This window comes from Diospyros lotus, chromosome 10 (assembly GCF_014633365.1).
Source record: "Diospyros lotus cultivar Yz01 chromosome 10, ASM1463336v1, whole genome shotgun sequence".
NCBI lineage: Eukaryota > Viridiplantae > Streptophyta > Magnoliopsida > Ericales > Ebenaceae > Diospyros > Diospyros lotus.
Genome location: NC_068347.1, coordinates 17,304,838 through 17,449,016, shown reverse-complemented (window position 1 = coordinate 17,449,016; position 144,179 = coordinate 17,304,838). Strand labels below are relative to the sequence as shown.

Here is a 144,179-nt window from a genome sequence, read left to right as displayed (position 1 = left end):
GGAAAGGCCTCTCCTATATAGCTAATCTACAAGGTAAAGAAGCAAACTGACTTTTTGAGTTTCCTAACTTCTTCAGCATCAACAGGGAGCATCCCTTCTTGTAGGAATCGGATAATGGCGGACCCCCAAAATTTCGATGTTGTCTCCACTGCTTGAACGTCGAATAAGTCGACAGTGGGTGAGTCCAAGGTTTCATGTATAACAGACTAGTTGTTTCCAGACTTTTTGGTGCTGGCCAGCTTTGAGAGCAGATCTGCTCGCTCATTTTATTCCCTGGGGATATATTCAATTTCAAAATATTCAAATGACTTAGCTAAGGTTCTGACCTTATTGAGGTATTGACCAAGTTGCGGGTCTTTGGTCTGGAATTCGCCTTTGACCTGATTGGTTACCTTGCGACCACCCGGGCTACTCCCATTTCTCTTGCCAGATTTAGCCCGGTTATGAGGGTCTCATATTCTGCTTGGTTGTCGGTTGCCTTGAAGTTGAAGCAAAGGGATTGTTCAAGCATCAGCCCACTGGGTCCCTCCAAGATAATTTTGACTCTGCTCCCCTTAATGTTGGAAGCTCCGTCGAAAAACAGTATCCAAGGATTAGACTTCGGGCTCAGATCAAAAAAAGATCATTCAGCGTAGAAATCGAACAGTACCTGAGATTTGATGTGCTTACGGGGCTGGTACTGTATACCGAATTCGGAGAGTTCAACTGACAATGCGATCATCCTTCCTGAGAGTTCCAGCTTTTGAAGCACTTGTCGGATTGGTTGATTGGTTTGGACCGTGATCTGGTGACTTTGGAAGTACGGCCTAAGTTTTCAAGTGGTCGTTACCAATGCCAATGCTAGCTTTTCAATCTTCCGATAACGCAGCTCAGGTCCCTGTAAGGTTTTGCTAACAAAATATATCGACCGTTGTGACTTGCCTTCCTCCCTAACCAGTACTGCGTTGAAGGCACTATCAGTGATGGAGAGGTAGAGTGAGAGTTCTTCCCTGGGCTCTGGGTTTGAAAGAATGGGGGGCGCCGCTAAGAGGCCCTTAACGTCTTGGAACGCGGCTTCACATTGCTCTGTCCACTGGAATTCCATTGGCTTCTTTAAGCATCGGAAGAATGGCGCACCGCAATCTGCTGATCTTGAGAGAAAGCGGGATAGAGTTGTTATCCAGCCTGTTAGTCGTTGGACCTCCTTCACATTGGCAGGGCTGCGTATCTCGATGATGGATTTGCATTTATTGAGGTTAGCCTCGATTCCCCGACTGGTCAACATGAAGCCAAGGAATTTGTTGGCTTGTACTCCGAACGCACATTTATCAGAATTGAGCCTCATGTTGTGCTGTCGAAGCTAGCTGAAAATCTCGGATAAGTCTGAGCAGTGGTCTTGGCCTTCTACCGTCTTGGCCACAATGTCATCTACGTAGACTTCAATGTTTACGCCAATCTGCTTGGCAAACACCTTATTCATTAATCACTGATATGTTGCGCTCGCGTTCTTCAGTCCAAATGGCATGACCCGGTAGCAAAAGTTGGCATTCTCTGTTATGAATGTCGTTTTCTCCTCATCGTCAGGGTGTAATTGGATCTAGTTGTACCTGGAATAGGCGTCCATGAAACTTAAGTATATGTAGCCCAAGGCCGCATCTATGAGCCAGTTGATATTGGGCAGCAGATATGAATCCTTCGAGCATGCTTTATTCAGGTTGGTGAAGTCGATGCACATTCTTCACTTACCCGAGAATTTCTTTACCATGACCACGTTGGTCAGCCATGTGGTGTACGACACTTCTCTGATGAATCTTACTTTGAGAAGTTTCGTTGTTTCCTCGACCACCACGCACTGCCTTTCCTCTCCCAGCTTCCTCTTCCTCTGGGCAACCGGTTTCATATTTGGATCCAACGCCAACCTGTGGCAGATGAAGGATGGATTGATTCCAGGCATGTCAGCAGGTGTCCAGGCGAAGAGGTCGACATTCTATTGGAGTAGGCTGACCAATCTTTCTTTCAGCTCCCTTGGCAATGTGGAGTACATGTGGGTTACCTACTCTAGGCAGGGACCCATGCTTACGGGATGAAGCTCCTCTATGGGCTGGGGGCGGCTGTTTAAGAGCTAGCCTCGTGGGTCCAACTTGGTCGAATGCACACTGTGGTGTGAAACCTCGCTAGTAGTGCCTGTGACTTGACTATTGCTGCTAGAAGCTCGATTTCCCTCATCATCATTGTCGGGTTCAAGGGCTTCGAGCCTTGAGGCTGTCGTGGTAACACTGTCCGGCTTCTTTCTGGTTGGCGTGTACAACTCCGACCTCAATGGCTGATATTGGGAACTTCATAGTCAGGTGGAGAGTTGATACAACTACACCCAAGGCGTTGAGAGATGGGTGACCAAGGAGTGCGTTGTACGGTGTCTGGCAGTCAACGACTAGGTACTGAATACTAATTGTTTTGACGAGAGGGGTCATTCCAAATGAAGTCAGCAAATCAACGTACCTCTTGACGCCTACCTGTTCCCCGGAGAAGTCAATTAGATTCTTGTGGAATGGATTCAACTCTTCTTCCGGGATTCCCATCCTTCTTAGAGTCGACAGATATAGCAAGTCAGTCGAGCTTCCTTAGTCGACGAGGACTTTCTTTACTAGGAAATTGGCAACGATAACCAAGACTACCATAGGGTCGTTAAGGTTTTAATCAATCCCCTCGAAGTCCCTGTCAGTGAAGGAGATCACAGGGAGTCGGGCCATTCTTTTTGGCTTCCTCTTTGCATTGTTTACCGACATTACTGCTCGAAGGTGTCACTTTCTTATCGAGCTTAGGGGTGTGCAATTGGTTATAACCGAACCGAACCGATTGATCGGTGCTGTCGAACAACGATAGATTAGATGAAATATAGATTTGGATTTGCAATAAGGGTGCAACCCAAAGTCGTCTCCCAACGAACCTCAAACGGATCTGTCAAAACAAGACTAAACGAGGGGGGTTGTGATGAAAACTGAAATATAAACGTTCAAGAATGAAACAACGATGAAGTAAAACATAACCCGCTACAAACCCTACCTCCTTACCACGGTAATCCTCGTCTCATTTATGAAAACAATCTGTTTTGGTTTGATTTTCTTTTGATTTGAAAAACTCTTCTACAACCATAAAAGATTAAATCCAATCGAGCAATCGCTCATACAAATATACCGTTTCTTTCTAATCAAAGCCTCAACCGAGTACGTCAATTAAAATCATCCAAAGATCATGCATGCATTCACACAATCGCATAAAAGAAACATACATAAACTTAGAGAAGGAAAGAAACAGAATCATCAATTAAAACATGAAAATCGAGTTCCAAACCGGATTCAACAATATGACCGAGACTCAAATCGGGCAAGGGGTACGAGAATGTAGCGAATCACAAGCAAATTAGCCTTCCATCTTCTTGGTTGAAATCATGAGAAATCTCCCAAAATCGGCCCCCCTCAATGCCTCTTAGCTAGCTCTTATTTATAGGGTTTTGGAAAAGAAAACCTAGGCTAAATGGGCTTAGGGAGGAAACCCTAGGTTACCGCAACTTCACAGCCGATTTCGAATAGGATAAAGTGCGTTCTGGGCTTCGTCCCCTTCATCAAAATTGTAGATCAGGAAGAGTAGATGAATTTGGGATTTTAAATCACTTGATTTGGATATCGGACGCCCAAGTTATGGCCTTTTAAAGATTCAGCATCTGTGCAGCTTTCCTAATTTAACCCAACTTTCTGGTCCCGACTTTGAAGCGATGTTTGGAGGCCCAAACGAACTTGGATTTGGACAAACCATACCATTCCAGAAAGCCCAAGAAGTCCTCTACAATATCTCTGAAGACATCATTCACGTTCTGGGATTGTAACTTGGCCAAAAACTTGAAAGAAGCATAGAAGGTCAAATCTGTCAGCACACTTTTGCTTCTTTGTCTCCAATCTCCTTGTTTCCCTTCTTGCCATCAAAATTCCTCATGACCCAGGAAGCCCTAATCTGTTCAAAATAAGAAAAAATAGTGTGAAGCCCAATTCCTATAAATAAAATAAAACAAAATCAAGATGAATAAAATGACACAACTAACGTGCAAAAAGACTAAATATGAGGGCTAAATAATATGAAAATATGCGCTCTATCACCGATCGAAAATCATGAACCGAATCATATGTAATAACCGAACCGAACTGACCGACTAACCCTAACAAACCGAACTAACCAACATCTAAATCGTGATAACCGAACTAAATCGAAAATCGAACTGGAATACAAAATAACCAACAGACCAAACATTAGTTCAGCCTTGCTGTTGTCGACGGCCACCTAACCTGTCGGTGATTCCGATAATCGAAATTGATCATCGGATTCCCCCAACCACAGTGACCCACAAACTCAAAAATCAAAAGCATCTAATGGTTGGATTTTAGTAAATCTAGATTTCAATGTAAAATAAAAGTAGCCAAAAAACTTACCGAAGGGGCCATCGGTGTCGTCTTCGTTTTCATCTTCGCCTTTCGGCTTCATCTTCACCATCAGCAAGGGATGGTATAGAGAGAGAGAAAAGGGACGAAGATATGAGGTGAGGAGATGATTGGCACTGTCGGAAGGGACGAAGAGAAAAGTCAGAAGACAGGCATCGCACTATCGACGACGGCGAGGGATGGAGATGCTATTGGCGATGGCGAGGGATAGAGATTGGAGAAGGCTATCGGCAAGGGATGGAGATTAGAGAAGAAGGGCTAGAAGGCTATCGCCTACCGGGATTCAGGTGCCGCATGGGGGGTGGAGGGGTGGCCAGTTCGATTTGGTTTGGGGGTACATGGTTCAGTTCGGTTTTTCAGTTATTTATATCAAAATAACCGAACAAAACCGAATAACCAATTTTTAGAAGAAAATATAACCGAACCAAATCGTTTTCTATAAAAAAAAAAAAAAAAAAAAATTGAACCGAACTGACCAAACTTGTCGGTTCAATTTAGTTAGTTCAGTTCACTCGAACTTATGCTCACCCCTAGCCGAGCTAGAATCTCCTATGCCCGCGAACCCTCTAGAAATGGTGTTAACGACCCCGGCTATCTGATTGTTCAGGGGCGGTCTAACATTCCGCCTTTTGTCTGCTCATGGTCACCTCTGGGGTTTACGGCTCCTTCTCCTGTCCGGATTGCCCTGCGGAGACCATCTTCGATCTGTTCTGTAAATGTATTGGCAGAGGTTGCATTCTCTAACTAGGCGCTCGATCTGGTCCTTCAAGGCGGCACATTCTTCAGTTGTGTGCTCGAACATATGGTGATAATCACACCACTTGCTAGCATCGGTGTTGCCACGATGAGGTTGTTGGTCCGAGGTGTCTGGGAGTGGGATTATCCTCGAGTTGTAGACCTCTTGGAGAATCCGATCTCGCCCAGTCATAAGAAGAGTATGGGTATCATAGTGCAATTGGGATGGTATAGGGAGTCGGGTTGGCTCCCTTCGTCCCCTATCGCGGTCTTTGTTATCTTGTCTTCGGCCGGAATCTCTCTCGAGATTGCGCTGGTGTTCAGTAGGGGGTCTTGGTTGGTGGGTTGGTTGTGGCTGAGCTTGCGGTTAGGTGTTTCTGTGCCTGGCAGCCGACGCTTCCTCCATGTTTAGGTAGCTCACCGCCCATACCCTGAGATCGTCTAGGTCAGCGGGGGACTTTCTGGCCAACGAATCAGTAAAGGGGCCTATTTTTAGCCCGGCCATGATAGCGTGTAAAGAAATCACTAGGTTGAGGTCCCTAATCTAGATGGCCTCCTAATTAAATTTGTTCAAGAACGTCCAGAGTAGCTCGTGCTCACCTTGCTTCAAGTTAATAAGGCTGGCCGACGTCTTGCAGTGAGCTCAGCTTGTAGAAAAATGGGTGAGGAAGCGGGCAGCTAACTTAGAGAAGTCGTGGATGGAGTTTGGCTCTAGGAAAGAGAACTACAACATGACCGACTTCTTTAACGTGCTGGGAAAGGATCGGAACATGATTGGATCCGTACCTCCACTCAGTAGCATTGCAGCGTTAAACATGGTGAAGGTGGTCTTGAGGATCGATAGCACCGTCATATGACTCTAAGATACCAAGAAGGCAAAAGCCATCCGGCAAAGGTACGACCATAATGAACTCGAAGAAATGATGGCTTAAAAAGTACAAGGATGTAGAAGGTGGGGGGAATAGGGGTATGAGTAGCTTGATGGTGTTGGTGGCGACTACCCTCTGTGTCATAGTCAACCCGTTCACTGCGTTGGTTATGCTGATGATTTCGGGTTAACTCAACAATTTGGTTTTGAAGCTGTTGGATGGTCTGGAGGGGGACCTCCATGAAAGCTAGGTTTTCTGAGATGTTGTTAGTGACGTCTGGCTGTTGGTTAGGGGTGCTTCTAGTTCGCACCATGGGAAGGTGATGGGATCGGCTTGAAAGGCTCTGGTGAGATTGTAGGGTAGGTAAATTTTACCAAGCGCCACATGTTCCTTCCTACCCAAATGGATGGTTGAACGGGGGCTTGCAACGACAAAGGATGGACTCTGATGATCAGATCCGTTAGGGGGTGGTGGGCACCTGTAAACACTCTGACATTCAAGTGAGTAAGAAAGTAAATGGACATAGTATCGATAGACTAGAAGAAAACATACGTTGGCTCTGAAGAGAGCTGGTTTATATAGAATGAGGGAAAGTTCTCCTGCATACATGTGTCATGCGTTTGTAGGGTGATGGGACTGGATATCCAGCGTTGATGGAGCTTCCCGATGGTAGCATGGTGCCGACGAGACCCTCATTAATGTGAATGGAATCCATCATTAATGAGGATAGGATCTTGAGCAGACGCGGGAATACCCAACATGCAGTTGTAATGATGTTGTTGCAGGCCGGTGCAAAGCCAGAGTTGAGCCAATGCCAAGATTGGGCCGCAGGCCGAGATCGAGGTAGGACGGAGCTTGATTGGTCCATGGGCCAAGATAGGGCTTAATCGAGCCAGAGGCTTGATTTGGGCCGGTCCACAAATCTCTCTCTCCTTCTCCCCCCAAATTCTCATCTCGAGATAAGTGGGTTTCACTAAAAACCCATCAATCGCAATGAATTTATGGAGAAATGACCCGTCAATTATGATGAGTGTTTTCTCTAGAAATCCTAAATCACAATGGCTTTGTAGAGAATATTGGCAGTGGAAAAGAAATCCCATCATCGACCCATTTGTCCTTCTATCTCTTTATATCTCTATTTCTCTCTTTATGAACCATTATCATCTGATGACAGGGAAGGAAGAAATCTCACCACCAACTGTCTCTCTTTCTTTCTATATCTCTGTCTCCTTCCCTCTTATCTCTGTGTTCTCTTTGGCCATTGGACTAATGGACTCTTCTATAAAAGAAGAATTATCGCGATATTTCTGCCCTCCATGCATCCACTCTATTAGAGAAAATTTTAACTACAAACTCACTTAGACCAAATTTGTCAAATGCTCAACTAAACATTGTTATCCTTAGTTGGAAAAGGAGTGGAATTGAATATTGCCAGGTACGGTACTGAAGAACCCAAGAGGAAATAATATAAAATAAAAAATAAAAAAAAACTAGACAGCCCTACACACAGCACAACGCAACACTACACTACACTGGTAGAGTACAGAAGAGATGGTATTATTATTGGAACATGGATTCATGTGGTCCTTCCGATTCCCAATCCCCTTCATCTCCAATGTCTCCACCCCCCCCCCACACCGGGGGGAGGGGTCCTACGTGGTACTATAGTACTCCACCCCACCAACGTGTGTTCAACTCTACGTTCCACTTCCAGTTACATTTTTGTCCTTGGATAACAACATCTATATATAGATAGATAGATAGATAGATAGATATATAGTGACCATTCACCCTCTTCTTCTACCTCATTAGTAGTGTTAATGGCTTAATCATTAAAATTGAGTTGCCACCCCCATTGCTATATGATCCATGCTATATAATTAAGTAATTAATGGTGCCAATTACAGGTTTATTATGCCACAATAAAGAAGAATTAATTAATTAATTAATTAGACTGTTTAATACGCAAGAGTTGACTAATTAAAGTGGGTGTTGAACCATGGAACGTGTGTCAAAGGTCAGGTGGCAACCTGACCATTGCTGCTGCTGCTGCTGCTGGTGGCCAATGGACCAAACTTTATGCCTACTGATCAGTACTTCCAGAATCCACAATTATAAAAAAATAAAAAAAAAATTGTATGCCTTACAGTACTGAAATGATATGATGGTGACTCTAAATTCTTATTCATACCCAATTAAACCAATAAAATAATATATAAAAATATTATCTCTACAGTAATCAACACACCACTAAGAAAACACAAGGTACCATTCTTGAAGCATTTGTGCCACCACACCACTTGGGAGGGGACTGAAGGGGCGCTAGCTCTAAATTACTTGATTCTAAGGATACATATATAAACAAATATGTCCATCATTTAGCTGATGGGTTCTAATTAATTAATTCACTCATTCTCTTGCTGCTGCACCAACCCATCACCTTGATTTAATTTCTAAACGTTGTTACATTGTAATCAGACCCCTCCAACAAAGAAAAGAACCACATTGGTGGCTTGGCTTTGCTAAGATTTGTACGTACTGGGTGACTAATTAAAGAACATTATGAATCATTTATTATATATGTAGATTACAATTTTTTTTTTATTTGTGACGACAAGATGATTTATTATATGGTATTATTATTATTATTATTATGAGGGTATTTGGCGCCCCTACTTTTTATTCCAATATGAATGGGAATTTGGTTCCTTTCCTCACTTTATGCTCTCCAAATGTTTACAAGTGCAGCAAAGCATGGAATCCTTTTGAGAGGGTGGGTTTGGGAGGGGGAGTTTGCTGTAGATAAAGTTCTTCATTCAAAATAATTATTGATGACCAATCCATACCCTATAATAGTCACCCTCTCGCACCATCTGGTGGTTAATTGATTATAAAAATATAAAATATAAAAAAAATTTATTGGTCAACCAATAACAGATTACACAAAATTTTATATAATAATAACTGATAGTAATTGATTATAATATTTAAAAATAATAAGAAATTATTTTGATACAAAAGTATAAACCCTAAATGTAAGGGTTTCATGAAATTTACAACAATTAAATTAATTTATTTGACCGTGTTAGAAGGTGAGATGGTAGGAGCGTGCAAATCACGTGTCAAAGCTGTGCAATGATGAAAAAGTGCTGGGAGTACTTACCCATCATCATCATCATCATCATCATCATCATCATCAATCAAAATGTGGTAAGAAAGACATATCCCAATCACCGTACTCGCCCCAGCCAGACAGCCAGTCAGTCAGGGGGCTCTGAAGTCAATGCCCCTCCCTCCCAAATGTTTTCTATTTATTTCCATTTTCACCCAATAAAAAGACACAAAAAAAAAAAAAAAAACCCAATATCGTATTTACAAATATATCCACCATTTTCACTCACATCCTTCCTTCAATTCCATTCTTAAATCTCAAGTCAATGGATTTGGATACATAACCTTTTGTATAATATTAATTTTATATATTATCAATTTTCTTCATTTATTATATATCTTTTTAATTTAATTTATACAATCGAATCAATATTATGATTTTTTTTTAATTAATTAATTGACATTGGAGAGGTATTTGACAAGTATCGGGTCGGGCCGGGCACAAATATCCCCGCTTTCTCTTTGTCCATCAATCAAACCAACCCTTGTTATTTTCCACTCATCCGTCGATCTCTTCTTTTTCTAATTAACCCCTTTCTTCCTCCCCAACTCCTTTCTCTCTATTCTATTCTCTACACAGCTGTTGCAGAATTCATCAATGGAGATCGCCTCCAGAGCCCAAGACAGAGAGAATTCCTCTCCAGTAAACTCGCCCCACAGCAATGGAACCAGCAGCAGCAATAATGGAGGCCTAATCCACCAAGTCCACACTGCAAAACCGGCCATGCCGTCCAGATCTGAGACCTCCAATAATCCCTACCCAACCACCTTCGTCCAGGCCGACACCGCCACCTTCAAGCACGTCGTTCAGATGCTCACCGGCTCGCCGCCTTCTTCCAAACCGCCGTCCGCCGATCCGCCTCCGCCCTCCCGAGGCGCCGGCAATATCCCGCCGATCAAGAGCACCGCGCAGAAGAAGCAAGGGTTCAAGCTCTACGAGCGCCGGAGCAGCCTCAAGAACGGCCTCATGATCAGCCCTTTGATCCCCGCTCTGGCTCAGAATTCCGGCTCGATGTCGGCGTTCTCTCCCGGCCGGAAGCTGGAGATCTTGTCGCCGAGCATTCTCGATTTTCCGTCCCTGGTTCTCAGCCCGGTGACGCCGTTGATCGAGGACCCGTTCGACAAGTCTTCGTCGCCGTCGGTCGGAAGCTCCTCGGAGGAGGAGAAGGCGATCGCCGAGAAGGGGTTCTACTTGCACCCGTCGCCGAGACCCACCCCGAGAGAGTCGGAGCCGCAGCTTCTGCCTCTGTTTCCGGTGACGTCGCCGCGAGTGGCCGACGCTTCATCTTGAAGGTACTGTAACTAAGAGAGTAACTCAAAAAAAAAAAAAAAAAGGATTTATGGCTTCTTCATCTGTACAATTTGATCCGTCCGTACGTGTCTCTAATTCCAATATTGTTCTCATTTTCTTCTCGATCTCCTCCACTCCCATCTTAATTAGTCTCCTCCACAATTTACAATTTACAATTAATTACTTCCATAACTAAAATTGTACCAACCATCTCAATCCCATTTATTTAGCATGAGAATAGTTAATAATTACTCCTCACTCACCAACCATGCATACTGATCAAAACTCCAAATCTAATTAAAGTCAGTCTCCTCCATTAATTTGTTTTGTGCTAATTTTCAACCCACAAAATTAGTACTGAACTTCAAATATTAAATGGCACCCACCCAGTAATTATAATGTAACAACAGTGCTGTTTTTTTTTTTTTTTTTTGGTACCTTTGAGTCAGTCAATTTTTATGTGCAGTTAGTTAATTTAGCCTTAATTAGATGGGCAAAAAAAATTAAATTTATGGGTAAGTATAATTGAATCCATAAACATATATGTATTCCATGGATGGATTCAAATTAATTAAAGTCACAATGGGGAACTGAAAAAAGAAGTCAATGGGAGGAATCAAACTATATATGGAGGAAGATAAGATAATGCATGGCTGCTAGCTAGTGGATGGGCATCCAATTCATATTCACTCCACACATTTTATATATATATATATATATTATTATATATGTTCATAGCTAGGGAGAGAACTTTGAGAAGTACGTACCTTCTGCAAATTAATAGTTATTTATTGTAACCTTAATTAGCTAGACTAGCTAGCTCTATATGGTATATATGCACCATCCATCCATCCATCCTAATACATATGTATATGTACATGTGTGTCTGTGATCATTTTAGTGTTGTAAGATGATATTTTTAAAGATATGAGCATTTTGAACTTTATAGTTAATTTATTTGATGTACGGTAAAGAGTACCAATCATCACAAATTTATGTGTGTATATATATAAAGTAGAGAGGGAGAGAGAGAGAGAGAGAGAGAGAGAAATTAATGGGCATTGCCCGATCATCTGTGTGTGTAATCATATATAATGGTTTCTTAATTTTGGATTGGCAATTGTTATGGCAGCAGGTAACAATTAATTGTTAAAAGTGATGATTGGATTGGATTGGATTGCATTGTGATGGTTGTGTTGTAAGGACTTAGTCCCCAAGGCATGCACACGTCTTATTGCTTCTTGTCTGAGTCGTAATCCAGACAAGTCAACATTAATGTTAATATATAAATTTAACGGCCGCCTGCTTAATTAATTACCACAATAATGGGTTTTCAACTAAAAGACAAGTCCCTTTCATTCTTATAACAAATTATTATTATTATTATTATTATTATACAAGTTGTAATTTAAAGATAACGTATATATCTCTTCAATTTGATTTTTTTTTTTAATTTTAAAATTATTGTAATTAATTTTTAATTTTTTAAAAAAAAATCACCATTACTAATGGTCATTAAGTAAATTGCGCTTGCACCCATAAATTTTATTTTTTATTAAATAAATTTTTAAACTTTTAAAAATAACCCAAATTTATTTAAAAGTTCAGAAAATGTTTAGGCAAAAAAACTCAAGGTTCAAGTGATATATAGTCAATTTATTTCGTGTTGTTAGTATTAGAATAGGTGTTGCGATTAATTTTAAGAATTAATTGAATCGATTTTAAAATTCAAAGAGTATAAATTAAGTTGTTGAAATTCTATAAATTAATTTAACTTAATAATATTGATGAGTAGAAAATCTGAAATTTAAAACAAAATTACTAAAGATTCTTATGTTATGGAAACAAACACCAGCCATTGTATCATCACGAGAGGTTTTGAAGTTTTCTAATTTTAAAACTAGAAAGAAAAACAATAATATATAATAATAATAATGAAAAACAAGGCAAGACAGGTTGGATAGGCAGGCCAAGCTAGTTTGACCCGCAACGCCCCATTTGTTCATAATAATACGGCTTTTGATATTCAAACATGAACAGCCACAAAGGCCTATCAGTAGCTGAAAACATCTTCATGCATTGAGAAGAACGAATATTCAAGCCCCCGGCCATAGCCCAATGGTTGAGGGCGACATGGATTGCTCTCAAAGAAATTTTGAGCTGTAGACTATTATATAGTTAGGGTTGTAGATTTCGTGTTAGAATTTCGATCCTATATTTTGTGATTTAACTTCCTACAAAAATTTTAAAACTGAGCTACAGCAACTCCCGAGTGAAGAATTTCACCTTTAGTAGCTCCCAAAAAATGAATATTGAAATAATTTGTATGTCCGTACGCAGCACAAGGGGAGGGGTGGTTGTATATTATTATTTATGACTAAGAAAAAGGATGCCTTAAATGACGTGAGAGAGAGAGTGTGTGAACAGATTCACTGTTAAGGAGAGAAATTGGGATACCCCTCCCCTTCCCTTCCCTTGCCTTTGATTTGTCCTTTCTTTCTTGTATAATAATATGCTTTCACATTTGGTTGGGTTGCCAGGAAACTACGTTTGAACAAGAATTTGGCCATTGCCGTGTTTAGCCCTAATTTGAATGCAAGTTTACACGCACGCACTCACCTCTCTAACAGATTCATCCCGTTTTTGTCGGCTAACTTACCAATATTCAAAGCCAATTCAAATTAATTAGTCTGCAATTTGTTTAGTTAATTCAATGATTACTACTCATAACTACTCCATTTCTCTTCTTCAAAAGTGTGATGCAATCTGCTTTAAATTGCGCTACACCGTGTCTTTGTTTTTCCACTGCATGGCCCTTACTTTTGCATCCCCACCCCCCCCCCCCCCCCCCCCCCCCAACCACTTTATTTTTACACCATACTTCATGGTTAGCTTCTCGTACTCACAATAAAATTGTTCATCTATAAATAAGACATATATATTTTATTTTGCTAATCAAAAAAGAATTAATTTGACATCAGACAAACTTTATTAGAGTTAAGTATAGTCAAATAATTACCCCCCCTGTTGTAGCCTGGTAACAACAATGAATTTATAAAAAAGGAAACTGCAGATGGATGACCTTCCGATGAACGATTCAAGCGATGGGTGACCCTCTCGTGATGTGTCTGAGCGATGGATGAGTCTTCCGAGGTGAATATGTCGATGGGTGAGCCTTTTCTGCCAGGTTGAGAACAATGGGCGACCTGTCGGAAAAAGAATCGGTTAGGGACGCAGGCGGAGGTCCCCGCGTGAACCCTCCGATGCTTAAATTAGATCACCGTAGGAGTAGAGTACTTCAGAGTAAGAATGTAAATATGAGAGCGAGAGATTGCATACCAAATGAGAGAAAATGACCTCCTATTTATAGCGATAGGAGGGGCATCCATGTGTCGCGCGCCCCGAGCTTTGCGGCAAGAATCTCGGAGGGGCATTGACCGAGTCTCGCGGGAGTTGGTTTAAGCCGATTATTTCAGAGGCGTCGGCGCAAGAATAGGGGGCATGTGGATGTTAGTGCGGCACCCTGGGTGACCCTCACTTGGGGGTATGTACAAGCACGGGCAAGGAGAAAACGAGGGGCCGTGCGCGTGGGTAGACGGGGCCGAGTGAGAAGGGGCCATGCGCGAGGGCGGGCATGGGAGGCCACGCGCGTGAATGGCCGCGCTCACGGGCGGCTGCGTGCACAGATGGCTGCGCGCGCAGGGCGCCGCAAGCGGGGTGTGTGCGGCCGCCTGTCCGTAGGGGCGCGCTCGGCCGCCCGTGCGCAGGGGGGGGCGCGCGCACGCTCAGCTGAGCCCGCCCCCCGAAGGGGGGGCACTCGGGGGTACCTCACCCCTGAGTGACCCTCTCTCGAGGGGAGGGCTGCGTGTGCGCGGCCGCCTTTGTGCAGGGGCGCGCGCGCGACTGCACGCGCGCAGCCGTGCACACGTTCAGCTACGCACGCGCAGCTGAGCGCCCCCCCCCCCCCCTCCCGAGGGGGGGCACTCAAGGGTACCCTACCCCTGCGGGCCAGGGACGCGGCCCCCACCAAGCAGCCGCATGCTGCTTGGCCGCGCAAGCGCGGGGCTGCGCGCGCATGGAGGGCCGCGTTAGGCATGCCCGCGCCCCTAGGTGGCCTCCTTTGGTCACCCAGGCCGCCACGTGGCGCTTGCATTATCTTTACGCATAACAATTGCTCCTTACTCTTTTTGTCGAGAATCTCGGGAGAAAGAGTATTTTGTTTATGCTGCAATTCTATTTACAAGAGACCACTTTCATTTTGAGGAGAAGGTTTTCTTCCGTATCTGTCTCTTCCAACTTCAAGTCTTTCGGGTTTATTCTTTCCACAGTGTTTCTCAAGACCACTATAAAAGGATGACTTGGTCTTTTATTTTTTTCATTGCTCAACTACTCTCTCGTAAGGATCCTCTCAGCATCCCAGGCTTCTTCACATTATACTTCCTCATCCATGGGTCCAATTGCTGGTCGTAGCTTCTCATAACCCTCATCCATGGGTCTTGTCATTTACCTCATCCATGCGTGAGTCTACTCATGGGTCTTTTTACTTTCTAGGTGTGACCCTCACCTATGGGTCTTGCCCTTAGTCTTATGTGACCCTCATCCATAGGTTTCATCATTAGCCTTATCCATGCGCGAGTCTTCTCATGGGTCTTTTTACCATCTAGGCATGACCCTCACCCATGGGTCTTGCCCTTAGTCTTATGCGACCCTCATCCATAGGTTTCATCATTAGCCTAGTCCATGCGCGAGTCTTCTCATGGGTCTTTTTACCATCTAGGCGTGACCCTCACCCATGGGTCTTGCCCTTAGTCTTATGTGACCCCCAGGAGTCATAACTCGCTTGAACCATTCGTTTTTTGCGGCCGCGCCTTAGGATTTAAGCACTCAATATGGGCCGTTTTAAGAATGCTTTACCACATCCACCTCCTGCTCCCAATGTATATATATCTTTGGGACAACGGTCTTCGGTGAAGGGGAGAGAATTAGCTGGGATACAGTCTCGTTTCCATATTCCAATTGATCATCATATTAAACTTGCTACACCTAAAGAGACAAGTACCGCTATGGTAGGAAGACATGGCTTCGGGGTATATTTGGCTTCTTTAAGAGCAGGTCTTCGTTTCCCCTTGTCTAACTTTGGCATGGAGTGGCTCGATTATCATTGCATTGTCCATGCTCAACTTCATCCTAACGGTTGGGGTCAGTTAGTTGGCTTCACCATCCTTTGTCATATGATCCAAGTACCTCCTTCCGTAGAGTTGTTTGGTTGCTTCTATAAGTTGAGGAGAGTCGAACGGAGGGGCGTCTTTTTCACACTTCAAAGGATTGTGGGTCTATCTCCTCTCTTTCAAAAGCTCCAAAATAAGGTGGACTTCGAGTCCCGATTATCATTGCGTTTCCCACAGATGGCGCCTATTGTTGTTACCAGGCTACAACAATTGGCGTCGTCTGTGAGAAATGCAAACAAAAAGCTACAGAACTATTCCCTCACTATGGCTCAAACCCGAAGTAATCGTCAGACCCTTTCCCGGGGTACCCAATCACCTCGACGAGAGACCCTCGCTCGAGCGAAAAAACAACATTCATCTGCTCATGAAGGCCCGCTACCCCTCACCCATGGGGGTCATCCGCCCCTCACCCATGGGGGCCAACCATCCCTCACTCACCAGCAGCGGCCTCTTCCAGAGCCCTCTCATCCATTGGGGGTGCAACTTCAATTGCCGCCCTTTACTACCCTGCATGTTCTCTTAGGACCCTACCCAAGGATACAAGTCCCATCTGTCGTTCCTTGGGCGGAGTATGAGGCTCTACGATAGCAACATTCTGAAGGAATGCAAGCCCTTCGGGAAATAGCGGGCATCTTGCAAAGTTTGGTTCCTCACGGGACAATCCCAAAGACATTAAGAAAGTTTATGCCAGAGATAGTTCCCTCCCACAGGACACGTCAGGAGGTATTGGGGGATGGCTCCTACCGAGAAGTGAGCCCTGAAACCCATGTTCAACATGTCCATATTCGAAACGATCCACCAAGATCCCCTTTAAGAGGAGCTCATAGCCAAATCTCTCAATAGCGAGAAAAACGAGGAGCAACTGATCGTCGAAAGACTGAAAAGCGAAGTCCACAAAGAGGAAGATACTCTGAAACGGTAGCCAGCACTCCTATGGAAAGAGATCGGGATTCTAGACAAAGAGATGGGCCTGATGACAACCCTACCGCATTTAGTGCACGGGAGACAACCGACATGAAAAAAATGATAGAGCGGGTACTGCAACAGAATAAGTTATTACCTGCTCCCGAGGAACAATCCCGAGGAAAGCTACCATTCGTGGCAGAAGTAATGGAGAAACCTTTGCCGAGAAAGTTCAAAATGCCCCAGATAAACCCTTATTCAGGCAAAGACGATCCCTATGATCACGTGCAAAATTACGAATCTTTAATGATGCTTCATGGATGGGACGATGAGATAATGTGTAGGGCATTCCCCTTAACCTTAACTGGGCACGCTCGAGCCTGGTTTAATGGTTTACCCGAAACATCCATTTCTTCATTCAGGCAGTTAAAAACAGAGTTCATTAAGGCATTCATTATTAATAGTCAAAGGAAGAAAGACGCAACGTACCTTCTTAGCATTCGGCAAGGGCATAAGGAAACCCTACGTCACTACGTGGACAGATTTCGAAATGCCACGCTTGAGATTTGCAATTTGCCTATAGAAATGGTTGTGTCCGCTATGTTCCAAGGAACACGACTACCCCCTTTGCAAGAATCATTGTCTCTAGACCCGGCGAAGTCTTTCGCATACCTGTTCGTCAGAGCCAATAAGTACATACTCCACACAGAAATGATGAGAACAATAGGGGGAAATGAAGATGGAGAAAGGAAAAGAAAAGAGCGAGATAATGAAGAAGGATTGAATCAGCGAAAAGAACGAACCAAGAGGTCAGATACGGTTGGACCACAATTCCATTATTACACTAGGCTCAATCAACCCCGGTCAACTATACTGGCAGCAGTAGAGGGGTCGGGCCTTCTCCAGCTTCCGAAAAAGCCAGACCGTCCCATGGGGAGAAATCAAGAAGAATACTGCAGATATCATCGAATTCGAGGGCACTCTACTGACCAGTGTAGGGAGTTAAAAAACCAGAGTGAAGCACTCATTCGGGAAGGGCACTTGCAAAGGTATGTAAGGACTGAAGGAAGAAACGACCGAGATCGTCAGAGAATGGAAGAAAGACCCGAGGATCAAGATAGACGAAATTTGCGGCAGAATGAAGACAGAATTATGCCCCCCCTGCCCCCCCCCCCCCCCCCCCCCCCGACAATGAGCCAACACATCAAGCCATTCATGTCATCTCTGGGGGTGAGACTCTAGCTGGGAATACTTCTTCTTCTCGAAAAGCCTATGCTCGTCAGGCCTACCAGGTCAATTCAGTGATGGAGGCAAGAGAAGACGAGGAGCCCATCACATTCACCCCTGCTGATAGGGGTAATATAATACTCCCGCATGACGATCCAATGGTAATTTTTGCAATTGTCGCCAAACACCCTGTCAGTAGAATCTTGGTGGATAGCGACAGCTCTGTTAATCTGATCTATTGGAATTGTTTCGAGCAAATGCGTATGTCCCCTGACCGATTGAAAAGAGTGTCATCTCCCTTGAACAGCTTCACTGGGGAAGCTGTCCCAGTGGCGGGATCTGTTCAATTACCAGTCACATTGGGTGCCGACCTTCAAAGTGTGACCCGATAAGCAAATTTTATGGTGGTCAAAGCCCCTTCAGCAGCATACAACATGATTTTAGGCCAACCGCTCCTCAACTATATGAGAGTTGTAGTGTCCTCTTGCTACCTATTAATGAAGTTCCCCACGCTCTCAGGAGTGGGGCAAGTTCGTGGAGATCAGAGGAAGGCGAGGTCCTGTTATGTGTCATCTACAAAAAGAAAAAGGACAGAAGAGACTTTGTCTATTGCTGAGAAAGCTATACACAAATCCTTGGCAGAAGAGATTGCTCGCAAGCCCCAACCAGTGGAAGAGTTAGAAGCGATGCACTTAAGCGATACAGACCCCGAGAAGTTGGCATATGTTAGCACACAGCTTCGGAAATTGGTAAAAGAAGAAATCATGGAGTGCCTAAGAAAGAACTTGGATGTCTTTGCCTGGACACCAAAAGATATGCCAGGGATCAAGCCAGACGTGATATGTCACTATCTGAATGTGGACCCTCAGTTCAAGCCTGTCTGACAAAAGAAGAGGAATATTGCCCTGATAGACTATCAGCATTAGAAGATGAAGTTGATAAGTTACTACAGGCAGGTTTCATTCGACAGGTCTTATACCCAGAATGGCTGGCAAACGTCGTCATGGTTAAAAAACCCAATGGAAAATAGCGCACGTATATAGACTTCACTAGCCTCAACAAGGCGTGTCCTAAAGACTCTTACCCATTGCCTCGGATCGACCGTCTCGTGGATGAAACATCTGGGTATCAATTGTTGAGTTTTCTAGATGCTTTCTCGGGGTATCATCAAATAATGATGTATCCTCCAGATCAGGAGAAAACATCATTCATTACAGAGAAAGGGATATATTGTTACCAAGTTATGCCCTTTGGGCTCAAAAATGCGGGGGCCACCTATCAGCGCATGGTGAATAAAGTCTTCAAAGAGTTATTGGGTGATACCATGGAGGCCTATGTTGATGATATGATCATAAAAAGTCGGGAGAAGGAATCGCACGTAAAAAAGCTAGCGCAAGTGCTCGAGGTTTTAGGCAATACGAAATGCGCCTAAACCCAGCAAAATGTGCATTTGGAGTTCAATCTGGAAAATTCCTAGGGTATATGATCACGCAACGGGGAATAGAGGCGAACCTCGAAAAAATTCAAGCGATACTGGATATGGAACCCCCAACATCAATTAAGAAAGTGTAGCGGTTGACAAGCCGGATGGCGGCTCTCGGACGTTTCCTCTCCAAGTCAGCCGAAAGGGAACTCCCGTTTCTTCAGATGTTAAGGATGGAAAAAAAGTTTGAGTGGACAGAGTAATGTCAAAAGTCGTTTGAGGCATTAAAGGAATACTTGAAAGAAGTTCCTTTGTTGACCCGACCCGAAACTGGAAAAATGTTATATTTGTACCTGGGTGTAAGTGACAAAGCGGTGAGTGCAGTGTTGATTAAGAAGGAAGGACCGGTGGACCGGCCGATGTACTATGTCAGTAAGGTTCTACAAGGCCCAGAAACACGTTATCCCTTCACTGAAAAGGTGGCGCTGGCCTTGCTAAATGCCTCCAGAAAATTGAGGCCGTACTTCCAAGCCCATTCCATCAACGTACTGACGAACCAACCACTGCGGAGCATCTTACAAAAACCTGAATGTTCTGGTCGTCTCACCAAATGGTCCATTGAGTTGAGCGAGTATGACATACACTTCCAGCCTAGACAAGCCATAAAAGGGCAAGCGTTGGCAGATTTTATTGTTGAATGTACTCCCTCTAAAGAACCCAAAGAAGAGAACAGAATAGAATGGCTATTGTTCGTAGATGGGGCCGCCAGTTCACAAGGGAGTAGAGCTGGAGTAGTGCTTATCCCACCAGAAGGAGAATCCCTTGAATACTCTTTGAGATTTGCTTTTCCAAGCTCGAACAATGTGGCCGAGTATGAGGCACTAATTACCGGTCTAAAGTTAGCCCGAAAGCTTGAAGTAGCGCAATTGGTAGCGCATAGTGATTCTCAGTTGATTGTTCAACAATACTACGGGGAGTACGAGACTAGAGAGCCGGTCATGGGACAATACCTGCAAAAAGTTAGGACACTTGTGCAATTGTTCGAAAGTTTCCAGTTAATGCAGATCAACAGATCCCTCAATGGTCATGCGGATGCCTTATCCAAATTGGCATCCACCAAAGAAACCACTGGGAGAACAGTATATGTAGAAGTCCTTCAGCGACCTAGTATAGACGAGCCTGAGGTAGCATGCATTGAGAATGATAACGACTGGAGAACCCCTTTTTACAAATATTTAACCATGGGAGAATTGCCAGCAGACCCGAAGGAGGCCCGAAAAGTTAAAATTAGAGGGGCTCATTTCACAGTGATTGATGGAACTCTTTACAAACGAGCTTACACTATGCCGCTCCTCAAATGCTTAGGTCCCCAGGAAACTGATTACACCTTGGCTGAAGTTCATAGCGGAGTATGCGGTGAGCATCTCGAAGGAAGGGCCCTAGCAGCCAAAATCCTAAGGGCAGATTTCTTTTGGCCCACGTTACAACAGGATGCCCAAACGAAGGTCAGGGAGTGTGATAAATGTCAAAGGCACGCTCCGATTCATTCCGCTCCAATATCGCAATTACAGCCCACATTACAGCCTATCCCCTTCGCTCAATGGGGCCTGGATATTCTCGGCCCATTCCCACGAGCTACGGGGCAAAGGAAATTTCTTCTGGTAGCAACAGATTATTTCACCAAGTGGATTGAAGCAGAAGCCCTAGCCACTATCAGCGCTAGGAAAGTAGAAGCTATGGTGTGGAAAGACATTATATGCCGGTTTGGTGTCCCACGAATCATCAACACTGATCATGGAAAGCAATTTGACTGTGATTCTTTTCGAATTTTCTGCAAAGGCCTAGATATTCAGCTAAGGATTTCTTCAGTGGCATATCCCCAGGCAAATAGACAAGCCGAAATTAGCAACAGAACAATTTTACATGGTTTGAAAACTCGGCTGGAAGGCTCAAAGGGAGCATGGGTTAATGAATTGCCTACCGTCCTATGGGCCTACCGAACAACCAGCCGAGTCTCAACGGGCGAAACGCCCTTTAACTTGGTGTATGGGACAGAAGCTTTGATTCCAGTAGAAATCTCGTGCAAGTCACCCCGATTGGACGCTTATGATAAAAGTGGCAACTCAAATAACTCTGATGCACTGAAAGAAAATCTTGATCTCATCGAGGAACAGAGAGACAGGGCAGCTGTACGAATTGCTGTTTATCATAAAAGGGTGGCCCATTATTACAACTCTCGAGTAAAGAGCCGGCCTCTCAAGGAAGGAGATTTGATCCTCAGAAAGTCGATCATCACCAATGCACTAAGAGAGGATGGAAAATTTCGGGCAAACTGGGAAAGGCCGTATCGCATTCAAGAAATGATAGGCCCTAGTACATGTATTCTCCAAACACTCCAAGGTGAAACCATGAGCAAAACATGGAGTACAAATCACCTGAAATTGTACTCTCCTCCTGACATGTAACGCAATAATAATATGAACCCGACGAGGGACCGTGGACGTAGGCACATTTTGTCGAACCACGTAAAATACGTGTCTTCCTTTTTTCGCTTTATTTCAGACAAGGGAGAAGATAGCTTTTTGCTTCCCCGCAAAGTAGTATGACAAGTCTTCCCGGAAGTGAAAATTGGCGAGTGAACTAATATCCCGCTAGTAGGTTGCTCTACTAAGCCCGATAGCAATACGTAGGGCCCTGCCATGCAGTGCACCATGAGAAAAGCACGGCTCAATTGGCCCGGTAAATGTAATAGTTGCCCTGCCTCAAAGCCAAGTGGCCCGGCCAATGAAGTAACAAATACGTCTAGCACAACTCGCCAATATTGAAAACGCGAGCTATCCCGCCAGTCTATTTAATTGACCTGGCTTGATAGCAAGAGGTCAAGAAATTGCCAAAGGACCACTAAGGGCCTGAACGCCCATAGTCCACCTTGTGGTAACGACCTAAAATCCCAGACCCTCCATGGGCAACAATAATGAAGAAAACCAGCGAGATGCAGCCATTGTTAAGAGACGAATCTTATTCATGCAAATAAAAGACACTACACTCAACAGAGAAAGAGCTACTACACTTAAAAAAAAAAAAAAAAGGGAAAAATGGGGGTCTATTCTAAGTCCGCTTCCTCCTGCCAGAACTGGGAGCACTGCTACTCGGAGTAGATGGGGCCTCCCCTTCTCCTTGGCCCGAGGATGCAATAACTGTGTCATCAGCTGTAGGTAGGGCATCTGTCATCTCCACTTCCTCTGAGGCAAAGGCATACGGCTCCCACGGCCCCGACAAGTTCTCCAAATTATCAACTAAATGAGCATTCAAATAAGCCTTGGGACTAGTGGGGTCAGGATCATTATATCTTCGCCAGTCAAGAACATCAGACTCCTCAACCTCATCAGTATAGACTAATCCAGGGAACTGTTCTCCTGGGCGTTTTGATTCCAGATGCGAGCGTGCGAGATAGAATCCATACTTCGTAAAGCAACCCCCATAACTGATCTTTCTCTCTTGGCAGTCCGTTGAAAGGCGATAGTCCCTCACAGCCTTCTCCTGTGCCGCCGAAATCTCTTCCTCTCTTTGATCCTTGAGCGACCTATATTGCTTCTTCTAACGAGCAAGCTCGTCTACCCTCAAAGAATGCTCTTGCAAAAGGTTTTCATGGGTTTCCTTAACTCCTAAAAGCTTTCTCGTCAGCGATTCTTTGCTATTCCGGAGCTCCTCTATCTCCCCTTTTATGCATGACGATTCACCATCAGCTTCTGCCAGCTTGGAACGCATGTCTTCTACCTCTCGATTCAGCTTTCTGATTCGGCTTGGTAGCAACGCTCATGATCCCTCCACTTTATCGCGTTCTCTCTTGCCTCCGTTTTCTCTTGTTCTGCCCGGTGATGATAAGCTCTCCTGATAGCGTTGGATATCACCAACCCTTGAACCCCCTGGGTGCAAGCAATGTATTAGAAGACTAACAACCAAGTCAGACGGCAAATACAACATATAGGCACAATAAATGCATCCTACCTCAACAATCTTTTGCTCGGGAGAGTTGGCAACGCTGGGCTAATTGCCAAAAAAAATCTGCTCATCCTGAGGGAGCATGGTAGCATATATCATCCTGACACCCACCCCCGGGTCTCTTACAGAGTCTGAATCAATCAGCCCGGGCTGCACCTGGAAGTGGTCACCCCTCACTCTAGTGCTGTTAGGAATTAGCACGGAATTCCGTCTAGGTTCAGCGATGGGAGGAAGAATAGGCCGAAAGTCTGGGAGCTCAGCCTTTAGCTTTCGTCGATCCCTGCGAAAGGGAACAAAAGGTTGGCGACTCTCCTCCCTGATTCGATCGAGCTCGCCACCAAAAGAAGAGCGAGAGCTGCCAGTCCCCTTCCTTCGTGAGCCAGAGGCATCGGTTGGATTTGGTTCCCCAAGGGCGACTTCGGGGGCAGGAAGGTCTAACATGGAAACGCCTGAGGTGGAAACCGAGGGTTCAAGACAAGAAAGGCTGGGGAAGGCACTCACCTCGGACCTCTTCACTTTTAGACACCTTCGAGACGAGCTAGGAACCGGCGGAGGAAGAAGGCTAGGGTCTGGAGTGTCAGACGGAGGCCTCTATGACAAGTCATAGAGCGCTTGAGGAGAAGGTTGTCGATCTTGCTCGCCAGCCTGTCGTGAATTCCTACCACGTCGTCTGAGCGTTTGTTCTTTGAATATATTCATATCGTCTAGAAAACAAGAGATAAAAGTAAAAGTCAACCACTGGCATGGATAATTTAAAAGGCAATCTCTACAATTCTGGGGGTCTACCCTTAGAGGAAGAATAACCAAGAAAGACCATACTCCTTAGAGATTTTCCCTCTTTCTCGGGGCCCTCGTCCTTTTCCTCGCTACCCTCTTCCTCCTCAACTTGTAAGGCGTCCTCGGGCATAGCTGGTGGTGGCACAAAAGCGAGAGTGGAGGTCCCGGGCATGTCTTCAAGCCGAACGCCCCACCCTGCGGCAGCAATATTTTCTTAGGTAAGCAGGTCGGGTAGATTACAAGTGCCAAGGGCACATAATCTCTCAATTACTCGATGATAGACAGCCCGGGAAATCCCGATGTCATCAAGCTTCTCCGACCAAAAGTCTCGCTCGTTATCCCAACACCAACGAAGCGGTGCTTTCCAACTGGGAGGAGGCTCGACCACAATCCATCGGGACTCGAAGTCCACCTTATTTTGGAGCTTTTGAAAGAGAGGAGATGGACCCACAATCCTTTGAAGTGTGAAAAAGACGCCCCTCCGTTCGACTCTCCTCAACCTATAGAAGCAACCAAAACACTCTACGGAAGGAGGTACTTGGATCATATGGCAAAGGATGGTGAAGCCAACTAACTGACCCCAACTGTTAGGATGAAGTTGAGCAGGGACAATGCAATGATAATCAAGCCACTCCATGCCAAAGCTAGACAAGAGGAAACGAAGACCTGCTCTTAAAGAAGCCAAATATACCCCGAAGCCATGTCTTCCTACCATAGCGGTACTTGTCTCTTCAGGTGTAGGAAGTTTAATATGATGATCAATTGGAATATGGAAACGAGACTGTATCTCAGCTAATTCTCTCCCCTTCACCGAAGACCGTCGTCCCAAAGATATATATACATTGGGAGCAGGAGGTGGAGGTGGTAAAGCATTCTTAAAACGGCCCATATTGAGTGCTTAAATCCTAAGGCGCGGCCGCAAAAAACGAATGGTTCAAGCGAGTTATGACTCCTGGGGGTCACATAAGACTAAGGGCAAGACCCATGGGTGAGGGTCACGCCTAGATGGTAAAAAGACCCATGAGAAGACTCGCGCATGGATTAGGCTAATGATGAAACCTATGGATGAGGGTCGCATAAGACTAAGGGCAAGACCCATGGGTGAGGGTCATGCCTAGATGGTAAAAAGACCCATGAGAAGACTCGCGCATGGATAAGGCTAATGATGAAACCTATGGATGAGGGTCGCATAAGACTAAGGGCAAGACCCATGGGTGAGGGTCACACCTAGAAAGTAAAAAGACCCATGAGTAGACTCACGCATGGATGAGGTAAATGACAAGACCCATGGATGAGGGTTACGAGAAGCTACAACCAGCAATTGGACCCATGGATGAGGAAGTATACCGTGAAGAAGCCTGGGACGCTGAGAGGATCCTTACGAGAGAGTAGTTGAGCAATGAAAAAAATGAAAGACCAAGTCATCCTTTTATTGTGGTCCTGAGAAACATTGTGGAAAGAATAAACCCGAAAGACTTGAAGTTGGAAGAGACAGATACGGAAGAAAACCTTCTCCTCAAAATGAAAGTGGTCTCTTGTAAATAGAATTGCAGCATAAACAAAATACTCTTTCTCCTGAGATTCCCGACAGAAAGAGTAGGGAGCAATTGTTATGCGTAAAGATAATGCAAGCGCCACGTAGCAGCCTGAGGAAGCGCCACGTGGCATCCCGAGGAAGCACCACGTGGCGGCCTGGGTGACCAAATGAGGCCACCCAGGGGCGCGGGCGTGCCTAGCGTGGCCCTCCGCGCGCGCAACCCCGCGCTCACGCGGCCAAGCAACATACGGCTGCTTGGCGGGGGTCGCGCCCCTGGCCCGCAGGGGCCACCCCCGTGTGAGGGTCACTCGGGGGTAGGGTACCCCCGAGTACCCCCCCTCGGGGGGGGCGCTCAGCTGCGTGTGAGCAGCTGAGCGTGCGCACGGCTGGGCGCGTGCAGCAACGCGCGCGCCCCTGCACAAAGGTGGCCGCGCGCACGAGGCCCTCCCCCCGAGAGAGGGTCACTCAGGGGTGAGGTACCCCCTACGCACGGGCGGCCGCGCACACCCCGCTTGCGGCCGCCCGTGCGCACAGCCATCAACGCATGCAGCCGCCCGTGAGCGCGGCCATTCACACGCGCGGCCTCCCGTGCGCGCCCTCGCGCATGGCCCCTTCGCACCCGACCCCGTCCACCCGCGCGCACGGCCCTTCGTGCTCTCCTTGCCCGTGCTTGTACATACCCCCGAGTGAGGGTCACCCAGGGTGCCGCACTGACATCCACGTGCCCCCTATTCTTGCGCCGACGCCTCCGAAATAATCTGCTTAAACCAACTCCCACGAGACTCGGTCAATGCCCCTCCGAGATTCTTGCCACAAAGCTCGGGGCGCGCGACACATGGATGCCCCTCCTATCGCTATAAATAGAAGGTCATTTTCTCTCATTTGGTATGCAATCTCTCACTCTCATATTTACATTCTTACTCTCAAGTACTCTACTCCTACGGTGATCTAATTTAAGCATCGGAGGGTTCACGCGGGGACCTCCGCCCGCGTCCCTAACCGATTCTTTTTCCGACAGGTTGCCCATTGTTCTCAGCCAGAAAAGGCTCACCCATCGGCATCTTCACCTCGGAAGACTCATCCATCGCTCAGACACACCACGAGAGGGTCACCCATCGCTTGAATCGTTCATCGGAGGGTCATCCATCTGCAGTTTCCCTTTTTATAAATTCATTGTTGTTACCAGGCTACAACACCCCCAAAACATAGATCGAGTAGTCAGATGAACAATATACCGGTGTCAATTCGGTGGACTGCGAGTTCGATCATTATTTTATGTAAAGGTCAAATGCCTAATATGCAATTTATCTTTCTTGACGTAATCGATAACACAAGTATCAAAAATTGCACAAAAATAATCATCCCAAATACAATCAAAGAATTTGGATAAACTTTCGAAATAATGTGATGAATCTCTTCACCCTTTAAAGCTAGACATATCATATATGCATGATTGAGAACTATACTAAGACCTAAAATGAGAAGTAAAGAGACTTGAAAACTAAAATATTAAAGCCCTAGCATAACGATACAACACTCAATGATTTGGGCTGTAGCACAATGATTAAAAACACATGTTCAAATTGTCAAAAATAACCTCTTTCGTGAAGAAAAAAGGTAAACCACAATAAAATAGAACCTCCCCACTTAGCACAAGAAGAAATATCATGCAGTAAAAACCTGTTTTAGAATTTGCTCGCCGCCCTCGATTGAGAGTCAACCTCTAACTAACTAACCCATATTCAAACTTACTAAAATATAACAAAGTGACTGCGTTCTTGTGTAAAATGATGTTCATTAACTATCGCCTCCAATAATTAACAGTTGTTTCACTTCGGGCATATTTTAAGGTATTTTTTATTTTCATTGCTCTTCAACTGGGTTTAGATAAATTTTAAAAACAACTATAATTATCCACAAATATAAGCTCCAAATAACCACGATTTGTTGGCTCACATCATAATTTGGGAATTTAGATGCAACCAACTCTGTTATTAATAACATTTCTTTCAGATTGCCTGATAAGGCTTGAATTATGCAACCTAAAAGCCCATTGGTTTATAATGTAATTACAGAATTCTTGTACTGAAAATACAGCCCAATGATGAAACAAAAATTTTAATTATGGCCCACTTTGATGGGCATTTTCCTTTACAAAAACATAGTTTTTTTTTTTTTTTTGGTAGCAAGTCGTGATTCTGTATTAAAATTCTACTTAGGGTCTTGTATGGCATTACACCAAAAAGAACATATTTTCAAAAACAGCCATTCATTCAGGAGGTTCTTCCAATTTCCAAATTGAAAATGCACTCAACCAAGCTGTGCACTGTCACGCTCAAGCTCACCCACATGCTTTCTACACAAGAAATCGACTCGCTAAGAGGCATACAAAAATGTTCAAAAGAACCAAGAAGCAATTTCCGTTTTAACATTTTACCGTTCGCCAACGCAATTCCAACCTTCTAAATCATTAGAAAACATCTCCAACACACATAAGACTCATGGCCTCAGTTCAAGGAGAGTCAATTTTATACAAACCCAATAATCAATGTAATAACCCAAATTTAGTTATGCAATGTTTTATTATGTCTTGAGGTTGTGTGGGTTAGTCGTGAGGTGCAATATGTTGTTTTTGGTGATTATTTTCTAAGTATATGGGTATCTAGCCGTGGTGTATGCATATATATGTTGGAATATCCAAATGTATATAAAATTATATTTGAATTGGAGCTTAGATATCCGGATGAAAGGTAATGTATTCGAATGAGAGCAAGGATATCCGGATGGGAAAAGTGAGATATTCGGATATGAGGATGAGACATTAGGATGTGGCATGGGAGTATTAAGATATGGTGGTGTTTTGGTGAGACATCCGGATGTGGCACGGGAGCATTTGAATGTGCCTTTGGCTTATGTGTCTAGCATTTGAATGAGAAGAATGCTTATTCGAATGTCTCCTTAAGTTCTGTGAGTGATATTCAGATGGCTTGAGGCTTATTTGGATGTGCCTTTGGCTTATGTGTAGCATTCAGATGTGAAGAAGGCTTATTCGGATGTCTCATTGAGTTCTGTGAGTGATATCCAGATGGCTTGAGGCTTATTCGAATGTTTTCCTTGAGTTCTCGTGAGTGACATCCGGATATGGCATGTAGCATCTGGATATGTGAGTGGGATACATTCGGATATGGAGTTGGGACATTCGAATATGGAGATGGGTTCTGGGCAATTTCGACACGACTTCGTATTTTAGGCATAAATCTCTCGTCCGAGCTCCGATTGAGATTATTCAAGATGATACGAAACGATAAGAAAAAGATCTACAACTTTCATGTTTTGAGTTTTGAGATATTCGGGTTGCATAAAGGTTAAAATTGGTCTTGAAGTTTGCTGTAATGGCTTTTTAGGTGATATATCCGAATATGGAGTCTTGGCATCCAGATATGCATGTCCCATCTGAATGTCTTCTTAACCCATCCAGATACGCTAGTTCCCAATCCATTTTCTCGACCCAAGCCTTGATTTTTCAAGTGACATGTTAGATGACTTTTCCTCCAGTGTTGCCACACGTCCAAGCCCATTCTTCTCTGTCTTTTCTCTGTCTCTTGGCTATATAATGAGAGGGAAAATTGAGATAAGAGAGAATAAGAGAGAATAATTGCAGAGGCTTGGTAGAGAGTAGGTAGAAGAAAAAGAAGAAGTCATCGGCCAAGCTTCTGGGTTTGGTTTTCTTCGCATTTCAGGCTAGCATCCTACCCTCTTCCTATCTTTCCTCTCCATTTGCAAGGATCTATCTCTCATTATTTTTGTATCCTCCATATTTAGCTTGTGAGAGGTTCTCCCACCTTCCTATTCAGTTTATTTCCTTGTTGTGTGTTGATTTGGAGGTTATAGTTAGAGTTTTCGGATAAGCTTGTTATATGAGGATTTATTTAGGATCTTCTCACTATAAGCATGTTATTTGTGGATTTATTGAGGATTTCCTCACTGTGAGATTACAAATGGTATACTTCGAGGATTTTAAGCTTGTTATTGGAGGATTATAGGCTCGATTTATTTCTTTACTAATTTGGTTTATTCTCTTATTGTGATATTAAGTTACTCACTATTATAGTTTGGTTCTTTGATAAGCTTGTTATTTGAGGATTTATTTGATGAGTTATTAAGGATCTCCTCATTGGAAGTTACAGATGGTTTTATTTGAGAATTTGGTTTATTTCCTTATTGTGATGTTTATTTCCTTACTGTAATGTTGAATTGTTGGAGGTTGAACTTGAGGTTTTACTCAAGGATTATAGGCTTGCTATTTGAGGATTACAGGCTTGATATTTGCTAGTTTTCTCCATCTTGCTTGGATCTTTGTTCAGACGATGAGTCTTTTACTATGAGCTACGAAGGGCTCAATTCTTCTTTCTGTTTTGTTGTTGGAATGAAGTTAGGATTCGATGGGTAGGTTCTCGTTAGATGTTGCTATGCCCGAGAGTATTTGCATGTGTTCTCCTTTATTTCCAGTATATTGTCATTTCAAATGCATGCAGGGGTTTGGAATATGCATTTGAGGGTTTCATATGACTGGTGTACTTGGCCACGGGTATATTGCAATGTATGTGATTTGCTATATGGGCGAGCAAAGCTTGATGCATGGTTTTATGGGGACCATGTATCATCGTTTATGCTCACTATACCTCTACATTATATTGAGACACGAGTACTGCATTGTATGTTATCTCCTATATGAGCGAGCAGGGCTTGATGCATGATTTTATAGGGTTTATGCTCATTATGCCACTACATTATAACTATGCATTGCATGATTACTTGCGCCATGTGGGTGTGTTGCGTGTTGGGTTTACAGACATTCTAGCATGTCGAGCGAGCTTCGACTCAAGTTAAAGCTTTGGCTTGAGTTATGGGTGTTGGTCTCTCCCACTCGAGTGAGCTTCGACTGGAGTTCTAAATACAGCTTGCCTATAGGGCAATAGCAAATTTGTGATAGGAACTTGGGTGCCGTGTGTCTTATGTGGGCCACAAGGACCAGTACGTGCATATTTTATTATAAGGCATTTTTATATACTTGTCATGTGATTCATGGATATGGAATGTATAGTTGCTTGTCATGCTTTGCATGAGTTTTGCACTTGAGTGCAAATGATCTCTAATTTCCTCACTCTTATCAGCCTTTCATTTCTTACATGCTTGCTGAGTCTTGTGATTCACTCTTACTTCTCTTCATTTCAAGTAAGGGCAAAACTAAGTATGAGGACGAGGCTAGCAGTCCTTCAGATATTCCAATAGATAGTGTACAGGGCAATTCTAGCAAATCCTAGTTTGATGTGTATTTGGTGATGTCATGCTAAGGATGTTTAGTTTTTGAGTACTTGGCATGATTTTGTATGTGTATATATATATATATATATCATGTAACCTTGTGACCGATTATCTTTTATATGCATGCATAGGATATGAGTTATGCTTTTGCTGTCATTTTTTCAATATGAATTCAGACAAGGTGGTTTTTATTCTATTTTCTTTATCTCTCATGGGGCTCTCGCTTGGGTTCTTCAGCTTGGCTGGGCATCCGAGTGGGGGTTCCACAATCAAAGTAGTCATAGTACATTTATAGTAGCAGCATAGTGGAGAGCATTCATTTAAATCCTAGGGTGGGGTGGGGTGGCCCTATTGCCAGAAAATTACTTCTAAATAGATAAATCTATCCCAATTTCACGATTCCATGGAGTATTATTTTGAGAACTAACATACCTTTGTTCCTTCAGCACTTTGAATTCAGAAAGTCAGCCCTTATTCATTCAAGGCTAGCATGTTACTCCAGTGCTGCTGTTATAGTATACATAACATGCATTCAATTAGGAAAACAAGCGATTACCAAAATGGAACAAACAATTTCACAGGAAATCGAACAAAAGAAAGGCAGCAAAAAAATGCGCATTACTGAGAGAACAAACACTTTGTTTATTGATGCAGAGCATATCTTATTGAAATTTATGTTATGTTTGAGTAACATTACAAAGGATGAAATCCAGTGTCAGATTTCTGAAAAAGATTTGATCGTCTTGAACCCGTGATTCTCGGGTAGGGGTCCATTTCCTGGCCGCACTGAAATTATAACCTCCAACCCTGAAACAAATACAAATACATATCATTTGATCAGATAAATGAAGCATAAGTCCAGGGTTCTCTCCAGTAATATGCATCTGGGACTTCTCTTTATTCTTTAGCAAGTCGTCCATCATCAAATTTCATATATCTGCCTTAAGGTATGGATGGTTCAGTTTACTGATGTCTACACGTTCCTGTAGTTCAAAGTTGAAGTACAAATCAAATCACATATTACCTGCTGCCCTAGCAGCTACAGCTTCCTCGTAGACATCAGTCACGAATAAGATCTCTGATGCATTATCTACACCAAGTGATTCTTTGATGCGAGTGTAACTGCTTGTTTCCTTCTTGCCACTGCACACACACAAGTGAATGATGGTTTATCAAAGATCAAATAGGAATAAAAAAGCATCTAAAAGCAGAAATTTGCATTCAGAGACTGTATAGTTTACCCCACTGTGGTATCAAAAAATCCACACAAGTATTTTCTCAAGTCCCCATAACTCGTGTTTCCAAATAAGAGCCTTTGTGCCAATCTGCTACCACTGGAATATATGTATACCTGAGGACAAGGAAGGTTGACATGGTAAGTTATGCTAGCTGCCACGGAAAATTTGGTACACCTCAATAGCTCCACAGTACATTCAAACAAAATAACACACAAAATCACATCAAAGAATCAATCCAAAAACAATTAAGAAACAAAAAAAAATAACCACAAATCTTGCAAGATTTTTTACCTATCCAGATTCTTTGCAAGAATTTTGGAATTACAGTGGTAGAGCTCATAAAAATTATGGAAACCAAACAGATATGCAGCCATAAACGTTAAAAAACAGACTAGCTCCAATAACATGCTTTTGAGTGTACAGTCCAAACTTCTGAGAAGTAATCAAACATACATGTCAGAAATTTATCAGGATGTGAGGAAAGGATAATGGAGGTGTGAGTGACAGTCCAAGTAGCAAACACCAACCACAGCACTGAGGATGGTACTATATATGTTGCTAGATTCTCCCATTCTAGATACACGATAACATCAGCCACATTTTAGACAAATATATGCCCAGATTAACTCAGTGATTAGGATCATGGGCATGCAGTTATAAAGCATTTTAGACAGAGAATGAGATTTAAATCTTTCAGTGGCGAAATTTTATCCACAAAACAATGTTCAATATCATAAACCAAAATGGGGGTCTATCTAGTGGAAAACAATTATAGAAGGAAATAAGGAATGTAAAAGATGACCTTGATGCCTGAAACATGCCAATTCTCAAGAGCTTCAGGTACATCATCAAAAACTATACCCTTTATTTCATGATTCTGGAACCCAGTTCTCCATATATGACCCTGAATAGTAAAAAGGTCAGCCAGATTGTGATGATAAATCCCAGATAGGCATCTTCAGATTCAGACTGAAGTTCATTATGCCACTTACCTGCAATTGTTTTAAGGCAGTAATCTTTCTGTCAGCTTTTATCATTGATGCCACATTAGTCACCAAAGCCACAATAACCTCCTCTTTTCCTGCTTCATCAGAGGGGATTGCTACAGAACCAGCAATTCCTTGTTTCAAGTCATCCTGTACCTGCAAGCAAAACACTCAAAAATTTGTACACTTCATCATCTTTGTAACCAGGAAAACAATGGGGGAGATGATTTGAGACTTCAAGTAAAGTAAATCTGGTCATGATAGTTCGAAGAACAAAACCAATTTGATATACTGGACTAATGTCTCAACTTTTCAACCATGAACCTGTGATATGAAATTGTAATTTGGAGTAAAATTGTATAGTTCTATGACAAAGTCTTAAAACATTCCCCCTAACTTTTGAGGAACAATGAAAGTCAATGTTTTTACTTAGCAAGAGAGGGCACCCCTAAAACACCCCCCCCCCCCCCCCCAAAAAAAAAAAAAAAAAGAACAAAAATAGGAAGGAGAAAAGAATTCTGACTTGAGATCGCAACAACTTAATGTCATCTTGAGTCTCTGCAGTGTCATATGTTGCATCTAAATGCCTCCCTACATTGTCACGAGCGTATGGAAAGAGAACTTCGGTAACAAATGTTATAGGAGTTGTGGTCCCTTCAATGTCAAGCACAATGCAACGCTGCAAGAAAAATTTAGAAAATAAACAATATAATTTTGAATTAGGAGTAGATATAAAGTATATCCCCCATCTAGCCAAATGGAGAATAATGAATGAACTTCAAGAACTTACTCGTGATGGCTCAATTTCATGATTTGACATAAGAGAACCTGCCTTTACAGACTTGTTTATGTTCTGACAGAAGCCTGAAACTCCTCGGGGATTAGGGATGGGACCATGGCTTGGGGTAGACCAGTCGAGGCCCATTTGATAAAGTTTAATAGCAGCATCAAATAGATAGTGGTAACACTCAGCCTGGAAGAATATAAGTTATTAATTTGAGATAAATCATATTAAATATTAAATAAACTACAAATCTAGTAAAAAGTGCCAATTTTTTTTTTTCCATGAAGCCCATTACAAGTGCCTTCATCTACATGACAGAAGAACATTCCTTGTGGAAGGACAAACAAGCAATTCTGTTGAATTTTGACTTAGTAGCTGCTGATGTAGTTTGAAGAAGTCAAAATAAATTAGGATTATCCATAACTAATAAATTAGCAAATATCTTATATTGTTTGTTAGTTGTTTTGGCTGGATATTATGCCATATTATTCTCCTCTTTATGCTCATTTCAATTTACATTTTAGTTGTATAAATTGAAGTTTACGGTTGAATAAAATATACGACTTTTGCTTTGATATTTTTTTCCTTTCCATTTTCTTCTTTCTTCATAAAATACCAACAAATTCAAGCACAAAGAAAACAGCATATCATATTATCATACAATTAAAATTTGTGCGAAATAAAAACAAATGTGCATGCATGCACATATCAACTCTGCCTATGAATGAACCAATCTCCTAAACACTTATAGTGCGGAAGATATTCTCCTTATAGCTGGTCTCAAATCTGAATGAAGGAGGGTTATATTGGGTAATTGATAATCAGAGTAAAAAACGTCAGATTTTGCAACATGGTTTCTAGACACAATGATTAATTGGATAGAATCCACTTAGCTAACTACACCAAGTGGCATCAATGATTTGTTTCCGTTGTCGTTTACATGCATGCACATATTAGTTAGTTCCATGTTTTCTAGATTTTTAAAAATAACCAGACAACAGATCTTTCAAAGCTCTTTATAGTAACTCCTGTTGAAACAAAAAAAGAGGTTATTTGGTTTGAGACCAGAATAAATTTGGAATGGTGCAAGAAGATAAGTATTCAATAAAACAAAAAATTACGTTGATTTACTTCCAGAAAGAAGATATCCATGGACCTCTACAAATCAGTTTCACAGAATTAAGTTAATTGTCTTGATCAAGGAATATCAACCAGCATTTAGAGAATCTTCAAGCATATGTGAAAAACATGGATATCTTATTGCAACTGAGGAGATTCTTCGTATCTTCCCCCACATTAAACAAACCTGAGTTTTAGCACTGATCCAAGAATCACCCCACACATATATGCCATGGTTCCGAACCAGTACAGCTGTTGTTTTTGGGTAAGCTTCAATCTGTACCACAAGAAGAGAATTTCTGTAAATCTGAAGCAATGCTTTTCATTACAATGAAATCAAATAATAATGAAGATCTTGGCAGAAGAAGAAGCTTTGGATACATTCTCTACAGTCAAATAACACAGCCGGTTTAGATCATTTTAATTCAGTGGATCGCTGGATCATGTTTTGTGCCATTTGCTCCCATCATAGTTTTGAGTACCATTCTGGCTTCAGACTTAAAAATGAACTCTAGTAAGCATCCATGCACTTTAAACCAACCAGAAGATGCATAAAATCAAGAAGTTTGCTGCATGCTAAGACACATAACATAGAACAGAAAACTAGAACATAGGATAGATATTATTATACTTTGTTTTACGCACAACATAACAAATTCAGTCAGAAAGACAAGACTTGGATATATGCAATAAAGCATGTTATGGAAGGATCACAGGAACAGTAGGGTAAGATGATAGTTACAGTGACGGAGTGACCTTATACATTTAAATCTTACATGGTAATACAGTAAAAGAGAACTTTTTGGTCTAGACTTTTAGTATACATGGAAGAAAGGCTTATCTAACATTTTCCTCAAAGCACATGAGATTAGTCCCTATTTCAGTGCTCTTCAGATAGCAGTTTTGCAGGAGAGTACAAGTGATCATTACAGACGGTCAACATTCCGTTATTATTACCAAACTCACAAACTGTTAATATTTAGCAACGAACCATCTGTCACAGCCCAAGGGCACTATTGTAATTAGTAGGGAGATAAGATTGTAATTAGGAGTTGGCATATTGGTAATTAGAGCCCAAGCACACATGGCCACTTGGGTCCTAACAGCTGAGAGTTTGTTATGAGAATTCTCTAGAGTGTAACCAACTCTCCTATAAAGTGACAATTTTTTCTCTCAACAACCCCATTTTGTTGAAGAGTGTCAACAAAAGAGGACTCATGAATAACCCCGTGTGTTTGGAAAAAATGGCATAGGGTATAATTAAAATACTCCTTCCCATTGTCTGTCTGAATACGCTTTATGTAAACACCAAATTGTGTATGAATGAGTTGAAAGAAATGTTGAAGGATCTTTGGAACTTTAGATTTTTCTTTCAGCAAAAATAGCCAAGTGACCCGAGTATAGTCATTAATAAAAGTAATGAACCACTTAACCCTATTTAAATTAGAGACTTTGAAAGGACCCCATACATCGGAATGAATTAAATCAAAAGGAGCTAAAGTTTTTATTGATGAAGGTGGAAACGATACACAATGGTGTTTAGAAAGCTCACACGCTTCACAATGAAAATCAGAACTAGAGACATGTAGGAATAAAGAAGGAAACACAGCTTTAAGAGAACCAAAACTGAGATGATCTAAACGTCTATGGTGAAGCCAAATATCAAACAGTTTAGGTGATTTTGCTTGTGTTTCAGCATGTTGTCTCTTAGAAGCAACAAGAGCCTACACATCATCAAGAAGATACAACCCATTCTGGGCTTTAGCAGCTCCAATCTTCTTCCCCGATATCCGGCTCTGAAATACACAATGGTTGTCAAAAAATGTAATAATGCAGTCTAAGTATTTGATTAGTTCAGAAATAGAGATGAGATTAGTGGTGAGTTTTGGTACATGAAGGGCATTAGTTAAATGTAAGGAAGGTGTTAACATAAAATGTCCTTCACCCGCAATAGGAAGAAAGGATCCATTGACAACAGTGATTTTGTGATGCCTGAACTTGGTTTATAGGAAATAAATGAAATAGAATTATGGGTGATATGGTCAAAAGCACCAGAATTAATTACCCAACAATTAGGTGGAGATGTTCCAAAAGCATTAAAAGATGAAGAAATAAGAAACCTACTAATGTGGCACTACCTAAATTACAAGAATACCCCTACGCACTAGTAGTCTTGCTCGCCACATGGATCGTCCGAGAGACTGACACATGGCAAGTCCACAATCCAAAGTGAAGTCCAAGAAATCCGGACCGGACCGCGAGATCCGTTCTAGCTTGACCGGGCTCCTCGGGAGTCATGCTCGCCCATCGCGAGTTTTATCTTGGGTACCCCATAACGGACTTGCCTATAAAAAGCAGGGGTCCTCATCAGGTATGACAAACTCTCCAGATCTTACATTTATTACTACTCGCATTTACTCTACTGACTTTAGCGTCAGAGTCTACCCCGGGAGACCCTAGCCCCGTCACTCCTTTGTCTTGCAGGTTACATTCCCAAGGTCCGACATTGCCAAGTCCGAAGCTTCTACGCCCGAGGTCTATCCGTCGAGACAGCATGTAATGGTCGGTCTCAGCTTGACCAAGGGATATCCCAGCCTGACCAAGGAATCCTAGCCTACCCAGCCAGACCAGGGAATCCCAACTTGACCAGCCCCGTTGCTCCATTGTCTTGCAAGCTACATTCCCACAAATCCGAGGCCAGGAATACCCAAGTCCGAAGCTTCCGCTCCCAAGGTCCATTTGTCGAGGCGGCGCGTGGTGGTCGGTCTCACAAGACATCATCATTTGGCGCCCACCGTGGGGCCGACGTCTAGAATCGCTAGCCTTTTCTTTCCCTACATCGCACTTCGAACTTCCTCTCCTAACTTTAGACCTCGACCTTCCCCCCTCTAGCTAAGTTCCAACGATTTTTACTCCCTTCCATAACTCCTTGTATGGATCCCCGAAAAAACATGACTCATAGCCAAGCTAGGGTTAATCTAGAGGCCCAAGAAAAGAATCCGTCGCATCCGATCCATCCAATGCCAGAAGACCGACTCACTAGGCTGGAAAATCAAGTCTAGCAGTTAATCGAGTTGCTGACCGGTTACCAACACCAAAATGAACAGCACTGCCTGTAAGTGCCCTCCCATCGAGAAGAGCACCAATCACCTCCTACTCGGGAGCTTCGTCCATCCCACCAATTAGGCCAGGAAATCCATCCCTCTGAGGTGGCACGATCCACTTCTTCCCCCTGGCGGGAAGAAAGGACCTCGCAAGAAAAACAATTGCATTTTCTAGAGTGACAAGTCCAGGAACTCAAGAAAGGAAAGGAGGAGCTGCCTCACTTCAATTCTAACCAACCCCCGAGTAAGAACATCATGGCAGAGGTTCCTCCGGAGAGATTTCGTATCCCGTCCATCAAGCTCTATGAGGGAAATACAGACCCCTATGATCACATAGAGCTCTTCTCCTCTCGTATGCTGGTGTAGTTGGGGTCAGATGCGATGTGGTGCCGGGCCTTTTTGGCTACTCTGGGAGGTCATGCCCGGACGTGGTACTCTTGCCTTCCCCATCGTTCCATCAACGGTTGGGGAGAGTTAAAGACATGTTTCCTAGCTCATTATGCTCCCCTGAAGCGGCACCGAAAGTCTTCTCTAAGGGATTTTGTGGCCAGGTTTAATGAGGAAGCTTTGAGCATCGACAAGTTTGATCAGCGAATTGCAATGGTGGCCCTCCAAAATGGTTTGAGGGCTGGGCCGCTTGCTCAATCCTTGGCCAAAACCCCACCTCGTACCTTCACATAAATCCTTGCCCGGGCTAACGAGTACATCAACGCTAAAGAAATAATGAGGGTCAAGCGGGATGAGCAACCCAACAAGAAGGGTCGAGAGCCCTAGTCCGTCCCCAAGACGAATGTGGACTAATGGCCAGAAGAAACTCAACACCCTCCTCAGCGAAGGAGTGGCTAAAATCCAAGGTTCAAGAGCGCTAGACCGTCCCCAAGACGAAGGTGGACTAATAGTAAAAAGAAACTCAACACCCTCCTCTGCGAGGGAGTGGCTAAAATCTAAGAGTCAAGAGCCCTAGGTCGTCCCCAAGACAAATGTGGACTAATGGCCAAAAGAAACTCAACACCCTCATTCGCGAAGGAGTGGCAAAAATCCAATGGTCAAGTGCCCTAGGTCGTCCACAAGCCAAATGTGAACTAAGGGCCGGAAAAAATTCAGAGCCCAACACCCTCCTTCGCGTGGGAGTGACAAAAATTCAAGGGTCAAATGCCCTAGGCTGTCCCCAAGACGAAGGTGGACTAATGGCTGAAAAAACTCAACACCCTCATCTACAAAGGAGTGAGTAAAATCCAAGGGTTAAGAGCCCTAGGCCGTCCCCAAGACGAAGGTGGACTAATGGTCGGAAGAAACTCAACACCCTCCTCCGCGAGGGAGTGGCTAAAATCCAAAGGTCAAGAGCCCTAGGCCGTCCCCGAACTAAAGGAAGACAGAAGTCAGGAAAATCAGAATTGGGCATGAGCTAAAAGGAAGCTCAACAAACGCGTCCTAGCTCGGGAACTCTCAACCACACGTGCGACGAAAGCAACAAGAAGCAGGTTAGTCAGCCCAAAGTTTCATAAATATATTTATATACATATATTAAAAAAAAAGTGGGGCAGCAACAAGGCAGGAGCCCCAAGGGGTTGACCATAGCCGACCTCAATATATAAATATATATATATATTAAAAAAAAAAGGAAAAGTGGGGCAGCAACAGAGCAGGAGCCCCAAGGGGTCAGCCATGGCCGACCTCAATATATAAATATATATATATTAAAGAAAAAAAAGGGCAAAAACCCAAGGGAGCTTGGCCAGGTCGACCCTCCCCAGGGGGGATCAGCCATGGCCGAGCGGCCAGGCCATGCTGGCCGCCCCAGGGAGTTTGGCCAGGCCAAACCTAACCGCCCCAGGGGGGATCGGCCATGGCCAAGCCTGGCCTGGGGCCGAGCTCGGCCTGGGCCTGGCCGATCCTGGCCATGGCCGGGCAAGTTCGGCCAGGCCGAACCTAACTGCCCCAGGGGGGATCAGCCATGGCCAAGCCTGGCCTGGGGCCGAGCTCGGCCTGGGCCTGGCCAATCCTGGCTAAGGCCGAGCGCGAAGCTCGGCCATGGCAGACCTCTGCCTTGAAAAGGTTTAAAAAAATAATAATAATAATAAAATAAAAATATATATATAAAGAAACACCCCTTATAATTTCAAGGTAATAAATGAAGTTGTCAAGCATTAATCCCATACTTAAAAATACTCCTGCGCATCTCGGAAAAAATTTACAGTTAAATAACCTCAGAAATTAAGCTATTCCTCGACCCAGCATAATTTTCAGCTCGACTCAAGAAGTGGGGGGCAAGTGATATGGCAATACCTAAATTACAAGAATACCCCTACGCACTAGTAGTCTCACTCGCCACATGGATCGCTCGAGAGACTGACACGTGGCAAGTCCACAATCCAAAGTGGAGTTCAAGAAATCCAGACCGGACTGCAAGACCCGTTCCAGCTTGACCGAGGTCCTCGGGAGTCGTGCTCGCCCATCACGGGTTTTATCTTTGGTACCCTATAACGGACATGCTTATAAAAAGAAGGGGTCCTCATCAGGTATGACAAGCTCTCCAGCTCTTACATTTATTACTACTCGCACTTACTCTATTGATTTGAGTGTCGGAGTCCACCCCGGGGGATCCTAGCCTCGTCACTCCGTTGTCTTGAAGGTAGTATCCCCGAGGTCTGACATCTCCAAGTCCAAAGCTTCACTCCCGTGGTCCAATCGTCGAGGCGGCATGTGGTGGTCGGTCTCAAATACCATCATCACCTACCATTCCGAGTAAATGAACAAGAACTAGAGGACTTAGAGAGTGTATCAAGGAGACCTTTCAGTCGTTCAATCTCTTCTTTGATATCAATATCCAATGAGGAAGTTTGCTCTGGCTAAGAGTTGTCTTGATTAGTAAGATTAGCCCAACCATTGGGAATTCCTTTATAACCTCCCAATCTGTTGAGTACTTGTTCTTTTCCATGAAGTTTGAAATAATTTTCTTTTGTGTCTTAGTTTCTTATAGTAGCTGCACCATAAACCATCTTTGTTGGAGTTAGATCATGTTTTAGCTGCAACTAGAGTGGACTTGTTTACTGCCATAGCAAATCCAACAAATGTCAGTGGATCAAGCATGGCAAAGCATCGTGTTTCTTTTCCTTGAACAATAGAGAATACTATGCAATAGGAGGCATAGGATCATTTCCCAAAATCTACACTCTTACTTGGTCATACTCTAGATTAAGACTAGCAAAAAAAATCGAAGACTCGATCTCTCTCCACAAATGCAGTGTGTCTGAATATCTTCAAGGCAAATCATTGTCATATTCTGGTAATGATCAATCTCAGACCAAATACCAGTAAGTGTGTTGTAATAATCAATTACTGTCATCCCTCCTTACTTTATAGAAGCAGCCTTGATCTGAAGCTCGTAGATAACTATTGCATCCTGCTTTATGGAATAGCTTTTGCAGAGGGTCTCCCAAATATCACGAGCAAAAGATAGAAACATGCAATTTCTACTTATTTCTTGTAACATGGAGTTCCAAAGCCATGACATAATCATGGCATCTTTTTCATCCCATGCCCCCAACCTTGAATCAGTATAGCTAGGGCCCTTGCCGGTTAGGTGACACAATTTTCCACGCCCCTTTAGATAGGTAAAGACTACTTGAGACCATTATAGATAATTTTTTCCCATGGAGTAGATAAGCTGAATTGATAGGCAGAAAATCACTATGAAAACCAGGTGTATTTTCAATAGGCTGAAGATTACCCGAGAAATTAGTGGGTTCATCCCTTAATGGAAGGTAAGAAGGATTTGGAGTGACAGCATCAGAAACTATAGACATGATAGATGCAGTAATGAAGACTAAAAAAAAGGGAGAGGATTGAGGGTAGCGGTTGAACAACAATGAAGGCTATAACAACACAAAAAACATCCTAAGGATGGCGGCGGGAAAAAAATTAGGGTTCCAAGAAGGAAGGCTCCGATATCATGTAGAAAAAGATGAAACAAGTTGAAAGAACTATAGATGCTTGCTTGATATATTTTCGAGTAATATGGGGCATTTATACACAACACCTAGGTTATCTCCTACATTCTAGGAACATATTTGAATATGTTTAGAAGATAAAATACAACAAGAATTTTAAAAACTGTTGAGATATCTTGAATTATCTGTTACCTTTATCCCTTTATTCTTGGAGTTTTCTAATCTCCAAATCACCTTATCACTTTATCCTTTTATCTCTTATTTTTTCTGCCATAAGATTAGGAGACAAATCCAATTATTACTTGAGTTATCCTTCAAGTAAACTATGACATTTCCAACAAAAATATATTGACTTAGATTACAAATTATTTTCCTTAAAAATATGGCTAGAATAACCCTTGATAAAAATCTAAACTCTTTTTACAAGAAAATTTTTATGCTTAAAAAATTTAGCATAAATTACACTCTGTACCCTTGAAGTTTAGCAAAAAGATAGACTCTCTTAATATTTAAAAGATGACAAAGACCTCCCTACTAATAAAAAAATGAATAGAAAGAGCTTTTTACCCCCAACTTTTTAATCAATTTATTTGTGTCCTTTATGTAGCCGGTAAAGCCATTATGACTGTCAACCGTTGCAATCAGAGAAGTTATCATTGCCATGGTTCATAACTATGGCTTCTCTAATGAGAGAAAATATGAGGGAGAAAGAGAGAGAAACAAAAAATTTAATAAAAGTAAACTAGGCTTGTAATGTATGACCCTCCATCCCTTTTTTGTTGCAAGTCAGCCTTAATTTATTCAGACTTCAGTACTAAGAGTCTAATACAGCTTTCCTGTGTAGTCCCCCCCACACCCATGGGAGGTCAACAACTATCATACTAACCTTGTACATGGTACAAGTGATCCGTAGCAATTGTAAGCATGTCGTAAAAAGTAAAGTAAATAACTATGTATTAGGCGCACTTTTGACTCCTGATGTCTTTATGGCCACTGATGCCTACATTTTTCATTCAACAAAAAGAAATAAGGAAACAGAAACAGAAAAACTAAAAGGAAATAGTAAAAGGAAAAGCAACTAAGCCATCTTTGAGCATGAAATAATCCATCAAGTTTCTACTCAAAAATTTTAATGAAACCACCTGCACTGCACAAATTCTTACAGAAAATAAAAATTATGCAGTCAGTGGCATTATACAGATCTAGAAAATGATTTTTTTATTTTTTTTTAGAAATTGTTTGCATTTCAACTTTCAACATGTAGAACTTGAAAAAATTTTGCAACAATTTGCAACAAACTACCAAAGCAATTAAATTCCAAAAAGTTATATAAGCAAATAAAAGCTTAACAAGAAGCTGATGTAATATACAATCACATCTACATAACTGTCCTCATATTCTCATCTTTACATACATAAACAGTTCACCAAAAGCAAAATAAGCAAAGTCAGCATTTTAAGAGGCTGATGGTTTTCCTACTATCATATTACTCATTAGAAAAGGCATATATTGAGAAACAATAAGCTGGTGGGTCTACATATAAACCCACAGGGCATTCACCTTCAGATCAATGCTCAATAATCATGTTCTGTATTTTAGATCGAAGTACACATGCATATCTTTTAAATTTTTCTGTTTCTCAATTTTTCCTTTCTCAACATCATGCAGAGTTTACATTTGAAATCAAAGAAATCAGACTTGCAAAGAATTGAATAGTAGCAAAACAAAAAGGCATAAATAGAACATACAGCTTTAGCAAGAGAATCAGTCAGTTCTCGCTCATGGGCAGTATTCTCTATTATTGGGACCACAAGCTCATCATAGTAACCATGCCCTTGAATTCCTTTTATCATTTCCATATGAGTGATCTGTAAATGAAGGAAAAAGCACAATAATGAGATGGGAAGTATAACAGATGGATTAAATGAATGCTAATTTAATTCTGTACTGTTTGAAACAATGTGAAGTCGCCTCATTCCTTGTTTTTTTGGATGTAAGTCTTATTCTGGTTGTCAGTTTTCAGATGACTTGTACATGCAAGTAAATATATCGGCTTACAGAGAACATCTGAGATTACTAAGTGCCCCCAACCACTTTAAGACATCTGTTTCTTGATATACATACATACACATATACTTTTGATTACTAATCAAAAAACTACAATATATAAAGAACCATCCAGCATCCCTGATTCAACAACTTAACAAGTGCTTTAATGCTGGCATCAAAAGCACAATGAAGTAATCTGGGAAATCTAAACATGACTTCACACCTATCACCCAAATCCCCCCCCCTCACACACACACTAAAAAAAAAAAAAAGAAATTATATCAACAAGGGTGAGCCTTGGTAGCAATTGATAAGGTGCTCCTTTGTCATGGGTTCAAGTTACAGAAACAGCCTCCTTGCAAGAAACCAACAGGAAAGCTGCATACAAATACAACTCTACCAATCCCTGCAAAAGCAGAAAGTCTAATGCAACAGGAACATCCTTTTCTAAATAATCAACCGTTTACTAAAACAGCCATGGAAAAACAACCAGATATCCTGAGGAAAGGGAAATAGGAATGATGATTGTGTGTAATTCTCTCAGGCATAATGGTGTCTTGTTGCCTCCACAAATGTATAAGTTAAGCTCAGACCACTTATCTCTGCACCAGGATTAGCAAGTTCCATAAATTCAACAATCTCCATCGCAAATCGCATGAAAGGGTTTGGAAGAAAAGAAGGTAGGCACATTAAATATCTATATTACACCAGAGAAGAGTGAATTTCCAGAAGTGAAAGAATTGAGTAAGAGAATGGATAAGACAAGTTGGAGTATAAATTCTCTTTTTAAAAGGTAAATTTCAAAGATAAGCACCACCAGATCTACAGAGAGAGAGGGTTGGAATTGTTTGTGCTAGATCAAAAGAGCAGAAAGTTGAAGAACTTACTCGAAACTCCTTCAACAAAGGATTGATCATTGTCACAAGACAGGACTCCATTCCATGACTGTGGATAACAGCACCAGCATTTCGCATCAGATACGCCTGTAAAAACAAACCCAAAAAGTGATAATTTCTTGACCAAAGGAAATCAAGAAATGAAAAATAATATATACTTGTCAACCTAAATTTAAGGGAGGACTACACCTCATTAAACTTGGCATTTGGAAAAATTAAGAGAAATTTCACAGCAGAATTAAGAGATTGGCAAATGGCAAGCATAAGGTTGTAATACTAGGGCAGGTGAAGCAGACAACATTTACATGCACCTGGTGCAATTTTTTTAATATACTTGTGATCATATAGAAAGTTGAAAACTGAAAAGTGAAAGAACCAGGGATGGCAGCAAGCACTTTAACAATGTCCAAAGATTAAGTAAATGGGGGAAAAATAAGTGCATAGAAAGAAACCATTGCTTATGCTGCAGTTACGAAAATATTACTATTTTATATATCATGGTAGTATTGGACCTGTTTGAAAAAATTTAGATGAAGCATCCAGAACCCCCTCCTCAACTGTAGTGTGCGTGTATCTCTTTTTCAAATCTTATCTCTGGTAATCTCCAAGAGGAAGTTAAAAGAATAGTGGATACTGCAAGTTCTAAAATTTGCTAATGTTAAGATTGAAGTGATTTTGGTGAGAATAGGGACAAAAGAAATAAAAAGAAAAAGAAAATAGCTCAACCTCCTTCCCAGGGTCACATAAAAGCTACAAAACCCCAGCTTAAGTATGAAAACTATGAAACTTCAATCGTGATACAACATGTCACAAGGCATTCTTCGGTAGACTTTCAACTATTCTCAACAACTTGGTTCTAAAGTGTCCTAATATGGAACTTGTGATCAGTTTTCCCAAAAGCAGGAGAGAAAGGAAAGTCTCCCATACTAAGAAAATTGCTGAGCTTATGACAAGGGAGAAAGCTTAAAAATTGAATACAATTAAAGCACTCTGGCTTCCTCCCTAACAGATTCCACGTTAAAAAGATTGTAATACTTCATGAAGTGTCAGCTTGTGATTCATTCAACCTGAATCACCCTGATCCAATTCACAAAACCATAAAGAGGACATTTAAAGATAGACACCTTAAGAGATTTATGATTATGTTATCCAGTAATCCAATATCTAAGAAAAATAAGGACATTTGCAAAGTTATTGTGTCATGTTGACCAATAACACATATTGGACAGTTGAAAATATGTGGGAGAGATTGTCTATTATGCCCCTTTTTTAATTCTTCAGAAATTTCTTTGACACGTGGAAATATGCATATGAATCTGAAGGAACATATGTTTCCAACATTTGCACAATCAGGATTACATTATAGGTTTGAGAAAATAAGTTGAAAATCAATCAATTATAAATAGAAAAAGGGTAAAATATACTAATCAACCACGAGGTTTGGAATAATTATAGAGACCTTCCCTCTAATGAGAGAAATTACAAGGACCTCCCCTCAGGTTTAAAATTTTATCTGCCTATACACATCATTAAACAATGACAATTGAATTTTTTAAAATGTCAAAAATACCATCCTATTTAAAATATATATATATATATATATATATATCTCCCTCTTCCGGCATGGTAGGTGGCGACAACAACGGCTCCTCCAACTATACCCTGCTGGTGCGCTCTCTCTCTCTCTCTCTCTCTCTCTCTCTCTCTCTCTCTCTCTCTCTCTCCCTCTACAATTTGAATAATCCAAGTCTGGGTTCTTCAATTTCAAAGAATCCAACACTTGGGTTCTTCAGTGTCTCCCTCTCTCCTCTTTCTCCCTCTGCCTCCCTCCCTTCCCCTCTTTCTGATTTTGAAGAACCCAAGTACCTGGATTTTTCGATTTTGAAGAACCCAAAGCTTGGGTTCTTGGAGTTTGAAAAACCCAAGTGTTTGGGTTTGTCATTAAGCATTTGCAATATACAAGTTCAAATAAAAATTTACTAGTTTCATATTTATAAATATAACACATTTACTGGTTGACATGTCCCCCCATGTTGCATCTCAAATCTTTTTGAAAATTGCCATGTTGTTTGTTGTATCATGTATGTATTCATACTTCTCACTGCAGTAGTCATTATCAATCAATATTCTCACACACTAGTTCTTTTGTTTTGACAACATGGGAAAGCTTGAAAATAAGGTTATTAAACTAAAAAGAACTCTAAAATAAGGTAAAGTTAAAACTGAAAACCTCACCCAACCAAACCTAATACAAGTATTTGAAGTATTAGAATAGGGCATTTAATCATTAGGATAGCACGATAGCAAAGTGCAAACACACAAGATTTTGAAACATATGAATTGTGTTTTTTTCTCTTTTCTGGCAATCACAGAGCAAGGAACTCAAAAGCTCAAGTGAAAAAATTTTGAATCCATCTTACTATCCACCACAATCAAATATCACACCAGAAATTCCCTCATGATTCTGTTTCCATTACTATTTTCTTATCACGCTAACTGTGATTTAATGACCTATTTCTCCATAAATTTTAAGTTAGAACTACCCCTATAACAAAAAATTAAAAACAAAAATCTGAGATAAAGGACACAAAAATCTGTACAAATCGCCTAAATAAGCTCCATGTAAATTAAGACAATAAAAAACAGGTGTAAAAAATACAACAATTGACTGGAAATATAAGCCAGAAATCCATTTCAGAACTGGCTACCTTTAAGAAAACCCCTAACTTTAGCAGATAGTTTTGACAATTAAGAGGTGCAATGAAATTTTATTACGGAATGCAGGCTAGCTGAAATCATTGGTAATCATGTGCAGCAGCAATACAAATAACTAAATAAAGAAAAAGGTACTGTGGGGTAGAAATATCATCAGTTTTATCTCCAAAATGCAGATAAATCGTATGAATAACCAAAATACCGTGCATGTGTGTGAATGATTGCAAGAGTCATATAACATTCAGAAGACAATACCTTCAAGAACAAAGGAGCACAATCAGAACACTTAGGAGGCTTATGAGGGCATGGCTTCGGCAAGGGCGCGGACAGTATAGAACCACTTGGAGAAAGCACATACATGTCCTCTGGAACCATTCTCTCCTTCTGCACTCCTGTCCAAGCACCCAAAAACAAACAACTGAAGCCAGTAAAATGACATCAAGCAAAAACCTAAATGAAATCCAACAAATCCACACAAAGAAATAAGACGCCAAAACGCAACACAGCTAAAATCCATCAAGAAACAAAAAGTTAATAATCACGGATCAAAAAATAAACAAACTTGCACAGTAATAAGATGAAATCAAACAAGAAAAAGCAGGAATATGATCAAAAGTTACCGGAAGGAGACATGACGATGAGCTGGTCCGGCTTCGGGATGGAGTCATCGTGGACCTTGATGGTGATGCTACCGCCAGTTCCGGAGACCCAACCGAGATTGTAGAACTGGCGGCAGAGCTCCGATATCAAGGCCTTGGTTTCCGCAACTGGATTGCTCTCCAGGAACGCCGGCGAGGCCGTCCCCGCCACCTTTACGCCGTTCCCGGCCACCGCTCCTGCTGCTGAAGCTGCTGCCATTGAAGGAGTGCAGCCTCCGAACACAGAGAATCGCAATTTACAGAAAAGGGGCAAAGCGAGCTATAGCTAATGCACATGTTAATGGAGCATTGATTCTGTCCCATGCTTGTCACTGAAACCTCGAAGTCGATTGCAACACGTGGCAGTACGTCGTCTATGTTATTAAAGTGGATTAATACTCGACTTATCTGTCTAGTTTGACCCCCATTAAATTTCGTAAATGCAGCATTGATATGAAATTTGATTCTAGTTGGTATGTATGTCGAGTGCATTAAGGTGTATTTCTTCTCGATATTTGACTAAAAATATATCATTACCATATACCTTGAATGCTTCGGCATGTTGTATTCTCTCAGCATATAGGGAAAATTTATATACTCTTATGTTGAGTATTGTAAGCATAAATGTTAAAAATCAAGATATTTATCTTAACTAATTATATATATTACATACCTATAATTAAAAATGGATATGGAAGAAAATTTACCCAGTTGAATAATTTTATAGATTGATATGAATTATATTATTGAAGTGATTTTTGTTGATATCTATTAAAGCATTCCATGAGGATTATGGGGTGTGCTTGACTATTTGAATTATTGTATACATTTGCTTGTTTCGAAAAGAATTATTGTTTACCTTAATTTAAATAGTGTGAATAATAATGAGTGTTATTTTATTAATTCATTTGATCAAGAGTTTAAATTATATTCTCCAAGGAAAATGTGTAATAATATATTTTGAACTCTAATGTAAATATTTCAATGCAAATTCCTATTAATAATTAAATTTTCTATGTTAAGACTTTGATAAGGAATGTCTATAAGAGTTGGAAAAGCAATATTGAATTTGTTAATCTTGATTTAGCCATTCATGAGGACGAGCCCCCAAATCAACAATTTCTCTATTTGACACTATACATTGATTTGATAAAATAAACGAAACTCTTATGTTGTATGTGTCGGGCAACATAAGATTTGTCCGATGCGACCAAATTAAGAGAGAATGAGGGGGCCATGGGCTTCATAAAGGGGTGAGACTCGCAAACCCAACCCACTTGCTAGCCCGTGATATGGATAACAGGTCATTTCTCTAAAACAAATTAGTTAATTTTATAATTAACAAAAAAATGCAGTTACAACCACTGTCACTTGTATATTTACTGAAAAATAAATTTTAAATAATCCAAAAAGAAGAACCCATATTTCATTTGCAGATCATCAAGAATATCAAAATGTGTTTTATGCCAAGTATCAAAAGCTATTATCAGTCTCTTATACTATTTATATATATATATATATTATCATTTTATATCTTTATCAGTTAGTAAAACAAATATTGTGAAAATGTTGCGAGTATGTTAATATTGACAAATTGAAACTCTTTATTGTGGATATTCTTACCATACGAATTGCAGAGGGAGATGATTGTTGGAGAAGATTGCATGCCTTATGTACAAGACCATTGCTTTAATCATAAAGATAATTTAAACAAAAGTATACCTCTTGTTTGCAATGCTATAAGTTAAAACAAAGTATAAATAATATATATATAGTGTCTATTTTTAGGCAAATATATTTTAATTTCTTATCTATTCATTACTTGTGAAACAAAATAAAACATTTGCAGCTATTTGTTGAAATATTGTCTCGAGTATATGGTATAAGAAGAAGAAAAGTGAAAGCAGTGAGTGATGGCAGTGCGCTAGAGGGCCATTGAAGAATTAGATAGAAGTTTATATCTCAAACTGTAATTAATAGAAATTAGGGGGGTTAAACTATAAATATCTAATGCCTTCTCTAGAAATAACCGCCAACTCTATAAATAGAGTGCTAAGGGGTGTGTGCAGCCATTCTATTCTCTTTTATTGTAACGAGTGCATTGTATTTTCTGAGAGAAATGCTAGAGTTCTATTTTTAGCTTTGTAATCTTGGGAGAGAAGTTGTTGTTTTTGTACTCAGAAATAGGAGGGAGATCTTGCTGTTGTATTGGTCTTTCTTCTCCTTAATAAGACTGCTATGAGGGTTCTTTGAAGGCTGGATATAGGTTTCCTCAAAGGAAATCGAACCAGGATAAATCCGCGCCTACTTGTGGTTTGATTCTTTCTTGTTTTTATTTTCATTCTGTTTTGATTGTTTATGTTTTTGTTTTCAATTCCTATTATCGTTGGGAAGGGTAGAGAGTGTTGAGAGAGGCATATATTCTCTAAGGATAATTTCGCATGGTCCTAGGATAACAAATTGGTATCAAAGCTAGTTTTTAGGTTCAAGAACAGTCCAACAACCTTCAAGATTTCATCTGTTTTGAATTCTCTATCATAGAACAATGTCATAATGGCTGTAAGTAGGTATGATATTGAGAAGTTTGATGGCCAAAATGATTTCGGCCTTTGGAGGATGAAAATGAGGGCATTAGTAGGGAATCTAGGACTATAAGAGGCTTTAGATGAGAAAGAAACACTGCCTGAAACCTCCACTGAAGAACAGAAAAAGGAAAAATCAAAAGAAAAGAAAGATATTGACAAGAAAGCTTTTAACACCTTGATTTTAAGTTTAGGGAACAAAGTCTTAAGGGAAGTGGCCAAAATGACCACGGCATCAGACTTTTGGAAAAGATTGGAGACCCTTTACTTGACTAAAACCTTGTCTACTGGGTTATATTTGAAAACCAAATTTTTCTCCTTTAGAATGGATGAAGGTAAGAAACTAGAGGAGCACATAGATGAATTTAACAAGTTATGTTTGGATCTTGAGAACATAAACATCAAATATGATGATGAGAATAAGGCCTTAGTCTTATTGCACTCTCTACCAAAGTCATATGAAACCTTTGTTGTCATCTTAAAACATGGTAGAGACAAGTTGTCTCTAGATGATGTGACCGGAGCCTTGAGTTCCAAGGAATTACAACATAAGGTTGAAGGAAAGAACTCTGTACATTATGCTCTTACAGTTGGGACTAGACCAGAAAATAGGGACCCTAAATTTAAGGGTAAGTGTAGGTCTAGGTCAAAGTCTAGGAATGGCAAGAAAATGATATGATGCTATCACTGCCATGATGAGGGACATATTAAGAAGAATGGTCCCAAAAGAAAGAATGAACTCCTAGAGAAAAACCCTGAAATTTCTTCATCTGTGTGTGAGACTGATTATGATAGTGCAAATGCCCTATAAGTGTCTAGAAATGCTGGAAATATAGCATAGTTTATAGGTTTAGGGTGGACTTATCATAGGAAATGGTTTTTTAAATTTATAGTCATGGTAGGTGATAAGGTGTTAGTAGGCCATAATCAAGAGTAAAGTATCAATCCCATTAGAGACCAATTTCTAGGATCTAGGGGGACCCATCTAGGCCTTGTCTCATGGTGGAGCTAGGTGAGGTGAACCTAGTAAAGATGGTGTGTTCCTAAGGAATTCCCAAGCGTATATGAGCTTGCTGGAATTTAGGAAGCTTTCTGGAAATTGCTTCTGGTGTGAAGGGTTAGGGGTGTGGAGTTGTGTAATAAGTATACCTAGGTCTCCTAAAGCTAGGGTTCTTACTTATGAGGGAAAACTCTACTAATAGGACATGAAATTAGTTGATTCCAAGGCCAAGGGATGAAATTTGGAATGCTGGCCAGCAAGGAAAATCCTTTGGGAATGTCCAAATCTAACTTATGAACTAGGGTATAACAATAGGGAAATCTGAAAAATGTTTTGATCATATTCATTGTGTAAGCTTGGGCTAGATTGTGAGAGGGAGAAAGCTAGTGTTTAAGATAGCTTTGGCTCTTGCAGTGAGGGTCCTTGTAAACAGTGAAGAGAAATGGTGTGTGCAAGTGTGTCCTTATATGGTGTAGCCATTATTGATCAAAAGTCCAGATTAAGCAAGGAAAGGGAAGGAGAATCATCTTGTAGAAAATGAGCAAGGGGATAGAAGGTTTAGAATGCTACCTAGGATGGGTAGTGATAGGTTTTAAGTTAGTTTTCAGTGAGGTATGGAATGTTGGGTTTGAAGGATGCTTAAGCTCAGGTTTGAGTGCTAAGAAGCAGGCTAGCAAATAGAATCTCTTATGTAAGAAGAGGTGATGCACTCTTGTCCAAATGAATGGCATAGAGCTATGAAAATTTGGGGAAAATCTTGGACTTAAATGGTATATCCCTTAGGTTAAAGGGGTGGAGTGCTATTATAGTGTCTATTTGTAAATTAAGGAAGTGTTGGGAAATAGGAAAAGTCTAGGGAAATGGCTAGACATGGCCATTGGTTATAACAACACATGAAGGCTTAATTTGGATCAAATAGGTAATCTCTAACAGCCAGTATCCATGTGGAAATTAAGAGAGAAAAGTGATCTTATAATGTAGCCAAGGGAAAATAGGCTAGAAGGAAAGGTAAGCAAGGATTGGTTGCTTAGAAGGTCTCTCTAGGTATGATAGTAATTCCCCAGGTAAGATATAAGATTGTGATAGTCCAAAGGGTAAATTGAGTGCATGAGGAAGTTGTGTCAATTTCAATGGTATGCCTAGGATAAGTAAGGTAACTTCATTAATAGTTATCCAATGGGAATCTCAAGGTGTAGCTAAGGTTGTAGTTCAATATTTGAGATTGTTGGAAGGAGGAGAAGCTGGAAAAGCATAGAGGTTGGAATAGAAATGGACAGCTTATGGCAGCCTAGGTTACCCAAATCTTAACCATATCTTGGTAGGCTGGTAGTTAGAAGAGTCTCAAGATGTTGAGTAGTCTTGTTCTGAAGCAAACATAAGAAGGGAAGTCAGTAGTAAAGCCTAAAGGCCGATTTTGGGAGTTAGGAGGAAGTTTATCAGTGTTTAATGCCAATCCGGGTAAGGTGCACTGTTGATGTGATGCTGTGTAAAAGTTTGGACCCTTTGGGATTAAGGAATAACATCATGTATGGATTTGGTTTATGGTGGAACATGCCTAGTTGGAAATTATGCATTTAGGGTGTATATGTTGCATTTTGTATGTAGTAGGATTGCTAAAATATAGTTTAGGCAGGAGGAGTTGAAATCAGCCAATGGGCAGTCCAGTTAGCTTAGTCTTTAGTCCCACCATGTAATATATCAATCATATTGGTGTTAGGAATATGTTCATTAGGAAATCCCTTGAGGAGGATAATATCAAATGAGAGTTGCAAGTTTAGTTATTGCAGCTAGGAATTTATTCAAAGGTGATCCATTGTTATGTTTTTCAACATTGTTTTGTTTGATATGTTTGTTTTATATCTTGAGTGATCAGGAGCAGCAGGTCATATGAAAAGCAAGATGAGAGCAGGAGAAGTTCATCTATTGGAAGGGCAAGGCTTGATGGATGAAGGTTGAAGTATACTCAAGACAATGGAAGAGATTTGTTGAAATATTGTCTCGAGTATATGGTATAAGAAGAAGAAAAGTGAAAGTAGTGAGTGATGGCAGTGCGCTAGAGGGCCATTGAAGAATTAGATAGAAGTTTATATCCCAAACTATAATTAATAGAAATTGGGGGGGGGTAAACTGTAAATATCTAATGCCTTCTGTAGAAATAACCCCTAACTCTATAAATAGAGTGCTAGGGGGCGTGTACGGCCATTTTATTATCTTCTATTGTAACGAGTGCATTGTATTCTCTGAGATGAAGGCTAGAGTTCTGTTCTTAGCTTTGTAATCTTGGGAAAAAAGTTGTTGTTTTTGTACTTGAAAATAGAGGAGAGATCTTGCTGCTCTACTGGTCTTTCTTCTCCTTAATAAGACTGTTATGAGGGCTCTTTGAAGGTTGGATGTAGGTTTCCTCAAAGGAAATCGAACCAGGATAAATCTGCGCCTACTTGTGGTTTGATTGTTTCTTGTTTTTATTTTTATTCTATTTTGATTGCTTATGTTTCTATTTTCAATTCCTATTATCGTTGGGAAAGGTAGAGAATGTTGAGAGAGGCATATATCCTCTAAGGATAATTCCGCATGGTCCTAGGATAACACTATTTTTTTAAAAAATACTTAAATGATAGGCTTGTTTCATTTGGCCTGCCATTCCAAAATCCCATAACATCATGTCATGCACCATAAATTAACCTTTGTTTTTCTTTGTTTTTTCTATTCTTTTTTGCTTTAGTTTATTCTCAAAGTTGGATTTTTTTGTTTTCATGAGATTATTTTTTGTTTCTCTATCTTCTATTTTTTTCCAGGTCTTTATGATAAAAATAATGATATTGCAAATAGAGCATGCGTTCTTATCTAACAACTATGTTTTTATGGAATTTGCATGATAAGAGCATCTATAACAAAGAGTCCCAATTTCGTCATCATTAGCATCCTCCACATATAAAATTATGTAATATTTGTTTTAGTAAATAATTGAGATATAAAATGAAAAGACATATAAATATGGTATAAGATAACGATAATAGCATTTCATACTCGACATACAACACATTGATATGGCATGGTACAAAAAGTGTAAAATAAAAATTAATAAATGGGTCAACCTAAATCAACAATTGGGCCTACCCAACAACAAAAGGACGCAAGGGCACACGCCCCAACCAAGGTGGTCATGAAGAGCATCCCCACAGCACAACCAGGGTAATTGCAAGGGCACGTGGCCTCGGAGACCTATAGGAGGCCACCAGTGGGGTGGCACCCCCCGTGTCCTCTGACCGTGTTCTTCCTTGTAGGCTCAAGCGATAACATTTTTAATGAAATAAATTTATTATTATATCTTAACAACAACAATTGTCATTATCTGTGGGAAACGTATGAGAAGTCAGCGAACCAGTGTAATGCTTTCTCTATTTCTTGTGGGTATCTTATGGGTGAGTATGGGGATGACAATGGGTTCTTTATCTTGTGGGTATCTATTCAAATCCTTCCTTAAAAGAGAAATGGTGGTTTGAGCATCAAAAAATACCCAAATGCAGTGTAATGTTTGCATTTCTGCATTATTTCCTTAGAAATTTAGGAATTCTTTTTAGTTTTATTTTATTTTTTCTTTAATTACCATTATGCCCAATAATTTTCATGAATTTCCTTCTAGTCTTAATCATAATTGAAGTAACTAATCAAAATTTTGTACGAAGATAGTCTAGATTGAACCTAAATAACATGTCAACATTAAACAATTTCATCAAAATGGAATTTATTATATGACCAAAATTGGGTCCAAATTGTTTAAGAAAATTTAATAAAATTTACAATAAGTACATCGCCTCGATAAAAACAAAGTAAGAATTTAATATATACGATATCTTTTATTTTCCATTTTGGTGCTTTCAAATTATTTGTTGGCACATGTGAATATGTTAGTGAGGTGATGAACCACCTAGTGACATTTTTAAAATAATTTTATTTCATATACATGAACAATTGTGATATGCAATACTTTCTAAATCTATATGCCATTTGATTTAAGGTGAAATGTCAATTGCCCATTTATATTCAATTTATCCGTTTATTAATTGCCAAGTTATAAAGGTAATAATATGACTATTCTTTTATGTTAGGCTCGACTTCCAAATTTCTTCATCTTCCTTCTTCTTATTATTATTTTCTTTCTCTATTTCTTTATGATGGGTCATCGTTGGACCTATTCCATTGTTGGAAGCAATGATGGGTTTCGATGATAGCACCCATGAAGTAAATCTGGGTTGTGTACCTGAGTAGATCCGCCCATAACAGGTTCGGATCCAATAACTAGATCCAGATCCAAACCCAAGTTTGGATCTACAACTGTTGTGTGCGGTTGCAGAAGAAACTATCATTGACAGTTTCACCCTCTTTCTCCATTCATGGAAGAAGTGGGCAGATGGGCTGGGTATACTCTCGTATATTTTCTATACACAATCAGAAATGAAACATAAAAGGAGACATTTCGTTTCGAACTAGTGATTCAACTGTTGATCCTATCTCTGCTGTGCAACTAGGTAAGTCTGGTTTAATGATTTGTTTGTTTCATTATTTCTAACATTGGTATCAAAGCATTCTCAGGTTATTTTCTGGTTGTGATATCAGTTTTTTTTGTGTTGAATGCAACATATACGTAACATACACATACGCACAATACTATTTTTATGTATACACACTGAATGAATGCATTAGTCTACACAAAATGTGTATCTTTTATACGAAGAACTTGTTGTGTATGTATGTATATACAAAATTAAAGAGAAGATCTGATGAAGAATGAGTCTATCAGTCATCTTCTTCGTGAGATAACTGTTGCCACTGTCTGTCTCTCTTCATCGTCTTCTTACGGCTTCATGTCTATAAGTAGTAAAGATGTTGACAGAGAAGAACGGAGGTGTCGCTGCAAGTGCTGGAGAAGATGGTGGTGGCTGCTGTACAGTGAACCAGAGAATGATCTTGCGCCAGAGTTTAAATCTTTTGACAAAAAATGAACTCTTTGAAAATGCCTTTGTTGGTTTTGTGTTTCCTAATGAGGCCCAAGGCTATGACGATTTTTTCGGGTGGGTTTTATCTTCATAGGCTTCGGCCCGAGATTGAAGAACCCAAGTCCGTCACCACTTTTAGGCAGCCCATTTTAGAAGCCAGGCCACAAGCCCTATTCCCACTTTAGAGGAGAAATGAGCCTTAGCCCATTTGCTCAAGTGGGAGGGAAGCCCACTGTTCTAAGCCCAAAAGCCCAAGCCCTAAGCCCACATATAAAAGGCCCATGTGCAGCCCTTTTCGTTGGTGTTTCTCTCTCTCTCTCTTTATCTCGGTCGAACCCTAGCTCCCATATCTCTCTCTCTCTCTCTCTCTCTCTCTCTCTCTCGTATCTCCTTGCTTAGCCAATTGCTTCCTTCGTGGTTTCCTTTTGCGGCTGATCTTCGATGGCTTTATTTCCATGTCGATCCGATGCTCCTTTCCATGACGAGAGACAACATCTGTCTGTCCTTGTTGATCTTGGCTGATTTGTTGGTGTCGCATGCCCTATTTAGGGGGTTTTCGATCATCCATTATCGGTAAGCTTTTCTCTTTGCTTTGTGCTTTCTACCATCTGTCTTTGTGACCGATCTACCTTCTGTGGTAACCTACTGTGTGTGGATTTGATCGATTGGGTGAGAGAAGGCTTCATTTGCGTTCGACCGAGAAGTGTTGGGGCTTTCTGGGTTTTCGATTTGAGGGTTTCGTTATGGCTTGTGGTTCCTATACGTTGGCGTTACCAAAGTGATGAACAGACTCACAGATCTGAGCCTTGAATCTATTTTATAGAGGGAGTTTTTTTACTCTGTGTTCATCTTCTTGTTGCTGTTATCGATATTTTGTGTATTGTTCTTTACATTCGATTGAATCTGGTTCGATGTTATTGCACTAACCCTACTATTTTGTAGAGATTTTCCGCAACAGCCTTAATAGTAAAAAATTGTGGCCCCTTTTTATTAAACTTTTCTTTATTCCTCTACTTCCATGTAAAGTTTACATTGGAATGAGTATTCAAATGCAAATAAAATTTGAGTGAAATGGAAAATTTAGATTGAGAGTTACATAAGGGTTTATTGATTTGTGTGAAAGGTCATATTTCCAATTAAGGGCATGTTTTTGAAATGTAAATCTGTGGCCTTAAAATCTACAAAAGTGTGTTTTTTTATTTGAGGACTTGTTTGGTTGTTTTTCAATTTGATAAATATTTATTGTTATTAGTTAATAATAAAATAAAATAAATATCATTATTAGTTAATAATAAATACTTTATTATGGCATTTGTTTTGAGGTTATTAGTTAACCATAAGTGGATGTGTCTATAACATACATTTTGTTTTGTACAAAATTGTTTAAAGAATTTGTTTATCAAATTCTTATTTTGTCATTTTTCCCTTTAATTCATTTCTAGAGAAATGACACGAGTGCGAACCCCAAGAATCATCCGAACTACTACCCAAAGAGTCTAAGTTATGGAAATGAAAAGGGAGCTAGATGACTATCAAATGATGGAAGGGCAAAATATACATGAACACATCATCACTATGTGTGACATGATGCAAGAACTTATATTTGCCGGCTGTAGGGAGTTATGGACTAAAGAAGGACAATATCAATCTTTGTTTACCACGTTGTTGCCACATGACAAGGAATTAATAGCTAGTATTTGGGAATATAGTCATTTAAGTTTTTGTGGGATATTGTGTTTCTTCTTAAATGCATATAGAAAAAGAGAACTTGTAATGACTTTATATCCAAGTAGCTTACTAATTGATATTGTTAGTGACATTGCTTAAAGGACTCTTAGAATAATTTTCGGTGATGTCATTCATGCAATTCCTCATATGACTAGAATTATTGTGTAATGTGTTGCTCAATCCATGTATCTAGTTTTTTTTTTTTTTTTTTTTTTTGTAGCAAATTTCTAAACTATGTATTTATTATTTTATTTTTTGAAATGAATTATGTTAATTATTTAATCTTTATGCTTAAATATGCATGCCTTAATGTTAATTGTTTAATCTTTGTGATTAAATATGGTTCAATAATTCCTTATTAAGTGGAATTTAATGTTCTCAAAATTTTCTTTTGGGGTAAAGAAAAATAAAATTTTCAATAATTGGACAATTGGAATATGGGTGATGATTGGGAACATAGTGAACTTTCGACCATGTCCAGTTGAATATTTATTATTAATTTTATTTAATAAATGTGTGTAAGGCATGGTATTAATAAAACGAATCTTGTTTAGATTATCCTTGACAATGGCTTATTCAAATAATATAATTGCTGATTTGATAAGAGGCAAAAAATTGAATGGGGATAATTATGAAATCTAAACTATGAAAATCCAATATGTTCTTGAGGAACGAGAGTCAATAGAAGCTCTAAGTCAAGCAATGGTGGAACCTACTGAAGGAACCACTGCACAACATAGGAGGGATAGAGAGGCTTACAACGCCTGGAAGAAAAAGAACTCCACTGCTCGCATTACGTTGTTTAGCAGTATGGAGAATGATGTTATGCAAGAATTCAGAAAATATGAGTTGGCACATGAAATGTGAAATTATCTTAAAGAGCAGTTTGGGGCGACTTCAGTTACAAAGGTAAACCAACTAACTATTAAGTTTGATACTTATAAAAAATGCCCAAACCACAACATGAGGTAGTATCTTCGAGAGATGACCAATATAGTCAATGAACTCAAAGATGTTGGTGTGAACCTCATTGATGAACAACAAGTGCAAGATGATCCCTACCCCACAACTGGGAGCATATGAAGATTTATCTTACTCATAACGCGAACATAAAGACAATGGTCGATGCTTTATGCCATTTGGAGTTATAGAAGGACCGCATTGAGGCCTCTAGACCTAATACTGATGTCTATATGATGGCATCTAACTCCAAAGACACTCACAAGTTTAAGCGTAAGTTTCCTTACAAAGGAAATAAAGGGAATAATGTCCCATAGAAAGACAAAGGAGCTCATTCTAAAAAATCTGAGAGTCACCATAACAAGGGTAAGGGACTAGCTCACAATCCCTCCAAAAAGAAGAACATGGTGAATGTAAAGTGCTATAATTATGGCAATAAGGGGCACTTTGCACGTGACTATAATGAACCAAAAAAGGTACATGCCCTAAATGTATTTTCAAATGTTATATATGTTTTGAGTTCAGTACTCTTGACTAAATCTAATCCTTCATGGACTATTGATTCAGGAGCCACAGACCATGTAGCAAGAGATAAAAATATCGTCGAATACCATGTGGAACTAAGTGGATCTATGTGGGAAACAATACAAAAGTTGAAGTTAAAGACATTGACACCTGTAAGTTGTGTATTCATGGTGGTCAAACCTTATATTTATATGATATATTGTTTGCACCAGAAATTCGACAAAATCTTGTTTCTGTACCTATTCTTCTTAATTTTGGGTTTGCTATGTATTTCCACGACACGATGTTTGAACTATTTTTAAATTCAATATATTATGGTTCTGGTAATTTGCAAAATGGTTTAATTGTACTTGATGTAGATTATGCTTCATGTAGCAAATTACAAAGTGCCAGTTTTTCCCTCATTATTTCTTCTAGAAATTCGTATGAAGAAAAGAATATATGGCATGTAAAGATTAGGCCATATAGGACAAAAAAGATTAGACAAATTAGCAGAAGAAGGCTTATTGGGGCAAGTTGCAAAAGTGAATTTACCAACTTGTGAAAGTTGTCTGGCAGGGAAAATGGCAAGAAAACCATTTGGCAAAATGATTAAAGATGAATATCCATTACATTTAATTCACTCTGACATATATGGTCCAATGAAAGTTAGGGCCAGGGATGAAGGTGTTTATTTCAGTACTTTCATTGATGACTATACTCATTTTGGTTTTATCTATTTGATTTATCACAAGTCAAAAGCTTTAGAGTGCTTCAAAAGATATTTAAACTTGGTAGAAAATCAATTAGACAAAAATGTTAAAGCATTAAGAACCGATAGGGGTCATGAGTATTTGTCTAAACAATTTAAATTGTTGTGTGATGAAAAAGGAATTGAGAGACAATTGACCATTCCATATACTCCACAACAAAATGGTGTTGCAGAAAGAAGAAATAGAACTCTTCTAGAAATGGTTAGATCAATGATGGTAGGGGCAAAGTTGTCAATCACTTATTGGGGTGATGCATTGTTAATAGCTGCCTATCTACTCAATTTAGTACCCTCCAAATCTATACCTTCTACCTCATATGAGTTATGAACTAGAAGGAAACCTTATCTAAGGCATTTGAGACCTTGGGGATGTGCAACCTATGTTCATGATCCTTCTCATAAATATGGAAAGTTGGGTCCAAGAGGAAAAAATAGTATATGTGTAAGATACTCGACACACTCAAAGGGATATGCTTTTATTGGTGATCAAGCAAGTGAGAGTGTTACAGAGTTTGAATCTCGGGATGTTTTTTTTCTTAGAAAATGAGATTCCTAGCAGGGAAAAGATAAATTAAATTTTGTTTCTTTATGAAATTGAGGATCAAGACGATTCCATTGTTCAAAATTGTCTAGTACATTTACCTGAAAATGTACCTAGGGAATCTGATCCAAGTGGGAGCGAAATGAGAGTTCCTAAATCCGTTTCACGTGAACCTCAAATTAGAAAAATTAATCATGGACACATACCTCAGCATCGTTTCAATGTTGAAGGTGAAACTTTTTTAATTGTCCCACAAGATGAGGAAGAACCTAATTCTGTCGAAGATGCTTTTTCTGGACCTACTAAAGAAAAATGGCAAAATGCAATGGAAGAATAAATTAACTCAATGAAATCAAACCAAGTTTGGACATTGGTTGATCTTCCAAAGGATCACAAGGCTATTGGAAATAAATGGGTTTTGAAAATCAAGCGCAAAGTTGATGGATTCATTGAGAGATATAAGGCACGTCTAGTAGCCAAGGGATATACTTAAGAAGAAGGAGTTGACTATGAAGAAATTTTTTCTCCTGTTGTAAAATTTACCTCTATACGCCTTATCCTAGCAATAGTAGCCAGTTTAGATTTGGAATTACATTAAATGGGTGTAAAAAAGATGTTTCTAAATAGCAAACTGGAAAAGAAAATTTATATGGAATAACCCAAAGGTTTCATAAAAGAGGGTCAAGAGCATAAAGTGTGCAGACTCATGAGATCCATTTATGGATCGAAACAATCTTCCAGACAATGGTACTTAAGGTTTCATTAATCGATTATCTTATGTGATTTTCAAATGATTGATGAGGACCATTGTGTGTGTGTCAAAAGATCTAACGATAAGTTTGTAATATTATCTCTTTATGTTGATGACATACTTTTGGCTGTGAATGATAAGGAGTATCTTTTGAGTATCAAAGAATAGTTGTCCTCCAATTTTGAGATGAAGGACTTAAGCGAAACAACTTATATTCTTGGTGTTAAGATCAAGAGAGATCGTTCAAAGAAATTGTTAGCTCTTTCTCAAGAGCCATATATTTGAAAGATTCTTGAACGATTTCATATGCAAGATTGCAAGCCTGTAGATACTCCAATTGCTAAAGGCGAAAGCTTAACTAGAAAGATGTGTCCTAAAACTCCACAAGAAAAGGAACAGATAGTTAGAGTTCCTTATTCTAATGCTATGGGTAGTCTTATGTATGCTATGATGTACACAAGACCAGATATTTTCTATACAATTGGCATGGTAAGTAGATATCAGTCAAACCCAGGTTAACTTCATTGGAAAGCCATAAAAAGGATAATGAGGTACCTGAATGGTACAGTGGATTATTCTGTCTGTTATCAAGGAAAAGATCTACACCTTGAGGGGTATATTGATGCTGATTGGGGAAGAGATTTAGATGAATGAAAATCTACCTCTAGATATACTTTTCTACTTGGCAATGGAGCTATCTCTTGGAGTAGCAAGAAACAAACTTGTGCAGCTTTGTTTACAATGGAAACTGAGTTTGTAGCATTATTAGTTGTAGTATAAGAAGCTGTTTGGTTGAAGAGGTTTCTGAACTACTTGGGAATTGTGAATGATTTGTCGAATTCTGTTATTATGAATTGCGACAGTCAAGCTGCAATAGCATTCACTAAGGATCCCAAATATCATTCGAAGACCAAACATATTGACACAATATATAATTTTGTGAGAGATTATTGCACAGAAGGAGGTGCGCTTAGAGAATATCTCTACATATAAAATGATAGCAGATCTGTTCACAAAACCCATTCCAAGAGATTTATTCTAGAGTCATGTTAAGTCCTTGGGAATGTGTAGATGTTAAATTTTTTTTTTTTTTTGTGAACACTAATATATAATATTTTTCCAATTTATTTCAATTCATGATTTATGTTTATTAATGTCAATTGTGTTTAATACACAAATTTATAATGCCTACACATATACACAATGCTCTGTGAATAATACTAAGTTCAATGCTTCATGCATATTGCTGAGTGCATTAAAGGTATGTCGGACAAATGGTTGATTTTCTCACACAAGCAATCACATCTATGACTAAGTGATGCATATATGAAATATAAGTTTTAAGCATATCACAAAAAGGCAAGCTAATGAGAGCTCAAGCTTAAAACAAAAATCACCTTGATGAGTTATCAAGATGAGACTATAAAGGATAGTTAAAAAGTAAAGATTCGTTTCTCACCTTACATGTCTAAAAATGCTAAGTGGGAGTCATGCTTAATAGATGTATAAAAAGTAGAGTTGTGGACTCAAGTTAGATACTGAGTATATCTGAACTATCACTTGTACGGTATTTATATAAAATGAGACATACGCTCTACGGGAAAGGAGAATAATATCGTAGCACGTGTTTCATACCATGTGTGCAAAGTTCGACTAAAAATAAGGTAGCAAAAGATATGGATCTCTTCTTTTAATTGTGTGAGACCCTCGAGGTCACAAGGATCTCATAAAGTACCCTTAGAACTTTAACTGTTTCTTAAAGTTATGATTTGGTGCAACTATCTTGGAATGTTACCAAAGACTATGTATGATTTGGTTGGACAAAGCATATTGAATTCTGATGAAATGATTATAGGAAGAAGGAAAAATCTATTTGAGTGTCACATTTGAATGTATTCACAGGTCGACCAATTATAATCATTTGTTGAATTATAATTGTGAATACAAATTTTATTGAAAAATGATAAACCAAATTGAGATCTAAATATGAATAAATGTGACTTGATAGTTCTAAGGTATAGCATACAGACTCTACTTGAATAATGGAGCTGCTATATATACCTAATAGTTGTATAGCAACGAGCTCTCGAAAAGAAAAAAAATATGTTTGTCACATGACCTATTTGTCAATATGGAACTCACAGAGAAATGATAGTATATGGGTATGTGAACTCATTATGTACGAGTGAGAGATGAAGTAAATCCGGGTTGTCTACTAGGGTAGATCCGCCCATAACGGGTTCGGATCCAGTAACCAGATCCAGATCCAAACCCAAGTTGGGATCTACAATCGTTGTGTGCGGTTGCAGAAGAAACTACCATTGGCAATTTCACCATCTTCCTCTATTCATGGAGAAAGTGGGCAGATGGGCTGGGCATGCTCTCGTATATCTTTTATACACAATTAGAAATGAAACATATAGAAGAAAAAGAATTGGTAGCAACAACTCTCTCAAGAGAATTCAAAATATCAACTCTGTGTGTGTATGACTCTTAGGTTATGGAAATAAACGATTTTCACCGTGATTTCGTTTCGAACCAGTGATTCAACCATTGATCCTATCTCCGTTGTGCAACTAGGTAAGTTTGGTATAATGATTCGTTTGTTTCATTATTTCTAACAACCCACCATTAGTTCCAACAATGAGTTGTTAGTTGCAATCTACCGCTGAAACTAGCTGTAGGTGTCATTGCTATGGGTGGCCTATTGTTGATTTTTTTTTTTTATTACTAGTTACAAATATTATGAATAAATTAAGTTAAATTTAATTATAATTAAGATCATTTGTGTTAAAAACAAACAAATGAATGTCCAAGCCAACAAAAAATTAAACCACATGGGTCCTCAAAAAGCCATTTTTAAACCACAAAGGGCTTTTGTGCAATGACCCAAACTATAGGGGGTTTAGGTGCAATTTATTGTTAAGTTGATTAAACACTGATTAAGTTAAATTAAAATTAAAATTAAATAACAAATAAAAGGTTACAAATTTTAAAAATTGTGATTGTAACACCCCACATCATCGGGCATGCCACTATAAGGGATTTATTGGGATTTTTTTTTTTTTTTGGCCATATATAAGTTTGCCACGCACAAGGTCTCAAAGAATTATTTTCACATGCTCACAAAATCCTAGAACCCCAGTCTCGCCTACTTAACTAACAAGTGCGATAGACTTAAGCTAAGTAAGGCATATCATTATGCAACGAAAAATATCAAGACTAAATAACATAGATTACCACAACCGTTTATACATATTGCCTTTTAAAATTGAATAAATATTACATGACTTGCAAATGTAAACAATGACGATTACGCTCGTTTTCCATTGGCCCTCAACTAGCCATGCTTTTGCCCTTATTACAATCCTTGTCTAAAACGTTTGAATGTTCCAGGGGCATAACCTAGATTAGATGCTGAAACATCTAAGTGATGGCACAAGATAATTTTATAAGATGCATGAATGATCATGAGCATGACATAAACAAATGAACATGTCAACCTGGAGAAAACACCTCAGCATACTTAATCCCCAGGGTGCATTTCGGCAATCACCCGTGGAAACCCAATCCACTACTCCAACGGGATTAACGTAGCGACATTCTCAAAGAGACCGCATCCCATCCCATCGGACATTATAACAACATGATCTCAAACAAATTAATGCTATGGAAACACACAACATGCGTTTCATGAAATAAACTTTGTTGACTCATCATATAAGAATATAACATGCTCAATATGCTGGTAAAACAAACAATTTGACAAAATATTTCCATGGAACATCTCAAGGTCTGGTAGGTAAAACCATACACTAACCAATCCTGTTCACCTGAATAACTTAAGGTTTTGAGGGTAAAACCATTCACTAACCAATCACAAGCCAAAATATTTGCAATAACAAAAACCAAGTGCTGGATTGAACCGCTCACCTTAACACAGTTTATGTTGAAATCTTGAAACACGTGCTATTGTGAAACCCTTAAGTCTGACGGCCAAAAATTATTTCCTGACTAACGTTTCATCTAAGGAAATCAATATTTCTAAATTTCTAAAATTTTTCATAATTTTCTTTATTTTTCTCCTATTTTCTTAAACCCTTATTTCTTCAAAATTACACAATAAATATCTATTATCTATTTTCACCAAATATTTTTTTACAGATATTCTTAAAATATTTTTCTAAAAATTATAAAAATAATTTCAAAATTTTCTTGTACCTCACGTGCCAAGAGCATAGCTTGCGAGTGGAATACACACATGTAGCTTACGTGACCTGTCTTCTTCAATCATTTTCTCCGGCTCCGATCATTGGCGATAGCTCTAATGGCTAATTTGACCCCACTACCTTGTAGCCCTTTTAAAGTCGATCTTAAGGGCACCCTTGGATGCCCCAAAACTCGACCAAAAAAGCCCCAAATGGCTGGTTCAATCCTAGCTCCAGCGAAGCTTCTGAAACCATTTAAGACCTATACCAATCACTCCCAAATTCTCCAAAAATTACAAGGAATAAAAGCCCTTATCAAGAACACTTGATTTTTTCTAAAACAATACAAATTTGACGCAAAAACTTGAATAAAACCCTCAGCCTCGAACCTTCTATGTAAAGGCAAATCCCAGTCACTAACCTCTAAATCCCAATCTTACTCACCCCCTAAGGTCTAGATCTAGCCACTAAGTGGCTTGAGTAGCCTTGAATCATCACAAAAATGCCACGACTTGTCATCCAAATTTTTCAGTCACTTCCGGCATTAAATTCGGTCAAATCATGTGCGATCTCGCCCAATGGCCATCAGAAGTCGAGCCATCATGACCTGGAGCATTCTCTGAAGGCCTTGAGCGACCTTCTCGATGGCCACAAGTGGTTAGTCGACAGTGACAATGCGGCTGTCTAGTTTTTTTGTAGGTTTTTCACTTGACTTTTGTTTATTATTCTTTACCCCCAGATTAATTTTTAATTACAATTTGGACCTCTCCTCAAAACTCCTGAGATTTCCAACATTTCCATTAGGCCCCTTGAGTTCCAGAATCCTCATTTCAACCCCGAAACTTTTGAAAAACCCTATTCTTTACCTCTCTCGGCCAAAATTTTAAACTTACACTTAGGCCCGACTGCATGAAAAATCATGCTCTATGCCTTATTTTGCAAATCCTTCGAGTTCATAAGTCCCTAAGCCTCATTTCCATATCTTTGACCCTAATCCTCGTCTTTACCATAATCGTTTCACTATTTTAGCCAAGATTTATAAATTTCGTTTTTGCCCATAATGTACAGAAAATTACATTTTGACTCAAAAATTTTACAAATTCCTAAAATATTATATACGTCAAATTTTGGGTATTAAAAATGATGGTAAACCAAAACCATCATTTTTAGTAGTTGAAAATGATGGTTTTGATTGAAAAACCCATTATTCTTGTGCCATTGTGTGGGAACAATGTGTGTTTTGGGTCTCCAAATCAATATTTAGAATCAATTTGGAACATTCTTCAGATTAAAAATATGGAACAAAAACTAACATTTCTATGTTAATGAGTTATGGGTTGTAGAACAACCATTTCTTGAAGTTGAACCTAAAGAGAAAGAGAGAGAAAATAAGAAGAAAAAGAATAATAAACAGAAATAATAGTAACAAATAAGACATAGACCTAACATTTATAACACATCACCACTATTAACCAACTTCATTACTTCCTCCATTTGTGTTTGGAGAAGACCCAATCCTTTTTACACATCTATATCAACATTGCTTCGTACTATCATATTTAATCGATCTTTTTTTTTTTTCTTTCTCTTATCTCTTTCCCCTTCTCTCTTTTTCCCCCAACCTTTCTAGGTTTTAAATCCCCCACAATGGGTTCCACTAGCGAATGGAACCCATTGCCAATGGGTTCCAACAATTACGAAACCTATCGCTGAGTCATTGGGTTTCATTTGCTAAGTTTTATTCTAATCAAAATTATCTAATTTAGCTTAAGGATGCTAAAGTAACATAGTTTGTGAGAAGGGGGCATTGGGAAAAAAATTAAATCACAAAAGTTTTCAAAATTAATCTTAAATTACAAAAAAATTGTATACAAATAACCAAAATTACAAAAAATTTAAATACAAATAACCAAAACTACAAAAACTTTGAGTGCAATTTATTCATTTATTAAGTTTTCTAGATACGAAAGCTTAGCCATATTTATCCACTCTTCCTCTCTGCTCCTCTCTTCCTCCTCGTCTAAGTTCAGTCGTCATGTCGAGAGGAACGGACCGGCTTCTGAGGAGCCTGAAGCAATTCGCGGACCTTCAGTACAAGCTATTCACGCGTCGCTATGGCCAACAGTTAATAGACATCTTCGACTTCCCAATAAAGGTTGTTCTCTCCCCTTTCACGCTTGCTTTCGACATTGCTGGCTCTGCTCCACGCGGGTTCGGCGTGCCTGAGTTCATCTCCAAGCTCTCATATTCTGCAATCTTTGTGAGTTCTTTCCCTGACCCTTTGTGTTGGAACTGGTGCGTTTACGCTGGATATTGTAATTTAGACCGAGTTTATTTCTGTGTTAATTGGAATCTGGTATTTGCCAATTGGGACATTATGTGTTTGTTGAATTGTTAGTGGGGTTGGATATGGTGTTTGGATCATATGGCATCTTTAGTTGAATTGTTACTCGTACCAATTAAAGGGTTAATGGTCTGATTCTTGATAATTTATTGACTGGGTAACTAGGTGTTTGTGATGAGACACAGCTATACTTTCAGTTTTTTTATGTGAATATTGGCTCAGAACTAGTTTGAAGTTATTTTCTGAGTGCAAATGAGATGCTGCTAACTGAAAATGAAGCTGATAATCAGGCAGACTAAAATGGACTTCTTCTAGTGTACAATGTGCAATTTTTGGCTGCTTGGATTTAGTGAATGTTGTTTGTCTTCTGTTAAAAGATGCATTCTATTTATTTACTTTTCATAGTGCTTGAATGTTTCTCAAGGTTGGTAAAGCATCATGCTTATTCAACTGCATGCCATACCTTGAATTCCACATAAACCTAGTTGTTTTGGATGTCTGTATTGACTGTGCGCTTGCTCCTGCTGTTATTCTGGTAAGAAGAATACTACTAATTTCCTCCATCTGTAGTCAAATGTGTTGAATATCACAATGCTCAGGGATTTTCTTATACCATAAAAGGCCCAATTGCCCAAGAAAAATTTGTTGTTGTTTTGTTTGTGAAGCAGATGAGATGCCACTGCCTTCTAATTTCTGCTTAATAAAATCAAATAAGATGATCAAAATATTTTCTTCCAGTTTTGATTGGCAATTTAGTTTTACTTTTACCTTGGGAGTGTTTATTTTCTTTTGTTTGAGGTAAGAAGAAACAACAAAAGGTTACTAATTCTTAGCTAAGGCCGGTTTTGCATATAAAGGAAAACTTTAGTGATGATGTTGATCATAATATTGTAGTTGGATAAACTGAGGGAGGGCTTTAAAGTGTACAATGTGTTGACGTAAATGCTCGAGAAACCTTTCAGAAGATAATTATAAGACCAATCTATGCTTTTGAGGTGTAGAATGTTGGGCATTAAAAAGCCATATTTACAAGATGAGTCTCCATGAAGTTGTGATGCTGAGGTGAATGTTACAAGAACTAAGATAGGATTAGAAATTAATTAATTTGCTAGATTCTAGGTCTCATCACTGTCAAAATAATCACATACATTAATTTCACTAGGTGGAGTTACATAGATAAATTCTAGATATCTGGTCATCTCTATTTATTATCATATCTTTTATAAAATCATTATATCCCTTGTTATACAAAATTTCTCTAGTCCTTCTATACTTCTTTTGTTACATTTTTTTTATTCTATCCACTCTATTCACAAGCACGTCTATTGGTCTTCTCTTCACATGTCCAGACCATGTTAATCTCTTCTTAGGCATCATCTTCATTGGGTGTTACTTCGAGGTTTGGCCTTATTGTCTTTAATGATCTCCGAGCCATTATAATATTCTCATCTATATTTCACTTATAGTTTGCACTTATTGGTACACAACTACCTAAATGTTGTCATACAATAAAAGGTGGTCTTATAGTTGTTTGATAAAACTTATAGGATTCTAGAGGCTAATGATGCAAAATCAATTAATTTGAGTTGGTTATGTATGAAATATGATAAATAAAAAGTTGAAAAATAAAATACTATCCACATTGGTTGTAATACTAGGAGATGAGGGGGACTGGAATTAGTATGAGTTAAGATAATAAAGAACTTTTTATCTTAACTAAAATAATAGCCCTTGTAAAGTGGAATAATAAAATGAGATTCATCCATGCCAGTTGGTTATAAGGTTATGTTGAGTTTAAATTTTTTGTTTCTTTCTATTTTCCTCTGTTGTGGTGGTGGGGGGAGGGTGGCAAGGTATATTGGTGTTTGGGTAGGGGCAAGTCTTTAGATCTTCCAGAAAGGTTTGCTCCTCTTTTGTGAGTGCAACCAAAATCTGGTGTGGGACCAAGAAAACAGCCTCATCTCAGAATTTAAAAGGAGGAAAAAGTCATCATTCAGTATCTTAAAGCTTTGGATTTTAAAATGTATCCCATATAACAACTTTACTGGCTAAGTTTTAACCATTTAATCACTTGCCAAGTTTGATTAGGCAAGATAAATCATCCGATGATTTGTCACTTGCTGTTTTTGATGTTTTACTGAAACTTTGTTCTGACTCTTGACTAAATTTAGCCTATTTTTGCTATTAATTGTGGTACATTTTGATGGTTCAAGGTAGCATGTCTCGAGGTCAAGAATATAGATCAGTTTTTATTAATTTATTAAGTTTTATCAAATAATATATATATATATATAAAATTAGGGGGAGGGGGGAGAGGGGAGAGAGAGAGAGAGAGATCAGGTTTTTCTTGTAATATACAACACAACCTTATCACTTCTAGATTGATTCTTCCATAATCGCATTATCTTCCACAATTACGAAATGGATTTGGAGAGTGCATATAACTTGATTTAATGATATAATCAGTTGTTTCAGCATGATAATAACTTTTCAATAATGATAATAACACTTGATAAAATTCAGATTATATGGGTAAAGATAATCCATATTTTTACCTCAATGTCAAATGTACTTTGGCATCATCCTCTAGTTGTAGTTGCTAAACAGAGTATCATATCTGATGCAATGACTACTACCACTCTGAGTAGCAGCTTTGATGCCACTGTTAACACGTTAGATATTAATTTTCCTTTTGATCTGCAGGCTGTGGCTACTCTTGGGACTTATGATATTGCATTAGAGCTTGGAAAAAAGGTGTTATGTCAAAGGTGATTACAATATTCCCCTAATGTTTCAACAGTCTCTAGCATGATTTACTTTTTATGTCTGTGTGTTATCATAGGTTCCCCTGGGGGGGGGATCCTATCTGGCCTGTGTCTGTAATTGTCACAGAAACTGCAACTGGGAAGAAAAATTGATGCCTTGCAGTTTGGCTAATACATTGGCTTGGTTATCTCATGCACAGCTGACTCCTGCAATATTATGTATTCATTTTGTTAGTTAGAGTGAATACAACCGGCGAAGTTAAATCATTTGGTGCGGTATAGGAATAGCAAACTCTTTGGATGGCTTTAGGGAATGGAGTTTTCTATACTGTCAAGAGGATAATGATTTGATTATAATCTTTATATTAAGTAACTATGTTTACTTAGATGATTTGTCTATATCTTTAGAATATATTGTTTCGTTACATTTGAATAGGAAGCATGTGTATAAGTTCTTTTACACCTCATTTGTGAAATACATATGCATTATTCTCTTTACATGGTATCGGAGCATTCAAGTCTTAGTTCAAACCTCATTGTTGACCTAATATTTAAATTGTTGCATGAGTAAAGTTAACCCTATATCTAGTAGTTTAACTTTACTAATATTTAAATTGTTGACCTAATAGTTTTTCTATACTGGCCATGTGTGAGGGGGCATGTTGAAACTAAAAATGGTAATATAAAAGATAAAGTTAACCCTATATCTAATAGTTTAAGCTTTTAGATGAGATGGTGGTTAACAATTCAACAGAAGTTATAACATTTAATTGATCTTGTTGATGATAGGATGTTGCTTACCTAATGAAATGGTAATTCAAAGATGAATCTCAACCTGTGTGCATGATGCAGTAGCTGCAAAATATTACTATTTTTTTTCTGCTCTAATGCCTTGAGGTTATGCTTATTATCCCTAACATTTGTAAATATAGATAAACTAGAATTTTTGTTCTTTTGACTTGTCCCTGTCTTATTTGAAACCAAGTTAGCTTTGTTAAAGATAGCTGGTTGCTTACAAGGTGTGGACTTTATTAACAGAAATTGTGGGACCTGCAATGGATGGCAAGCATTGCAGTGTACCATGTGCAAAGGCCTGGGGAAAGTGCAATACCAAGTGAAAAATTACACCTTGAAAAGGTAGATTCATTTCTAGCATATTCTTTTTGGTGATTGCATTACATGTGGACTTAGATATGTTTATTTATTTATTTCTCATGAAACAATAAGTTTCAAGTACCCTTGAGAGAACAAACTTCAACGACCAAAGCTAGACTCTCAACTAGGCGCAAGAACCGAAGCTACTTGCTAGAAAAAACCAAACTGGTTTGCTAGAATTTATTGAATAAAAAACTTATTACAACCCCTAGCTTCTAGATATATTTATGGAGTTTGGCTAATCCATCTAATACTTATAAACAAAATCCAACTAGAATCCTAATATAAATAAAACCTTAATCAAACATAAAGTAGAATCCTAAAACTTATAAAGTTTCTCTACTGTTCCAGCACTACTGTTTGGGCCGGTCCTAGGCTGCCCGGTTTGGGTCGACTCTTGATTGGTGATTGCATCACGGATGTAGACTATGTAGCGTCTCTCATTGATAGGAGATTTACAACAAGGTATTGTGTGTTCTTAGGTGGAAATCTTGTGTCTTGGAGGAGTAAGAAACAAAACATTGTGGCAAGGTCTAGTGCGGAGGCAGAATTTAGGGTTATGGCCTTTGGTCTATACGAGTTACTACGGCTAATGATTGTCCTAGAGGATTTGAAAAGCAAGATTCAAGGTCTAATTGAGCTGTTTTGTGATAATCAATTAGCCATTAGTATTGGTTATAATCCTGTTGAGCATAACGAGACAAAGCATATAGAAATGGACCAACACTTCATAAAGGAGAAGTTGGATGCAGGTCTAATTCACATTCCTTATGTTCAATCTAAAGAACAAGTGGTTGATGTGTTAACCAAGGGGCTGGCTGCTAAGAGATTTGAAGACCTAATAGGCTAGGTAGGAATGATAGACATTTATTCACCAGTTTGAGGGGGAGTGTTGGTTCCCATTATCAAAAGAGAAGTTACGCTGGTCAAAGAAAGCAGTTTTAGAAGTTTCCAAATATGTAATAGGATACTTTCCTAATTTAGACTTAGGAAACTTTCCTAAGATTGTATATATGCATTTTCCCCTTTCTTATGTGTTGTAGTTTTGCTTATGTTGTATCTTTTCTCCTCTATAAGAGGACATGCTTGTGTACATATGAATTTAAGCAAGAATTATTTAGTTTTCTATAGATATACGACAATCAGGCTATTTAGAAAAGAATAAGGTCACAATGGGATGATTAAAAATTAATTCGCCCTTAGTTTTAGAGGGAAAATTGTCACATCTATTATGGAACAATTTTTCCTCTAAAACTAAGGGCAAATTAATTTTCAAGGTGATATGCCTGTAAACAGCAGACAGTTTGGACATGGAGCGGACACAAGTGGCAGATTTGGGTTAAAATCTACGAGTCAACATCCGGGTCAAGTGCATATCTAGATGGGTTGAAATTCACACGCTAAGATCAAACAAACAAGCGTAATACAATATAATATTAAACAATTGGAGCCATACACGTGAAGCAATACATGTGATGGCCACAATTGAAGATTGAATTGGAGGAGAATTAGAGGTGGCATATATAATATAATATTATATTAGGAGATCAAATCGGAGGAGAAATTGGAGAATAGAGGAGGCGTACATATATAATAGAATAATCGGCAATTGGAGAAGGGATTTGGAGGAGGAGAGGGTGGCCATTGGATTCTCACAGAACGGACAAGCAATTCACGCAAGCAACAAGCATCTTCCATCTCCCATGATCGAGAGGTCACTCGGTCAACAATAATTAATTCAATATCTATGTGCAATTCAAGTGCAATCCATGAATAAACAAGGAAATTAAACAACACAAGCTAAAAGACCAAGCTAAGGAAAAAGCAAGTGAAAAAGCACCAAGTGGTGACCGAGTGGCCACCACTCGGTTGTAATCGAGAGGCCTCTTGGTCCTAAGTGACCTCACGGTCACAAAGAGTTCCTCAACCCCTAGGAGCCTCCCTCGAAGCCAATGGACCCTCCTAGGGTGTTCCTCGATTCTAATATTCCAAGAAAATAAGTGATTGTTCGTAAAGAATTCTAATTCTAAAAGGACTTTGGAACAATTGGGATAAATACCATCCATAAGAAATTTCATCCCCAAAAAGGGCATGGTAAACGCCATCCATAACAATCCTAGTCCCAACCAGACTAGGATTAATCAAGATAGGTGTTATCTATAAAGAATCCTAATCCCAGATTAATTAGGATTACTCCATGCTCCTCTATAAATAGGAGGCTTGTCTCCTCATTTTGTTACACTCAGATACTCGAATCCTATTTTTGTGCTCAAGCATTCGAAGACGAACTTAAGCATCAGAGGGTTTGCGTGAGAACAGCCTCCTGGGCCTCTCACTGTTTGTTTGTTTTGGCAGGTCTCTCGGTTATTTGAGGCCTCTTGTTCATCAGCAAGCAACCGTTCACCAGCATCAACAAGTCATTATCTCTCAAGGCCACCCAGGGGTGGATTCAGAAATCTATGTATGGGGAGGCTGGAATTTTTTTTGAGATGTAGAATTGTACATCATAGATTTTGGGGTGGGTTGTAATTTTTTTTTGACTAGTTTATTATTAAAAAAAAATTTATTATATTAAAAAAATATTTTTTAATAAAAAAAATTAATTTTAATTGTGAGCTACCCTATGTTACGTGGATCTGCCACTGAGGCCACCTGATCATTTTGGCCTCCTGATAATTTTTTTGGCCTCTCGGTCATTTTGTTCTCCAGATCATTCTTGCACGCGAACGTCAAGATCACCTTTCCCACGCTACAAATTCATTATTGTATTTTAGCTACAATAATTGGCGCCGTCTATGGGAAACGCAACAAAAGGTCAAACAAAGAACGCTATCGATGGCAAACATTAGAGGCGAGAAGGTAGGGTGAGGTATGTGTTGTAGAGTGACGCTAGAAAGAGTCAAAAGCTACTTGGGGAATAGCTTGGTCCATTGTCTAGGAGAGCGAGAGAACACGCAGGGCAAAGCTCAATCTGTTGTCTGGGAGAGCAAGGAGAATGCCTCGAAATTCACCTCGAGGAAGTCACTTGAAGGGTCTTCAGAGGAGTGGGGACCCAAAGAGTCTTCGAAAGGTAGTGGGACCTGAAGGGTCTTCGAAGGTAGGGCTTCGGGAAAGTTGTGAGAGTCTGGGAGGAGGTGTTTTGAAGCTCTGAAGGGCCTTCTAGAAGAGTCTCTGCCATCTGGGAGAGTTGATAGGTGTCTGGAAGTGTGGCTCGTTCTTCGAATTTGCAAGACAAAGTCAGTCAAAAGGCACACGACAATCTCTCTCGTGCGGGCCCTCCGATGCCTAAGTCAGGGGTCATCATGATGCTAAAGAGAGGATGCAGATGAGGTATGATGTGTGCGTGAAGGCTTTGGAAGAGGTGGAACTCTTTAGAAGAGGTGTTTAGGTGGATTTAGTGTGTGTAGATCTGGTCCAAGTCTTTGGGGTTTGGATTTGGATCCTGAAGGTGTAGGGTCTAGGGGTATTTATACTCGTCGAAGGAATGGGACACGTGGCATGCACAAAGACACGTGGTAGGACCCTTCGGGTGAGAGCACACGGGTCTTCGGGTGTCTTGGGTTAGGATCGGAAGGCCGAAAGAAACCCCCTCGAAGATTGATCTTCAAAGGAAGGAGGCCCCAAAAGGGGGGGGAGGGGGGGTTATTGGAGAATAACCTGGGTCAAAGTATAGGAGAAGAGTCTCACGGAGGCTTCCAAGAGGTGTCTCAATCAGAAGACTGTTAAAGAGTGTGGGTCGAGCCTTTGGGGGACCAGCCCCCGAAGACCCTTCCAAGAGGCCATCCACTTGAGTAGGTTTATCACCTCTGGGGGAGCTCCCCTTCCGAAGGGCCCCCTGGCTATGTTACAACTAGCATCCTACTCCCATATTGCCTTTGAGCAATTTATATTGCCCATGATTGAGCTCCACTTGCTATATTTGACCTATATAAGGGAAGACATCATACTTGGTTACTTATTTCTCCTAAATAAAGCTTACAAGCTCACAATTGCAAAACCCTCTCTCTCTCTCTCTCTCTCTCTCTTCCATATCAGCACCCAATGTCTCTGCCTCAGATCCCTATGTAGCATACTTAGCACTCTCATTCATCATGGTCATACTTCTCAGTCTTTGACATAGTGCATGAATCAGAAGCACACCCAATGTACTAGAAACCAGAAGCCAGTAGTATTCTAGAGACTGCAAATTGATATCCATGTAGAATATGATGTATTGTCATTCCAGAATAGGGAATCAATGATCCAAAGCAATTCAAAAAATGCACACCTAAATAATAAGAAATTCCCTATCTGACTGCTTTACCTCTCTACTCGCTATCCTTTAACCTACACCATCTCAAGACTTGCTGTTAGTTCCTAGAAGGAGCAGTACTCGCTAGGTGATGCTCCATCTACATTTGGTAATGTGGAGAACTTACATTTGGTGATGCTGTCCTTTAACCTACACCATCTCAAGATTTACTATAAGTTCCCGGAAGGAGTAGTACTCACTGGGTGATGCTCCATCTACATTTGGTAATGTGGAGAACTTACTGAGGTTTGTTACACTTATTATCAGTAATGATATTTTCAAAAGGCTTTATGGATCTTTGTTCTCAATTCATATTCAGCTGTGATCAATCTACCTTTTTGAATCTTGATATTTTGTTTTGTTGATATCTTCCTGATTTCCCCTTCTCCTTTTCTCCATCCTGGAAAAATATGCAATGGAGTTCCAGTCTTCTAGTGGGTAAAACCCTTGAATGTATTCGAAGTTCTTTAAATTTGTTACTTTCAAGGTTCAAAAGGCAGGACCAAAAATCTGTCTTTAAGGAAGACTACTAGGAAGAAACTAAGTGTCAGAACCAAAGAGAACTGTTGAATAAACTTAGGATGGAAACTAAGTTGTTGTTTAGGGAAATTAAATTTATCCTCGTATTCTGGATCATCAGAAGGACCTACATATGATGTTTATAGATCTAGAAAAGGCCTATGATAGGGTTCTTAGAGAAGTATCATGGAGGGTTTTAGAGAAGAAAGGAGTCCGAATAGCCTATATACAAGCCCTTAAGGACATGTATCATGGTGCAGAGACTAGGGTCAGAACATGCGGAGGGGATACTGAATCGTTTAAAATTACAATAGGGTTGCATCAAGGTTCTGCACTAAGTCTATACTTATTTGCTTTAGTAATGGATGAACTCACTAAAGATATTCAGACAGATGTGCCATGGTGTATGCTATTTGCAGACGACATAGTGTTGGTGGATGAAACAAAAGGAGGAGTGAACACTAAGCTTGAGTTATGGAGAAACAATTTAGAATCTAAGGGATTTAAATTAAGCAGAAAGAAAACAGAATATATGGAATGCAAATTTAGTAAGAATGCAAGAGTAGAGGATGTTATAATAAAATTGGAAGACCAAATCTTACAAAGAAAAAACCATTTTCGATATTTGGGATCAGTGATTCAAAAAGATGGAGAAATTCACGAGGATGTTACACATAGAATTAAGGCAGGTTGGCTAAAATGGAGAAATGCATCGGGGGTGTTATGTGATGATAAAATCCCATTAAAATTGAAAGGAAAATTCTATAGGACAGCTATAAGACCAGTTTTGTTGTATGGCTCAGAATGTTGGGCAGTCAAATACCAACATGAGCAAAAGACGAGTGTAGCAGAGATGAGGATGTTAAGATGGATGTGCGGCTATACAAGAAAAGATAAAATTAGAAATGAAGTTATTCGTAATAAGATAGGAGTAGTGCCAATAGAGGAGAAGATGAGAGAGACTAGACTAAGATGGTTTGGTCATGTGAGAAGGAGACCAAGAGACGCTCCTGTGAGGAAAGTTGATGAAATGGAACAATTAATCAAAAAAAGAGGTAGAGGCAGACCTAAGAAGACTTTGAGGGAGACATTAAAGTTTGATATGAAGTGTATGGATCTCAATGAAGATATGACAAAAGATAGAAATACATGGAAGTTTAGAATTCATGTAGCCGACCCTACATAGTGGCATAAAGGCTGGATATGTTGTTGTTGTTGTTGTATTCTGGTTTATACATTTTACCTCTGTGTTTATTGACTATTGATTTCCTTAAGCTGTCATTGCGGGCTCCATCAACTTGATTCTGAATATATATCATTTTACATATCTAGTCGTATTGACTGTGGACTGAACCTTCCTTTTTCTGTGGATTCTCTGGCTTCTTCTAGAACCTCAGGTTTCTGAGGAGTTAGTTGCAATTTTCTGCAGTTTCTTTATAGAACAGGTTTGCATGCCACATGGTTTTAGTACCAAAGTGAAAAAGTAGGATATCATGTTACAAGTTATTAGGTTTAACAAATATCTCTTTTCCTTATTGGGGGATTTAAGTGTATTATTCTTATATCTCGTTTAAGATAAAAGTGTAAGGTTTCATTTTATTTCATATGTAACCACAAGTGGTGTGGAGGGCTCTTTGAGAGTCTCTTTCTTCTGACTGAGCTCTTTAATCTCTCTCTCTCTCTCTCTCTCTCTCATATATTGATTTAAGCTTCCATCCTAATTTGTTTATATGATCCCCCAGTGGAGAGAAGGCAACAGCTAAAAGTGTTGCAGATGCCATTGCTGAGAATAGAGCTGAATTAGTGCACCTTCCCTCCAGCATGGATCTTCATTTAGCGCTGCCATCAAAAGACTGCCCAAGTTGTGATGGATCGGTAAGAGCTATTTTTGAAGCAGATAAAATTAAATTTCCAACCCTGTCAGGACAAAGTGATCAATGGCTTCATTTTGAATGTGACTGAAACTTTCTCTTGCATTGGAGTTCTGGGATGTTAAACCACCTTTGAATCAGTAGGTTTTTTTGGATCCATCTTTTTTCCCCTACATGGTTTGTATCACTTAATACCTTCTTAATATATAAACCTTTTCTTATAAATAAATAGAATACCATAATCTGAAATAAGTAGAGGACAATATATTGTACGGCTGAAGGGTGTCCATCCCCTAATCTTCTAATCCTTGCTTTCTAGCTTAGATTGCACTTCAAGCATGTTGTGACTTATATATGGTATACAACTTGAAGCTGTAGTCTTGGCATATAAATGTTAGTGCTTGACTTTGTATTTATTTTTTTTGTAATTTCATATATATTTACTTCTGTTTTAACCTAATTTGTAGCAAATTTTGATAATCTTTTGGTGTTAAGTTTGACTTTACATTATTGATGTTCCAGGGAGTGATGCGGTGTCCTGAATGCAAAGATAAATTACAAATAAGGATATCAGCAGATGATGTGAGTCCCTCCATGAATTGATATCTGTTTTATTCTTTTGTTGCTTCATTATGTGTGTATTCAAATGTGATCAGTTTGTCCTCGGAACAGGTATACTAAAGAACTTGTGTGCATCAACTATCTGAACTAGAATGCAGTTGGGCTACCGCATCTCATGTCAACTTGAAACTTGATCATAAAATTTTCTCTGTTTGTTTCCTTTTATGTTGCTCTTGCCATTATTTTAACATATTTAGATGCATAGAGTACTTGAAATGCCCGGGCTTCTACAATAGGTACTTTGTGTCTATTCTCTTTGCTCATTTCCTTATGCATCTTTATATTTAAATAATAAATGCGAGGAAAATTTGTTAAGGTAATAGTGACTGCTAGCCTATCATATGCATCATGTTTAGCAGTAGAAGTAGCCTTCTGCTAATTCCAGGGAATTCTTGCTCACCAAATGTAATGTTAGGAGGCATCCCCACTGCCAGGACCATGCTTTTGGTTTCCATAGGGAAGGTTGGCAATGGACTTCAATTCTTCTTATTCTTTATATTTGACTATGTACTATGGTATATTAACTGAGTATATGTGTTGGGTGCATATATGTGCCTATTGGATTTCTCTCTCTCACCACTAGCAGAAACTATTCTATGGGTACAAGGGAACATGTGGCCACCCAATTGTATTTAATCATATTAGGTTGTATGTCCTGTGATTAGCTGATTCGTCCCATTCTTGTTGATTAGGTACACATATTTCTGACTCATACAATAATTGCTTTATCTCTAGGGATATGTGGTTGCAACTTTTCTTTTTATTATTAATGGATTTTAATTTGATTTTTTATTTATTAAAATAGGATGGTTTTTATGGATGAGTATATAGTTTTTAATGCATATATAGTTCAATAAAAAAAAACCTCTTTATTGATTCCATATATATATATATTTTGTGTATAATTCCAAATATATAATTAGCCAAATTGGACATGCTTCCCATATTTATCAAATGTGTAACAGTGTCTAGCATGGATACTTCAAAAGTGTGTCACAACACATTGGGGGCCCATGACCGGCACCTAACCCTAAACAAACCGTAAGCCCATTAGAATTAGGTAAGTCTTTGTATACATCGTATCATAGCAATAACAAGAACTTTTATTCAAATTGAAACACAATCAAATCCATAAATAAACTGAATAATTGTCTGAACAAATCCAACCTGCAACAATCTTGGAGCAAACTACTAAGAATCCATAAAATCTTCTAAGATCAAACTAAAGCCCACAAGAACAAAGTGGGACATGCCAAAATGAATAGCTAAACTAATTGAGATAACTGAGTTGCCTTCTTCCTTCAAGCTAATTGATTTGTCAGTTCCACAGCTAAACTGCTACCTAAAAATTTAAAAGAATCTAGAAACCCAGTGCACAGAACAATATATATCGTTGGAATCAGGGTAAGCAATATGCATGAGCTTTTATTCAAGAAAATAATTTTCTCAAGAAATAAATGCAAGAATTTTTTTTTTTCATAATAAGGCAAATAAATTCTTTTTCAAGGAAATTCTTTCTTTTCCAAATAAACTATTTTCTTTTTCAATTTAGTTGATAATTCAATATTTTCTATTTCATGGGAGTAGTACACTAAGCAAAACAAATCCGTGTAACAATCGTTGGCCACATCCATGCCAAAATAAATACACATGCTGGCTGAAACTTACAGTTAGCATTACCCCTGCTAACTTGGATCATCAAGATGCACCAGGGCTAATGTTTATTGCTGTTAACTTGCAGTATTCTAGCAAAGGTTCTCCCAAAACATTTAACATATACCAAAAAATTGGTGTGCCAATCAACTGTACTAACCATTACAGTCATAACCAATCATTGATCAATAATTAACAAATTGATTCATAGTAAGAAATGCAATATACTTTGCAATCACATTCATAGTCATAACAATTAAACTGTTGAACAAGTAGGAGCAGCAATAAAGAAAAACAATTTTACATGGGAATAAAAGATTTTAAGAAATAAATTTTTGTTCCCATAAGCATTGCAATTTCAATAAAGAGAATTTGTTTGCATGCATGATATTTGATAAGGAAATAAAAATCATTTGTCACAATCATATATTGCCAACTCACAGTGACCGAGGCCAAATAACTGGTTACATCAAATGTGTCTCAAGTGTATGTGAAGAAACTAAAATTTGCAATGATACAACCAATAAATCAAATTAGATCTTTTGACGTCACATCCTATTTTCTCAATCTCCATTGAATTCTTAATTCCTGTATTTTATTCTTTTTTTTTTGTAGACATCATTATATTAATTTAATGCCTAAATCATATGGGAAATACGCGATTGCACTAGTTTAAAATTTATTTATATTTCGGTGAAGTTGGTTAGCTGACAAAATTTTAATTCAAAGACTCAAAGTGCAATCATCTATGATGGGACCCACCTAAGTACTCTACCAAATTGAAGCCTTAATTTCTTAAAATTATTTCATAGTTTTTCTCTGGGTCGCTTAAAGTAATGCAGCAATTGACGTGGGATTTTAATCTTCAAAGCCTGAATCACTTCACAGTGGGGTTCAACACTGTAAACTTAATCTCATGCAAGTGTGGAAAAGCGAAGCAATCAGGATGCAATTTTTAAGTTTGCAAAAAGTTTGATCTTAAAGGTAATTGGTTTAGGTGACTTTCTTGGTACAATGCAAATCAAGAATCTGTTTTATTCGTCCAACCATTCAACACTGTAAACTTAATCTCATGCAAGTGTGGAAAAGCGAAGCAATCAGGATGCAATTTTTAAGTTTGCAAAAAGTTTGATCTTAAAGGTAATTGGTTTAGGTGACTTTCTTGGTACAATGCAAATCAAGAATCTGTTTTATTCGTCCAACCATTCAACAAAGAGGAATTGCAAGAAGAAGATTAAAAATAAAAATGTAGGATGCTTACTCAAAAGCTGAAATTCGACGATTTGTTCTCCCTTGCAGGTTGCTGCTACCCTATTTCTTGCCCTTTTGTGTTTGCTGTGTGTTTTTCCTCTCACCCTCAGTTATCTATATACATACAAGTGTTTTTCTACTTCTGATTCATTTAGGTTAGTCCAATATCAATCCATATCCTAGCTGATTCTAATTTATTTAAATTGTTTTTAGACTATTTATCTCTAGTATCATGCATATCTAGTTTAGCTAAGGATTGGTTTTGAATACTCCATTTTCTAATTGGTTTTTGCTTAATTACATGTTCTTATTTGTTTATTTATTTTGGGTATTTATCCTAACCTAACCAATTATATCTATTATCATTATCACTTTCATATTTATCTTGCAAGTCCAGCTTGCACCTGATCAAGGAGTCCTCATCTTGTTTGATAAGATCTACTCATACATATATTGGAATATATATATATATATATATATTCTAATATCATATTTGTCACAACCCCAGGGGTAAACCAATAAATGTATCGGTAGAACTACTTGTATCAACCGTTAGTGGTTAATTAGCTGGGGGGGTTAAGTAGTTAGGGGATTAGCTAACTGCACAACAACCTACTCTTTGTTGTGGCGTGTGTTAGTTTACTGTTAGCTTGCTGTTATACTGTTAGAAGTGTTGCTATAGGCTCTATAAGAGACCTGCAGCAGTGAGAGGGAAGGGCATCAAGGCTAATAACAAGTTTTACATTTTCAATATCTCTCTTTTAACTTTCTCTCATTCTTTCTTTCTCCATCCTTCCTCATTCTATTTGTTTCTTCCTAAATTCATCTCTTATTCTCGGAATTCTGCTCGAATTCCTTCAATTGTCCAACCCACAATCCAAGGGCTTGACAAGTGGTATCAGAGCTAGCGTTCTTGGCAGCTGGTGAAATGGGTCTGTTAGGCGAGACGACAGTGTAGGCATGGTCAGACTAGAGGTGCATGACCGGAGCAGGAAACCGATGACAAAGGAATAGATGGTGGTAAGTGGGTTAATCGGTTCGGGTAATTGGTGCGTACTAGAGAAATGCTTGACGTGAAGGAATAGATGGTGGCCGGTGGGTCAATCGAGCGTTCGTGGGTGTCAATTGTGCATAACTCCCAGGTAAATTCCAACGAGCTTGGGTCCGAATTGAATGTGAACCTAGTCAGAAGAGACAGGCATGGAGGGGATCCATTCCGAAGCAGTGCTGGCAGACCCAGGTGATTGCAATTGGAACGGAATTTCCACAGGCGTGAACTGAACACAAGCCAAGGCAGTGTTGGCGGATCTAGGGCAGTCGTAATTGGAGTAGGATTCATGACGTTGAAATTGGGTTCAAATCTCGAAGGCAAAACAGGAGCAGGTTCAAGAAGATGAATGTGAAGGAGGTGCACTGTGCATGTTCAAGAAATGATCTCGGTTGAAGCTAGGTGGTTATTGAACCTCTGTTCTTGGGTTATTGCATGGTGGGATTCAAGATATAGGTGGACGTAGGAGATTGTAGTTCACCGTCAGTCCTTGTAAGAAGATCAGAAAGTCACTGTTGGTCCTTGAAGTAGAGGATTCTTGAAAGAAATAAGATGGTAGAAGGCACAAGAATGAAATAGCTTGAGTCAAGGATGGAAGCACTAGAAATTGGGACGATATGGATTCAAGAGGCCTTGAACCGCCACAGGGAGGACATTTCGGCCTTAAGGGAGAGCGTGCGAGGGGATCTTGCTGTAGCTCGAGAGGGTATGCAGAGAGAATTGGAGAAGAGAATAGGAGAGAATGGGAGATGATGGATCAATTTGGGCAGAGAATAGATAGCATGTTCAACATGCTGTTAATGATATTGCCTCAAATTCGTTTGCCATCGTATTTCCCACCAAGAACCATTTCCGATCCAGGCTTTCCATGTGATGGAATTCTCCCTCGAGTTTTTGGATCGGAATCCCCACCAAGATCTATTCATGATCCAATTCTGGCCAGTGATGGTAATTCCCCTAGAGTTTCAGAAGGGCAGTGGACTAAGGAGCGTCCGAATTTGGGCCCAGCTATTTAGGTAAAAAGCAATTCTCAATCCTCGACTTACACTCTAGCACCAAGACTAGAAATACCAGTTTTCGATGGAGTGAAACCGAGGTGGTGGATTCGTAGATATGAGAGATTTTTCAGCTTTACAATGTAGCAGAAGGGCAGAAAATCAATTTTGGCATCAGCTTATCTTAATGACACGGCTGATTCATGGTATCAAGGATGGCTTCAAACAAGGGAAGTTGAGGTTAATTGGGTTTAGTTGGGTTGAGTTTGTTGAAGACCTGTGCGAACATTTTGGGGAAAATTCCATGACGGATGTGATTGAAGAATTTAATAAATTGAGAAGTGGCTGATTATCAAAGACGATTTGAGGAGTTAAGATCCTTGATGTGGAGTTCATAGCCAACACTAACGGATCATTATTTTGTGTCCAGCTTCATGAGCAGTCTTAAGGAGGAGCTGAGGCCGATGGTCAAGATGATGCAGCCGGTGACAGTGAAGCAGGCTGCTGAGATGGCAAAGTTACAGGAGCTTGCATTGGAAGCAATTTTCGGTAAGAACACAATTGCAACAGTAACTTAGCCTATGTTCTATCAACCTTTGGGAGGGAACCAAATAAATGGGAACTCTAAAGTTTACCCAAGCCATGATGCAGCCAAATCAACTGCTATGGGAGCAGAGAAGGAAGTTAGGATTATGCTATAGGTGTGGAGACAAATTCAGCCCTGGCCACTGATGCCAAAAGCAGTTACTGCACATGGAAGGAGTAGAGGATGAAATTCAAGAAGAAGCACCGGTGGGAATTGGGTGATGAAGAAGGCACAACTGTTCTGAATTTTTGGGGTCAAGAATTGTTTGAAAGGGAGGGGATTGTCATGACCCTAGGGGTAAACCAGTAAATGTATCGGTAGAACTACTTGTATTAACCGTTAGTGGTTAATTAGCTTGGGGGGGGTGGGGGGTGGGGGTTATGTAGTTAGGGGATTAACTAACTGCACAACAGCCTACTCTTTGCTGTGGTGTGTGTTAGTTTACTGTTATACTGTTATAAGTGCTGCTATAGGCTCTATAAGAGACCTGCGGCAGTGAGAGGGAAGGGCATCGAGACTAATAACAATTTTTACACTTTCAATATCTCTCTCTTAACTTTATCTCATTCTCTCCCTCTCCATCCTTCCTCATTCTATCTGTTTCTTCCTAAATTCATCTCTTCTTCTCGGAATTCTGCTCGAATTTCTTCAATTGTCCAGCCCACAATCTGAGGGCTTGACAATATTATGCATTTATCTCTACATGTATTCTTTTGTGTGTGTGTGTGTACATATGTATTTTATAATACTCCCTAAAACTTCAGGTATTTACAGTATATCACAGATTGTTACATTTTTAAAGAAACATTTCTTTGGAGTATAGTACTTTTTTTATATGCTTAAATGCAACACAAGTTATGGAGAGATAAAAGAGAATTATGTTTTTCTGAATAAGATTGATTAAAACTCCAAAGAAACTTTGTTGAAATCACTAATAAACATGGAGGTAGCTTAACCACAGCATTGGTAAAGAATGAATATATTGCTTGAAGAGGGATATTGAGTGGGAACTCAGAACAACTGAGCTAGGGTTATACTGGGATTCTGATTTTAAGGTGCTATCTTTGGCACAAATTTTAGATTCAATTGTCAATAAATTACTGTTAAGTACGTTGTTATTCAATACTTTATTATTCTTTGCAATCTCAAAATCATGGATCAACATTCATTGCTTATGAAGAAATATACAGAAACAAAGTAAGCATTCTTAACTTGTAACCTACATATAAATCCAATCTCAACAAGGTCAGTATTGTGGGACATGCCATGTGGCATCTCTGACTTATATTTTAACGTGTCTTTGGAGTCTTGACCACTGGAGACTAGATGTGACTGTTTGACAAAAAAATTTATATATCCAAGGATCAGGCATATAAAAACACATGCTTGGAATGGATTCACACTTACATTCAGAGTTTTTATGCTTGATGAGAAGGTCAATTAAAGGTTGTGATTTATGTCAATGTCAAATGAGTACAGCCATAAATAAACCAATAGTTAAGTTTATGTCAATAATGTAATGAATTGCAACAATGTATGGGCTGGGCTCATCTTTGGTGATACCTTTTTATTGATCAATATCAACAATGGTGTAAGTATTCTAAGTTCATAGTAGAGCAATAAGAGTGCAAGGATTGCCACACTTGAAAGATTGTGTATAAGAGATGCCAAATTTCTTGCTCTTGCTTGATCAGATCGGGAGATGTAAATAAGAATGGGGATTTGTGAAATCTAATTCATTTTTCTATTACCCACAAAAAGTGAGGATAGTAGGATTCATGTCTCAATTTGTGTGCAGGGATAAATAGAGAACTGATGATAGATACATGACATCAGCTTCATGGTAGTTTTCTTTCCTAGAAAGGAGAACTGCAGAAGTGTTAAAACTTGATGTGCAGATAAAGGCATAAATAATTAGAGTACGTCCAATGCCATATTACAATGTAATTGCTCTTTTTTGTTTGTTTTTTTGTTTGAGTGTATGGTGGGGGGTGGGTGGGGTTGGAGAAGAGGGATATTGGCATTGCCTAGACCTGTAAATTTAATGTACCAAAAGAAAAGGTTTCTTTTCCTTTAATAGCGAAAATCTTCCATAAATTTTAAAAAACCAGCATTTTGTTACTACATAATTTTTACTTCTTTTTCTCCTGTGTTTTTTTTTTGGAACTCTTTAATGGTTTATGTTTAATTTCTTTTTCTTCCTTGTTCTGTAACAAGCTTTCATCTTTATATTATCCTTTCATTTTCTGCAGATCATGGTGCCTCCATGGCAAGCCTACAATATCATCAGCAAGATGGATTATCCATATGAGGCTAGTGACACAACTTTTATTGTCCCATCCATCAATTATTTAGTAGTTAGAATGTGTGATATTTCTGTTTCTACCTTTTAAGACTTTGGGTGTGGTGTTAAGCAATTGCATCATTTTCTTTTTGTTACTAGAAGGTGCAGCTTTGCAATGTGATCATCTATGGTTGAACGATCTGCACCCAATTATTTTCCAATGAAAAAGGAGATGCAGTTCCATGTTTACAGTTCTGACAATCATGGCATTGTCAACCATTTGAAATTGCATTTCTTTTGTGATTTATAATGTTATTGTCTTCTTCCTTTTCTTTTGGTTGCCAAAGAGTCATTCCCTTGTGAGAAAATCTTATGAGGCTAAGGTATACATGTCAATTTACTAGCTATTCTCCTAATCTATTAGTTGATTTGTAGTCTCCTGATACTTGTAACTACTACAATTAGAAACCCACACCACCATGCTTGTAGGTCACTCAGTTGTAAACAGTGATATCTTGTTAGTAGTGATGTCAACTGGAATTGAAGTTTTGTAAATTAATGAATGTTTTGGCTGTCCAGTTGTATAAAATTTCATATTTTGCTAAATATGACCATCTTTTTTTTTTTGGGTTATTGTGACTTCAGTAGTAGTAAACTCTCATCTGACTGGATAAAAAGCCTCACAATACTAACTTTATTGGCTTTGCTAGGGTGAAATCCTTACCAACAGTATTTTCTCCTGATTTCTGGGGTTAGTAGAATGTTCTATTATCTGTCAAGAATGAAAGCATGCTGTCTAGTAGATCATGATAAACTCTCTAATTTTTCCTGGATTCTGTTTAAATTGTTTTAGAATACGACATCTGTCCAAAATGAGTGGGGGGTTTGGATGTTTGGCACTGAATCTTTTGCTGTATAATGAGCATTTCACTGCATACACCTAAATTTGTGAAAATTTTTATGCCTCAATCCCATAACTCTGGTAGTTCATGGCTTAGAGAAGATTAAACTGAACCTATAGATCTCAAACTATATCATCATTGGACATACCTGGAAGGATTTGTGCCTTTTGAAGAAGTTCTGAAATGTATTTGAATTTTCCCTGGTTGAGAAGACTTGTGATGCAGTTTTTGTTGCAATGTCAGTATTGTTATGAAGTTTGACAACATAGTGCCTGCTAGATGCGAGAGACATGCACTGTTGCTTATGCTCTATATTATCAGCATACGTGATGCTGTTTCTTATAGCTTTCATCTGTAAGAAACCCATTTTCTCCTAACAAGGAAATTTGTTTCTAGTTCTGATTCTGAATGATATGGTAAAGCCTAGCATTCTCTCATTTTTGGCTATAGATGTTTTCATCCTCTTAGATATCTACTCTTTACACAAAAACTTATTGCCGTTTTAATTTTATGCCCAAAAAAAAGTTTCAGAAGCTCTACTAAAAACCTCTTTTGAGAGAAGATAGAATTTTATTAATGCAAATAAAATTAGGAACATTATAGCCAACAAACAACCCTGACAACAAAGCCCATGAAGCACTACCAAAAAGTATTCCAAACAAGACCACAATTTGAATCTCACAACCACAACCAATGCTGGAGAATTAGAAGCCAAAACCAAAACCAAAACCCTTCTGAAGCCGAATCTCAGATCTGCCATTTGAAACTGGATCAGGCCAACAGTTACTTCCAAAAATGTAACAAATCCACACTCATAAAAAGTAGTGAGAGGGAATATGGAAATGAGGGGGCCCAACTCCCAAGCTTGTACCCAATAGAAGAGGCGTGTACTGGCAAGCTTGAATAGATACTGAGGCTGGGAGCAAACCATTAATACGCCATTCTATTCCTTTCCAACCATGTAGTCCATAAAATACTGAACAAAATGTAGACAGTGTTACGTCAGTTGGATGTTAGTTGAATATTGGAGCAAACCATTACGTTAGTTGGATGTTAGTAGGCTGAGGCCTTGTGTAAATAAAAGCCACGGATAAGCATAGCTAGAGAAATGTTCTACAATGCTATCGGGCAAGTTGTAAAGCAAGTGGGTGGGATAACCGTTTTGGTGCCCATTTAGGCTATAGATCAATATAAAAACATTTGATCTCCACCTACCCCCACATGTTGAATGAAATCTAGAAATTAGTTTCCTTCTCAAATTCTTTTCCCTCTCAATTCTCGTTCTCTCTTTCTTTTTGATTCTCTCTTCTCTTGCCATTCTCAAGCGATTGAGAACTCACTTATCAGATCAAGAATCTGACAAATTGGTATCAGAGCACTTTCTTGGCCGACGTTTTTAGAGGTTGAGATACTATGGCTGACGGTACCCGCATGAAACAAATGGAGATGCAGTTACAACAAGTAACTACTATAGTGAATGAGGTGCAACAACGGGTGGGAAGTATGGAGGACGCGATCGGAGCGGTGGACAAGAAGTTGGAAGTTGTGGCTGATTGGTTGTAGGGAGATATGCGCAACCAAATCAGAGAAGAGATGTGGGAGCATAGCAACATGGTTCGAGATCAGATGGCTGATGTTCTCGAACCAGGTGCAGGTTAGAATATCCCCGGACTTTCCCCCTTGTGAACAATTGGGTCCAATACTACTAGGTATGGGCATGAGTCATAGGGTGGTAGGATCGTCTAAATTAGGGGGGGGGGTGATCAGGTGGGGATGGGCGAAGGAGTAGTGGAGAGGAGACCAGGGATGGTGGTGAATTTGGGTCACTCTAATTTTCCAGTGCCCAAGTTAGAGTTGTCGGTGTTTGATGAGACTAAGCCAAGATGGTGGATTCGGAGATGTGAGAAGTTATTCAATATCCATTAGGTGGTCGAGGACCAGAAAATTAACCTGGACTCAGCATATCTAAATGATGTAGGAGATATATGGTTTCAAGGTTGGTCTGGGGTGAGAGAAGGCCACAATTGGGATGAATTCGCCAGGGGACTTTGTGAAAGGTTTGGCAAACGAAGGATGGTAGATATTGTAGAAGAATTCAATAAATTGAAGCAAATGGGTATGGTTCATGAGTAACAATTCAAATTTGAAGAGCTAAAGTCGCTTATGCTCCACAGAAACCCCTACTTAACGGAGGAGTATTTTGTGTTGAGTTTCATTAATGGATTGAGCGATAATCTCAAGTCCATGGTAAAGATGATGAGGCCAAGATCGGTACAGGAGGCATCATAAGATGCACTATTACAAGAACTGACTGTTGAGGCTTTGATGAAGAAGCAGAGGGGGTCGAGCAGGGGAATGAATCCAGGGATGATGCCGTATGGAGGAAGGATGCAGAGTAAGGAAAATTTAGGGGAGGAACAGGGGTGAAGTATTTGACCAATGCACCCTAGTACTCAAGCTTGCCCCCAAGAGATAAGATCGTAGAGCAGAGGAGGATTGCGGGTTTGTGCTTTAGGTGTGGGGACAGATATACATCAGGGCACCAATGTAAGAAATGACTACTCTTATTGGAGGGAGCAGAAGGGAAAGAAGAGGAAGAAATCACTGTGGAGGAAGAAAAGGAAGAAGAGGGAGAAGGGGCCATTTCCTTACAGGCTATAAAAGGAATGGCCAGTAGTAAGAAACAACTACTCCTATTGGAGGGAGCAGAAGGGAAAGAAGAGGAAGAAATCACTATGGAGGAAGAAGAGGGAGGATGGGCCATTTCCTTACAGGCTATAAAAGCAATGGCCAGCAACAAGATCATAAAAGTGGAGGGTAAGGTCTAAGACAACACCCTCATGGTCTTAATTGACAGTGGGAGTACCCACAGTTTCATAGACGAGGGCACAGCTAAAAAGATGAAGTGGCCGTTAACTTGCACTCACCCATTGTCTGTAACTGTGGCCAATGGAAGCAGGGTCATCAGCAAATCCGTGTGCCTAGGATTTTGTTGGGAAATGCAAGGGGAGGACTACCAGGCTGACCTAAGGTTGCTGAAGTTAGGGGGATGCCACATTGTTCTTGGGGTTGATTAGATGAGGGAAGTAAGTCCAACCAGCTTTGATTTTAACAAAATGGAGGTTACCCTAGAAAAGGATGGGAGGAGGGTAGTATTACAAGGAAATATGGAAGTGGGAGCATGTAAGATGATTAAGGGAAAAAAAGTTGCAAAAGCTGTTCAAGAAGAAGATATCACAAGTAGCCCAACTATTCTCAATTGAGGCTACTGGACAGTTGGAATTGGAGGCGGAAGGAGCATCTCAATAGGAAGACTCCTCACTCACAGCTAATTCGTAGGTACACGAATTGACTCTCCTTGATATACTTTTAATTGAATACCAAGATTTGTTTGTAGAGCCTAAAACCCTTCCCCCTCAAAGATCCTTGGACCACACCATACCCCTTGTACCTAATGCCGAACCAGTGAACATTAGGGTCCTACTAATACCCCCCAAAACTCAAATTTGAAATCGAGAAGCTTGTCAAGGATATGTTAACCCAATCTATAATCTGACCAGACCATAGTCCATTTGCTTCCCCTATCCTATTGGTTAAGAAAAAAGATGATACATGGCGATTCTGTATCGATTATAGACAACTCAATGCCATTACTATTAAAGATAAGTTCCCTATTCCTATCATTGAGGACCTTTTGGATGAACTTAAACGTGCCTCTATTTTCTCTAAGTTGGACATAAGGTCGGGATACCATCAAATTAGGATGGATCCTAACGACATTTCCAAGACAACCTTCAAAACGCACCATGGCCACTTTGAATTCACTGTCATGCCCTGCGGTCTAACCAATGCACCAGCCACATTCCAAGCCCTCATGAACCAAATCTTTGAGCCTTACCTTAGAAAGTTTGTGTTGGTTTTTTTTTTATGACATCTTGGTTTATAACCCCTCTTTTGACCAACACTTAGACCACCTTAAGGCTACATTCGAGATCTTGAGGTTCAATAAATTGCATATCAAGAGATCAAAGTGTGCTTTCGCACAAAAACGAGTGGAATACTTGGGGCATATCATCTCAGGGGGTGGAGTAGGGACAGATCCCAAGAAGATTGAGGTAGTAGTGGCATGGCCAAAACCGCCCAACATCAGGGCCTTGAGAGGGTTCCTAGGACTTACGGGGTACTACCAGAGGTTTGTAAGAAACTATAGAACAATAAGAAGACCACTAACTGAGATGCTGAAAAAGGACAGTTTTAAATGGAACCCTCAAGCGGGGGAAGGTTTTGAGAAGTTGAAAAGAGCCCTAAGTGAAGTTCCAGTGCTAGGTCTACCCGATTTCAACAGGCCATTTGTGCTAGAGACTAATGCTAGCAACCATGGAATATGGGTAGTTGTTTCCCAGGATGGTAGGCCACTGGCCTTCTTAAGCCAATCCCTGGCCCCTAGACACCAAGGCCTTAGCATTTATGAGAAGGAACTAATGGCAGTCTTCATGGCAGTAGAAAAATGGCGACACTATTTGGAAGGGGGAAAATTCATTATAAAAACTGACCATGAAAGTATCAAATTCTTACTATAGCAAAGGTTGCACACCCAACTACAGAAAAAGGGCATGGCCAAGCTTATGGGATTGGATTATGTAATCCAATTTAGAAAAGGAAAAAAAATATAGCAGCAGATGCTTTATCTTGCTACCAAGAAGAGGGAGTTTGTGAAGCCATTTCAGCAGTAGTACCAGATTGGCTACAAGAAGTGACCAACAGCTATCAACAAGGAGAATGGGCCAAGGGGTTATTGGAACAACTGAGTGTGGATGCCAATAGCAGACCAAATTACTCACTAAACAATGGAGTAATCTAGTATAAAGGAAGACTGATCATTGGGGACAGTGAAGAGTTGAAGGGCAAAATCCTACATGCACTTCATGAGTCTCCCATTGGAGGGCATTCTGGCATTCAAAACACCTATAAGCAGGTACAACAGGTATTCTTTTGGCCTCAGCTAAAGAAATATGTTTGGGACTATGTGATGAAGTGTGATGTGTGCAGAAGGTGTAAGCATGAGACAATGGCTCATCCGAGCCTTCTACAACCCTTACCATTACCGAACCAAGCATGGACTAATGTCACTATGGATTTTGTAGAGGGCCTTCCGCAATCAAAAGGGAAGGACTGCATTATGGTAATGGTGGACAGGTTCTCTAAATTCAGCCACTTTGTTAGTTTATCTCACTTGTTCACATCACAAGAAGTAGCAAGGATATTCATGGATAGTGTGGTGAAGCTGCATGGCATACCACAGTCCATATTTTCAAACAGGGACCGAATATTTACTAGCTTATTTTGGAAGGAGCTGATGAGATTGCTAGGCACAAAGCTGTTAATGTCTACAGCCTATCACCCTGAAACTAATGGCCAAATAGAAAGGGTGAATCAGTCCTTGGACTATACTTAAGGTGTTCCAGTTTCCTACAACCTAAGGGATGGCACAAATGGTTGGCAGTTGCCCAATGGTGGTACAACTCAACTTTCCACAACTCCATCTAGACGACACCATTTGAGGCCCTCTATGGCTATAAACCAAGGCTCCTACCAGCCCTAGCCGAGCACTCTACTGTGGCAGTTGTGGAAACTTACATGCAACAAAGACAGGAGGCTATGAGATTAGTGAAAGTGGAATTGGCCAAGGCATAAAATTGAATGAAGCAGATGGCCGACAGGAAAACGAGCGAACGGGTATTCTTAGTGGGAGAGGAAGTCTACATAAAGCTTGGCCAACAGCATCTCAAGGCCTTGTCCCATCAACCAATCAACAAGCTAAGCCCTAAGTACTATGGGCCATTTCCCATAGTAGAGAAAATAGGGACAGTGGCCTACAGGTTACAACTACCGGAGGGAACATAGATGCACCCAATATTCCACGTTTCCCTCCTAAAGAAGGCCATGGGTACACAGAGATTTAGTACCTCACTGCCTCCCATGGCTAGAGAAGAAAAGGAGGATGTCGTGTCGTCAGCCATTCTAGAAAGAAGAGTAATCCGCAGAAATGGAGGCCCCTTCATCTAGGTCCTAGTCAAATGGTCATCTCTCCATGAGGACAACAACACTTGGGAGTACCTTCCAAACCTCCTCCGACAGTTTCCAAACGTTGCCAGTGTACGTTGCCAGTCTCTTACACATTGAGGACAAGAAATGCTTTAGGGGGGGGGGGGGGGGGGGGGATTGTTACGTTAGTTGGATGTTAGTTGAATATTGGACCCATGTAATAAGCTGTAGTTCTGGATCTATTTGGCTGAGGCCTTGTGTAAATAAAAGCCACGGATAAACATAGCTAGAGGAATGTTCTAGCATGCTATCGGGCAAGTTGTTAAGCAAGTGGGTGGGATAACCGTTTTGGTGCCCATTTAGGCCATAGATCAGTATAAAAACATTTGATCTCCACCTACCCCCACATGTTGAATGAAATCTGAAAATTAATTTCCCTCTCAATTCTTGTTCTCTCTTTCTCTCTGATTCTCTCAATTCTCTCTTCTCTCTTTCTCTCGCCATTCTCAAGCGATTGAGAACTCACTTATCAGATCAGGAATTTGACAGACAGTTGCATTTGCTCACGTAAATCTGTGACCCAGCAACAGAATATCAAAAAGAGCGGAGAAATGACGTATCTGGAAAAGGCCAGTCTGCCCCTAGCTGAGCCCACCCCACATCTTCTCTCTGAATCCTTGCAAAACTTAATTAAAAATCACACATATCCCAGCAAGGGAAAACCAACCAGGACACGAATTGCTGAATTTTCACCCCATAGGACTCCAACTTTGTTTCCAAAATGGCAATAAAGTTTTAACTTCTTTCTCCATCCCCACTTTAGGACTGCCCTCCTTGTAATTCTTGAGCCGAGGCCCCTGACCTTCTAGTCCAAGAACTTCATGGTAAAATTCAGCTATTGTTCTTGAAAACCACCACCATTTCCTTCCACCCACTCCTCTTGAGCTGCATGTTCCCTAGCAATTATTAAATTCAAAACACTGACCTCCTCACCTCTCGCTGAGAGATCCAATGTCTTTCCAATGAACCAAGTGGCCTCAGCCTCGGCCACTTCGTCCGGAGGACTTTCAGGATGCACCACTGAGTTACTATTGCTGCAGCGAGAGTCCACCTCTCCCAGAAATTGAAAACCACCAATCAAATTGTTATCAATTGGACTGTCAACTTCAGAAATAGCCAGATTTGAAGTATCCTGGTTAGTACAAGCCCTCCCCTTATGCCTTGTAGAACTTTGATAAGTTATATGGAAGCCTCCCCTTTTCCGCCTCTTAAACTTAGACTGTGAAAACTTATCCTTAGGCAGCTGCACCAGAAAATCACCTGATTCTGCAGCCGTCCTTGTTCCAAAACAGTCTGTCCCTTTTCTGATGTGCCCAAAATACAAAAGAAATACTAGCACCCTTGTTTGAGAAGAAAATTTGCCACAAACAAGAAAATACCAGTTTTGATTTGCCACACTCTAAGATAGAAGAAGGAAGAGTGATAAGAATCAAGTAAATTCGCCACTAAACAAATGTGAATTGCTTAGATAAGAATTAGGGTAAAATGCTCTCAGCACTTTCTTGATAAAATGTTCATTTCAAAACATTACAAGATCATACATATAAATACTAGTATTGGAACATCCCTCCAAGCATGGGTGACATAATAATTAAAGCAAAAAACACATATAAATACTAGTCTTGGAACATCCCTCCAAGCATGGGTGACATAATAATTAAAGCAAAAGATACAATTCAAATGTGGAAGACATAATAACCAAAAGAAAAGACAAATATATAAAAGATGCCCCAAAATCCGCAATTCCCGCTCCACCCAATGAATACTGACCTCTAAACTTGAAATGGTCATAAAATACAGCTGGAAAGTCGAAACGACGCCCATGAATATAGGAAGTTGTAGTTGAGATCTTGAGTTTTCTATTGACATATGACATGCCTCATAATTCCAAGCCATTCAAAAGTTATGGAGTTTCAAAATTACCCCTCTAATTAGTTTCGTGACTAACCTTTCAAGCGAGCAATGTGATTAATTTGGGCTTTAAATCCTTCACTTTGAACTTTAACTCCTCCAAATGGGCTGGAGTCTTTCCAATAAATAACTCAAGTTTCTTTTGGAATTGTTTAGCCCTTGAACAAGTAATTGGCCCAAGACTTGGAATTACATGCTCTTGGACAACCCTTGCCTTCACATCTTTATCATTCACATCATTTTTACTCCCAGAACCGGTTCCACCACAACCTGTTGGGCAATGAAAACCAGGTTTCCTGAGAAGTTCAGATTAAACCCAATGCCAGCTTGAACTGTAACTAAGGCCAAAGTCTCCCAATGCATGCCAATATTTGACCCAGAAAACCACAATCTGACTTGAGACCTGCTTGGAAATATAAACTCCTTAAAGACATCAAAGCGCAAGAGAGCATTAACACTCAGTAATTCCCCAGACATCCCACCTAAATTTCCCATAACTTGGCTTTCCAGCTGAAAATTGGGAATAACATTTACATTTTCTCATTCCTCAAGACACCAAAGAGTCACTACCCGCCAAATGGAGCACACCCTCATTCAAAAACATCCCATTTGAAGAAGAGTGATCTGCAAATGAGGAAGATGAACAGTCACCAGAACCTTGGCTGGCTGGAGCTGGATTGAAGTCAAATACTCAAGAACAAAGCAACTGATCTGAAGGAAGAACTGGTTCTTCCTGAATTCTGATATAAAAAATGCAGCTATCAACATTGCAATAACTTACTGATATTTGTTCAAAAGTTTGTAAAAATTAGTACATGTCCTCACTTCCAGTCTTCTTCTATGCAGAGTGTCAGGATCAGCATAGCCTCCCCCACAATTCAAACCATTGAGACAACCATGGAGCACCCCCCCCCCCAGCATGCTTCTTATAACACTATCATTGTCAAATGGCAGTAGCATCATCTTACCTCCCATAGATTTAACTCGACATGAATAAACACCTTCCTGAGTAAAGATATCATGCAGTCTAGGAATAATTGTCAACTCCTTCACATATCCCACTGCACGGAAACTCAACCAGGGGCGATCTTTGTCCAACGGAAGAAAGGTAAGCTTTGTTACCTGAGACCTAAACAACCTCCACAAATGATTTGTGGCTAACAGGTAACCTGCCAGCTTGTCTCCAGATTTTCTGGAAATAACCTCGATTCTTGCCAACCACCACCCAAGATATTTGGCTCTCAAATAATTTTTTGGAAAGCTCCTTTTCATTTGCTGACTTCCTACCCCGCTAACAAAAATCTTTCTTCCATACAGCATGCAGCCATTGAGCCTGTTAATCACCACCCCAACCTTCTCCACTGATGCAAAACAAAACAAATAAAAGTGAACTCAAGCTTATTCCTCAATCTAATTTTTTTTGGGAATTTCAATATCCACCACCCTTCCACATTTTACAAATGTGTAATATAGCACTTGTCTACTAACCACCGGGTGAAGGAAATCAACAAAGACGAGTTAGATGCACTGAAAGCCTTGCTGCTAAAAACCTACCCCTGTAATTTGAAACCTGGGATACAAAATGTTTAGAACCTCGATCATGGCCTTAAGAATTCCATCTGAGCTTCTCACGACCCCTTGAGATATCTTGAAAACTTCTCAGACTCTCCTGGTGATGAAACAGGTTCCCTGAAGGACATTGAACTGATAGCCTCCACCATGCCTTTGGTCCCTCGCTTCTCTCCCTCTCTCCCATCATATCTCAGTCCTCCTCAGACCCCTTTCCTCACACCTGCTGTCCCATCTACTACCTGACACATGGCTTTACTAAAACCTGCTGTGATTAGACATGTCCACTGACACATGGCTGTCACGTCTAACTAGTTGTTCCAAAATTTACACTTGTCTACAACTGAAAATAATAATAAAAATATAGGAAATGCCATTTGTCTTGCTGGACTATTTCCTAGCATGTCTGATGAATATCCATGTCCTATAGTTGACAGCCACTGGTACAGCACCACAATGAAGTGTCAATGCTTCCTTTTTTTTTTTTTTTGGTTGTCTTTTTGGAAGGAAGTCTCCTATTCATGTTTTCAATCTAAATTCTAATAATACATGCTCTTTAGTTCAGTTTGGATGTCTAGTTTGCTTATATATTTAGATTTGATATTGTTTTTCAGCATATTGTCCACAGCATGAGGGACCCTAGCATTGCCGCATTTTGGTTGATTACTATGCCTGAAATTGTTGGAGGATTCACCTTTGATGATGAAGTCAAGAAGAAAATTTGGTGGCAGTACAAGGTTTCTCTTCTGTACCCTTTCTAAGTTCTTTTGGCATATTATGTATGGTGAAATCATCCTTCCTAGCTTTGTTATTTTTATGGCTTTTGTGAGCTAGGCTGATTACAATACATAATCATGAATATCTGTCACATTTATAGAATCGCAATTGATATGAGAATCTATGTGATGTAGGACAGAATAGTAAATTTTAGGAATTAGATTTGTTTATTTTCCTATTTTATTTTGATTTCTTTTAATATCTTTGTGTTTCCTTTAGTTAGTAGAATCCTAATTAGATTAGGTTAAGAAATCCTAGTTAGGGTAGATTTTATCTCTTAGTTGTCTATAAATAGTTCTTTTAGATTGTAATTTAAGGTAGGTAGCTTTGATTATTGACATTGATTAGTGATATTGATTTAAGTTATAAAAAACAAGAAAATGGGAAAATAAACCAAATAAATAAATTGTGAAAAATGGCAATATCTTTCATTGAATTGGGAGACACACACACACACACACAAGGAAGATGCTTACCTAAATATGGAAACAAATCCCCTAATTGTGTAATCTTCTATTTACAGTAACATAGACATAATCACATCTTAATTATAGCTTTAAATCTACAGAATATTGACTAATCATATATAATTAAAAACTTGATTTCTTTGTCTTGATTCACGACACTCCCTCTCAAGCTGGTGAATGGACATTGTCTATTCTCAACTTGGCTATAAGCCTGTGAAAGATCGGATTATTGAGTCCCTTGGGTAGAACATCGGTTAGCTGTGATTCACTTAGTATATAAGGTGTGTAGATAAGACCACTGTCTAATTTCTCTTTAATAAAATGTTGATCAACCTCAATGTGTTTTGTTCGGTCTTGTTGATAGCTGATTTATTGTCACAATAAAGTTTCATAGGGCCATCCCACTCGAGTCTTAGATCTTTCAAAATAATCTTCAACCATAACAATTCACATATACCCTATGCCATTGCTCGGAATTTTGATTATGCACTCGACCTTACCACGACAAGCTGCTTTTTACTCCTCTAAGTAACCAAGTTTTCTCCCAATAAAGTACAATATCCCGTGGTAGACCTCCTATCAACAATAGAGCTTGCATAATTAGAATCAATGTAGGTCGCAGAGGTGAGTTCCCCCCCCCCCCCCCCCCCCCCCAAAATAAAATTTCCTTTCCTACTAGAGTACCTTTGAGGTAATGCAAAATTCTATAGATTACTTGCGGGTGAAGTTCCTTGGGTTTGTGCATGAATTGACTTACTATGCTAATGACATAGGCTACATCCGGCCATGTGTGAGTTAGGTAAATTAGCTTGCCAACCAACCTCTGAGATGCCTCTTTGTCTATGTCCCTATCTCCCTCAGCTTCACCAAGTTTGTGATCAAGGTCAATTGGGATGCTAGATGGTTTGCAAGCCATTTTCTCTATGTCCCACAAAAGATCAAGGATATACTTGTGTTTGGATATAAGTATCCCTTGTTTGGACTATGCCACTTCAATACCTAGAAAATATTTCAAATTCTCTAGTTCCTTGATCCCAAACTCCTTAGCCAAACATCTGCTCAAGTTTTGCCTCTCATTTTCATGATTTCCTATCACTATAATGTCATCAATATGAACAATAATAGTTGTAACAAAACTTGAACCTAAGTGTTTTATTAATAGGCTGTGGTCCCCTTGGCTTGGTTTGTAATCCATGGCCTGCATTACTTTAGAAAATCTCTCAAACCATGCTTTAGGTGACTGTTTCAGGCCATATAGTGACTTTTTGAGTCTGCAAACCTTAGTTTTGTTTCTATTGAATCCTGGGGATATGTCCATGTAAATTTCCTCCTCAAGGTCTCCGTGCAAGAAAGCATTATTCACATCAAACTGTTGTAAAGGCTAGCCAAAGTTAGTTGCTAGGGACAAGAAAATTCTCACTGTGTTCATCTTGCCTACTAGGGCAAAGTTTTCTTGGTAGTCTATTCCATATGTTTGGGTGTATCCTTTAACTACCATCCTAGCTTTGTATCTTTCAAGTGTCCTATCTGCTTTATACTTGATTGTGAAGACCCATTTGCACCCAATTGGTTTCTTTGTTTTTGGTAAATCCACAATCTCCCACGTATTATTCTTCTCTAGGGCCTGCATTTCAACGTTCATAACATTCCTCCAATTTTCATAATTTAAAGCCTCTGATAATGTGGTAGGAATGGATGTTGTATGTATGTTGGGAAGGAAGCTTCTATGAGATGGTGAGCATCTTTTAAAGGATACAAAGTGAGAGAGTGGGTATAAGGGATATTTCGTGCACTCTTTAATTTCTTTCCTTAGAGCTATGGAAGGTCAATATCTATCATGGAATCAACATTAGAAGGTGACCCAAGAGATATTACCTAAATTCCAAAAGTTGGATCTGATGATAGGTGCAAACTTGGTTTAGGTTTTGGATTAGTCTTTGAGTAAATTTGGGAAAAATGTTTGTCAATAGTGGCCTTTCCCCCTTCAGTTTGGAAACCAGGTTATAGGGAGGATTCAGGTTAATGGGTTTGTGATGCAGGTTCAAGTGCAGGTTCGGGCAGTAGGTCAAAAGTAGGTTCAGATGCAGGTTTGAGCAGAGGTTTAGGAGCTGATGATAAGTTAGGAAGGAGCAACTCATCCTTATCTTCCATACTTGAGGTCTCCCTCTGAAGATAAGGGTGAGGAAAATAGGGTTCAACCTCAACAAAGGTAACATCCGCAGAAACCAAAATTTTTTTAGTCGGAGGATGATAGCATTCGTACCCTTTTTGTGTAGAAGAATAGCCCATAAAGACACACTTAATAGCTCTAGGATCCAATTTCCCTTGATCAGGGATGTGAACATGAACAAATGAAACACACCCGAATTCCTTAGGGCTAAGATGATTTGTGGTAGGAAGGTGAGGATAGAATTGGGATAAAATTGCCATAGGAGTCTGAAAATGTAACACTCCGGAGGGTAACCGGTTGATGACATGAGTGGTTGTAAGGACCGCTTCCCCCAAAAATTGTTTAGGCACATTTTTTTGAAACAACAAGGCCTTGTATCTAGGAGATGGTTGTTCTTCAGTTCTGTAACTCCATTCTTTTTTTTTTTGGGGGGGGGGGGGGGGGGGGACACATAAGGACTCATGAATAACTCCCCGTTGTAGGAAATAGGTAGAAAATAGGTAGAAAGGGTTTGGTTGAAGTAATTCCTTAGATTGTTTGATCTAAACCATTTGATTTGTGCCCCAAATTGATTTTGGATCATAGAGAAGAAATTGGGAATAATGTCATTCACATCAGATTTAGATTTAAGAAAAAAGACCTAGGTAACCCTTGTGCAATCATCAATAAATGAAACAAATCGACATGCCCCATAAATATTTGGGATGGTTGATGGATCCCAGATATCACTATAAATTAATTCAAAGGAAGATGACATCTATTATTACTAGTTGGAAAAACAGTACGTCTGTCTTTGACAAATTCACAGATATCACAATAAAATTGTCTAATATTTAGGTCTTTAAATAGAGAAGGAAATAGAATTTTAAGAGTGGAAAAAGTAGGGTGTCCCAGCCTGTAATGATGCAACCAAAAGGTGTCATTGGGGGGTATATGTGGTTTTGAAAGGGATGTTAAGGGCTGGTTCCACCTGGTCCTGAAACAAACAGCAAGAAGGGAGAAAAATCACTTTGCAATTGACATCATAGGATAGTTTGGTGGACAGTTTAGGTACGTGAAGGACATTTTTGAGTGTAAGGGTAGGACTAATTTTAATCTCTCCTTTCCAGCATTTTAATCTCTCTTATTTCAGCTACTGTGATCAAAGAACCATCAGTCGTAGCAATTTTTCGATTGCTGGAATAGGGTGAGTGTGAGTGGAAAAACCGGGAGGAAGGAGTCATATGGTCAGTGGTTCTAGAGTCAATAATCCATAAGTCTTTAAAGAATGTAGCCGAGGCATTTAAAGCATGATAAATTGAAGGTTTACCTAAGTGTAGCAATGAGCAGTTACTTGAAGATGATGGTTTGTCAAGAGTACTTAGGAAGTACCACAACCTTTCAATCTCTTCCTTGTTGAATTCCTTTGGTTTGTGGGTTTGTTCTTCCCCTTGTGGGGTTGCCATATTGGCTTGCCCCCGGCTTCGATGCTGTTGTCCACCTCTATTTCCCTATTCTTTGCTTGGTGGCTTTCCATTCAACTTCCAACACATCTCTGCAGTATGCCTTGGTTTCTTGTAGAAAGTACACCGCAGGTTATCACGGTTGTCACTGCCTGTGATTTTGGGAATTGTTTTTCCATTCTCTCCAATTTGTTGGTCCTTCTTAAATCCACATTTTCGTCCATTTGCCACCATTGTTGAGGCCTCAACTGTTATAGGTTCTAACATTACACCCCACCTGCTTTCCTCTGTTAGGATAATCGAAATCTCTTCATTAAGTGAAGGTAAGTTATCTTTGCCTAGGATTTGAACCTTCACCTGATCATGCTCCACATTGAAACCTGCAAGGAAGTCGTAGGTGCGATCTTTTTCTATGAAAGCTTTCAAGGTGGCTGCATCTTCGTTGTTTTTCATCTCAATGACCCGGTAGTGATCCATCTCTTGCCAGAGTTCGTTTAGGAAATTGGCATACTTGGTGATAGTTTTGTTCCCTTGCTTTGCTGAAGCTATTTTGGTCTTTAATTCGTAGATTTGGGCTGCATCTTTAACCTTCTAATAGGTCTATTGAATAGACTCCCAAACCTCCTTGGCAGTTGATAAAAACATGTAGGTGTCATTGATTTTGGGTGCCATGAAACTCCAAAGCCATGCAATTATCATGGAATCTTCTTCATCCCATGCTGCATGGTCTGGATCTTCCTTCTTTGGTCCAGTCCCTATGATATGACTAATCTTCCCTTTTCCTTTGAAAATGGTTCAAATCAACTGGGATCATTTGAGATAATTCTTCCCATCAAACCGATAGGCAGCATTGATTTGCTGCAATTCTCCTGACGGCTGAAGCAACGGGGGTGTTGGTGTCTCTCGTGTCGTGGGAACTAACTTTGCCAGTGGTGGCCAACATCTCTAGTTAATGGAAAGGGCTGAGAGCAGAATGTGAAATAAATTACTATCACAGCAATGAAGGCTGCTAGTGATGGCTGTGGTAGCAGGCAACAGGCAAGGCTAGGCAGCAATGAAGGCCGCTGGTGGTAGGCTGTCGGTAGCAGCGAGAGGGCAGTTGGTGATGAAGGCTTGAAAAGAGAGTCCTAGGTTTTCTTAGGCTCTGATAGCATGTGGAAAAATATGGCAATATCTTTCATTGAACTGGTAGACATATATATGTATATATATACTGAAGATGCTTACCTAAATATAGAAACCAATCCCCTAATTCAGTAATTTTCTATTTATAGTAACATAGACATAATCACATCCTAATTACAGCTTTAAATCTACAAAATATTGACTAATCACATATAATCAAAGCCTTGATTTCTCTGACTTGATTCACGACAAAAATAAACAATTCTAATTACTAAAATTTACTATTCTGTCCTTCATCACTATGCCTCAAGCACGGGGATTTGAATTATTTATTTTTATAAGTATATAAACTATACATGAGTTGACATTATTTTTTCAGCCATGTTTCCCCATATATAAATTTCAGCAGAACTGTAGTTGGTACTTAGGTGTCACCACCCCACTAGCAAGTGCTGCAATTCCTAAAATATTAAAAGGATTAAAAGTGACTTGAGCAGTTGCAGGAATTAGGGCTCTTAGATCAAAACCAACTAATCTCCAAATATGATGAGAATAGACAACCCTGAAAGGCATGGTGCCTAAAGACACACTCCACTCCTGCATGAGGTGAAGGGGTACTTTTTGCCTGGACCTAAAACTTAAAAAAATACATTTTCTTATGTGTTTGGAGCATGGAATTATTTGGTTTTCCTTTTTTCCAATTTCGTTTTTCTGGGCATTTTCTCGTCTTGTCTGCCTGACTAGGATTCTTGTTTTCATTTACATAAATATGCACGCATCTGATGTTGTTTTTTAATTTTTGGTCCATTATTGGGCTCATATTTGACTGCTGGTGACTCTTCAACTTATCCATTGTTTGGGGTCATGTTATTTATGTACATTTGTCAATGTCTAGGACTCGCATCTGTCTTAAACAATAGAAGATTTTATTTATTTGTAATCTAACAATTCTCAAAAGTTTACCTAGTGTTTTCAATGTACGTGAGCACAAACTATATGCCTCCAAATAACTCTCTCTCTCTCTCTCTCTCAATTTGTATTATTTTTCAAATGTCAAAGCATCTTGTGTTCTTATTTCATGAAGTCAATCATCCATGGTCAAGTTGTATTCCTAGACCCTAAACTACAATTCTACATTACAATGGAAAAGATTCCTTTTTAGATTTTCTAAAAAAACGTATTAACACAAACAGGGAACTATACTTGTATTCCTTGAGCAATGAATTTTAAATGTTTGAATCTCTTTAAGAATTTTAATATGCAAATGTGTTGCATGGTCAAATCTTTTCAGAACGTAATTGCTTTAATTGTTAACCTTTTGTGATTTTATGTTGCCTTCAGGAATCTATGCAGTATGATCAACTCCGGAATGTGGTTGCCAAGAGAAAACCTGGGTGGGAGTACTTACAAGAAGTAAGACAATTTTCTATTTTGAGACAAATATCCTTCTGTTTCAAAATGTTGAGACCACAGTTAATAATGGTCATTGGTGCTCCCCCAACAATTACTGCCTATACCGGTCTGCATGCATTTATATACCATGCCTTATCACTGAATAAAACATATTTTATATATGAAGATTGATAAATGAATCATTTGAATACTATTGGGCATCTTTATCTTTTTAATCTTAGATGGTCATAAGGTTTAGGAATGGGCTTTAAATTTTTATTGTAGTTGTTCTTAAACAGGGGAAAGGCCTCGGAGAATGATTAGGAATCAAAATATTTGGAGATGCATTACTCTCTATGTTCTATGTCTCTCTCTCTCTCTCTGTTCTTCTCCCGTGTTGTCTGCTGTGATTTTATTTTTATATTTTCTCATACATGTGTGTGTCTTCAAATATAATTGAAAAAACAATCAGAATATTTAGTTGCCCCAAGAAAATCCTATAAATTCAAGATTGCATGATATTCTGATTTTTGTTTCTTTATTTTAATTCAGCAATGGCTTCTGTAATAATATCATTAAGTGTGGCTTTCTCAGCTTCACTCGCAAGAACAAGTACAATCTGTTTCCTCTTTTTCTAATGGAAGGCAGCTAAACTCAGATTCAGCACCCTCCTTCTAAGTGCAGAATTAAGTTGAGAATGTTAAATCCTGCTGTAGAATTATTTAATAATGCTGTTCTGTCAATTTCCAATGATAATCTATATGCTTCTGGATTCAAAAGCTCTCCAACATTTTGTAGAGCATTTCCTTTGAGTGGGATGGTTCATGTTCCCATAAGTTTTCCCTCATGAATTCCACCTCAGCCTTCCGTATTTGCATTCCATCCACTCAGTTTAATAGCTTTAATCAGTTGGGAAATTTTCTATTCCAGTTAATAAATTTTGGGATAAGTTTTACTTATGTAGCAAAGAAAAAGGAGGAATGAAATCTTCACTTATTCTTACTTATGCATCATTCTGTTTATCATACAATTTCTACCCATGGTTGGGCTATTGCTGTGCATGATACTTTCTCACACTTTAAATTACTAAGCATGCCTTGGATGATTGAACTATCTAAAAAATTTGAAGTATCAACATTTTCTTCCGACTTGGAGGAAACTGGACTTACACTATTACCATCGACAGGCCCTGATCTCTATAGATCCTGTTCGTGCTAGGGATGATCCAGTTGTGGTGAAGAACATCCCTTACTACAAAGCCAAGAAGGCACTGGAGGCAGAAGTAATGAAGCTCGATCCTCCACCTCGACCAGAAAATTGGAGTGTATGTGCTGCATCCGTTTTTGCTTGCCTTTCCTTCCCCCTATTTCTTGTGTGGAGGGAGGGGGCTTCTTTTATATGCAGTTGGCTAATGCAGTTCATTTAGAGAATCATAAAGCTTTTTTACTATGTAGTCATCAGCTTCTATCTGGAGTTGGATAATGCAGTTCATTTGGTGAATCATGGAGCTGAAGTGGCCTTTTAGTTGTGGAGAACAGCTCCAATTTGCCAGAAACTTACTCTACAAAAAATGGAAAATTGGAAAACTTGTTCAAATACAAGAATTTTGTAAACAGAAAATGGAGATTTGGAAAAAGTGGTTCTCCAAATTGAACCAACCTTGCAAAACTCCTAAAATGAGATTTTTGAATTTTCCTCGCTAATTTGGAGATTGGAAAATGTGGTTCTCCACAAAATTTTCCCCAAACCATATCTATCCGCTTCTCTAACACAAGATACCCAAAAGAAAAAACCCCTCTATCTGTCTGTCTGTCTGTCTCTCTCTCCCTCCCTCCCTCTCCATTTTATTTCAATCATTACTTAGTACTCTTCTGAATTAGTTTTCATTTTATTTCGATTATTACTTAGTACTTTGTTCTAGTCAGGAAACAGCCTCTATGCTAAGCAATCACAGACTTTGCTAAGCAAGGGTAAGGGCTGCATAAAATTGATCTTCCCCAGAGCCTGCAATGCAGGATCTTTATTCACCGGGTTCTTAATTCTCTCTCTCTCTCTCTCTTCTGAACATAATGTTCCAATTTTCTAGATTGAAAATTAGTTCTGTACTTTTAACATTTGAATGTGTTTTTAAAATTCTCTATGGAAAATCAAAACTAGAGGTTTTATAGAAAATTAGAAAACTAGAAAACATCTTCCACAACTAAACAGCCCCTAAGCCTTTTACTATGTAGTCATCAGCTTTATAAAATGGCTATCTGGCTGTTTCTTATTTTGCTTTTTTTCCCCTTACAGCAAGTGAACTAGAATGCCTCATGCACTGGGTTCACATCTAGTAAACCAAAATACAATATATTGGTAAATTAAGGCATTTTGTTGTTGTTGTGTGGCAAGTAAATTAAAATGCAATGCATTGGTAGGAGTACATAGTGACAGTCTTGCAAGTATTGTGTTTGTTTTATCCAAGTTTTCTTATGTAGTAAAAGCACATGCCATATGGACAAGGCTTCCAAATTTGCAATGGGCGAGGGAGGGTTGTATTTGTATGCAGACTTCCCCATGTTTTTCGTTTGGTTTCATTTCTTGTTTTTGTTTGTTTGTTTTGTTTTTTTGAAAAGAGGTTGTTTCTTTCACAACTCGAACCCATGACCTTCCAATCACAAAGAAGCAACCTTACTGTTGCTACCAAGGCTTGCCCTCAAGTATTCTTCTAGGTTGTGTTTGGATGGGGTCATCCAAAATTCAATCTTTGGCAACCATTGTATGGAAAGGATTTGGATTTGGGTCCCAATCCATCATGGATTTGGACTTAAATAATGGGAGGATTTCAAAGGACCTGCAAGGGGTGTCATTTGAACTAAAATATTTAATTACACATTAATTATAAAATATTTATTCTCATTCATTAATAACAAATGCTTATTTATGTATATTTATTAAAATATTTATACATGCGTATACATATACATACATATACAATATGTGTGTACCCATGTGTATATGTATTCATACAATATTTATACATATGTACACGTGCATACATATAAATATAGGTATATAAGTTTATGCACGTATATTATATATTATGCTCATATATGTAGGCCTAACCATGGTTCCAAAATCGACGGTTCCAGTTCTGGAATTGTCTATAGATGGTTCTAGTTTCGGTTCTTTGACGGTTCAGTTCCAGTTCCCAATGGTTCTGGTTTTGCTTCGAACCAATTTAATAAAAATAAAAGAAAAAAGAAAAAAGGGGGTTGGACTTAATTTATACAAATCAAGTTGCCTACGTATCCTTTTGGAGTTTAAAGGAATCAAAACCCATGTAGCTCACTTACCATTTGAATTTGTAATCCCCTTACCTTAATCCAAATTATTTTCGAAAGTACCAGTTATTGTACATTGTATTATATATTTTATATTTATTCAATTTTTTTTTAACAGTTTGAACCAGCTTCGGTTTGGTTCACGGTTCGAACCAAACCTTGGTCAGGCCTACATATATGTATACAAATTATTATATACAAATTACATATGTACGTATGTATATATATACACATAAATATATGTGCGTATAAATATATGTATGTATATATATGTGTGTTATAAATTTATGTATACAAATTATTATATATATGTACTTACGTATATGTATAATGATTGACTTTGAAATTCTCATGTATAATAGTTATCCAAACACTTAAATTTCAAATAATGTCATTTTAAAATTTATGGTTTGATGTATTATGAAAGAAGTATTAACTAAGGTTAGAAGGATTTTTTAACTCTCCTGTGTGTCATTGGAATAGTTTGCCAGATGGAATTATACCTTTCAGTTCATGGAGATTTGGGTACATAGTAATGTAAGGGAATCATTTTTGTTTCACTATTTTGTTGGATGTCATTGTCATGATTTTTTTATTATTTTATTGATTTTTGGATGACTTATACTTGCATGTATTCATTGTTAATTGAAGAGAATTTGGATTCACAATTACATAGTTTTGCACCCTTTTAAGGCTTTCTTATGTTGATGAATACTAAAAACTTACTTAACAATAAATTTTGGTCAAACAGCTTTTGGAGTACGTGCCCACCATTATCTAGTTAGTGGGTCTATACCTAGAGGAGAGTGGGAAAGAGATTCAGAGCATAAGCATCACTCTTAGACGTGAAACATCCGCCCATTCCCTTTCTGCCATCTCTCCTCAATCATTTCCTCCACCTACTAATCTCATTAGATCTTTCTAGCATTGCTTGTAGCATTTTGAATTCATGTATACAGACTTTGCTTCACTCCTTTTATATGTATGTTTTACACTGAAGTGTGAATTTGTGGACTGTTTGCTGCAAGCCTCAGCATTTGTTTCTGCTCTTGTCTATTACATCTGTTTCTGACTGGGTACAATTCATTTAAAAACTGAGGCTTGTCATCTTCCAGTTCACAAGGTAATCCTATGAATGTGACTGGTCATTTGCAGGAGTTGAACCTTCCACTAAATGCGTCAGCTTGGAGTGAGGAAGACCTGAAAGATCCCAAGAAGTTGTATGAGATGACAGTTCTTCTTAATGCACAAAGAGAAATTGCTGATAAGATCTTGGATGCACAGTGGGAAACAAAGTGGCGTCAAGAAAAGGTAGTAATTTTGATGGCAAAGTTTGATCATAACAAACTATGATTTGATTGCTGCCCATATGGAATCCTTAGGAGGGCATTTGAGCCAACCAAGGTGCAATTGGATGCTTATTATATTACGTCTGATGGTCTTATGGGCGCAAAAAATTGTTTGTATATTACTATTGGACGCCCATTAAGCAGACCACATGAGAACCCTGAAACACACAAGCTTGAATTTTCCATATTCTTTCTTGAGTTACTACAGGAGATTTTTGCAGGTATTACTTTATGTGTTGAAGAAAGATAGTTTATTACTTGAGCTGTCATGCTGATAAATTTCTTTGCAAAAATCTGCAATTGATTTCTATTTACAGTTGAATGAGATGTTGGAAGAGAAGGTGCGGCCATACATTCAGAACATGGAAAATAGTGTTGTTCCACCGCCTATAGTAATGCAATCTCCAGAGAATCAGGATGGCAAGGTTTTGCTCTAAATATCTGTCCCTTCTTTATCATGATCAGTGGTTGAGTTATGAACTTCAAATGTAATTACAGTATTCAGGAAAAGTTTAACCTTTTTTCTTTATTGGGACTTTGGTATACACTTTCTAAATTGAAAATTTATATCCTTGCCCGTTTAGTTTTCTGTTGGCATCCAAGAAAAAGTAAACCCACATCATTGTTGTGATTGAGGACCAAATGATTCCCGTTAACTGACAGTGCTAGACGTATTTGTTGCGTGATGTCCCTTGTGAAGGCAGAATTGCTGGGATAGTTTTGGTTATCGATATGGAGCTATCAGAAGCAGGGGTAAAGAGTCTGGAGCACTTTGGAGTTTGGAGGTGGCTGAGAAAGAATTCGGGTAGAAATGATGATGGGTTGAATCTTTCTTGACCTTTCCATTTACCCATCCCCCTATTTATAGTTGACAGAGGAGAAGATCCTAGTAAATTTTCATAAAAAGTCAGGTTAGGTTGGGTCACCCCAATGCTGGATGCCATTTTGATTAGTCTGCTTACATGTGGGCTGATTATTGGATACCTCTAACCTCTCTCTCAAACTGTTCATGGACTAAAATCTCTTGAATAGAGGAAAATACCCATAACAATCCTCCAATCTTTGCCACCAAACCATAAGACCCCAATTATACTCGAAGTAGGGAAGCATCTCAGAGTCCCCCCTCAAATAACCTTGATCTTTCACTCAATCAAGAGAGCTTATGCTCAAGGATGAAGAGAATAATACCCAGATCGATTGGCATTGGAGCTTAATGTTTGGGTCAAAGGTCGAACGACCTTGGTCAGTGGGAGTGGGTACCTAAAGAGTTACTTATGTTCCAGAGCAAGATTGTAGTTTCCTAGTATAAGATAGGTAGAATGCATAGCCTAGTTCAACAGCATTAAATGCTTGGTTTTTCAGGTTAATTTCCTGTTTTAAACAAATTAAGTGGTCTAGTGTGCACTTATTTCACCCGGGTTTGAATTGCACGAAGGTTTGGGTGTTGGACACAACCTCATATATGGAGTTGAGATTTGACTAGAATTGAAATATTTAGATCACTTTGGTAAAGCGTGTAAGGAAGCTGAGGCCTTCTCACAACTGAAATTGTTGTTTGCATGGCTTAAAATCCAAACTGTATTTTTCGGTGAAACAACCCTTCTCCGACCCTTACAAAGCAAGTAGCCTCGTATTCTGGGGATAACCAATGTTTCCATTTCCAGCATACGCCATTTATTCCAGATTTTGATTGGTGGTGTTGTCCGTTTGCAAGTAGGGGATTTTAGTTTCAAGATATTAAATAAGTTTAACAATGCTTTTTTTCCTGAATTTGGGTACTGATGATACCTTGTTTGTATGACATGATCTGTGCTGCAGAGAAAAAATCGGCGAAGGAGATGGTGGTTATTCTGATGGTTACAGCTGAATGCTCGAAGCATTTAGGGTATTTCTCCACTGCCATGCCGACATTTTTTGCTTTATTTCAGAAGCTATTGTTCATTTCTGCATCTTTAAGAGGCTGCTGGCTCTTTGTTCGGAATTCTCTTTCATTTTTCTGATGATAGGAAGTAACCTGCAACTACTAGCCTTCGAGTTATACTTTTCACCTTCAATTTGTTTAGTTCTTGGCTGTTTCTTTTCCTTTTTCTTGCTTTTATGCTGTGTTTGGGGCTGGCATTTCTGGAAGGGGAACAAGTATTCTTAAATGCTTCATGAAAAATGAATGTAATACAAGTAATTTTCTTTCCTATTCGTTGAAAAATTCTAGTTTTCAACATGGCCTTGGCCGAAATTAGGTAATGACATTATGTGTAATGGTTTCTTATTTTTGTAGAAATATACATTACTTGATTCATAGGTCTTTTAACTGGTTTAAGTCTTCCATGTCGATGTCGATGTCAATGTCATGGGTAGGTAGAACAATGGTAAAGTTGTTATTTTGTGATTAAAAGTTGATGAGTTAATATTGTTTTTATATGTTTGTTTTCAATGTGAGTTTTTAGATTTTTTTTTTTTTCATTTAGTTTCTGTTTTCAGTTAGAAAACTGAACCCACTGTTTGAATATTTAAATTAAAACCAACTCAGAAAACAAAAAAAATGAATACAAATTTAAAGAGGCCTTAATACAAAATAAGGCAAAATAACTCTCTTGATTCTCAAAAGGTCGGTTAGTTTTACTTCATAAATGATGTTTGTTTATCTGTATTTTCCTAAGCTTCAGGATTATTTATTTATCAAATTGTTTCTTTACTTTATTTTATTTTTAAAATTTAGTAGTAAGCTCATATACTACAGGAAAAATATTATTAAAAATAAAAAAATGGTTTTTGGAAATAATTATTTTTTTAATTTTTATATAATATCATTAGGTAATAGGTATTAGATAGGTGGGTACCAACCCATGACCCAATTAAGCATAATATATGGATGGAAAAAAAAGGTTTTGATGATATAAACTTGATTCAATGTCATTCTTAATTTTAATAATTTTTAAAATTTCTTATTTAATTTTAATAATTTTTTAATTTAATAAAAGTTGAGGGGTGATTGAAAGTGAAAATTCCAAAACCCTAACAACTGAATGCATTTAATAACAGGTTGAAAAGTAATTATGTTAGGGTTCATAACTTTCATTATATGCCAGCTTTTTTTTTATTTTTATTTTTATTATTGACCAAAATAAGAGTGAGAATTAATTTCATTTGATGAAAAAAAAACAAAAGGAGAAAAGTCATAAAGAATAGATAGATAGATGCCAAGTGGAGTGGAAAGTGCGGTGTGAATGTGAAATGCTGAAATAGTAGTATTTGTCACTTTGCTGTGCTCTGCCGACACCCTCCCTCTCCCCCTCACCACATGTTACCACACACATTATTTCTTTCTCTCAAGTCTTGCCTTTATCCTTTTCTTTGTATGAATCTCATTGTGTGGTTGTAGGTATTTATGTTTTTAATTATATTATGAGAGATAAATCATAAATTGAATATTTATCTCTTGCATAAGGAGATGATCGAACTCGTAATTTACTAGATTGACATCGACATATTACTCATTTAACCTTTTGACATATGCTTTTGCAGGTGTCTTTAGCCCTTTCTTTTCAACTCTTTTAACGGTTTCTTTTACCTACTATTTGTTAATTAAAAAATAAATATAAAAAGTATTTTAAATAAAAATATTTTTTATTATATTTATTAAATTTATTTGATAATCCTTAAAAATAAAGTCAAGTGATTTTTTTATCTTAGATTATCTAGATAAATTTATCTTGAACTTTACAGATAAAAAACAAACAACGCATATATCGTCTAATGCATTTTAAAAAATTTAACAAATAGTTTGATAAAAATATTAAAATACTTCACACTTTTATCTTAACAATTCCATATCTTAGTTCGAAAAATATTTCAATTTTATCTCGATACAATTTTATTATATTTATTTTAACGAACACTACCTTAACAAATAAACATCTCCTCATTCGTAATTTAGAAATATTTTAAGAAAATTTATGGAGTCCCAAAGAGAGTCATAGAGGGGCTTACAGATTAGGGGGAAAAAGACGAAATCGCCCTCGCCCTTGCTTTCTCTTCTCCTTTCCCATGGTTGCTGCCTTGTCGCTGTCGTCTCGCCTTTCTGCCGTCATCGTCTCACTTCGCTTCTCTGCCATCGCCATCTTTCCTCGCAGACAATTGATGCAACAATTGTTAGTAAGGTGAGGCGAGGGCAGCAGCGAGGGTAGCGACCTTTGGAAAGGAGATGAGAGAGCAAGGCGTGGGGGTAAATTCATCTTTTTACCCTATTCGATAAGCTCGTCGATCATCTTCTCAAGCTCTCAAGATTTTTTCATATTTATATAATTCATCAGATCTAATACTATTATGGTTCTTCGTACGACTTAAAATTAAGATATATAAATAGCATTAAGCCATAAGCTTTAGAAAATAGTTTTTGTCCTTAAAAGAAAAAAAAGGGTCACGGAAAATGAGTGAAGTCGCTATGATTAGGACCCCTCTTGGATTGGTGGGCCCATACGATATATATATATATATAATAATAGTGAAGCGGCAATATGGATATAAATAGGCCACGTGGAGGGCGTCCGGTCGTTTCCAGGTTCCCATCTCCTTCTTTACATTGAATGAACAGCCACAAATTTAAAAAAATTATTTAAATTTACGGTCAACCCAGCCAGCCTAGCCGCCTAGGTGAGTACTGAGGGATTTTAATTATATAATATATATATTATTATCGATAAAAGATATTTTTATCATTTTATATATATATATATTATATAATTCAAGATATAATAAGGAATGTTAATAACATTTTTTTTTTTATAAAGAAATTTATGTTAAAAAGTTGAAAAACTTTATATCATCACATTCACATGCAGATGTAGTACGTGGCAGCAGCAGCAGCAAATAATAATGGTGTGGGTGTGACAGCAAGCAAATGCCCAAAGGGAGAGGGATATGTATGGAAGATCAGGCAGGCAGGCAGGTGTGGGGTTAATTTGCTAATGCTTATGCTTAATTTGTACCACTAAATAAATGAATTGAGACTGTGATTTTGTGGCCAAGAATTAAGACAAGTCCTTCTCTCTTTCTTTTCAAAATTATCATTTAATTTAATATTAATTAAGAATTCAATATATTATTAGAAATTAAAAATTCAATATATAATAATAATAATAATTATTACATTCATGGATCCCCCCCCACTATATATAATTAATTGGTGTTCCAACAAAACCATCCATCATGTAATAAGCCATAGTAATTTAACTATATATACATATATACATTAAGAGAGAGAGAGAGAGCACAAAATCAAGGACTTTTATTTCTGTTTTTAGTTTTATTTTAAATTAAATAACCCTAAATGAAATGACAAATATATATATATATATATATATAAGAAAAATCACATATACATAACAACGTAAGAACTGGTAAAATAATAAATCACAAAAAGTCCCATAAAGAAGACGTAAATACGTGCTGCTGCTTTAAGGTGCGGCCATAAAGACACCCAGGATGAGAACGCTCAACGCCGCCGTCACTGACGATGGCATGAAACCGGAGGGGGTCAGAGCCGTCGCCGATGATTTAGGCGGTGAAGTGGAATTCGCGTTCTCCGTCCCCGCTCCCGGAGACAATGCCGACGACGGAGATGGGGTTCCGGATGCCGGTGCGGGCGGAGATGAGGACGTTGGGCCCAAGCCTGTCGTCGGTGGTGGTGACATTGATCCGGTGGCAGGCGCGGGTGATCCACTGGGCGTAGCAGATGGCGACGTTGCCGGTGACAGCGAGGCAGGAGAGGGGCCCTGTGTCGCCGGAGATATAGCTGCTGGAGACGGAGACGGAGCCGACGAGCTTGGGGGAAGAGAGTAAGGAGATGGGGCCACCACCGGAGCCGCTGGAGATGGAGACGGAGTTGACGAGCTTGGGGAGAGAGAGTAAGGAGATGGGGCCACCACCGGAGATATCGAGGCAGGTGACGGAGACGGGGTTGACACGCTTGGGCCCACCACGGCCGGAGCCGGAGATAGAGAGGCTGCAGGTCCCGGAGAGGACACGGGGACTTGGGTCGCCGGAGGTGTAGCTGACGGAGATGGAGACGATGTTGTTGGGGGAGAAGAAGGGGATATTGGGGCCACCACCGGCGTCGGAGATTGGGCGGGCGGAGGAGGCAGAGGCGGATGGGTCTTGGGCTTGTTGCTCCTGACGGCCATAACAACGACGACCAACTTCTGGCCCTTTTCACAGTGATCTTTGATGCCGCTGATGAAGTAGAAGGGACCCGATCGATCCAACTTGAACGTCGATTCTCCATCCTCCATCTTCATGATCGGTTTCTTGGTATTGCAGTTGTCGTAGTCGTCCTTGTTCACAACCAACACAGAATCCGATCCTTTCTTATACTTGAAAACTGCATCAAATACATATCCATGAACGATCAAACTTGTGTCAGGTCGTTTCACTCAAGAGGTCCTGTGTTCCACTCTCGTGAATCGCTTGTCATACTAAAGTGAGCAAAGGAATAATGAATAAGCAGGGTTGAGGGGTTTCTCGAATTTCAAATTTACAAAAAAAAAAAAATAAAAAAATTGAGGTTTTATGAAGATTGCTTACAGAGAGTATCATTGACTTGAAACCTCAGTCTCTTAGAATAGTCATTGAAGCTCTTACGAGGGTTTGGAACCCAGCCGTCTCCGCCGCCGACGTGGAACTGAAAAGCCTGCAACGTTCCGACCAAACCGGCTAGAAGAAGCAGCGACAGAAAGTACTCATGAGAAGCCATGGATACAAGCAGAAAGCACTTGGGGCTAGAGAGTTGCTTGATTGATCGATGCTGTATATTTCTCTATCTATATATATATACAAACAAAAATTAACCAGTACTTGAGAGAGAGAGAGAGAGAGAGAGAGAGAAGTTTCGGGAAAGGTTGAAAGTGACGGATGGAGAAGGAAATGATAGAGGGAGAAAGAGAGATTAGGGTTAGAACGGAGAGAAACGGAAAGAGAAGGGATTGGTTTTGATGGAAGGGAAGGTGATTGCTTCTGTATCATTTATATACGCGGAAGTTTGGTGGGGGAAGTTACCGTTGCAGAGAGGAAGCTAGCTAGTTGCGTGTATTTGTATGGCAAATAATGTAAGATACGCGCGTGTCACGTCTCTTTCTTTCTAAATTATTTTTTGTTATTTTCCACGTGGCATATTCTTAATTGGCCTAACGGTAATATAGAACCATTTAATTACGTGTTGTACGCGCGTAGTTGTAAATGTTCTAGTACGTACAAGCCTGTCCGCGTGTACGGATCATACCAAATGATACATAATTCAAAATTAAATTATATTTTAGAGGTACCTATAATCACAATTGAGAGTTTTTCTAATTGTAAAGACTAATCTTACATTTTTAAATATCAATAAACCATTGTTTTATTTAAAAATTAAATTATTTTACGAAGATTTCTCATCCTCACTTATCTTTTTCTCTCATTTTCTCCTAAATTTTGAAAAAAGTAAAAACAAATATGGCTAAAACCATTGAAACCTAGTGATTCCTAGGTGGACTGATAAAATCTAAGTAAAAAGAGAGAGAGAGAGTGAGCGTGTTGTTGTCTTAATATAATAATTAAATTTATTTATTTTAGAGAACAACTTAGTAGAATGTTGGCGAGAAGGTATGGTCCACAATACTAAGGAAGGTTAATAGGAGCTTGGCTTGATTCGCTGTTCAGGAGAGCATAGAGGGTATTGGGAGTCTTCAAATGGCTTTTGGGAGTCTTCGGGGACCTTGTTCCCCAATGAGTCTGGGTCTCCAGAGGGTTTTTGGATGGATTGGCACTGGATAAGTCTGCAACAAAGGAACACTTGGAAGGCATGCGAAGAGCTTCCCTGCGTGGGCCCTCCGATGTTTAAGTCAGATGATGATATCACAAAATAGAAGTGTGAATGTATGTATGTAGTAATGTTTTGGATGAGAATCTCTCATTGGGTTCAGGATGAACTGTGGTTAGAGTCTTCAGGACCTAAATCTAGGTTCTTCCTTTGTCGTGTAGCAGGCAAGTATTTATAGGCATTGGTTGTGGGGTCCATGTGACACATGGCATGCTGATGTGTATCCCAACTTTTCGGGGTAAAATGCATTGGATGATCGAGGCTGGAAGGCCTAAAGGTACCTTCGGGAGTGAAATGCTTGAAAAGTATCCTCTTGATGGGTCCTGAAGACTCCTCAAAGTCATCGGGTGGCATAAGCCTAGAAGGCTCTTTGGATGAGTCCCAGGCTTCCATGATGCTACGGGTTAGGCTGGTCCGTAGACTTTTGAGAGTCTCCAAAAGACTTGCTCGAAAAAATCTTCGGGATCATTCAGGTCTTTGGCCTTCTTGAGATACTCATAGGGTTTTTGGATTTTTTACTTTGATTTTCTTAGGGCACCCCACAACAATGGCTCTCCACTCTTATCTTTGGCTACAAAGCAAAGGGAAGAGTAAAATGTGGATGTCTGATGCCCCGATGACTAGGATATGGGTTGACCCGGATTGATGCGAGGCTTATCGAGTCATCGAAGGAAAAGTCTCTAGATGAGTTGGCTATAAATAAGTGTTGGTCCCCTGTAGGCCATACTTTTGCCTTTTTCCTAAAGAGCTCAAGTCATTCGGATTACCTGAAGAGTCTTCTGACCCTTCCTAAGACTTTGCAAGCCTTTTGACTTCTCCAAAGACTTTTCTTCTTCCAAAAAATCTAAGGGCCTGTTCTCTTTACTGTTTTCAACCCGTTTTGAGTTTTCAGTTTTTCAAAACACTAAAAACATGTTCTCTTTGTTATTTTCAAAAACGTATTTTAAAAAATAAGGAAAAAATTTGTAAAGGAAATGGAAAACAAAAAAAAATCATTTTGGTTGTTTTAAGCCAAAACACGGTGTAAAATGGAAAACACAGAAAACAATCCATTTTCATTCTCCCTTGCAGACATCAGCCCCTTCTCCTTTGCAGACTCCATCTTCTTTCCTTCTCATTTCCTAAAACACCCAAATTGGACTTCTTAACACTCCCTCTTCCATTTCTTTTCTAGATCCAAGTCCCTCTCTTTCGTGTTGGCCATCACAACGCCTGCCATCGCCATCACCGTCGTCGCACATCGTTCGCCTGCATCGTCCATTGCTGTCGTTGCACGTGGTTTGCCTATGCCATTCGTGTTTCTAGATCTGCCACGCCTCGCCGTTCACCTATGTCATTCTCTCTTCTAGATTCGCCACACGTGGTTCGCCTATGCCGTCCATCGCCATTGCCGTACGTGGTCCGCCTTTCCAGATCCATCGTGCCTTGCCGTCCGCCTACGCCGTCCTCGCCGTCCGTTACTTCCTTCTATGGCTCTTGTTTTTAGGTTGAATCCTTTGTATTCTGATTTTGTAATTTTGTTTCTAATTACATGCATAAATTAATCTGGATCTATGTTTGTAATTTTATTTTTAATTTGATGTTTAAATCTAGATCTACGTTATAATTTTGGGATCTATGAATCTGTTCTCAAAATAGGGTCTCAGATTTATAAAGTGTGATGAGTTCTTTTAAAGATTTCTTAAATGGTTGTTGGGTTGATTGAGTTTGTTTGGTGACTGTTGGTATGATTGTTGGTTGTTGGCTGTTGGTGATTGACTTAATGCTCGTGTAATTCTGTGTCTTTAATTTGGAAAGATGGTCGTGACTCAAGTTTATTATAACTGATTAAATGTGTTTGTTATGAATAGATACACAAAAATTTTATATGTACAAGGACATTATAACTAATTATGTGTCTTTAATGCTATGCCTTTGTATAACACCCTGCCTTACACGTGTGCGTCACTATAAGGGAATTCCCAGGATTATTTTTTTTTCCAAGTCGGTCACACGCGGCGCCATGTGTACAATCTTCACATTCAGATAAAACACCTGTCACAAACAATGGCCGGCGCCCGTGATGACTTCAAGAACAATCTTCACATGCAGGTAAAAATCTCGAGAACCCCAGTCTTGCCCGTTTAACTAACAAAAACAATAGTCTTAAAACTAAACGAGACATATCACAACGCAATAGATTAAATAATATCAAAATGTTGTGGCCTACCATGAGTTCCTTACAAGGTGATCCCACACCAGAATATGTATTACGAACTACCAAATGATAACAGCATTATCTTACAATCGTTCATACATATACCAAAATAAATACTAATGCCTCCAAAATGATACAACGATTATCAAACTAAACACCATTGACCTCACCGGCCATGTCCTCGACCTCACAGCAGTCCCTGGTTGGAACGTTGAATGTTCTAGGGGCATAACCCAGGTTAGATGATAAAACATCTAAGTGATGGCATGAAACAGTTTACCGAATGTATGAAAGACATACGAGCATGGCATAAATAGACAACAACATGCAACATGTCTAACTTGAGAAATCTCCCTGACATACTCAACCTCCTGTGAAAAATCCATTCCACATATCTTTGGGGTTGACCTTGCCGCAACATACTTAATCCTCGGGTGCCCTACCGTGTCACCCGTTCACCTGGATTAACCTTGTCCCATTCTCAAGAAGACTCCAACAATGACACCAAAATCGACATCCCGATGATATGAAAATCACACGCCATGCACCGACTCTTTTATAAGTTAAAGCAGTTGATGCAATATATCACATGTTCAATATGCAAATGATGTCACAAGTACATAAGAGAAACGCCTTTGCAAAACAACCCAAGTTTTGGAGTATAACCGCTCACTAAAACTGGTTCAATCATGTGTAACCTAAGTTTGGGAGGGTAAAACCGCTCACCTGAACCAATTACACACACTCCAACACATTTTTAAGACAAGCTAAGACTAGAATCAAACCACTCACTTGAATTCGAAAAAGATCAGTTGTCGCCTCGAAATACGTGTTGTGTCTCGAAAAAAGTGTAATCCTTCCTTTCAACAACCCAATTGTCTCATATTTACCATTAAGACATTAGAAATCAATATTTCTATTTTTTTCGTAATTTCCTCAATTTTTCCTATTTTTTCCCTATTTTTCAAACATTTCTTCCTCTCGAAAAATCATAATAAATGCCAAACACCCCATTTTTCCAAATATTTTTGCATAAACCCTCCTAAAATAATCTTACAAAAATTATAAAACTAATTTCAGGAAAAACCTGGGCTTCACGCGCCCTCACGCGCTGGCACGTGGGTGCAACCGAAGTCTGCGCGTGCACACGCGTAGGCTGTCTTGTCCAACTTTCTTCTTCGATGATGGCGGCCAGCGATAGTCTTCATTGACCGATCTGATTGTAGGGGCTTGAAGTGCTAGATGAGCCGACCATGGTGGCACCCTTAAACGGCCAAAACAGCCACCGAAAGACACCTTAAACGGTAGTTACAGGTCGCGGCTCCGATGAGCTCGACTTTCTGGCCAACATGCTACAACCTAGTGATTTCTATGCCAAATGATCCCAAACTTTCCAGAAATACCTCCCACAACCCAAAGATCAAAAACCCCTTATCCATGAGCCTCGATTCAAGCCAAAACGTGAGAAATCTCGCTCGATTTTGATTTTGAACTCTCGGCCATCTACCCCTTTTATACCCATTCTCGACGCAAATTCCCACCAGATTTTGCTTGTTCTTATCCCCTTATCCCCAAATCTAGCCTCCAAACCAATCAAACAGCCCTAAATCACGTGATATAGCCCTCGAAAATCTTAGCCAACTCAGCGATCACTTCATCCATTAAAACCGATCACTTTGTTGCATTTTCCACCCAATATCAACTCCCAAACGCTTCATCATCACCTAGAGGATACTCCTGAGCCTCCAGGCGAGCTTCTCGATGCCTCAGAGGTGGATGTGGGTGGCCACAGTTCAACCGGTCGGTTTCCCATTTGAATTTTCAGATTTTGCACTTTAGCCCCCAAGAATTTTCCAATTGCATTTTCTCCCTATCCATGGCACCCCTAGACTTTTCGTTAATTCCTTGACTGCCCACACATTCTAAACTTCTCATTTCCCTCAATAATTTCTGAGAAATTCATCGTTTCAACTTCCCTCGGGCAATTTACAAAATCTGCACTTTTGCCCGGATGCCCCTATTCGAGTTTTTTTTACCTCAAACCTTCGTGAATCTCTTTATTTTATCAAATATCATTTATTTGGACAATTTTACCTTTATTGACTTGCTTTTACATAGTCCCTCACCTTTCGTTTACGTTTTGAATATTACATGTAGGCCTGAAACTATAGTAAATACCATTTTGATGTCATAATTTTCGAAAATACTCTTAATATTAAATACTGGGTATTACACTTTGTGTGTCAAATGACTAGATGCATAAAATGTATATATTATTAATAATATACTAGCATTAAATTGTTTCAATTTAATTAATAATTAAATTCATTGAATAAAATATTATAAAATTTTTTTTTTCAAAATTTCAAAGTGAACGCGTTTTCGAGTTTTCAATTTTGAGAAACAATTTTTCAGAATGACAAAAAAAACGTGTTTTCAGCAATTTCAAAACAAACACTCAAAACATAAAACTGAAAATAAATTCAAAACTCAAAATTGAAAACTGAAACACGAAGAGAACACCACCTAACACTTTTGAGGTAAACCTCATGGCTTCTTTTTTACCAGCCTTTAGGCCATGAACAGGTATGTTGGGCCCCGTTGCGATTGTTATCTCGCTTAGACTATAACACTCAGTGCTAAGGAGAGAGCGTGTAGGAAACATTGCACAGGCCTTTAGCATTCCACAATCATGGAGGCCAAGAAGTCCTAGTTGGGCAGAGTATACCACCACGATTTGGGGAGGCTGCATAACGATTCACTTAGATAGTCTAAGAGTTTGACTCAATCTTCCACTACAGCATTTTGGGATGCAATTTTTAGAGAATAAGGTACTGACAATGGCCCAGTTATACCCAAATAGCTGGGTCGTGTAGGCAAGATTCTTCATCATAATGCAAGGAGTGTGGTGTAGAGCCTACAACTACTCTATTTCACTTCTTCTATCACGTTCTGTCCACGAGAGGGGAAAAAGAATTTGTGGCTCTCCAAAACATGAACAATAAGGTTAAGCTATTTAGGGGGGCACCACAAAGGTAGATGGTTTTGAGACTAGGTGGTTGGTGGTTTGGCCGCCCTTGAGTTGGAAACCATCATGATTCTTACACACGGAAGAAATAAGGGAGGTGGTGCGCAAGTGGTCGGATGTGAGATCAATGGTACAAAAGCACTAGGAGAAGATTAATAAACTGGCCCAAGGGGGTCTAGTGGGCTTGTCTAACTTACTTTTCAGCTAGCGCTTGATGGTGACAGGATGAATGGTAGTTGAGGAGGAGGATGACGCCTTGTCTTTGGAGTCGGATGAGCCCAAAAAGGCTATTTCCTTGTCATCCTCTTTATCGGAGGACGATGAAGAAGGGGACAATTAAAAGGTGGATATTGTAGGGGATGAGGAGGAGGAGGAAATGTGTGAAAAGGAGACTAACCTTAAGGGTGCTCACCCTACCCCTTTTCTTTTTACTTGCCTCTTTATCTTTTCTTTTCACTTTTTAGATATGCTAATAGTTTGTTATTTTTATCGAAGGACGATGAAGAAGGGGACGACGAAGAGATGGGTATTGTAGGGGATAAGGATAAGGCAAGGAGGAGGAGGAAGGGTGCGACGGGGAGATTGACCCTAAGGGTGCTCACCCTACCCCTTTTCTTTTTGCTTACCTTTTCTTCTTGCTCAAGCTAAGATGGCCAAAGCCTGGAAGTGAATTCAAAAGGCCCCAGAATGGGAAGAGCAACAACCACCAACTGCCCAGGTCCCCGACTCTGAGGGGACTGAGGAAGGAGAGATTCTTATGGCACGAAGAAACAAGAGAGCTAGGGTTGAAGGAAAGGTAAGGAGCATGGCAAGGATAACTGTAAAGCCATTGTCTGATGATTTCTTCGATCTACACCCTGTCACCCTTCCTCCATTGCTGCTATCTCCACAAGCTTTTTGGTGGATACTTCGAGGAGGGAGAGTTGTCGCTAGGGCTAAGGCGATAACAGAAACATAGGCTGAGAAGATAACAAGAGCAAGCCCACATGGAGAGATATCACAACCAACATCAAGCTGTGTGCCGATTACCACTCCCACAGCCAATGGAGCGACCACCCTGCTAGTAACTAGAGACTAAATCCAGGGTGCATCTATCCTTATTCCTCACCATGGGGCCCATCCATGAATGGGAGATTTCCCTCCCACACTGATGACTGAATGGACATGAATTTTATGTGTGCTCGGGGCTCCTGGATACAAATTCAGTGAAAGAGCCTGGTATGGGATCAAGGCTAATTTACACCATGGTGTTGCCTCACGATGAATGGGATTTCACACTGTGTGCATCGAAGGCTTTGGATTCTACAAAGTAGTACCTAGTTGAGGTATGGGCACTTCTGAATTTTTATGTACTTACCACTTTATTGGATATGGAGACTGATATTTGACTTTTATTTTGACTCTCCTAGTAGGGGATACAGCGCTAGGTGATTGCTATCGTAAGTGCGTAGGTCGATCTGGTCAAGGCTGAGGTAGAAAGGTGGAAATGGATAGACGAGGGCATATGCCTTTACACAAAAATGTGTAGCCTTGAGCATCGCGTTAGGGACCTAGAGGGCTATAGGGATCGAGTCGAGACCTTGATGAAGATATTAATAGAATAAGGAGAGAGAGAGAAACTCCTTCAAATATGAGGTTGAACAAATAAAACGCGAGCTAGAAAAGCAACATAAGATTGCCACAACCTTCCAAACTACTAATGATGTGCTAATAGAGGAGAACTAGTGTGTGATGGAGGAGAGAGATAACCTGCGAGGTAAATATCAATGCCATCTGCGTGATAGTAGTGAAGTAGTGCACGCTCTCTTGAGTGTGCCACAAGGAGAAAAAGGATTATGCCACGAGTTTTATAAAGTATGTTTTTTTTTTTTTTGTGGCTCGGGGGTATTTGGAGAAGATGAGTCCCGATGACAACTTTCCTGAGCTAGTTTACATGGGCGGGGCGATTGATTGCAACATTCCTAATTGGTAGGAGTTCGGAGATCCTAATCGGATGGTGTCAGATGATTATCTAAGGGGTTGAGGTAAGTGATCTATCTAATCCTAACAACCTATGGAGTCATACATGCCTAATTCAGCTTCGAGACCCCAGGCACCACCAGACCCCACTACAACTAACGTGTTATAAGCGATTGATGCTTTGGAAGATATTGATTTCATGGGTTCAAATTTCATGAAGAAAGGGAAAATGAGTACATCTACTACCCCTCTCGAAGGTGGACCTTCTGAAGGGCAACCTTAGGATAGGATTCTTTTACTTTTTTGGTGTTTTTAGATATATATTTTGGCTCATTTCAGCTATTGTTATTAGAGGTTTACACACATTAATGAAGTGAGTACTATTTTTTGGGGAAAGACAAGTGTTTGAGCTGTTGAGTGGAAGGGCTTGGTGTGCATGTATTCATTTTGAACATTATGTATGCATTCATAAAAGTAAAGCATAAATATAAAGTAAAAGAATACTAAAATATGGTAATAGGTTACCACTAATTACGTGTGATGTTTAACAGTCTCTATCGGGAGTTTTGCATTTTGCAAGTAACTGTGTTCCTACAAACACATATATTCACAAAGAAAGCCTAGTTCCTTAGTATAATTGGTCTGGGGATGTCGGTTCACCCCAACTTATGGAGGGGGGGTAAATCAATTGCATATATAAAGCTATGGAAATTATGGAAGCATGAAATGATTACGAAAGTGGTGATGTACCTCTCAAGGCACTGTGAAATATATAACTCTGATAGGTATCCAATAAGATATAGAATCTTGATAAGAATCCAGAATATAAATAGGATGCATAGCTTCATTAAGCATCCGACATGCGAAATCAGCAGGGGGTACCATTGTCGCTATCGACAATTATGAACGTGCCTGAGTCCCTGGACCGCCTTAAACTTGTAAGCCCCATCTGTAGCCTGGTCGTTGTCGTTGTTCCTTGGTTTATTTGATGCTCTGCTCAAAATCGAGAAATAGGACACCAAAGCCCATAGAGTCCTCTTATAGAAAGGTCTGGTCAATAGAGAGCGAAAACACGACATCCAACGCCTTAGTGTAATGGAGGGGATGGATACCAATGGACTTACTTGAAAGCTGTAATACCCGAGAAATTTGGGTTAATTAAAAATAAGCAATTTATTTGAGAAATGGGATTTCAGAGAAAATTGGTATCTGAATAGCCCAAAAAAATGACCAAATCGACTATTGGGAGTGCCCTAGAGCTGAGGTGTCAAAGGAAAATGATGTGGCATTAACAAGCACCCCAAGATAGGCCGTGCTCCGATGCTTCTTTCAGTCCCAAAAGCATGCCATCGTGATCGACTTGAAGAGGCGGTCAAAGTGGTGTAGAAATCCCAGATCACCGGCACAGCCGTTGCTGGAGAAGACAACCAGCGCGTGCCGGTCACGCGCGGTCTTCCACGCGCCACCACTCGCCCTAGGCGCATGCAGGCGTGTGGCTAGTTCGAAAATCTGAGAAAAATGTTAGAATATCTAGAAAATTATTTTATGGAAGAGTGTGCAAAAAGATTGGGATTTGGGATTCTCGATGTCTCGATTTTAGCACCAAAGAGCCTCATTTTGCGTGAAAACGCAACATCTGGGTAAGTCCAGTATTTTTCCTTGAATTTTATAGTCTATTATGAATTTTTGTGAAGATAGATTTGAGGAAATAGTCTCGATGTAATTATTGGGATTTTTAGAAGGAAAAATGAGAGAAAATGAAGGAAAAATAAAATAAATGAAATATTGAGGATATTTAGTGATTAAATATTATTTTGATGATTGAGGTGATCGAGATGATGTGATTGGTGTAAATTTTGAGAGTTGGAATGAAAATCGAGGCGGGGCACGCATATTGAGGCAATGCATGCTTTTCGAGAAAATGCAAGCTTATCTCAAAAGGTGAGTTTTCCTATCCTAACTATGATTTTTGTAAGTGGTCTTCTCATAAGAACTTATATTCATGATACGGTTGTCATATATGCATGTTGTTATAAATGCAATATTTATTGTCATATTGCATAGAAAGTCGTGATAATTGCATGGCACGATATTATTGTCACATTGATATTTGTGCATGAGAATGGGATGTCGCCCCCGGAGTGTAGCCGTAATTCCCCTAGGGAAATGATGGAATAACGTTAGGCTTATCCTGTAGAGGTTCGGGATTTGCCTAGGATTCCATGCCGGGCTGGTGGGCCTGGGAAGTTACATTAAGGGCAAGTGTTGTTCGTGTTATTGCGTCATGCATTCGGATATGTTTTAGCTGATGCTTTATTGATGATTAGCCTTGTTAGAATATTATGGAATCTCCATGTATTTATGTATTTCAATATTGAGGATATGATGTTAACTATGGTACGGATTCTTATGTTATAAATAAAGTGATTTGATTATGTACCATATCAGGTTTCGATTATCGCTTCCGCATATTGTGAATGATTTTTTGGGGGTTCTATTTGGCATTCGGTACTTGAGGTTTAAGTTATGTACCGAGAAAGAAAGAAAAAAATAATTTATGTATATTTTGGGCCCTAGCATAGTGACACGCTCGGTAAGAGAAAAAGCGGGGTGTTACAAAAGGAATGTTTCCTAAACCTCGTTCCTTCCACCAATATGCATATACATGCAGGGTAGAGATCAGTAATTTAGAGGGGGTGCCACCTCCATCTTTACGTCCAAAGACAAATTGAACTGTCTCTCGAGTGTTGCCCAACAACCCCAGTGAGAGAGAATATTCGGGTGGAAAGACGCAGACCTAACCTAATGGCACGGGGCACTTATTTGAGCACTCCATTTTGGTTTCCCGATTGGACCTAGTGCCTACATCCGTGAATTTTTTTTGTTTTCGCAGTTCGATGCAATTCCTACATCTGCAATTCGAAAATAATATACATATTTTGTCTCAGCGATTTGGCATAACACCTATCTCCACAATTAGAAAGAATATCCATATTTTGTCTTAATGGTTTGGCGTAACGCCTACATTATCAATCAGAAAGAACATTTATATTTTATTTCGGTGGTTCAGCATAATGCCTACGTTCACAATTAGAAAGAATATCCATATTTTGCTTTAGCGATTCAGGATAATGCCTATGTCCGTAATCAGAAAGAATATCCATATTTTGTTTCGATAGTTCACGTAACTCCTATGTTTGAAATCAAAATATGTGCTGGGACTAAAAGCTAGGTCCTGTACATTGTTAGTGTTGGTTCCCTAATGTTAGATTTAGATGACATCTGGCATTTATATTTATGGGACTAATGATGTAGTTCTTACAATATGTAATAAAATATGTTTTCATAATTAAGGTCATATCTTCATTCATAGCTCTTTAATCATTAATATGAATGAGTCTTAGATTTCCAGTTAAAGGTCTTATTCTTAAGTGTTAAGAATATGTGACATTGACCTTTGTAATAAGGATGTCTTAATGGTTATTCCTAGTCCTTAGACTTCTCAAATAAGGACTATAATTAGTCGAGTACGGACTGGCACATGGGATACTGCCTTTGATTAGTATGAGATGCTAATGATAAAGGATGGTGAGTCACATGTCATAATCCATGAGATAGATATAGTATATATACATGTGGGTAGGTGTTAGTGGAACATTTACTGAATGTGACGCACATGATAGATTACATGGCTTATAGGATCTATGGTCTATCACAAGCTTTAATTGTGTTACTAGTCCTTTGACCTGAGGCAACACAGTTATCTTATGTGTCGGTGCCAGAGATTTGTCGTTGCTAAGAACCATCTGGTTATCGGGTGGGAGATGCATTGTGTGGTCCCTATGCAGTGGCACATAGAGGCAAGTGATTGCTAATGGAATCCATCGACCTCCAGCATGAGGTAAACATCCTATGCAATTAGTGGTGGTCTTGATTGTAGAAATGCCAAGGTACACTAGATTGGAAAGTGTTCTAATGTCAAAAAGAGTTCAAATATGACATGTCAATCTCACCACATTGATTTTGGTATAGTCATCGAATTAATGAGTTTGATCAGTCCATGACTCTCATTCGATCGGGATGATAACTGATTGAGGGATTATAGTACAAGAGAATCAAAAGCCCAAATAGGTTGTATTCTGAAGTAAGACTTCATTACTGGTAGGATCTCCTTGATATAATGCTAGTTGTCACTCAAGGTCTTTCAGGGTACTTTGAGGAGATGGAGAGATCCTCGTTGTAAACCAAAAGCGTTTGGTCAACGTCAAGGTGGTTGATGTGTCCTGATTGCTACTTAGTAGTGAACTTAGAAGGTCACACACATATCCGAGTGTGATGGTTAACTAAGCGATTAAGATTGAAACTGTCATTAAGAGTTAATGATGTTACCATTAAGAGTTAACGGATCGGGTTCAATGATCGAATTAATAAGGAGTAATCGTCAAGAGTTGACGAGCATGCCGTTAAGAGTTAACGGGGGCCTTATTGTCATTATGAGATAATGAAAGTGCTATTAAGAGTTAGTACCGGGTCTAGATACAATTTTTTGGAAGTTTTAAATAAAGGGCAAAAACGGTCGACAGCCTTGGGAAGTTGTCAACCGGTTTCAAGAGAAACAGTCGACAGCTCCTTTCTAGCGGTTGACCAGTCCTGTTGTAGAGGTCGCGAATGCACGATCAGTTTGTCATCTTTTGCAACGAAAATTGGGACACATGGCATGGGAGGACGATAGAAGGAAAAGAGGCTCGAAGGCATGCGTCATTTTTGTCATCTTTTGCTTTCCTCTCTCTCTCTCTCTCCTAGTTGGTTTTGTCCGATTGGGTGGGTTTTGGGCTTATAAGGTTTATGTATTTTGATATATAAGCCAAAAAAAGAGAAAGCCACTATGGTATTGAACCCTCACAACTTTTGGCTTGTTTTCTCCTCCCCATATCAGAGCTTGTTATTGCCCTTTTTCCATAGCTCCTTATCCCGTCATTACTATAGTAGCAACCCAAGCAAAACAGTAAGCTTGTTTTGTGCTTAAGTTTATTCATTTTGAACCCATTTCATCTCCAGGCCTAATCTCCCTTACTTTTTCTGTCTAACACAAAGAAAGAGTGTTAGGTTTCACCATCTCACTAGAGCGTGCACTGACTAGGTCTCTCGTGTCTTTAGGAGTCGGTTCGATCTAACCGAAATATTGTTCGGGAGTTGTTTGGAGCAAGGAGTTGCTGCCACCGAAAGGATTTCAACCTCTACATTAGCCTTCAAGTATTGAAAGGTATTCCCTCTAAACCCCCTATGGCATGGTTTAGATTTGGATAGCATATGGACATCGAAACAAGTCTTGTAAGCGTGTTTTTGGTTTATATTTTCGTTGCATTTGTTTGGTTTTTCGATTTTTTTTTTGAAAATCCGGTTAAACTCTTGCATTAATACTCTAATAGTTGGCGCTTATCATCATACGTGACATAGTTGCTTTAAGGGATGCACTTGTCTCTTCCTTGTATTTTCGAGGGACACAAAGGCTGCAACATAGGAAGTAAGAGTTATCCTTGATGGTGTTGCGTTGTCCCTGGACTAAGGTCAACTTTCTAGTCTGATACAGATAAAGAGGCATGCGAGGACAAGGGAACTCTCGGCCATTGAGTTCTCTTAATTTCTAGAGCCTTAGAAACCCTTTCTTCCCTTACTCCCATTTTCTCCTGATTCCATTGTTTCTAGTGTAGCAAAGCCAAATCAATTGAGAGTATATAGATTTGGAATCTTTTTGTTTGAACGCAATAGCTTTCATCTCTTGCATTTTGCTTAGCTAGCACATAGATTCAATTGCAAGATCATTCCCTACCCAAAGCGTGGACCGCTTAGGGCCTTTGTATTTTTTAGGGTCGGACTAGTCATCGAATACATTGTTTGGAGCAGTAGACGACTACTCAATGGAACCGTTTGGGAGCTGTTGATGAGTAACGGTTGCTGCCTCGAGAGGATATTCAGCCTCTACATCATATTCGAAACTTTCCAGTAAGGTATATTTCTAAATGCCTTATGGATGGTTTCATTTTATGTATTGCATATGGTTGTCTATACCGGGTCTTTCAAGGTGTTCTTGTGTTTATTTTTGCTACATTTTGAATGAATTTTCAAAAATGTTTTGAAAACTTGTAAAACCCTTGCATGATACACCAAGAGTTAGTGTTCCCTTTTAGTGGTATCAGAGGCTTGACTTGATATTTATGACTTATACTAGATATTTTTGTGATATGTATGTGTTTCGGACAAGAAATAGCTCTATGTTTTGTAGCTTTACGCAGAAATGATGAATTATTTTCAGCCATCAATCGACTATTCTTAGAGTTTATCCATGAGAACAGTCAATTAGAAGTAGAATTCATTGATCGGAAGCAGAGAGTCAGCTGTTAGCTTTGAGAAAGTAGTTACTCGGTCCGAGCAACCCAAAATCTTGTCGACCAGTTGCCTTTGGACTATTAACCATGTTTGGTTCTATGGGAGACCTTCGACCTGTTCTTTAGAATAGTATACCAGTCCACTTGAAACCCATAATCGATCAACCATTTTTGGCATTGGCAGACTATTTCAGGTCCTTTTCGGTTGTTGTTTTAGTGCAATGAGATTGCATTAGGGCAGAGCCAATTAGCGCTCATGATATAAGATATTAGTGGTCCGAAAAATGATACATATTACATTAACATGGGATTTTAAAATTAAATACACCATATTATTCAATGTGATTGAATGGATGAATATTACACATATTTGAGAAATGGTTTATAATAATTATTTTTCATTCCATTTGGGACTATAATGACACATGAAGTCTCCTTGTTTTTTTTTCATTCTTGTCTTAGAAAATTGTATAGTATATTTCTCTATGTAAAATGAAGATGAAGGCATCAAGAATTGATGACTCCAAGAAGCAAGAAGACCTAGAAATAAATTTTGTATACATAAGATGTGAGTCGTATGTATGTCTGTCTCATAATACTATTAATAAAATCCAAAGATATGGATTTAATTAATAAGCATAAAGTCTATGATCATCCAAATTTTATATGCATGAGTTTGTTATGCATGAGATACATGGTGGAAATCTTAAATGCATGTGCAAAGTGAGACCTTTAAAATAAAGACCGAAATCTTCCCAATATTGTGCAAACTAACATTAGATTAAAACGAAAAATATAATTTATCATGGCCCTCCATCGTCATAGGTGATTATCAACTCAATTGGGTGTAGTCTCGTTACCCAAATGTGAGAGGGTGCATTTCATGAGAATGGATTGATGCCTATCTAAAGCATGAGATGTTGTCGATGTACCCACACGGATATGACCAACAAACCACTAAAGCGTTGAGGTCATAAACGTTGAAATGGATCATTAGCTGAGGTGATGGGTCAAATCTAACTATGACATCATCCAACATACCACCAAAGTGTTGAGGATGGGTGGCATAAGGGCTGAAGATCGAACCCCACATAAAATGTGGAAGGCAAGAGTTGCCTACTCGAATATGTGAGTATCCCAACATACCACCAAAGTGTTGAGGGGCATTCATGTAGAAGAGAACTCGATCACCCTCTACAAGTCCCTGCAGGGATTCACGTCTTCCATTTAGGAAATATGGGATTCGAAAAATTGAGTGGGAGGTACCGTTTGGTTTGAGACTGAAACTAAAAGGTTATGTAAGATAAAATCAAACTAACAATCATTTATTTATTTATTATCTCATTTTTCAAAGGTCGAATAAACTAATATATCATGAACTTAGGGTCAATTTTTAATTTTATCCTGTTTTGACCTTTGCTTCAATTTGGTCATCGAACTTTCACTTTTGTTTTAATTTTATCCTTAATTAACTAGGCATATGGCCCAACTGAGGTGGCGTGATGATGTGTCTAATAATTGACACATAAGAAAAATGATGTCGTTTTGCCCAACCAGATCTGAGCTAGTGGGTCGACCGAACACCTAATGGGACAAAACCCATCTTCTTCCCCCTTTTCATCACTTAGTGCTTTCTGGCTTCCACCTTGCGCTGCAGCCACCATTGCTAATTCTTCTCTGTTTTTGCCTTTCATCACCATGAGCTATAATGCCCCATTTTTCCCAAGCGTGTGTTAACTCTAGATTTTGGGGATATTTTTTTTCAATAATCATTCAACATACACTCAGCATAAATTAAACCTCGACAATCCCGATATACCATATCAGCTAAGACTAGTAATATCATCACATCAACAGAAGCAGAATCGAAACCTCAAATTTAATATAACCAAATTCACTTTATTCATAACGTAGAAATCGAACCATCATTTGACATGATATTTTCAAAACAAAATACATAGAGACTCATCTCTCAACAACAACTACTAAACACCTCAAACATAGACAAAATATACGCTAAAGATCTCCAACATAAATGACGGCTACATTTTGATAACCCTTTCCCTTTAGCGCCATTGCTTTCACCTGGAACGTTTGAATATTCCAGGGATATAGTCCAAATTAGATGTTGAATCATCTAAGTGAGAGTTCAAAAATATTTTTATGAATATATGCAAGACCATGAAACAAACCGACATATCTCGACATGTCCCAGCCCAAGAGAATCCTGCACTGCACTTAACCCTAACCGAGGAAAATGCAATCTCTCTAAAGGTAACACAACCACTTTGACACATTGGCATAACACAATCCTACTTAAGAGGGACAACCTCAATGCATGAAACTGGGTATCACCCCTATATCATGTTAGACATTACGTTCCCACTCAAAAGCATTCTGAATCTCAACACAACCCTGGCCACAAGATAATCAACACTATCCCTGGAATCAACGTCCACCTCGGCAACAATGCTATTTCTCAAAGGCACCTAGGGTGGTGTCCACTCTCAACCCCTGCCACTTGAGCCAACCAGGGTGGTGTCCACTCTCAGCCCCGCCACTTGAGTATCGTAGGGTGAAGTCCATCTCAGCCCTATTCCAAGTGGGTTACATAGCATTAATCCTTGGCATGCAACTCGAGTGCTATCACTCAAGTGCCACAACACAAGTTTACAACCCATATCCCACATGGACAACACGTGACATGCTAATGTCGCAATACACAACATGCATCATATAAAATTAACATTTCAATGCAAGTTTTTCAATGTGCTCAAAAATAAATAATTTGGATAAACCATCAACATGAAAATAACCATTCACATGCGAAAACCATTATATGAAACAAAATCAAGTTTTGAGAAACAACTCACAGTAAAACAAAACTTCAATTAGGAACTCTTACAATAAAACCAAATTTTCAGGTAGAACTATTCACAGTAAACCAAGTTTTTAAGTCAAAACACTCACAATAAAACCAAATTTTGGTTAGGAACTCTCACCGTGAACATATCTTAGACCACCTTGATTTTCGTGCACAACCTCGATTTTTCTCCAACCTTCCTCATTCTTTTTGCAAATTTCTCTCATCTTTCTCAAGGATAAATCCCTCACCTCAATCTCTCTCAAATGGAATGGTTTTGAAAACAACCCCATGGCCCTATTTATAGGCTTGGACTCCAAAGTGATCTAAAGTTAGAATGGATTAACTTTTGAAATCCACAATCATAACTCTTACTAACTCACCATACCTCACATCACCTCACAATACCTCACCATACCTCACATCACCTTAAATCCATACCCTCAATTAATTTCATAATCCCATTTTAGACTTTGCACAATTGCTATTACACCCTCAAATATCGAATTAATAATCATCGAGATACTTAATATCCAAAATTAATAATTTCGAGTTTACTTGATAAGTACATTTCGTCTCTACGCCCTCACAGGACCTTTATTTCATCCCGAAACCACTTTAGAGTTGATCCTTACATAAAACCAAAGCCCCCTCAAGGTTTCGTTGACTTTCTGGAAGTCTCCTATGATGATTCAATTTTTTAGCCTGAATCATAACTATACCAAAAATAGTATCGATTTCGATTTATTTTAATACCATAAATCCTATCTCAGGATGATCGTCAATACCATATCATTACCGTAGACATCAAGGTTCCACGGCACTCCATGTGGTCTATTCGGCGACTTATTTTAATTATCAAGCCAATTTTTGGTATTTTAAACTCACTTAACTTATGTGGCAACCTTATGCCAATATGGGGTATTACACCAGCCACCTCCCTCTTTCATCCTTCGTCGTTGATGGCTCTGACCGTCGGCTTTTAGTCTTTAATGGTGGCCACAGAAGGCAACCGTTCGAGAAGGAAAGAGAGAGAGACACACACACAATGACTGATGACCCACGACAACCACGGCGAGCAGAAGGCTGAGTGCCGGTGGCTATGGTGAGACCCACAGCCAAAGAGATGGCTACGATGAACCCACGACCACAACTACAATGAGACACGAACGACGACGACCCACGTTGATGGAATCCTAGCTTTTCTTATAGACGTGGCGGTGAAAAACAGCCGACCAAGCAAGGCGACGACCACAAAATCTAGCGACAACAACGACTAGTGGAAGCGACGACGACGGTGACGAGCAGCAGATTTGTTAACGGTGACAAGCAGGTTGTTCGGCGACGAACACAAATCTAGGTTTGTAATTTTTGGGAATCTTTTATTTATTTATGTATTTGATGAGTGATATTGTGTTTTATGTATTTGATAATTGATTTGTGTATTTGATTATTTATTATATGTTTGTGTGTATTTGATTATTTATTATGTGTTTGTGTGAATTTGATTATTTTGTGTATTTAATTATTGATTCTATGTATATGTATAGTTGATTATTTTGTGTATTTGATTATTGATTATGTGTATTTAACACATCATCCGCCACATAAGCTGGGGAACATTCTTGTTGGATTGAGGATAAAATTGAAATAAAAGTGAAAGTTCGATGACCAAATTGAAGCAAAAGTTAAAACAAGATAAAATTGAAAATTGACCCTAAGTTCAGGATATATTAGTCTATTTGGCCTTTTTCAAAAATGGTAAACCTTTGAAACCCATTCTCACACATATTGGATAAAATTGTTTTAATCGAACCAAACTTTAAGGATTGGCTGAAAAACTTAAAAATTATTTCAAGCAGGGAGGAAATTGATGGGGCTTCGGATAAAGTAGTTCCCACTTCGTTGCTAGATGGTTGTAGTGAGGAGGAACATGTCATTTGGGAATTGATAAGGAAGCATGATCTGAGATCGATGAACTACATCTTGGCCTCCATGAGTAATGAACCTCAGCGTCAGCATGAGCACATAACTGACGCCTCCAGCATGATTACAAATCTTCAGGAGTTATATAGAGAGTAAAGCATAACAGCTAGATGTGAGATATCTAAATAGTTGCTCAGGGCCAAGATGTCAGAGGACATGGATGTAGGAAACCATGTACTTAAGATGATCAATTTGATTGGTTAGATGGACGTACTAGAATTTTATGTGGATGTTAACCTACAGATTGACCTCATTCTCCAGTCATTTCTAGAATCTTTTGCCCCATTCATTCTGAATTATAACATGAACAAGATTTAGTGCAAGCTTGCTGAGTTGTTAAGCATGTTCACAACAACACAAGCTCAAATCAAGGGAAGGGAAAGGAAAAGAAGGAGTTCTTACTATCACTTCCTCTTCCAGTACTTCAAAGAGGAAGAAGAGTTCTTCCATTAAGAAGAAAAGTCTAGGGCTGAAGAGGGACATCTTAAAGCTGAAGCTTAAGGAAAAGGGATCAAGAGGAAAGTGTTTCCATTGTCAGTAAGATGGGCATTGGAAGAGGAACTGTCCCGTGTATCTCGCTAACTTGAAAGTCAAGCGTTCTAAGAACCATGCTACAAGTATATCTTCTTTATTTGTAATTGAGATGATCAATGCTATTGGTCATTCTCCCATCTCATGGATACTTGATTCAGGTGCAGCTTTTCATATATGTGTTTGCATGCAGAATCTTGAGGGGAGTGGGCCGCTTGAGAAGCATAAAGTTTTCCTACTCGTGGGAAACAGAGATCTTATAGTCATTAGCTATAGTGACAACTTTTGTGACTCTCCATTCAGGGCATGTATTAATTCTTAAAGACTGTTTGTATTTACCTAATGCTTTTTGAAATATAGTGTCCATTCTAAGGCTTGTAAAGGACGGTTATGAACTTTCTTTTTTTAGAAATGTATGTCATATTTATTATCGTAATGAGGTTGTTGGAAGGGCATTATGGTAAATGATCTTTACATATTAGAGTTGCACAAAAGTATCAAAAAGAGAGATGTAAATGTTGCATCCACTGACAGGGGGAATTTTTCTACCAATGATAGTGTTAACCTTAAATAGTTGTGGTATCTTAGACTAGGCCATATAAATGAGAGAAGGATTAACGAATTGGCCATAAAAGGATTAATTGATCTAGTAGATTCTAAACTGGGGGAAATGAGGGGCAACTTATGAATCATGACTTCTCGAAAAAATGGCTAAGTTACTCTTTGTTGGACAAAGTGGGAAAGCCAATGAATTGCTAGGATTAACCCACACAGATGTTTGTGGGCCGTTCTCTATAATGGCAAGATGTGATTTTAACTACTTCATAACCTTTACTAATGATTTATCATGGTATAGTTATGTGTACTTGATGATGTATAAGTCTGAAACTTTTGAAAAGTTCAAAGAGTTTAAGGTTGAAGTAGAGAATCAGACCGAAAAAAGTATTAAAATACTTTGATCGAATTGAGGTAGGGAATACTTGATTACAAAGTTTAATGACTTCCTCAAGGCCAATGACATAACATCCCATTTATCTCCTCCTACTACTCCACAGTTTCTAAGAGAAGAAACTGTACCCTATTGGGCATGGTACTATCAATGATCGCCTTTACCGATCTACCATTTTCACTATGGGGCTATGCATTATCCACCGTAATTTATCTTCATAATAGGGCTCCAAGTAAGTCTATCAAGAGTACACCATATGAGAAATGGGTCAGCAAACAACCTAGTCTTAAGCATGTTAGGATTTGGGGTTGTCCTGCCTATGTTAAGAAACTCAAGACAGATAATCTAGAATCTCATTCTAGTAAGGAAGATTTGTGGGGTATCATGGATATTGCAAAGGGTACTACTTCTATTTTTTCCGTGATCAAAGAGTGTTGATCAGCAGGGATGCCATATTCTTAGAGATAGAGTTTCTTTAGGAGGGCGGCATCAGAAAGAAAGTAGAATTGGAAGAGGTGTATTCTGAACCACAAGTTGAGCCCTATGAAGAAGCTAATCCAGAGCCAATAGATCCAAGTAGTGTCATTCCACAAAAGGCTCGTAGGGTCAGCAAACAACCTAGTCTTAAGCATGTTAGGATTTGGGGTTGTCCTACCTATGTTAAGAAACTCAAGATAGATAATCTAGAATCTCATTCTAGTAAGGAAGATTTGTGGGGTATCATGGATATTGCAAAGGGTACTACTTCTATTTTTTCAGTGATCAAAGAGTGTTGATCAGCAAGGATGCCATATTCTTAGAGAAAAAGTTTCTTTAGGAGGGCGGCATCAGAAAGAAAGTAGAATTGGAAAAGGTGTATTTTGAACCACAAGTCGATCCCTATGAAGAAGCTAATCCAGAGCCAATAGATCCAAGTAGTGTCATTCCACAAGAGGCTCGTAGGGTTAGCAAACAACCTAGTCTTAAGCATGTTAGGATTTGGGGTTGTCCTACCTATGTTAAGAAACTCAAGACAGATAATCTAGAATCTCATTCCAGTAAGGAAGATTTGTGGGGTATCATGGATATTGCAAAGGGTACTACTTCTATTTTTTCAGTGATCAAAGAGTGTTGATCAACAGGGATACCATATTCTTGGAGAAAGAGTTTCTTTAGGAGGGCGGCATCAGAAAGAAAGTAGAATTGGAAGAGGTGTATTCTGAACCACAAGTCGAGCCCTATGAAAAGCTAATCTAGAGCCAATAGATCCAAGTAGTGTCATTCCACAAGAGGCTCGTAGATTTAGTAAAGTATCTCATCCTCCGGAAAGATATGGTTTTATCATGGAAGAGATACAGGAAGTGTTCCTGTATGGAGATAGTGATATAGATGTTAATCTTTCAAACTACGAAGAGGCGTTGTTAGAAATTGACTTTGAGAAATGGTAAGAGCCTATATAGTCAGAAATGGAATCCATATATTCCAACAAAGTTTGGACTCTAGTGGATCCATCTAAAGGAATAGTTCCGATAGGGTGTAAATGGATCTACAAGAGGAATATTGGTCCTGATGGGAAAGTGCAAACTTTCAAAGCACGATTGGTGGTGAAAGGTTATCATAAAAAACATGGTATTGACTATGAAGAGATGTTTTCACTGGTCATTATGCTTAAATGCATCAGAATAATGCTAGCCATTACCGCACACTACGATTATGAGATATAACAAATGGATGTCAAAATGATGTTCTTGAATGGTTATCTTAAGGAAGATATATTCATGGAGCAGCCTCATGGTTTTGAGTCTTCCAATGCTAATCAAGTGTGCAAGCTTAAGAGATCCATTTATGGTCTTAAGCAAGCCTTGAGATCTTGGAACATCCGTTTTGATAATGAGATCAAAGAGTTTGGTTTCATTAAAAATCTAAATAAACCTTGTATATACAAGAAAGTCAGTGGCAGTGCGTGAGCTTTACTGATCTTATATGTGGATGACATCCTCTTAATGGGGAACGATGTTGGCATGTTGATGTCAATAAAATTTTGATTGTCCAATAAATTATCCATCAAATACAGTGAGTGTGACTTATATCTTGGGAATCTATGTCTATAAAAATAGAGCGAAGAGATTAATAGGTCTCTCATAGAGTCTATACATAGAAAATATGCTAAAAAAGTTTAATATGAGGAATTCCAAGAAGGGTTTTGTACATTTCATACATGAATTAATCTATCTAATGGGATGTCTCCGAAGACTCTTAAAAAGAGACAATATTTGGAGAAGTTCCCTATGCCTCAGTTGTTGGGAGTTTGATGTATGTCATGCTATGTACTAGACTTGATATTGAATATGTTGTGTGTGTCACGAGTAGGTATCAGTTCAATCCAAGTTTGGAACATTGGACTGCAGTAAAGTGCATCCTTAAATACTTGAGAAAAACTAAGGATTTGTTACTGGTCTAATGGATAAGGTGATCTCTATGTTGACGGGTTCATTGATTCAAATTTTCAATTTGATATGGATGATAGAAAGTCTACATCCATGTTTATGTTTATTTGTAATGGAGGATCAGTTAGCTAAAAGAGTTATAAGTAGGAAATAACTGTGGACTATACTACAAAAGCAGAATATGTTGTGGCATGCAATACTGCAAAGGAGGTTGTTTGGATGGAAAAGTTCCTTGTTGAATTGGAGGTGGTTCCGTCAACTGAGTTGTCAATATCTTTATATTGTGACAACAATGGGGCTATTACACAAGCCAAGGAACTCAGGTCTCACTAAAAATCCAAACACATAGAACGACGCTTCCATTTAATCCGTGAGATCATGGCACGTGGAGACGTGCAGCTGCAAAAGATCGCATCATTAGAGAATGTCGTGAACCCATTGACCAAAGCACTGTTACAGGCTCACCTTGATTGCCACCTTGAAAGGTTTGGGATTAGATACCAAGCAACTCTAGAATAGGTACTTGTATATAAGCTATAAACGAGCATTAGTGCTAGTGGGAGATTGTTAGTGTTAGTGCCCTTAATGTTGGATTTAGATAACATCTAGCAGTTGTAATTATGGGACTAATGATGTAATTCTTGCAAATATAATAATATTTGGTCCTACCTCTCCAATTTATATATATGAATGAACCCTTAGATTTCTGATGAAAGTCTTATTCTTAGTGTTAAGAATATGTGACAAATACTTTTGGATTAATGATTTCTTAAAGTGATTATCAATCCTTAGATTTCTCAGAAGAAGGCTATGATTAATCAATTACAAACTGACATATAGGTTACTACCTTTGATTAGTGTGAGATACTAATGATAAAAGATGGTGACTCATATGCCATAATCCATGAGATGGATATAGTATACATGTGGGTAGATGTTAGTTGAACATCTATTTAATGTGATGCAAATGATAGATCACATGGCTGAGAAGATCTATGATCTGTCACTGGTTTCAATTGTGTTACTAGTTCTTAGATTAGAGGCAACACAATTATCTTGTATAGTAGTGTCAAAGATTTGTCTTTACTAAGAACCTCCCAGTTACTGCAGTGGGAGATACACTATGTGGTCTCTGTGCAGTAACATATGGAGGCAGGTGATTGTTGATGGGATCTATTGGCCTCCAATATGAGGTGAACATCCTATGCGATCTATGGTGGTTGTGATTGTATAAACCCCTAGCTAGAGTGCACTTGATTGGAAAGGTGTTTTCAATGTCAAAAAAAGTTTTAATGTGTCATATCAATCACACCACTCTAGATCTTGGTATAATTATCAAGTTAGTGGGTTTGATCTATCCATAGTTCTCACTCGATCGGTGATAGAATTGAACTGATATGACACACACCAAGAGAGAGGGTGAATTGGTATAATTAAAAAATATTCTTTTGAGAAGCAAAAATACTTTCAAATGGTGAAGAGTAAATATGGAATCTTATCAATGAACAATCAAAGTCAATAGAAACAGAAATGCAAAGCTAAGTAAGAAAAGTATGGAAAGCAGTGAAGACACGAATTTATAGTGGTTCAGCTTTCCAAGCTTAGTCCACTACCTTAGCTATCAACTAAGGATTTTAAAACCAATCTTTACTCTCAAACCCCCTACTCAATACGAGCAGGTCCTCTAGTCCTTGACTAGGGAGCTTACAACCTCCCAACTTAATGGGCCATCTAGCTACCGCTAGGAAAAATACAGAGAATGAAATAGAGATTCTAAGAGTACAACTCTTAGTTACAAGCTCTCTCTTTAAATGAAAGATCGAGGCTTAAAAGTAATAGAACAGTAAGATATCAAAGCCTCTTAAATGAAAATACAGAGAGAAAAGTTAAAAGCTCGATGTAACAGTGAAGGCACGATCGTTCAAGATATTCAATGTTTTTTCAACAGCCTTCAATGCGTCTTCAACCACCTATTTATAGTTGATGGTGGGCAAGTTGAATTTTTGAACCGTTGTGGGTGGTTGGGCGAGCATTTAATGCACCAAAAACTAGCCATTATAAGTTTCTGTGAAACACATAGTCGACAGAGAAAATAGGTTAGTCAACTATTTTATCAAATAAAGCTAAGCATAGTCGACAGACAGAAAGTGATAGTCGACTATCTTTTAATACAAAAATCCCATAGTCGACAGATACAAGTGTATAGTCGACAGATGTGAAAATGTGAAAAAAAATTTGAATTTACAGAACAAAAATAGTCGACAGATAAAAACCCATAGTCGACTATCCTTACTTGATAGTCGACAGATTAAGAAATAGTCGACAGATGCCTCACATAGTCGACAGATCAAACCAGCATAGTCGACTATCCTTAACAGCATAGTCAACAGAAAGAAACACATAGTCGACTATCCTTTTGAAAACATAGAAAACTTTAACAAATCCTCATTTTGACCTTTTTAAAAGCAAGTTGAGATTATGAAAAGTATATTTTTAAAATAAATATCACTCAACCAAACTCAATATTTCTTCTATAGGATTTCATATCTTGCTTCAAAATTCATGTATTACAAATTTGTTTATTCATATAATCCATACCTTACTTCACAATTCACATATTAAAAGTTATTTTCTCATTTATATAATCCATGCCTTACTTCATATTATAAAAGTTATTTTCTCATTTATGTAATCCATATTGTAGAGATTGATTTTCATATAATCATTATCAAAACCATTTTATTACTAAGAGTAAAATATCAATCGAGATGTTAGTCAATGGAGGGATTATAATACATGGTAATTAGAAACCCAAATAAGTTCTCTTAAAGTATGACTTCATTACTGGTGGGATCGTCCTAACATAATGCTAGTTGTCACTCAGGGTTTTTTAAGCTGCATTTAGGAGATTGAGAGATTTTTTTTGTAGACCAAAGTGTTTAGTTGGCATCAAAGTGTTTGGCGTATCCCAATTGCTACTTAGTGGTGAACCTAGAATGTCACACACATATCCAAGTGTAGTTGTTGATTAGTGATAAAAAGCTATAATTGAATGTTGATCATCATTAAGAGTTAATGGAATGAGTTTAAATTAATCAAAGCAATTGTCAAGAGTTGACAGGCATGTCATTCGTTAAGAGTTAATGGGGGCATTAGTTTCATTATAAGATAATGAAAAAGGCTAATAAGAGTTAATGGTGTGCCTAGATGTAATTTGCGGGAAGCTAGAACAAATGGATAGAGCCGATTGACTGGCCTTGGAAGCGGTCGATTGACTCGTGGCTAAATCGGTTAACAGGTTGAGAACCAGTCTACTGGTTCCTCGAATTTGGTTAATCGTTTCTAGCAGCGAAGGTCGATATTCAGGACAATTTCTTGTCATTTCTGCAACTGATTTCGAACGTGTGGCTGGGGAAGACGATGGGAAGGACGACATTCATCCAGCACACATTCCTCCCCCCCTCCCCCCTTTCTTCCTCTCTCTCTCTCCCTCCCTCTTTGTTTGCTTGATTTAGGGTATCTAGGGTTTGGGGGTTATGATATATAAGACAAATGTAAATAAGAATATATGAGCTTTTGTTGCTTTGGCTTTAGCAATTGTGGCTATT

At 39.0% G+C, this 144,179-nt stretch overlaps 5 protein-coding genes across 8 annotated transcripts; 3 read left to right on the top strand and 2 right to left on the bottom strand.

The window, feature by feature from the left end:
* Positions 1-9,725: 9,725 nt before the first annotated feature.
* Positions 9,726-10,657, top strand: LOC127810818 (VQ motif-containing protein 4-like). The gene has a single exon (XM_052350373.1). It carries the CDS (start codon positions 9,843-9,845, stop codon positions 10,533-10,535), a length of 693 nt encoding a protein of 230 aa, XP_052206333.1. The 5' UTR covers positions 9,726-9,842; the 3' UTR covers positions 10,536-10,657.
* Positions 10,658-19,654: 8,997 nt separating this feature from the next.
* LOC127811152 (uncharacterized) lies at positions 19,655-21,781 on the top strand. The gene has a single exon (XM_052350860.1). It carries the CDS (start codon positions 19,655-19,657, stop codon positions 21,779-21,781), a length of 2,127 nt encoding a protein of 708 aa, XP_052206820.1.
* A 9,347-nt stretch (positions 21,782-31,128) lies between these two features.
* On the bottom strand, positions 31,129-48,731 carry LOC127810815 (probable bifunctional methylthioribulose-1-phosphate dehydratase/enolase-phosphatase E1 1). Of its 3 annotated transcripts, none has more exons than XM_052350369.1 (13): positions 48,419-48,731; positions 48,054-48,190; positions 45,075-45,170; positions 43,887-44,006; positions 35,272-35,361; positions 33,972-34,154; positions 33,705-33,860; positions 33,188-33,337; positions 32,998-33,099; positions 32,199-32,308; positions 31,982-32,100; positions 31,655-31,764; positions 31,129-31,464 (listed from the first exon to the last, which is right to left on the bottom strand). In XM_052350369.1, the coding sequence occupies exons 1-12, from the start codon at positions 48,654-48,656 to the stop codon at positions 31,673-31,675; spliced, it is 1,593 nt and encodes a 530-aa protein (XP_052206329.1). In that variant the 5' UTR covers positions 48,657-48,731; the 3' UTR covers positions 31,129-31,464; positions 31,655-31,672. The 3 variants fall into 3 exon arrangements, with proteins under 3 accessions (XP_052206329.1, XP_052206330.1, XP_052206328.1); XM_052350370.1 differs by having other exon boundaries at positions 31,129-31,461; XM_052350368.1 differs by lacking the exon at positions 31,129-31,464 and having other exon boundaries at positions 31,580-31,764.
* A 19,714-nt stretch (positions 48,732-68,445) lies between these two features.
* Positions 68,446-112,690, top strand: LOC127811986 (uncharacterized). 2 transcript variants are annotated; one of them, XM_052352216.1, is made up of 12 exons: positions 68,451-68,739; positions 71,527-71,591; positions 72,627-72,725; positions 79,296-79,428; positions 79,947-80,006; positions 87,831-87,890; positions 98,964-99,086; positions 105,672-105,743; positions 106,909-107,046; positions 110,201-110,356; positions 110,712-110,819; positions 112,213-112,690. In XM_052352216.1, exons 1-12 carry the CDS (start codon positions 68,515-68,517, stop codon positions 112,246-112,248), a joined length of 1,275 nt encoding a protein of 424 aa, XP_052208176.1. In that variant the 5' UTR covers positions 68,451-68,514; the 3' UTR covers positions 112,249-112,690. The 2 variants fall into 2 exon arrangements, with proteins under 2 accessions (XP_052208177.1, XP_052208176.1); XM_052352217.1 differs by lacking the exon at positions 106,909-107,046 and having other exon boundaries at positions 68,446-68,739.
* Positions 112,691-115,658: 2,968 nt separating this feature from the next.
* LOC127812250 (early nodulin-like protein 2) lies at positions 115,659-117,416 on the bottom strand. The gene is made up of 2 exons (XM_052352637.1): positions 116,974-117,416; positions 115,659-116,770 (listed from the first exon to the last, which is right to left on the bottom strand). The coding sequence occupies exons 1-2, from the start codon at positions 117,140-117,142 to the stop codon at positions 115,848-115,850; spliced, it is 1,092 nt and encodes a 363-aa protein (XP_052208597.1). The 5' UTR covers positions 117,143-117,416; the 3' UTR covers positions 115,659-115,847.
* Between the last annotated feature and the right edge of the window lie 26,763 nt (positions 117,417-144,179).

Excerpts from the sequence above, each read along its gene's own strand:
- LOC127811986 (XM_052352216.1), top strand. The coding sequence starts at position 68,515 with ATGTCGAGAGGAACGGACCGGCTTCTGAGGAGCCTGAAGCAATTCGCG. Across the intron at positions 99,087-105,671 it reads AAATTTGGTGGCAGTACAAG|GAATCTATGCAGTATGATCA; the intron begins GTTTCTCTTCTG and ends TGTTGCCTTCAG. Across the intron at positions 110,357-110,711 it reads CAAAGTGGCGTCAAGAAAAG|TTGAATGAGATGTTGGAAGA; the intron begins GTAGTAATTTTG and ends TTCTATTTACAG.
- LOC127812250 (XM_052352637.1), bottom strand. The coding sequence starts at position 117,142 with ATGGCTTCTCATGAGTACTTTCTGTCGCTGCTTCTTCTAGCCGGTTTG. Across the intron at positions 116,771-116,973 it reads TCAAGTCAATGATACTCTCT|TTTTCAAGTATAAGAAAGGA; the intron begins GTAAGCAATCTT and ends TATTTGATGCAG.
- LOC127810815 (XM_052350369.1), bottom strand. The coding sequence starts at position 48,656 with ATGGCAGCAGCTTCAGCAGCAGGAGCGGTGGCCGGGAACGGCGTAAAG. Across the intron at positions 34,155-35,271 it reads GGATCAGTGCTAAAACTCAG|GCTGAGTGTTACCACTATCT; the intron begins GTTTGTTTAATG and ends ATATTCTTCCAG. Across the intron at positions 33,338-33,704 it reads TTAAGTTGTTGCGATCTCAA|GTACAGGATGACTTGAAACA; the intron begins GTCAGAATTCTT and ends TTTTGCTTGCAG.
- LOC127810818 (XM_052350373.1), top strand. The coding sequence starts at position 9,843 with ATGGAGATCGCCTCCAGAGCCCAAGACAGAGAGAATTCCTCTCCAGTA.
- LOC127811152 (XM_052350860.1), top strand. The coding sequence starts at position 19,655 with ATGTTATATTTGTACCTGGGTGTAAGTGACAAAGCGGTGAGTGCAGTG.